Raw genomic sequence first — 127,391 nt, forward strand, 5'->3', positions numbered from 1 at the left:
CATTTATGTGGAATTAGGTTAAGGAAAAGTGTCCAGTCAATGTTAAGTTCGTTTTTTTTTTTTTCATCGAATTGAAAAACTGATATTTATTCAAATTCACTCAGAACAAAATAAATAAAATGTGTACTCACAGTTTATATATGGTGGTAGTTTTCTTTTCAGTTGATTGACCATTATTTCTTTTTACTTATCGAATTCTGTAATCTTACTACCATTTTATTCCATTCATGATAAAAATTAAAAATGGTTTAACTAAAAACGCGAAATCTCGCCAAGGCTACTTTGCTCGCACAATTCCAAAACTATAACCCTAAACAAATTTGGGGAAACCTTTCAGCTGAGAATAAAAGGAATAAAGTAAATTCTTTCTCGGTTAAACATTTTTCATTTTGTTCTACGATAATAAATTCAAGAAAATATTTTGCATACTGTCCATTCCAACTAAATGCTGCTGTAAAATATGATTAGTTAAATTAATTTAAGATTAAAAAAAACTCATATTCTTACAAATTCATACAATACAATAAAAAATTTTACCTGGTATAACGTTATCCAATTTTGTTAATCCAGAGTTTTCTTGTTGATGCTTCCACCATTTAATACTTTTTTGAAAGAAATAAGGAAAACTAACATTATTTTGAGAAGCTCGAGAATACTACTAAGGGACGAATTAATTTCTGTTGTTGAAGGCGTTCTTAGACATGTTGAATGCGTTACTCAGAACAAACTGACCGCGTTTACGTCAACAGATACAAGTGGAGCGCAACGTGGTAATGTTTTAGTTGCATTCGCAGTTTTATAAATCACCGCAAGGTAGCGTATTCAAGCGCTGGAGTTCCGAATTGCTTAAATCTAAGAAATTAAAAATTACCTGTTTTGATTAGAAAAGGGATTACCTCGATCAAGCATTATGCCCTCCCCCTCCATGACAGGTTGCAATTGGTTCTAGTTGAATTCTTCTCCTCTATATAAAGCCAATTCCTGTTTTTTTTTTTTTAATTTTATTAACTAACACGCTATTTAATAATTTTTTTCCCTCCGTGATTTGCGGCACTACCCACTACTCTAGATCACACAATAATATTATATTAGAAATGACGCAGGTTATTATGTAAAGAAATTACAACCTAGTGAAAGGAAAATCAAGTTGATTTATGAAAAAGCTTCCTGATTGTTGCCTTTGCTTTATTTTCCCCTCCTTTAAGAGTTTGTACGTTTTTGTTTGGCAACAGTGGATATGTTTTGTTAGAACAGCTAAGTTTTGATTTGAGATGTTTTAAGCGGTGTTTTAAGAAATCTTATTATAAGAAATATTAAGAAAAAAAGTATATGAATGGACAAAGTGGTGTACACTTAATGTCGTATGTAATATGTGGTGACCCGGAGTAGTGATTTTAAAGGAGGTCAGTACTTTTTTAAGGAATATCTGATTGAAAAACTTTAGTTTTTGTTTTGCAATGGAAAATCTTGTCAAGAAGCGATCTCCGTTACGAACATCTTTTACTAAGACATATAAGAATTTAATGGCCTTGTTTGAGAATGAAAATATTGCAATAAGTGATCTTAAGATTAAATTAGCTACTTTAGAACGCATTAATGCTGGTTTAATGACTCTTGACAGCGAAATTTTAGAACTTACGTTAAATGCAGATGATGACGGTAAAAGTTATACTGTCGAATTTGAAGCTATAGAAGAATATAAAATCAAATTTGATGAAGCGTTAGTTTACGTAAATTCTTTTTTAGAAAGTAAATCCCAGATAAGCGCTAGTATTAATAATGAGAAATCACAACTAAAACTTCCCAAACTGGAATTAATGAAATTTGGTGGTGAAGTTAAAGATTGGCTGTGCTTTTGGAGTCAATTTAAAAGAATTCATGAACATAAAAAATGGAAGAGGAAGATAAATTCCAATATTTAATACAGTGTATGTTTCCTGGTACAAGAGCAAAGGAGATCATTGATAGTTATCCACCAACAGCAGAAAATTATGAAAAAGCAATTGAAAGCCTCAAAGCAAGGTTTGGCTGCGAGGAACTGTTAGTGGAGTATTATGTTCGCGAACTCTTGACTTTAGTTGTTAAAAATGCTACTAAATCGAAACTAAACATTACTCAATTGTATGATAAGCTTGAATCCCACCTAAGATCAATAGAGTCTATTGGGATGACATCCGATAAATATGCTGGTATGCTATTCCCACTTGTGGAATCGTGTGTTCCAGAAAACATTTTAAGAGTTTGGCTAACAAATTCTGCAAGTGAAGAAAAATCATACAGTGCAAGACTGAACCAGCTTCTAAACTTTTTAAGAACTGAAGTAGAGGGGGAAGAACGGATCACCCTTGCAAAATCGGGAATGAAGCAAAGTGATTCCTACAGAAAATTTCCGAAAGATAAGGAAGATATTATAATACCTACTGCAAGCAACTTGTTTTCAAGAGTAAAAGAAATTAATAGCAATAAGGTAATGCATTGTATATTCTGTGAAAAATCTCATCAAAGTAAAGATTGCCACAAAGCACAAAATTTAAGTTATAATGAAAAATTGAAAATCATGAAAGAGAAAAATTGTTGCTTTGCGTGTTTGAAAACAAGCCATCGAGCAAAAACGTGTAAGAACAAAGTTCAATGTGTGTTTTGTGGAAGGAAGCACTACCTTGCTTGTTGTCCAGAATTTAAGCAGAAATCAAAAGTTACGGTAGAGTGCAAACAAGAAAATTTCGAAAGCAGCACTCTTTCATCAACATGTACTTCAGGGAGAGTTTTGCTTCAAACATTAGTGGTTGGCGTTCCACACTAAGGTAAGAAACTTCATCTAAGAGCTTTAACTGATACTGGATCCGAACTTTCCTATATTTTGAAGTCAAGAATAGAATTGTTAGGAATAAAATCTGAATTTCAAAGAGAATTAACGCACGTTGTGTTTGGAGGGAGAATATATGATATGAATCATAAATGTTATAATATCAAGGTTGAGAATCTGCATACTGGTTATAGCTGCAAAGTTCCTGTTCTCAATCGGCCTATTATTTGTGGATCCATACCTAGTCTACAGAAAGGACCTTGGATAACCGAGCTAGCCGAAAAAGGAATTCATATCACTGATGTTAATTTGGTCAATCCGCATATTGATCTTTTGATAGGCTCAGGTTTTAATGGGAAAATCGATAACAAGTGGAGGTAGAAATTCTATTGCTGCTGCAGTTACCTCTCTTTTAATACACAATCAAGATATCAGAAACCTGTGGGAGATGGAAGCTATTGGCATCAAAGATCCTTTCGAACAGAAGTCTAAAAGTGAAATTGATAAGGCAGTAAACGATCATTTTATAGCAAATTTAAGAAAAGATGACGAGGGAAGATATGAAGTGAAATTGCCATGGGTACATGACAAAAATCTTCCTGAGTATAGAGATATAGCTGAAAAGAGACTAGAAAGAACAACAACAAAGTTAAAATTGGAAGGAAAATATGATGCATATAATATGGTACTGAAGGAGTGGTTAAATGATGATATAATTGAAAAGGTACCACTTGAAGAATTGCCAAAATCTGGTTGCTACTTGCCACATAGAGGGATCTTCAAGGAAAATTCAACAACCAAGATCAGACCAATTTTCGACGCATCAAACAAAAGAAAAGGCTTTCCTTCTCTCAATGATTACCTTGAAAAAGGTCCTAACACCTTGGAATTGATCCCGTCATTATTAGTAAGATTTAGAGAAAAAAGAATTGGAATTATATCTGACATAAGGAAAGGCTTTTTTACAGATAGGAATCAATGTAGAAGATAGAGATTATCTTAGATTTCTGTGGTGGAAGGATAGTGAAAGTAAAACAATACAAGTTTTGAGGCACCGCAGATTAGTTTTCGGTCTTACGAGCAGTTCGTTTATTCTTGGATCAGTTATTCGGCATCAACTGGAAAACACATGCATCGAACATAAGGAAATTGCTGAAATGTTGTTGAAATCGTTTTACGTTGACAATTGCGTTACATCGTTCGACACAGAAAGTGAAGCTCAGCATTTTAAAGATGTCTCTACACAGTTAATGGCAAGCGCAAAATTTGAATTGAGAGGCTGGGAGCTTACTGATTTCAATGTCTCAACTTCTGAATAAAAAATCTCTCAAGTCTTAGGAATGCTGTGGAATCCTGGAACTGACACTTTATCTTGTGATGTTGATTTAGGAGTTGAAATGATAGAGCCATTTTCTCAAAGAAAGTTACTTTCCGTTGCACAAAGAGTATTTGATCCGATCGGGTTTTGCTGTCCTGTAACATTGTATCCAAAATTACTTCTTCAAGAAAGCTGGAAGTCAAAACTCGGATGGGATGACGAACTATCAACAGATGTAACTGAAAAGTTTAAGAAGTGGTTTAAGGACTTTCATCAATTGAAGGTGATTGAAATTCCAAGATATATGTCAATCGACAACTGTGTATCAGTCTTCATACATTCTGTGATGCATCTAAATTGTCTTTCTCAAGTCATTTTCTTAAGAAGCGAAAGTAAAGATCAAGTGTCAGTGTAATTGATGCTGCTAAATCAAGAATTGCACCATTGAAAACGATGTCAATCCCTAGGCTGGAATTAATGGCATGCACAATAGGCGTACGTCTCACTGATACAGTAAAAAGGGCTTTAAGTATCCAAGACATTGAAGAATATTATTGGACGTACTCGACTTATGTGTTGTATTGGATAACTCATGAAGTTACATGGACTGCGTTTAAAAAATCGAGTTAAGGAGATAAGGAAATTGTCTGACCAAACAAAGTGGCGACATGTGCCAGGTTCAGAGAATCCTTCGGACTTACCTTCAAGAGGTTGCTCAGTGCACAAACTGATAGAATCTCGTTGGTGGGAGGGTCCTCATTGGCTGAAGTTGCCGAAAGAGGAATGGCCTCATTCTACTTTAATTGATGACACAGAAAAAGTTGACAGTGAGAGACGCAAGGTAGTTGCAACGGCATTAAATAATGTCAAGGATTTTTCTTCAAAAGTTTTCAGCTACTTTTCGACATACAAGAAAAATCTAGAATGATGGGATGGATATTAAGGTTCTTAGAAAATTCCCGTAAGAAAAGAGAAGAAAGACAGCATGGAGAGTTTAAAGTTCATGAGCTAGAAAAGGCTGAAAAAGTAATAGTAAAGTTCATACAACATAACTCCTTCTCATCTGAGGATATTGCAAAATTAAAGTCCATCTGTGTGTTTGAAGATGAAGGAATTTTGAGAGTCAAGACAAAGATTTTCAGAAGGAAAGATGAAGAAGATTTTAAATGTCCCATAGTTTTACCCTCTGATCATCCTCTAGTGGAACAGTTAATTTACGAAAGGCATTTGGTCTCATGCCACAGTGGAACTCAAGTTGTCCTGGCAGATCTTCGACAAAAATTTTGGATTCTTAGAGGCCGGAAGACGGTTCAAAGGGTCTGGAAACAATGCATTCGATGTAAGAGATATGCGTCAAAGAAATTAGAAACCATGCCTGCCCCCCTTCCAGAAGAAAGGGTACGAGATGCATTGGTTTTTGAGGTGACAGGGGTTGACCTGGCCGGACCACTTTACTTGAAGAAGGGAGATAAAGCATGGATATTATTATTTACTTGCGCCGTGTATCGAGCTGTACATTTAGAATTGATTCAGAGTCTCTCCACTGACGGATTTTTGCTTGGATTAAGAAGATTTATAGCAAGAAGAGGCAGACCTCGAAAAATATATAGTGACAATGTAACAAATTTTGTTGGCGCGGTTAATCAATTTGCCTCCCTTGACTGGAGTAAAAGACTTCAAGAGAGTTCAATTTTGAGAATTCAATGGGAGTTCAGCCCTCCTACAGCCCCTTGGTGGGGCGGGTTTTGGGAACGTATAGTCCAAAGGGTGAAGAAAATCTTGAGAAGAGTTTTGGGAAGAGCTTCCTTAAATTTTGAAGAGTTGTGTACAAATGTATGTGATGCCGAGGCAGTTATCAACTCACGGCCACTAAACTATCTATCTGAAGATCCCGAGGACTTGACACCATTAACTCCAGCAATGTTCATCCAAGAAGTTCAAACGGTGGGAGTGCCTGACTTAGATAATTTAGACAGCGTCAATCTTTCTAAGAGGGTCAGATACCAACAAAGGTTGAGAAAGGACCTAAGGAAGAGATTTCGGGAAGAATATCTTGGTATGCTTGTTCACCAGCAGGCAAACAAAGCCCTCGTCACCGGAATGAAGGTTGGAGACATAGTCCTCATCGATAGTGACAAAACGACGACTAGATTGGCCAATGGGACGAGTAGTAGAAGTGCTCCCAGGCAAAGATAATTTTGTTCGAGTCGTAAAAGTGAAAACTAGTCACAGAGAATTAATTCGTCCAGTACAACGTTTGTACCCTTTAGAACTGGATTGCTCTAGTGAACTATTTAACAGTAAAATATTAAAACATGTAGAAGCAGGGCCGATCCTAGGGTGTCGGCCGCCTGTGTGCAAAGATCTAATGTGCCGCCCCTCAAGAGTAATTTGCATATTTTGACTAATCTTTGATGTCCATATAAATATTTCTTCAAATTTCTATATCAAGTTCTAATTTAAAAATGAAGAAAAAAAAAAACAAGAATGATGAACTTGTAAAAAGGGAGAAAAGTTTTATAGTAAGAAACTCCTTAGGTACAATTTATATCTTTGAAAAAAGTAATAGATACCAAAATTTACTAGTCGTAAAAACAAATTTTATAGTTTGTCTTCGGTGACATCAGAGAAAGGACGGATTAGTGGGAATCAGGGGAGGGGGGATTGCTCCCAGAAAATTATCGAAATGGCGTACGAAAAATAGTTTTAGTAATCTTTGGTTGCGTTTGGTTGTAAGGAGAAAAGAGTCGGGTACATTAAAGGTGCATGGAAAAGAAATTTTCGAAATTGACGTCAAATATAGCAATTTTAGAAACTTTTTCGAGACTTCCGGGAAAAAGTAATGTTGGAGTCTCCTAAAATTCTTTCAAAATTGAAATCAATTCGAAGCTATTTTTGTGACCGTAGATTAGGAAAGATCGGCGCTCTTCCCGAAAATTTTCCGAAACTGAAGTTTTAAAAAAGCAGTTTTGGGTTATCTTTGTTGACGTTGCTAGAGGGAGGGAGATTCAATCATCTCCTATCGATTTTTTTCGAAATTGAAGTTTAAAACGCAAATTTAGGCTGTCTTTGGTGACGGTAGGGGATCTGGCGGCTTTCCTCCGGTAATTTCTCAGCTCTATTGTTTAAAAAACCCATTTTTCGCTATATTTAAAAATGATAGTTAAAACGCAAAAATATTCCGAACCGAAATATTTTTTGGAACTAAAATCCATTTTAGGTTATTTTTTGGGAAGGAAGGGTTTTGGAGCTCCCAAGTGAATGTTTCTAAAAGTGCAATTTTATGCTATCTTTGGTAACGTTAACAAAACTGGGAAGCTTTGGCGGATCTTTCAGATATTTTTCGATATTAATATCTAAAAAAAAACACATCCATAGACTTTTGTCCATCTCATTTCGACGATTGATGGGTATATGCCCTAGCACCGTAAAAAGTAACATAAAAGCCAGGCAGTTCCCCTGCAGAGTTTTTTTAGAAAATCGTATTTTACGCATTGTTTGATAACGAAGGACCAATGAGCAGGCGGGGGTCCAGTGTGCCCTCACGAACTGTTTTTTGAAACTGAAGTTAATTTCAAACTGAGGGAATGGGATTAGGGGCTTCTCTAAAGACGCTAATTGAGACTATCTTTGGTAGTAATGTTTGGGATTGGATTTCTGGGCCGAAATACGAAAAATGTCATTAAGCAAATTTTGATGACATTAAGAAGGGCTGTCCTCTGAAAACACATTTTGGATTTTAAAGCCAACATTTTTAGGCTATGTTTGATTAAGTTTAGGTGGAGGGGTGAATCAAAGATTTAATTGGGTCCTTAAGATCGGTGGTTCAAACAGCAAAATTTTCCGAAATTAAAGTCCTAAAAACGCAATTTTAAGCCTTCTTTTGTCTTGTCAAGGAGGTCATGGCATCCTTTTGGATCTTCGTTTTGGAGCCACGTTTAAATTTACAACCCTGGGCAAGAGCCCTGATCTGAAACCGGGCAGTTCATTCGTGATTTTACTTCGAAAAAATGCTGTAAGGGGAAAAATTACAAAATTTTAGTTCGTCATTTATATATGTTTGACTCTCAGGGGAGTCGCAATTTTGCACTGTCTCTTCACACACCCGCGATATGAACCAACAATGTTCCCTAACAATCTATTTTTCTTAAACTATGCTATGCTGTCGGGAAATCGGCACTTACTTTGATAATGGAACATTTAAAACTCAGCATATTAATTTGACTTATTATAAGTTATCTTGTGAGAAATTTTTGAGGAATTTTGCTTGATTAAAAGAACTGTACGATGCGGCCTGCGGCCACCGCAGGCAGCAGGGGGCGGCCAAAGCAGGGCGCCCCCTGCTTTGGCCGCCCTTGTGCGGTGCACACGCTGCACACCTGCTAGGATCGGCCCTGTGTAGAAGCCGAGCACTCTGCAGGTGAAAAAGGTTTGAAACCGACTATAGATGATAAAACTGACACTATTGATCCAGGAACTGGTGTCACCCCAGAACCGATTCAAACCAGATATGGTAGAAAAGTTAAAAAACCAAAAATTTTTACCATTTGATTTACAATTTATATTTTAATTTGTTTTCATGTTTATGAAGTATAATATTAGGATTAAACTACTTATAGACATTAATTTTATTATTCAAGTTCAATTTGTTAACATGAAAGTTTTAATATTTTAATAAGTTTTGATATTATGTGTCAAGTATGTAAAAAAAAAAATCAAAAGGTGGGAGAATGTTGCAAGCCTTTGCTTTATTTTCCCATCCTTTAAGAGTTTGTACGTTTTTGTTTGGCAGCAGTGGATATGTTTTGTTAGAACAGCTAAGTTTTGATTTGAGATGTTTTAAGCGGTGTTTTAAGAAATCTTATTATAAGAAATATTAAAAAATAAAAGTATATGAATGGACAAAGTGGTGTACACTTAATGTCGTATCTAACACTGATTCAGTACTGGCCACTTTTGAATTTCAAAACTTTTTTGGTACCAGTAGTGGCCAGATCAACTGTCAGCCAAGAAAGCAACTATTTCGAGTTGAAAACATTTGATACATGATCTTTCACATTTCATAACATGGTTACAGCTCTTAAAAATATTATTTTCGAGCTTTGTTCTATTCATTATTCAAAACAATGTTTTTATACCTCGTTATGGAGAAGCGTTAGAAAACAGCTGAAAAAACACCGACAATCCAGATGACCATACTGAATAGTTGATAACAATTTTCCATGATGATCTACCTACTCCTCCTTGAACTGCTCACTACAATATAGCCTGAACTTTACCTCCTGCAAGTTTGGATCCATCGGGAGACCTAGAATCCTTATTTTTCAAATAAAACCTTAAAGTGGCCACTACTGGTCCATTTACCTTACCTATGAAGAAGTTATTTCATTATTTAAGAGGAATGTTTTTCCAGCAGCCTAAAAATGTCATTTTGTTTCAGTCACAACTTCCACAGCTTATATTAATTAATTGGAAATAAAACTCTCTGACAAAATATTTAAATTTAAGAAACAAAAAGCCTTTTGGTAGATCTTATAAAGTTAATCGTCTGTTCAGGACCATTGGGAGTTAAAAACGAGAACTTTTTGAAGTTAGCAACAAAAACAAGACTAACACACAATCCTTTTTTTTCCCCAAATAAAAAAGTTGCTCACAAAAGCAAAAAAAAAAAAAATTAATTTGAATTTTGACATCTTGAATTCAAATTATGTTTTTCGCAATCACGAGTGTGTGTATGTAGGCATGTGTGTTTGTGTGTGTGGGGGGGGGGGGTGTTTGTGTGTACGGGGTATGTGTATTTGTGTCTGTGTGCTGGCATAAGTGTGGGGGGTGGGGGGTATGTGTATGTGTGTGTAGGCATATGTGTTTGTGTCTGTGTGCAGGCATGAATGTGTGGGTAGTTGTGTGTATGTGTGTGTAGGTGTATGTGTGTGTGTAGTTGTGTATGTATGCGCGTGTGTGTAGGACATGGATGCAACCTGAAGACGGTTTTCGCTATAGGTGCAGCATCGTGAGGAGCCCGCCTGTCCACGGTGATGGTGCAGAGGGTGGCGGTGGTAAAAATCAAAGGAACGTCAAAAACAGTTAAATGAAAGCAATAAGCAATCTTGATTGCTCAAAAAAAAAAAAGGAAAAGAAAAGAAAGATGATTTTTAAAACTTCCACTAACTACGTAATTTTTCCCCCTTTTGCTCTTTTTTTTAATATAAGCAAAATAATGCAAGAAAAAAAAAAAAAAAAAAAAGTCATACAAATTCAAAACTTTTAATAACCATAGAAGAATATCCCCTGAACTTTATTAATTAGTATACTTTGATACACAGGATTTGAAATTTGCGATTAAAATTTTAGAACTTCCTGATCATTACCAAACACCAATTTGAGTAAAAAGGGGCAATCATACAAATAACCAAGACACACACACACACACACACAAATTTACACACAGGTTTTTTCATTCGAATAGCCATTTTAAAACCACAGCTTAATGTAAAACATAACAAATTGATCAACAGTTTCTTACATTTCACAAACCTGGGGAATTTAAACTCAAAAATGAATTAACAGCAGTACAGATTAGAAAATGTGCAGTACCTCATAATCACGATCTTCGTGAAATCGGTTGAATCTTTCGGCCATTTCGTAAAATTTGAGATAAAAAAACTTTTTATACGAAATTCATGTTTAGATTTTAAATAAAAACATTATACATTTAAAAGAAATGTAGACAATAACATATCACACACATTGAATTTATTTTCATAACACCAATTCTATCCTCACTTCATTTCACTGCATTTACGGCTGTGCAAACTCCATGCTCCATAGATCTGGCACTGGAGCGACACCTGTGCGTCCCGCAGGAGGTGTTGGTCCGGTGTCGTCTGCTAGAATTGAACAGATGAACAAAACCCCGACAGAACTCAAAAGAAGAGGGGAGGGGGGGAGGGATTTCAGTTTCAAATCCCATTCGCTTCGTTTGCACTTTATTTTGAAAGATAACACATTCGAAAATTTCATTTCAGCACTCGTTTCATACGTCGCTTAAGCAAAGCCTGGTCATTTAGGTTGTAGCAGGGCTCACGACCACGTTTTCAAAACGTCAAGAAAATGTTGCCTGGAGACGTCAATTTTCAGGTCAGAATGCCTAACCTAGCAACGTTTGTTTCAGACGTTTTCCAGTTGCTTTCGGAAAACGCCACTTAATAGCGTTTTGCTTTTGAACTGCATTTTTAACAGGCACTTCATTTCAAAGTTTTCCGGGGGGGGGGGGGGGCAATGGTGTATACTCAATGCAATTTATAGGGGAAAAAAGCACCAAAATACATTGTGTTTAAAATGCCCAAAATGACGGGTCTGTCATGTAGCTATTGCTTGTGCTAAATAATGTTTCGTAAACAGATATACAAGGTAAAGCAAATAATTATATTCTCTCTGAAAATTTTTACCACTCTACATTTCTTGTAATTTCTAGTTTTGGTTCCAAAATTGAGAAATAAAATAAATCTTCCGTAAAAAGGAGGAGGGGGGCAACCAATTGCCGTCACTGTCCCTACTACCAAGTACGTCATGTATACGCAGTCTGTCCAATAAATACGCAAACTGAGGCCATAAAAAGTTCATTTTGCAAAATTTAGCCCACATCGATTTCGCCCTTTCAAAGTACTCTCAATTCGTTGCTCTATGAACTTATCCCATCTTCTATTCCACTCTTTAAAGCGTCTTTGAAAATCCTCAGCAGTTACGATCTTTATTTGTCTCGTCGTTTATTCTCGCTTTATGAGTCCAAATCTCCCCAGTGATGTTCCCTCATCACATGTTTTGCATTTTGGGACTAAGAAAAAGTCGTAGAGTGCGAGATCTGGCGAACAGAGAGGATAGTCAAGGATGGTGATTGAATTTTTTTGCCAGAAACTGGAGAAAAATCAACGCTGAATGTGCTGGTGCGTTGTCATGGTGCTTCCATCCATCCATCGCCTTGAGTCAAATTTGGTCGCACACGATCTCTCAAACGCTTCAGAAGTGTGAATTCATCAATTTCGGTGATTTCATCAATTTCCATTTTCTACGAACAGCAAAAACAAGGACAACAGAAACTAATATAACTTGCAACATACGTGCAGTTTGGTGATCTGCTAAGAACTGACATTTCATTGGGTGTCAGGTTGTCAGGTAACTATCGCCGAAAGTTAGCGGGACTATAGTCCGCGTCGATGGCCGCTATATTGTACGAGTTCGCGAATTTATTGGACGGATTACGTATGTATGTCTCTGAATGCCGGCAGGCGGTGCACTTTCACCCCCTGGCTTTTTAAAACAAAAAACAAAGAAAGATAAGAAGTCTGGATTTGGAGATTTGGAATTCAATTGGTTTTTGGAATCACGAATTGCGAAAGAACCCTACTCGTTAGGTACTCTGTTGTGGGCTCACAAGTCGAAGGGCCGGGCTGATTCTGGGGTAAAGAATTCGCAGTCGAAGGTTTAAAATTGCAAGAGTCTGAGCAGGAGTAGGGCATTTTCCCATGAAGTCCGCAACTCTGCCAGTACTTGCGGAATCAGAATCACACTGATTTTGGTGTAAAGGAGCCGGAGTCCACAGCCCTGATTGAAACAATAAGTGTAAGTAAAATATGCAAATAAAAGCTATTGGAAACGAGGATTGTGCATTATTGCAAAAGGATTACACACCTACGTGAGCAAATGGTGCCAACAGATTAACAGAAACAGATGAAGCTAGGTTACGCCAAAAAAGTATCGGGGAGGGGAATTTTTCGAACAAAAGTGGTCTATTCACTCGTTTATGCACGTAAGTGTTGTAGAACTAAAAAGCAGATTTCAATTAGTCAGGCTTGGGTGACCTTTGAAAGTTTGATGTCATTGGAAGGGAGAGTAAGAAATGAATATGACGGTCTAAAAATATATTTTTTACTTGTTTTGTTTAAGTGGGTGCTACATGCAGGTAAAATAATCAATGGGGGGGAGGGGGTTAAAGCGTAAAAGACAACAGGTAAGCAGCCACAGCACTACTATACAGTTACTATTACTATAATACAGGTTTTTAAGTTTTTTCACGCTTTTGTTTTTGAATTTGAATACAAAAACTTACAATACTTAGAACAAACTAGGGGTAACGGCAGCAAAACCTGTCTAAATCTACAACGATACTGTTGGGACCTAAAAATGATATTGTTATAGACAGGTTATCATTATAGACAGTTTGATTATTTATTGCTGCCATTCTGCTTGAGACTAAGGAAAATATCGTTATAGACAGGTTATCGGTATAGACAGTTTGATTATTTATTGCTGCCATTCTGCTTGGGACCAAGGAAAATATCGTTATAGACAGGTTTCACTGTATAAGCTATTTTCTCTCATGCATCATACGTTAACATCATAGCCAGTGGCGGATTTACAGGTTACTGGGTGACTCAATGCATTTTTGAAGTCTCTTTGTCAATCATTGAATTGCGACATGGTAATCTGAAGCCCTGTATACAGGGCTTAAGGCAAATCCACAGCGGACTCACAGCGAAAGTGAATACCATATTTTACCCCTTATTTAATAAGGATAGGTAAGAAGTAAATCTTTTAAATTTCAAAAAGTTTCACCTCAAACAAATAAAAAAAAATTCAGTCTTAATTTTCAGGCCAATATCTATAAATTTTGGGTCTCCCTACAAAAACTCGATAGGGCTCCTCCTCAGACACCAGCAGTGTGCATTTGAAATGTTATTAAGTCTTTTTGCTAGTTTTTCCCCATTTCTTGGGCAGTAGGACCCCTTTAGAACATGCCAACATTCTTCATATCTACAAATCGACAATCTAATTTTCAAATCGACAATCTATGCATCAAATATGGAAAAATAGTATGGATGCTTGCAGAGCAGATTTTAACTTTAGGTGCATTGATGTTAAAGAGACAAATTTAAAAACTGGGAATGACAGAAAATGAAAAGGTGGTCCTAAAGTAAATGTTACTTGAGCCTTTTCTACCCAGCCAGTCAGTTTATTTGTGATATAAATCTTCCATTTATCTTATATGGCAGCTATCATTGCATAAACCCTAGGGCTTTAATCATTGCAACCCTTTAAATATTTTTAGAGGTAGCTGTACAGTAGTAGTAGTAATAATCACACTAGCCAACACCAAAAATGCATCCGGCTCACTAATAGCTATTTCCGAAGTATTTTGTCTCCCTAAACACAAAAATCACCATAAAAAGTTGAGATTAGCTCTATTTTTTAAGATACAGAGGCAACTAGGATAGAGAATTCTCACTAATGCTTTTTTTTTCTTGTCAGATACACCCCCCCCCCCCCCCCCCCCATGAGACTTAATGTCTTCTAAACTTCGACCCCAGGTTGAGATAGAAAATCTTACTACATGAAAACCGAAATGGACTTCACGAAATTTAAAATCTGGAAAAAGAAATGCTCAAAATCAACCTCTAGTAGATCCACCCATTTCAGGCTTCCACCCATGCTCATTTTGCTGGGAATAATGAAGAACTTCATGAAAGCCGTGAACAAAGATGTTTTTCCAATACCTTAGAGGGAAATTTCCAAGATATATTTGAAGCTAGGGTTAAGGAGAGAATTTTTAAAGGCCTTTCATATACAATCAATTTTGAAAATCACCGTTTTTCAAAATAAATTTTCGAGGGAAGAAAACACCTTAGAAGTCATTAAGGGTGTATTACAAGTATTTTTAAGCATAAAAAAAAAACAGTTGGTCAAACAATTCCTATGGAAGTTCTGTCACCATTGATTAATGATGTGTCTGTGAAACTACATTTTTTTCACTTCTTCCAGGATATTTTGTTTAAAAACTAAAGCTATGAGCAGTGAGAATGAAGAAAGGTTTCAATAAAAAAAAAAGATATATTTACAATAGAACGCAGATATAAGGGTCATTGGTCTGAGTTAATGCTCACCAAATGCTGCTGATCTTATTACAAGGAATGGTTCTTTTTTGACGTACAAAAAGCAATCGAAAATGAAGCATTTACAACAATAAGCCAAAGCAGCCTCATCTTTCCGAAAAATAAGCATTGTTTAAAAAAAAAAAGACTTATTTAATAATATTTATTGCACAGGATGTTTTTCCCTTTTAAACATTGCCTTTAAAACTATGTGTGGTTGCTGTGAATCTTTCTCCAGTGGACTTTTATGTATCCTGAAAAACAAGAGCTAATAAAAAACATTCACTACCATATTCGTTTTTCTCAACCCAAAATTAGTAGGAATTCACTATTTAAAACCAGGATGCAGACAAAAGTTCTTTTTTGTTGACTAGTGTGATTAGAGCCCACATTATATGAAAATGCATATTTTTGCTTTTCACTTACTTTCAGATTTTTTTATTTTTATAAGCAAAAGAAAAATTACAAAAAGAATATTGTCGTTTAAAAAAAAAATCAGGCGACTAGTAAGTTTTTCTCGGGTTGCTTGATTTTTTAAGCATATTTGCGAATGCATACTACTTTTTGTTCATATTATTACCGAAAATTTAAATTTACCACTAAAGATATAAAAAATGCAAGAACAGAAACGTCATTAGTGTTTTTATTCAGATGCTAAAACTTTTATTTGCAAAAATAAAAAAAAATTCAGCTTTTTTTTTTTTTTTTTGAAGTTTTTACTTTAAATGTCAGGAACTTTCGATTACTGCATTTTACCATATGAATAAGAACACAGTACTTTTTGTGAAATGAAGAATTTTATTCAAATTCATTTTATAAACTTTTCTTCTTCAAGTATACAAAGTGTCTGCTTTCAGTCAAAATAAAATTCATCAAATTCTACACTTTATACTTTCAAGATTTTAAAAAATAAATTAGAGTAATAAACAAGAGCCAAAGTTACATCCATGATGTTAGTTCAGTCAAAAACTTGTGTTCAATGTGAATAAATGGTAATATTTTTAAACAAGTAACTGCATTCAAATTAAAACTTTTCAAAGTTATTTGGCTACTCAGCATCTTTTAAATCAACCCAGTGAGGGCATAACTTCACAAACAGCTATCTGATAAAAACTATACCTTGGCTGTTCGAATACATTCAAATCACAGCTTTTTAACAATTACAAAGTTGGTAGTTTCAAAATCTCAAGGGTGTTAATGACATGATAAGCAAACAGTCTATTAAGACTCATCCAAGAGCTCAAAAAAATGGTGTGGCTCCGTTTGTTAGGCAGAAACTATTGCTTCATTTGTAGAGGCTTCTGCAGGAGATGTATTTTCAATTTTCACAACAGGCTAGGAAGGAAAAGAAAAAAAAAAACATGATAGATATAAATTTTTAACAAAGCAAGGCATTAGTCATGGACTTTAGTTTTATAAATAATGCATTAAAAATAATATTCATAACATTTCAAGCATTATTAAAGTTCGACAGTTTAGCTACTTAACCACAAAATCTGAGCCCTGGAGCAAATGATAAATAAAAATTTGTATCGTTATAGTTTTGCCACACACTAGCACATGAGACTTTTGTACCTTGCATTTCTTCGCTCTAACTTTGAAAAAAAAAAAAAAAACTGATTGGGAAATTCACTGCTCACATATGAAAAGAGTTTTTACCCTGTACCTAAGAAAGCGGTTCTACCCAGCAAGTGAACAAACTCGTTTTGCGAAGTGAATTTTGGTTAAAAGCCAAATAACTATTGCAGAAGGTACAGAAGAAAGAAAACCCACATTTACCTGGGAATGGGAAATAACTGGAATGAGGTGTTAAGCAAGTTTTTTCCAGGATAGAAAAGCTTCATATTGAACGGGGCAACGAAGTACCACAAATAGTTACATCATAAATAATAAACCACAATTGTTATACCATTAACACAAGGAATATTATTTTCATTACCCCAAGCAGAAAAAAAGCAACATATTTTTGTCCATCAGAAATCTGCAAGGGATTGCAAGTTAAAACATAAGTTTTGTACTTTCAAGCATAGAAAATACTATGAAATAAATTGTTGTAATCTTTTTTAAGGATTTTAGTGGGAATTATCGATTCAGGGTTTAAGAAGAAATTATTGATTAGTTTCTAAAAGTTCAGAATTATTCCCACAACATTTGAAGCACAGGAACCATACATTAAAGAAAAAGAAAAGAGAGAGAGAGAAAGAATAATTAATTTGCTTCAGGAAAAAAGGCTTGATCATATCAACTTTTGATTGAATTTCAACAACTATAATACTGGAATTTTTTAACAGGACTCCATGGTTAGTGCTTTTCAGATTGTTTCTTTGATTTTATTTCTCATTGCAAAAGTTTTTTCACTTAAGAATATTATGCTACATATTGTTTTTTTTAATGTGAAGTCTTGCTCTTCAAAATTGCAATTGTTGGCCTTTTCTTGTCCTATTAAATGCTTTTTTTTTTCCTTTTTGGCTATAAATTTTTTTAGTCTTGCACTAATTTGCTTCTGAAAGCAAGCAAAACAGCAGTTTTAATCACACTTTGAAATTTCTTTCCAAACATTAGCTAAGAAAGCTTTAAGTTATCACAGAAATAGTTTATAAAAAATTCCCATTTTCAATAAAAATTTTGGTTGAGTGAATTTTGCTTTGGTTTTAATGCATAATTTTGGTTGAGAATACTGCTTTTATGCCAGGTCTGGGGAATGGGGATCTCCCTTTATCTGATTCCAGTATTTACTCTATGTGGTTAGTAACTATGTAGTTTCTAGAGGTTACAGGGTTAATACATTCATTATTAACCTTGAAATACTAATTACATAAGAAGTGTCACAAAGCTAGGCAACATGGTGCCAAAAATTATTTGCTAAAAATGATGCCAACTTGGCGATGTCTCTAAAATTTCCCGCCAATCCCATAAGCAAAATGTTGAAATGGTTCATAGCAGGCAAAGTATGAAACTACTGTAATCTTAAGCAAAAATCAATGGAATAAACTTGAAGTTTTAGTTGAAGTTAACCAGATTAAAATGTAAAAATGATTACTACTTACAAAATTTGAAACAATATGTTAGATTCAAGAATTCATGATATAGATATAGAAGAAAGTTTCGTGATAGCCACAACAAACTAATTTCATTTTCGATCGGCCTCGAAGCCTCCCGAAACAAATTCTGCTACATTCTGCCCACGGATGATAGGGAAATGGCAAATTTCCAATAAAAACGAGTCCATCTCTATGAGGAAGAAAAGTAAAAATTTGATGTGCGTGCTTCGTCAATTCCAATGTGACACTTTACTTAATTTACTGTCTGTTCCCGAACTCAGCGACTAGCAACAGCGAATGGTTCCAATTGAAAAAGGGGTGATGGTTTAAGGAAGCACACTTCCCGATGCAATCAGTTTTTGCTTGTTCGTTACTTCCTTCTTGCTATCACCCGTTTTTATAAAATCAGAAGAGACCTGACGCATGCGCAAATACCAGTAAGATTTCGCGTTAAAATATCGGACAGTAGAGGCTAGCACAACATCTGCACAAGCCGGACTCCTTAAAAACTAATAAATGCATCCATTTTCGCCTCTAAACTGGATGTTTGCTTTGCTGTCTCATCGGTGGTCAGACTGTACCAGGCATGCAAACAACTAAAATGAGCTGATGTGTGAATTACATGACTTCCTTTTACTCCAATTTAATGTCATTTCTCCAATATTGGCATTTTTAATGTGATTCAATAGTTTACTCTTAAATATCACGAACAGTGGCCAAATTGAAACCAGATTTAAAAAAAAAAAAAATCACCAAATTTGTTGCCAAGTTGGTGACCAAACGCTTGGCGATACATCGCCATGTGTTTGCATAAATTATAACAGCACTTGAGTTTGCATAAAAATTAACAATGATTTCCCCCCAAAAAAGGGGCAAAAGACCCTTTTTGGAACATCCGAATGAAACCAAAAAGGGAGGTGAACAACTAGACCCCACTAGGAGCCTACGTACCAAATTTCAACTTTCTAGGACACAGTGTTCTTGAATTATGCGACACACATACGCACATACCTACATACAGACGTCATGAGAAAATTCATTGTAATTAACTCGGAAATCATCAAAAAGGATATTTCACGTGTATATACATTCTTAGGCATTTATCCACGTGTGGTCGAGTTGAAAACAAAAACTCAGCATTCACTAGGGGGCGAGTAAAATGAAAATTAAGGTCGATTTTTGAGCGAATTTTTTTTCGTGAATACAATACTTCCTTTTTTGTAAAAGGAAGTTAAAACAGTAGAAATCCCTCACCTGCTCAGCAGACGACTGCTCTTTTGAATAGCCTTCGTTCGTCTGAGCCGAATCGCACGGTTCGCCGGACCCGCCCGAGGGCGGCATCGAAGACGAGACATTGGTTGCATCGTTTTCGTAGCCACTCCCCGGATCTTCGGTCTTGACCTCATACTTGGCCTCGTAGTCTTCCTGCTTCACCTCGTCTCCGTCCTCCCCCCTGCCATTCCTGGGCATGCGGTCCGAGCGGGTCCGGGCATGACCGCCCCTGCGCGGTCTGCGGCGGTCCATCCGCGGTCTGTAGGCCTGGCGCGGGCGGGATCCAGAGACCCGAGCCTGCTGGTCTTCGTCGTCGGCTTCGTTGTCCTGGTGGGAAAGCAGATGTTATTCTCCAGAGTCGGTTCAACCAACGTCCCCGTAATACTAAATGTCTGTCGCTTTCTCACTTTTAACATAGAGCAAAAAGAAACTCGAATCGAGAGAACGAGGATACGTGAATTGGGTACTGAGGGGAATGAGGATACGTAAATATTGGTACGGAATGCTACTGCCATCTATCGAAGGTATTAGGAAACAATAGCAAAGAAAATAATTGTTTACTAACAAAATTATTTTGAAATTAAGTAATTATATATTTGATTTTAATTGTTTGGATCCATCGGCATAGCAACGAGTTCATCTGATTGCCACTAGGCATGGTCCCACTTAATTCTTATAGGCCTTGGCAATCGCTGAAACCCATAGCAACATAGAGGGCGCTACAGGGCACCCGTTTCCATTTCTTTGCCACTAAATGGTGGACCCAGAGGTTTCCTGTGGCGCCTCTTGCGGTCAAAATGGGTGATGTCCAATCAAAAATAACAAACTTTGAAACATTAAGATTGATTGGTGGATGCATGAGCGGCATTGAAACGTTGAAATTGATTGGTGGATGCATGAGCTTGCATTGGTTCAACACAGAAAAGTCAAAAATTGTCAGGGTCCATAAGCGTAAGCGGAAATTTATTGGGGCCATGTACAAGGTGACACTGTCCTCCGTCCCGGAAATCGAGTGATCTTACGGCGTCGCAGGAGTCGACTTTCGGTGCGGAGGACAGAGCTACTTGGCTGCAATTCAACCATGGCATTGTTATGGCGATGGATTAAAATCAAATTGATAATTACAATTGGTTAATTTTGAAATAAACTAATTGTCTTCTTTGCCATTAGTTTCTAATACCTTTGATAGATGGAAGTGGCCTCTGGTCTCCGCACTGAAATTGACTCAGTCTGTGTGCACTGGTTTTTGCTCTATGTTAAATACTAGAGGCATTTAGTATTATGGGGGCATTGGTTAGTTTGGCAGAAAAATTATACACACAAAAAATACTAACATGACAACCGGCAACAGGCTCTGGGCCCAGTTAGGCTGGTCCTAATCAGTTTATTATTCTCCAATGAAGATAAATGGTCCTTTTAAACCAATCCACTCCCTTACTCATAGTTGTTCCGAGTGCACACCACGCAATAAGTAGCATTTTTCCTCATTTCCAGGTTAGCCTGAGATTTGAATAGCTTAAACCAATAACCCCTTGTCCTGCTTTCCGTACAAAAATTTAACCTATTACCATTTTTCATTTTGATAAATTAAAACAGCTGAATCTATGAAAGGCTATGAGACTAAAAGCAGTGTTACAAAAAGGAATTAAAATGGTGTCATGATGACACCTAGCATGATTTTCTAGGAGTCAAAATTGCTACTTTTAATGAGTCAAATATCCTCCATGATTATGAAAAATATATTTATTAAATAGTACAATGAAATAAAAATATAAGGTACTTTTGCAAACAACTCATAACTAGCTGCAGGCATCAAAAACAATATACAGAGGGTAGATAAAATTTTTAGTAAGACAAAGCCTTTTGCTTTCTACCATCCGTCCATTGAAATAAAAGGTGAATATTCTTCATTAATTTACCAATAAATTTGAAAGAAAACAAACGTTCAGTACTGATATTAATTAGTGATTATCGAATGATGCAACATTTTCACAGCAAGTATATCTGCTAATTAGCAAATGTAACCACGCACTGTGTGCATCTATATTACCCAGTTATGTTAAATAGAAATGATACACATTGTTGATAGCATATTTAAAAGGATCTTGAATATAATGAAAAAAAAAGATTTTTTTTTTTTTTTTTTTTTTGAAAATACAAGATTGATTGTATTTAAAAGTTAGTTTAATTAATTTATCCTTTGCAGGACAGTTGAGCTACTTGTGATGAATTTATCCTTTGCAGCAATCACGAGTTTCAAGCGCAATGAGTCAGGAAAGAAAAGCTTGCATGTTTATGCAAAACTTTAGGCACCTAGGACGACTGGAAATCTAGGCTTCAAATTGAGACTAAAAACCACTTATTTCTAGCACTGACTACAAGTAAAGGTCACATAGCCAGATACGATAAAAAGAGAATATATTTTTTGAGAAGGAATTGGTATTCTCTTTCTAGGTTTTTGTTTTCACCTGTCCATAATTCAGAAATTGTTTTAAAATGGTGAACATTTTCAAAAACTATCACTAAAAGTTTAAAACTCAGAAAATTTAGCTTTAGAAAAAATTGAGAAAATACATAATAGATTGCAGAACCTAGCTGGAGTAGCTTAAACACAATGTTGAAACGCTTAAACTTACGGAAAACACTACAGAAACACAGTCAAAACAGTGGACTGTAAAGGGAGAACAAGCTTCAAAAAAGGCCAAGACAGTTCCTTCTGCTGGACAATAACAGTCTTGTGCTGCTCAAGCATGTCAGGAATGGACAAGGAGAAGCTATTGGTTATAGGAAAAAGCTACAAGCCACGCGGCTTTAAGGGAATCGGAATTGACACTTTGTCGGCAAACAGAAATGCATGGATGACCTCTGCCCTTTTTGAAGAATGGCTGAAAGATTTGGAGAGATTATTCTTTTAAGCGGGGATCCTTAACATTGTGTCTATGGGGAAATATTCGGTTCCAGGAGGTTTTATTCATATATAAGCGAGGTATTCGTTTATCCGTTACCTGATTAAGCAGAGTTGACAATACAAATCACACTCTCAAGCCACAATTCTTAAGAAAATGTTTAATTACTCCTCATCATTATATATGCTGAAGAGTTGCTGCAGAGTTTGGTGCTTAATTGGCTTAAAATGCATTAAAAATAAAAAGAAAAAAAAACTTTTCTATTTGGCTTAAATTAGTATGTACTAAATGCTTCTGCACTTTTTGAATAGATTAACTGGTATTAACATTTCATAAACATTATCCGCCCCTGCCTTAAGCTACAGCTTTTGTAGCATATAGGTAAATCCAACCCTGGTATTTTGACAGGATTTACCATGGCCCACAGGCTAAAACAATGAGTAATGCTTGTTTAAAATAAAATTTGAAAACTTCATTTTCTTTCAGCCTTAATCCTTCAAATGCAGTTTGTTGATATAATATTAAGGACCAATAGCTTGTCACAAAATACAGCGGCCGCCGCTTATATGAATCACGTTTGTTCTAAACAGTTTTGACTTCATAAAGCAGCTGATTCTATAAAGCAGTTAATTCCATAAAGCCGGATATTATTCTGTTTTTGGTAATTTTATTCATTAAAGCGGCTGATTCAATTGATCACTGATTCAATTAAAAAGCATCCACTGTAATACCAATATTTTGCTTTTGTATAGGTTCAATCAGTAAGTTATTGCTCATTTATTCATTTCCTGGAAATAATATAAAGAGAAAACATCTCTTAATATTATTTCCAGTGTTAGAAATAAGAATATAAATTTATGTGTGACCTTGATGCCTAGGACAAGTTTCTAGGTGTCAAAATGAGTGATCAAGTTGAAAAAAAAAATGAATTAAATATTAGATTTTTTTTTTTTTTGAATAAAAAATTGATTGCATTTTGAAATTATTTTTATAAATGTATTCTTCATGTCAATGGCCGGTTTCAATTATGATGAGTCAGGAAAGAAAAGCTTTGATGCAATCTAAAAATTAAGGTGCCAAATTTGGCACATATACTCAAAAATCTAAGTGTCAAATTAAAAACTGTGGTCTTAAAATGAGACTAAAACTGCTTATCTCTGACACAGATTATTCCCAAAATAATTTGTAAATATGCAGGATTTTAAAAAAATCCTGCATATTACCGTAAGAAATATTTTTAAAATATTTCTTACAGTAAACTCTCAATAACTCAAAGTCCCAAGGACTGGCAAAGTCATTCGAGTTACTTTAAGTACACTTTAGGATCCAATAGAAACATTGAGAAAAAAAGAAGATTCAAGTTATAAGAATTGCATTCATCGCAAGTTGACTGTATTTCGAGATAAAATACCTCCACTTTTCGTAGGAAGGGCACTCTTAAAAACCATCCCACCTACCTTAGCATTATCACCTTCAACCCCACTTTGGCTTCCCTCCGTGTCACTTCTCGGGCGGCGAGGCCTGCGCCTGAAGTATCGTTGATAAAATTTCCTAGGCGCACGTCTTAGTCCACCACCACCACCGCCTCTAGGAATCCTATCATCATTTTTCCTTTCGTCTTGATCATCCTAACAGTTACAACAAAAAATACAGCATTGAGAACATAACATAAGTTTAGTGTACAAATAAGAAAACCTTGCATGATTTTGGGACATTGAAAGAGAAATTGACAACTTTCAATATGCTGGACAAACACATTTTCAAGTATTTATTTTTTAAAAAAATAAAGAAAAAAATAAAGAAACTCAATTTCTTATTACTCTTTTAGAAACTAAATTCTAACAAATATGCATAGAAAATTTTTAATTTAATTCTTTAGATTAATAATGCTAAAAACTTAATTATAAAAATTGTGTTTTCTTAGAATATCCTTTGCTTCTCTTCAAAAGTGGTATTAGTACTCTTATATTGGCTGCGAAAGTATTAAGTATTGTTGATTAGTTCAAAAGCATAAAATATTATCAATTTTGATCATTTCATTTTATGCCTTGAATGTTGGAATATCAGGTTCACAGGTGCTTCAGTTCTGATGACTATGATGGAGAACTATTTCATTGTTTTTTTAATGAACAGCACTCCCCTTTTCCTTCTCAATACCGAGAAGCTCAAAAACTTTACAAAAATTAAAGGAAATACAGTTGACTCTCAGTTTAACGACGCTCTATTTAACGACTTTTTCTATTTAACTACGGCTTTTCACGGTCCCAGATGGTCCACTGTAGTGTTAAAAGCATACTATTTAAGGATGATTTCTAATTAAGGACAATTTTTTGTGGTCCCTTGAAAGTAGTTAAACAGAGAGTCAACTGTAATGTTTTTCACTTTTTTAAAAATAAAAATAAATGTTATATATGTCTGAATCCATGATTAAAAAAATATGTACAACTTTATAAACTTATTTTATACTAAATACCACAACCATATTTTCCTGCATATTATACACAGCGCAGGTCCTAAAATCGTCCAAAAAGGGAAAAAAAATCCTTGCGGATAATACGATGTAAAAAAAAAAATGAAAGTTTTGATTTCACACACAATCAGGGTTGGCCGGATTGGACCCAATGGGTTTTTTTGAAAAAACCCATTATTTAACCCACTTTTGGGTTTTTTTAAATTTTCTGGGATGTTTTTTAAAATTAATTAATTTAAATACTTTTACAATTTAAACTTCTATTTTATCTGTTCTTCACCACAGACAATGGACATAAAAAATGAATTTTGAACTTTAATAGCATTTTTTAACTCTTAACAGCATTAAAAAAAATACTTCAAAGATTTTAAATAAATATATTTAACTTTTTTCTTTAACTGGTCAAGAAATAACTCAAATTATCTTGACTAAGTCCTGTCACGTTTGATTTTCTCAATATTTGTAGATTGTACAGAGGAAACTACTCTAGCTAAAAAGCTTTCATGTGAATTATTTTCTGCAACCCAACACGTCACAAATCTCGAATTACAGTCGAGTCCCGACTTTCGCGCGGGATGCGTTCCAAGACCCTTCGCGTAAGTTGAAATTTCGCGTTGTGGAAATAGGGAATGTGTAAAAACTTTTATAAACATACCCATACGATTAAAGACACTTGTAAACACCACGTCAAACTGTTAAAAACCATTTCTTAACTATACATTACTGTTTCTTAAATAAAAAATTGAACTTTTATTTATTTTATTTAAAAAAACAGTTTTATTTAACATAAAAAAATGCTACGATGCACAAAATGAATGATCAATGGGATAGAAAGGCGTAAAATAAACCACTACGGTACGTACATCATGTAGTAAAAAAACACAAATACACTACAGTTGTTGAAACTTTCTCTGTTTCCTTCTATCATCACAAACTTTAAATGAAACAGCGCTCTTAGGTGTCATTGTATTTCATCAACTTTCCCATATAGAATGAAAAAAATAAATGGAAAATGCGGAGTAGTTATTTGTATAAGCGATGTTGGGAACTTCCTCTCTCAGTGATGCCGAAGGGATGAAGGTCCATTCACGGAAAAAAAAAAGCGATTCCCTTCGGAAAATTTTCGTGTTGTGTGTCGGTGAAGAATTCGCGTTAAGAATAAAATTCTTTACCGAGAAAAAAATCACGTTATAGCCATTTCATGTAAGTCGGATCGCGTTGTAGCGGAATTCGACTGTAACAAGTTATATTTCTTTTAGAATTTTCCAGATTTTACAAATGGTTGGACAGAAAACAGAATAGGATGTACAGTATTTTCATTATCTTACGAAAAAGTTTAATATTTCTTACTCTGTACACAGAAATAAAAAAAGCAGGCAACATAAAATTCAAAGAAATGTCTTGATTAAGCTGGAATTCAGTAAATAGGGATTTAAACTACTTGAGGTTCTACAGTAGTTTTGCATAACAAAATGAAATACAATAAAGTAAAATGCAAAAAAAAAAAAAAAAAAAATGTAGTAATTTAAAACGAACAATAGATTTTATCACTCAAGAAGTAACTTTGCCTTAACTGTTGGTAATCATGGAAACTAAAAAATCTGAAACTTCACCATTCTTGGGTTTTGTCGTCTTTCATACTTTTCTTCAGAAAACGCTGAATTTTAACTAGTTTTCCAGCGTTTTTTACCCCAAGACAATTTTTGCGCTTTGTCCATATACTTACGCTACAATATGCGACAAGTACCCTATATTTTCCCTAAAAAAAGACAAAAAAACCCACATTTCTTTTAAAAAACCCAGCTTTAGTTGGGTTTTTTTGGGTTTTATTTAAAAAAACCCAAAAAACCCTGGGTCCATGGGCTTTTTTAAAAAAACCCGGGTTTTTGCCAACCCTGCATACAATTTTACAATTTTAGCAACTGAATTAAAAAATGTAAAGGAGTAATAACTTTAAAGACATAATCAAAACCCAAACTTACCTCATTGCCACCTTGATCAATATTTCGAGGAGGTCCTCTTGGAGGACCTCTGTAATATTTTCTAAAGAATGGACGTCTCAAAGGCCTTCGTGGTGGTCTTTGTGTGGGCTGATGTTCATCATCAGCATGATCTTGACTTTGACTGTCCTCACCTGCATCATTTTGTTGCTGCAAGTATATGAAGAGGAAAAGAATTAAAATGGTGGAATACTCACACACATTTATATTTATGTATACATGAATCTCTGATTGTAATTTCTTTACAAACAATGATAGCAGGTATTATAAAACAACATGAGTACAGTATGAGACCCAAATTTTGGAATCCTGAAACCCGGAACATTTTTCCTTAAGCATATAATAGCACATATGATGTAAAATTTAAAAAACAACAATTTTTTTTCTTTTTTCCATTTTTAAATGTTCAAAATTGTTAATGGCCGGCTATTACCTGTTGAAAACACAGTATTTTCAGTTCAGTTTATTTTTATGTCTCTTTGATGCAACGTGTCATGAGTAAATTAGTGTTCCGCTGTAATTTTGCAGCAATCTTTTAACATCTACTTTTAGGGTTAACAATAATTCTTTTTTTTTCACTCATAAGTGTCAATACAAAGTCTATTGAACAAATGCACAAAACTATTTTTAGTATGAATGAAATCAAAGAAAGGGGGGTTCGACCGAACCAAGCACTGCGACCAGAGGTCTATTGTACTAGTCCCCAAACAAAGGTCTTAAAACAGACAAGCAGCAGAAGTAAAATTCAGCAATAGGAAATATCAAGGATATTAAATAGGAATATCATGAATATCCCACGGTTCATGTAAACAATGACCAAGGTGTTCAAACCTATAGGCAGAAAACACTTTGCAATCACACAGGGTCAAGTAATAGATTCCTCATTAAAGAGGTAACCTCCGCAAATTGGATCATTACTGATACCCATTATAGCATGGTGCTGCTTTAAGGTGTAAATACCAGTAAGAAGACCAGAAGCCTTCCCAATATTATTTTTGTCAAGAAGCCAGTATTTTCAGCATATGATCCCCAGAGAGAATCAGGTCTGTCCTTAGGATGACAAGCTGAATATGTTCAAGATTCATCACGAGATAACCTCTCCAACGGGATCTGGTTTCTCTCACAACAGCCATCTTAAACATACTCACTGCTTGAGCATAGATAGGACTGTGGCTGACTTGTCCATACTTGTTAAGATACAACTTTTGTGCAGAGGGAGGAGTTGAAACCTCCCACTGAAGAGGCTTGGTTTCTCCTGCCTTCTTAGGAATGGTTGGCCAGGTTGCTTTCGCCTCTCATACCAGCCTCTTCTTCTCCTGCCTGCACCAGCACCTGTTGCATTTTTGTGCACAAATGAGTACTCCCTGCCTCACAATCGCAGATTTGGTGGCTTGCAGACTTGCACCCTCACCTCCTCCAGCAGCAGCAAGGTTACTTGTTCTCTCCTTCTGCAGCAGTTTGTGCAGTGGAAAGAGTTGAAACCTCTGACCAAAGATGTTTGGTTCCTCCTACCATCTCGGGGAAGGCCGGCCCAGTGGCTTTCTCCCTCCTGTACCAGCTTACCCCTCTCCCGCTCGTACCAGTTGCATTTTTTGTGCAAAATTAAATAATCCTTGCCCATTACAGCAGAGTTGGTGGGTTGCAGACCTGCAACTTTACCCCTCTCGTTCGGTGGGTTGCAGATCCGCACCCTTACCTCCTCCAGCAGCAAGATTGCTGGTTTCTCCTTCAAGCCAGCCTCCGACTCCACAGGAGCTGGAAACTGTGAGGTGGTAAAAGGTTAATACCTGCACAACCACCCTGTACGAGTGTAAGGCTAAGTACAAGGAGGTTTTGCCCAGTTCCTCCAGTGGTCCGTTCAAGACATTATACAACCCAGATGCCATCCATTCATCAGCACGGTGCCTCACACCTTAGATTGGGTGTCCATTTTAGTCGCCTCTTACGACATGCATGGACTACATTGGGAATATTCTGCTCCGGTCACCACACAGAGAATTTTTAGTATAAATATGATTTAATATATTTATTCTATCAATCGCCTAACATTAAAAAGCAACATCCACAGACAATACGCTGCTGCAAATTATCTCTAACTTACACTTTCACTCAGATTAATCAAGAAATAAAAGAAATTTGGCATGAATATCAGCAAAACCAGAAAAAAAAAATGACAAATACCACACAACATGAGTACTTTCACTATTTTTTGAATCATAATCCAAAATTAGAAAAGGTCGCGGTACAGAGCTTTCTGGATTTGGGGTCCTATACTGTATTGTTAACATAGTATGAGTATAAATTATCAACAAAAAAATATATTACCCTAAGCATGCCACTAAAAATTCTAGAAATTATTCAATTTTTTGACTCATTTAATTGCACTATAAATACTTCAGTTCACTGAACTTGTCAACAAAATCTAGCATACTTTACAACATATTAAATATTTCTTCTTATGGAGGGCATACAGATAACTTAGCATGACTCTTATTTAACGGCGACTTCCCTGAAATTTCACTTGCAATACAAATTTCACATAGATTAATAAACTCCCTCTTTACAAATTGTATACTCATTTACATTTCCAAAATAAACTTTGAATACCTTGAGAAATTAATAGAATTTTTCATCATGCACTTACTCGAGGAGTTCTCGGTACATATCGTCTCCTAGGGAACCATCTCCCACGGTAACGGTTTCTATCAGCAGCATATGGACTGCCTTTGACTGAAGTGCCATTTGGTCCAGTGACATTTGCAGCTTCATTTCCCTTCTCGCCAACAACAACGTCAAACTCTACCACCTCCCCATCTCCAACACTCCTGACAATCTTCTTAGGATTATTTTTCTTTATAGCAGTCTACAGCAAAAATCAAATATGTATATTGTACACATTTTTATATAGTATAAATATATGTACATAAAAACATATAAATAAAAAGAATATACAAATATAATTTTTGAACTTATTTTGAATGGAATAAATAGTAACAATAGAGGAAGCATATGCCTCAGACAGTGGCGCACACAAGGGAGGGGTCTAGGGGGTCTGGACCCCTCCCATAAGTCTTGATATTTTTCCTGATTGATTACGATTTTATGTATTTTGTACGTAGAATAGTTTCAAACAAAGGAAACACTATTTTCAGTTCCAATGATAAGTGAAAAAATAAAATCCTCATGTTAAAAGATTAAAAAAATATTGTGAACTTTTCCTGTAATGAATGGTCTCTAAGAAGCAGAATGGGGGTTATAAATGAATACAATGCAATAACCATATTTTTAGTTTTGTAATTACAGATTAAAATTACATTCTATGAACTTGAATCCATTTTTTAATTATAAAAAAAGTTAAAGCATAAATTATTTTGCTTTCTGGTTATTTATTTAAGCACATTTCATTAAATAATGTTAATTATTTATTCAGTAGTTTATTTTTTTACTGTTTTTCCTTCTCGGAAATCGATTAAATAAAGTCAATATGCTTGACAGCGAATTGGGGTATGATATGAGAATGAGGCTTTCGATCTCGGACCCTCCCCTTGCAAAATTCTTGTGTGCGCCACTGGCCTCAGATGTTTGAAAATATATTATTGTAACCATTTCTAATCCTACCTGGTCTAACTCTTTGCAAGACCAGGAAGTCTTCAGGAAAGTCAATGTTCGAGGTAAGAACACAAGAAGAACCCATCGTGAGAGGGAGCGATCGTCGACGCATGCTCCGCAGCAACTATGTTTCAGTCTCTGTGTAGATCTCGTTAAGAAAACGTAATGTAAATACTCGTGTGTGTAAATATAGTCGTTTATGTTTCTAACTTGTTCAATTATTGTGCCCACACCCCGCATGTCACCATACATGTTTCTGGTCCGTCGAGCCGGAACAATAAATTTGTGGAAGAAGCGCAATTCAATTGTCAACGAGTAGAACATTCAAACACTATGGATAATCTCAAGAAGAAACGGAGCTACCTTAAAGGTAGGACCACTCGATTAATTAATATTCTTAACGATAAAATTAATTCAGATGCAATTACTATTGATGAACTCGAAATACATGGCTCTGATGCTCGGGATTTATGGCATGAATTTCATGAATTAAACACGGAAATTATCCTACCTCAAAAGGATACGGAAATCAAGGCAAACGACAAAGAATATGATGAAATCGCATCCAAAATTGAAAGTTTAAAGGTAACAATTTCTAAAGAAATTAAAACCAAAACAGCAGGTGAGACCAGTATGAATAATACTTCTCACGTATCAAATCAATCTATTTCAGAACATCATTTGAACTCTGTTAAATTACCCAAAATAGAACTACCAACATTTTCAGGCAATTTTTGTGAATGGCTAAGTTTTCGGGACTTATTCATTGCAACCATTCATAACAATTCATCTCTTTCTGATGCCCAATGTTTGCAATATCTCAAGCTTTCGATTAAAGGCCAAGCATCTGTTCTAATTCAAGCTCTGCAAATCATGAATGAAAATTACGATAAAGCATGGAAATTAATCAGTGATAGATATGAAAACGTTTCGGAAATAATTAATGCAACCCTAGACCGATTATTTTCGCAACCAAATTTAAATTCTGAGTCACTTTAGAAATACTAAAACAACCAGTATCTCATTGGGATACCATTCTAGTTTATTTCTTAAAAAAGAAACTGGAATCTGAAACATTACATCAGTTTACATTGAGTTTGAACAGATCGGAAGTTCCAACATTCAAATCATTTCGCGAATTCATTGAAAAAAGCGCTGCAGCTTTAGCGTGTCTGAGTCATAACACACATGGCGCCGGATCATTTTCGTCAAGGACACCAAACGAAAAATCTTTCTCATTAAAAAACAAATTAGAGTCATAACATATCGCTGTTACGAACGCTTGTTTATTCTGTAAGGATAATTCACATGCAATTTATCAGTGCGATAAATTTCAAGAATTGCCAATTAACGGGAGAAAGGTTTTGTAATGCAAATGAAAATTTGTTTGAATTGTTTAAGACCAAATCACTTTTCTAACACTTGTAAGAGTTCAAAGTGCAAAAAATACGATCGTAAGCATAACACTTTGCTCCACAAAACGGCAAATGCCAAAAATGAAGAACATAAAAGTGATACGTTAGTATCAAATCATTATTCGGAATCTAATTTGAATGCACAAAATGTTTTGCTTCCAACTGCTATTATTAACGTACATGACAAATATGGAAATCCGCATGTTTGTAAAGCTCTAATTGATTGTGCATCTCAAGCAAGCTTTTTTAGAGAAGATTGTTTACAGTGGTTGGGTATTTCACGGCAGCGAGTTAGTGTAACTGTTGCAGGGTTAGGTTCTAATGAATCGAATAAAATTTCGGGTGCAGCTGAAATTAAAATATCGCCAGTCTCAGATATTAGTTTGACACTCACTGTTGATGCATTAACCATCCGTAAAATTACAAACAATCTTCCCCAGAATAAAATTGATGATTCAAAATTAAAATACTTCAAGCATTTAATACTTGCAGATAAAAATTGCAATCAGCCTAGCACCATTGATGTCCCACTGGGTGCGGACGTGCTAGCAAACATAACGCTGAGTGGGCATATTGTTATTCCCGGAGAAAACTTGATGGCTCAGGAGACAATTTTTGGATGGGTTATCTTGGGAAAAGTATCAAAAGTTCAAGGCAACTCGAATCGCGTTTATACTCACTTCACTCTTTGCAAGGAGTTCGAAGCTCAGAAGTTGTGGGAATTAGAAGAAATTCCAAACAAAAAAATACTCTCCCCTTCAGAACAGGCATGTGAAAACCATTTTCAATCCACATTTACACGTAATGATGAGGGTAGGTTTATCGTAAGGTTACCTTTTCACAATGATAATCTGAAATTGGGTTCATCTCGTGAAGTCGCAGAAAAAAGGTTGATTCAAAATGAGAAGAGTCTTGTCAGAAAACCCGAAAAAAATGAAATTATACAGAGAATTCATGCGCGAATATGAAATGTTAGGTCACATGGAACTGTGTTCAGAAAATGATAATTCAGGAGAACATTTCTATCTTCCGCATCATGCTGTTATGAAATCATCGAAATCATCTCAGTCTTCTTATAAGTTTCGTGTTGTTTTCGATGCGTCTGCTAAATCCTCAAGTGGAGCATCTCTCAACGACAAGCTTATGGTAGATCCAACTTTACAGTACGACATACCTTAGCGACCTTATATTATAGGCGACCTTATTAATAAGATTTGGCTAACATAGAATCGCTATGACAAGCGACATTGTTAAAATGTATGGGCGAATTTTCATTCACCCGGACAACACACAATACCAAAAAATACTCTGGAGACAATCATGCAACGAGGAAGTCAAGGAATTCCGCTTGTTGACAGTCACATATGGCACAGCTTCAGCTCCATATTTGGCCACGAAATGTCTGCAACAACTTACAGTTGAAGAAAGCGAGAAATTTCCGCACGCGTCTCAAGTAGTTAAATCAGATTTTTATGTGGGCGATCTCATGACTGGAGCCGAGTCCGTTGAAGAAGCAATTCAACTGCAACAAGAAGTAATTGAAATGTTGAAGTGTGGAGGATTTGAAATTAAAAAATGGTCATGGAATGAAGAATTAGTTCTTGAAAATATTCCCCCAGAAAGTCGTGCAACATCTTTGCCTCTGGAAATTAGAGATGATGTTAAGACCCTTGGTGTTCTGTGGAATCCAGCAACAGACACTTTTTCTTTTAAGTGGAATTTACCTCCTGTGTCAGAATTTTGCAGCAAACGTATCGTGCTCTCCTTCATATCTACAATTTTCGATCCTCCTGGTTGGATTTCTCCTGTTGTTCTTAAATTCAAGTTGCTTATTCAACACCTCTGGAAATTAAAGCTCAGCTGGGACGAAAATCTTCCGCCAGATTTACAGCTAGAATGGAAATCTCTAGTCGAAGACTTATCTCAACTAAAAGAAATTAAAATACCCAGGTACATTCTTTAACCTTACAGCAACATCATAGAACTTCACGGATTTTGTGATACCTCCGAAAAAGCATACGCGGCTGCAGTATACATACGAAAAATTTCGATGAATGGCAACATTAACGTGAAACTGGTTACTAGCAAGACCAGAGTATCACCTATAAAATTTGTCTCTCTTCCTTGACTTGAACTCTGTGGTGCATTTTTGTTAGCTAAACTTGTTCGCTTTACATATCGAGCGCTACAACTCGATTCAGTTAAGACATTATGCTGGACAGACTCCACAATTCTTTTGTGCTGGCTAGCATCACACTCTAGCTGGTGGAAAACTTTTGTTGCGCATAGAGTAGAAAAGATTCATGAACATGTTCCTGAAGCTCTTTGGAACCACGTAGACGGCAAATTTAATCCAGCAGACTGTGCATCACGGGGAATGACTCTTGAACAGTTACAGAACTTTCCGCTGTGGTGGCAAGGCCCTGATTTTTTGTATTTGCAAGAAGATATCTCTCACAAACCATTCCAATGCACTGAAACAGATGAAATTCGAGCAGAAGAAAAGAAAACCACATCTGCAACTCACGTCGCAACAGCGACAGCAGAAAACAGTGACATTCTGGAATTATTGCATAAATTTTCCTCGCTCTCTAAATTGAAGAGAGTTACAGCTTATTGTTTCAGGTTTATTTACAATTTCAAACGTTCAAAGAAAAAAAGAAATTTAGGACTACTGTCATCACAAGAACTTGATCATGCACTTAAATTCTGGATCAAACAAGGTCAAGAACAGAATTTTCACGCAGAAATAGATTGTTTGAAACATTCTCGCGCATTACCTACAAAGAGTAAAATCTTGTCTTTAAATCCTTTTCTTGATGATGAAGGGTGGGCGATAGTCTTTGCCATGCGAACCTACCGGAAAATCAAAAATATCCTGTTTTGTTACCTAAACACAGTTTTTTCACAGACCTGTTGATTTCTTCATTACATGTAACAAACTTACATGCCGGACCTCAGTTACTTCAAACCTGCATTCAACGTGAATACTGGATACTATCTGCTAGAGATACTATTCGACAATGCATTAGGAAATGCATGACATGTGCCAAGATTAAAGCTCAAACCGCTCAGCAAATGTTAGGCGATTTGCCAGCTGTACGAGTAACTCCATCCCGACCATTTCTTAAATGTGGCGTTGACTATGGTGGCCCTTTCTCCATACGGATGTCAAAGAACTCCAGAGCAAAAACCTGCAAGGCATATCTATGTCTGTTAGTGTGCTTTTCAACCAGAGCAATTCACTGTGAACTAGTTAGTGATTTGTCAACAAATGCCTTCATAGCTGCCTTTAAACGTTTTATTTCACGTTGCGGTAAATGTTCTGACATTTACAGTGATTGCGGCACTAATTTTATTGGTGCGAAGAAAGAACTTGACGAACTTCATGCATTATTCAAATCACCAAACCGTAACGAGAAAATAACTCATTACTTATCTGATGAAGGTATCAACTGGCATTTCAACCCACCAGCTGCTCCTCACATGGGAGGCATTTGGGAAGCGGGCATCAAATCTGAAATTCCATCTTAAGCGCATCATATCAAACGTAATATTAACTTACGAAGAGTTATACACAATCATAGTGCAAGTTGAGGCCTGTCTCAACTCTCATCCTCTCTCACCTTTGTCCAGTGATCCAAATGACCTTTCAGTGCTCACACCAGGACACTTTCTTACTGGTAGTCCTCTAAACGCTGTTCCAGATTTTACATGTTCTAAACTCAACCATCTGACACGCTGGCAACTGACGCAATGTCTATTGCAGCACTTCTGGAAGCGTTGGAGTTCCGAGTATGTGACCTGTTTACAACAACGACCAAAGTGGTTTTTCAGAAAGCCCAATTTGAAAGTTGGAGACCTCGTACTAGTTAAAAATGAAAACTTACCCCCACTAAAGTGGCGTCTGGGACGCATCTCAGAGGTTTTTCCAGGAAAAGACGGTTGTGTTAGAGTGGCAGCAGTAAAAACTTCTGACGGACTGCTTAAGAGACCCATTGTTAAGTTATGCAAACTGCCAATGGACAATGACTGACTTTGAACTATTTTACATTTTATTTTGGTTAAATTGCTAATTTTTGTATTCATAATTGCATTATTCATATTTTAATTACTTTCTGTATTTGTAGTAACACTTAAATATTTCATATTGAAACAACGATGTTTCAAGGTGGGCGAAATGTTCGAGGTAAGTACACAAGAAGAACCCACCGCGAGAGGGAGCGATCGTCGACGCATGCTCTGCAGTAACTATGTTTCAGTATCTGTGTAGATCTCGTTAAGAAAACGTAATGTAAATACTCGTGTGTGTAAATATAGTCGTTTATGCTTCTAACTTGTTTAATTATTGTGAACATTATTATTTTACTTCACTGTCAGCAGGAGGCTGGATGTCCATGTGCAAAGTGGGTGAAAGATGTTTTTCATTTCTCCCTAAAACTAGCTAAATTAGGCGACTTTCCTTTAAAACTTGGCAGTCTTGAAGACATGATTTTTCGATAATGGCGGAGACGAGAGTAAATAATTTCAGATTGCAAAAACATGTTTTGCACTATTCTTTCTTTTGCTAGTTATTTAGATTTTTTCCATAATTACACTAGGGCATGGTTTCCTGGTAAGGAGCATATTACAGGCATCATAGTGTCAAAATTCAAATTTTTATTTCAAACACTGCCTTCATGACACTTTTAATTTGATAAATTAAATTATCAACTTCTGAAAAAATGTTTCTGGAAAAAAGGGCATTTTCTTTAGTAACAGTTTTAAGAAACTTTAAATTCTTTACAAAGGCAGAAATCACAGAAATACATTTTTAAACAACACAATTCCACTCACTTGATGAACGAATATGTCTTCTTTTGTATCACTCCTAAAAATATAAATTGTCACACATTACACCACATAGTTTTGAATTGAATATAAATAAAAATCTGTGAAAATTATTTAATTTTTGGATTGAATTGTTTAAACATTCAAGTAAGTTTATCTATTAATAAAACAGTTACAAATAAAATGTAGAACAGAACATTAAAGAAAAGTAAACACATCCACGTGAAAGTGATGAAATGCTTTACACAGTAAGCATATCATGGAAAAAATTTAACACGATAATAAATTTAAAAAATATCACAATGTTAAATCATACAAATTTGCATGGAACTGTATTATTTCGGGGTTACAAGGAACCCTGAAACACGTGGGTACAGTTCTCTGTAAATTTGCATGATTTAACATTGTAATGTTTTCGTTTCTGCACAAAGGTACTTCGTTATTTCTTATAATAAATTTTTTTGACTTACCGATTTATAAATCCATAACCATTCTTTACATTAAACCATTTGACAGTACCTTGAACTTTTGAGGCTGAAAAAAAATTGTAAAATAAAATCACTAAAAATAGCGAAAACTACAGCAAAATCTTACAAGCTGTTTTCGATAAGGAACAACAAAATGAACTAATGAAAACAAAGGTAAAAATTTCGTAGAATTATAAATGCAGTTTAAATTACCAACAATTAATTCCATGTAACTTTAAGCGCTATTGCAATTTTATAAATATTTTCCCTTAAGGGTTAGAGATCTTACTTCAGGACAAGTATAATAACCAGACTTTAGGAATTTCACATTAAAACAATTTTAGTATTGACGTGGTGGCAGCACTATGCTTCCAAAATTTATCATTCATTTTGGCAGCTTCGAACCAAGATTAAGCCTAATTTTGTAACAAGTTTTCAAAAGTGTACAAATTTCTTAGATTCTCTTTATGTAATATTTTAAAATGACACATATTAGAGCAAAACAACTTATTTGTTTTGCGACTGTGCTGGCAGCAAAAACCATAGCACATGAAGTTACAGACTCGAGTGTTCTGGCTTTATTAGCAAGAGGGGCTACCTTGTTAAATTTGATGTCCACGTGAGTTGGGATCAAAAGCATTTAAGGGTACACAGTCATTTGGAAAAGCAATTTCCCAAGTAAAGAAAAACTTACTTGAGAGTCCAAACAAATTCAAAACAATCATTAAAAAGTTAGTTCAACAAATTGCAGGGCATTTGTCTTTGCCCAAGTCCGAAATTTCAAAAATTGATGTAAGTGATAAAGAACAAGTAGACACATTTTATGGAAGTGATAGCATAATGTGGAAGTGATAGCATGTTTTGTAGCTTATGCTACAAAACGCTTGCTAAGGGCTTTGATTGTTAAAGCCTCGAAAGGCAACAACTCAAAAATGCAGAAAAAATATGCATGTATGACTCTAGGAGAAACTCTTAAATTTTAAACACAAACATCAAAACTGGCTGCTCCAAATTTAGTGAATTACGTTCTTCTCACATTTGTCTCAGGCATGAAACATCAGCTAATTTTACTTATGCAATACATCATGAAAATGTTCAACTTTTACTTGAAGGCATAAGTTTTTCACCAAATAATACGATTTTGTTAAAATTATTGTTCGTGATAATCCAACATATAAATACAGTAAAACCTGCCACATCCGGACCTGCCCATATCCGGACGATTCGCGGAACAAATTTTCAATTTTTGAGTAAGAAAAAGTCAAAGTATTTCTTTCTTTCGAACTGTGCGACGGGCGAAAGAAGAGATGAATGGCGCCGCACCTATAGTTGCACGTGGTATTTCTAGGTATGTGATCTTGAGTTGACTCTTGACCGGTTTGACTTCCTCCCACCCTTTTCTATAATTCGCGAATGTCGGTTTGTGTTTGCTCTCAGTCTTTGTTTGCTCCTGAGCAGTGACAGTTGTATGTCCATCGTTTTCGTAGTGATATGGCCGAGAAACGGAAGAAAAATGTCGTTACAATGGAAGAAAAGTTTTGTGCTTTGAAGAGGTTAGATGTCGGGGAAACGGCTAAGAAGATTGCTGCTGAGATGGGAGTAGGGACTAGCACTGTGAGTGGCTGGAAAAAATCCAGAAACGAAATTGAAAAATGGTGCTCATCGCAGGCTTCAACAACTGGGATAAAGAAACTGAAAATGATGGAAAAAGCCCCAAACAACCATATCAATGAGTGTTTGTATGTTTGGTTCACTCAAAAGAGGAAGCAGGGATTACCAATCTCAGGACCTATGTTAAAAGAAAAAGCCTTACACTTCAACAAAGAAATTGAAGGTGATAATGATTTCATGGCAAGTGAAGGATGGTTGGAGAGTTGGAAAAATCGGTACGGTGTGAGGAAGCTACAGATATGTGGTGAGAAACTGTCTGTTGAACCAGAAGTTGTCGAAGTCTTCAAAAAGACATTGCACAGCTTACTAGAAGAAGGAATTACCGGAGACCAGCTTTACAATTGTGACGAAACAGGTCTCAATTATAAAATGCTACCGACCTACACTCTGGCCTCAAAACAAGAAGACAGTGTACCAGAATTCAAGAAGAAAAAAGAAAGAGACAATTTTAGTCTGCAGCAATGCTACAGGATCTCACAAACTCCCTCTAGGATTTATCTGAAAGTCAAAAAAACCTAGGGCTTTCAAAACCTTTAGAGATCTTTCTTCCCTGCCAGTTTGGTACCGTCACCAAAAGAGTGCATGGATGGACTGTGTTATATTCAAAGAGTAGTTTCACAATCAACTTGAACCAAAGGTTGAAAAACATTTAGCAAAAAATAATCTACCGAGAAAGGCAGTTCTGCTGTTGGACAACGCACCCTCTCATCTCGACCCAGAAGAACTAAAAGATGGTGAAATAAAGTGTTTTTTTGCCCCCAAATGTGACATCCCTCTGTCAGCCTATGGACCAAGGTATATTCAGTAAATTACCGCCCATTAGCCAAGGCTAAAGTAGAAATACATGAAATACACCAGCCAGCTCAGTCATTTCCAGCCAAGGACTGCAGTTTCGTGCGGGTAATTTACTGAATATACCTTGCCTCGCGTTCAATCTTCGAGTTGAACCGAACCATTGCTTCGGTCCCTCGTCTGGTCTGCTAATTCCATATTAGCTACCAGTTTGTTTCGCTCTCTTGGCTTCCTTAAGAGGTTTTCCATCTGCAGCTCAGTCACTTTCCTATGCCAGGCTGATGAGTGCTAATTAGCACGAAACTGCAGTCCTCGGCTGGAAATGACTGAGCTGGCTGGTGTATTTCACGTATGGACCAAGGTGTTATAGAATCTATAAAACGTGTCTATCGACGAAAGTTACTGACGGTTTTGATTGCTGGAATGGATGAAGGAAAAAACGTTACAGAGACTCTAAAAAAAGTGGACATGTTGGATGTGGTGATGTGGGTGGCCCAAGCATGGGATGACATAAAACCAATAACAATGGTAAGGTCATGGAGGAAGTTATTACCCAAACCATCTGATGAATCTACGGGAGAGAAACCAGAGGAAGGTAGCAATAAAACTTCCGCCGAAGACGAGATTGCTGAACTGGTAAAGAACCTGCCGAAATGTGAAAAAATAAAGGAAGACGATGTTAACGAGTGGTTGAGGGCAGACGAACAGAACAAATTAACAGACGGCAATATATTGAACATGGTGTGCAAGAATGATGATAAAAACTCAGACAGCGAAGGGGATGAAAGCACTGACAAAAATCCGGTCGTAAACATAATGAGCCATTCAGAAGCTTTCAAGTCGTTCGAGGCTCTGCTGTCCTACGTTCAAAGTCAAGAAGATACTTGTGCAAGTGACGTGATGCTCTTAAAAAGGGGCGAGAGACATGGCTTCAAAAAACGTGTACAGTGTGGAAAGCAGCAGAAAATACCCAACTTTTTCAAAAGCTAAGTAAATTTTTGTTAATACTATAATTGTGATATATAACTTTTTGTAAATAAATTGTGTAACCTTTTGTTTTTCTATGGAGCATATTGTATGTACATACTACTAAGTTTATAAACGTTTAAAACTTTAAATTTTGTTTATAAGAACAGAAATACAGCTTGAAAACTCTATAATACAGCTATTTTTAAATGCGGTCTTGATATCCGGATCGGTCTGTCGCCACATTGATCCGGATGTGGCAGGTTCTACTGTATTACTATGAAACATGTATTAGCTGTGAAAGTTTAAAAAACCTTCAAACAGTATTTGAAAATTCAGAAACAAATCTCGATGAAGACAAATCATTTCAATAGATTAAAGATGAAACAAATACTGTAGAATTGCAAAAATCTGCCTATCAATGAATGAGGCAATTGAGAAATTAAAAGAAAAACTACCCCAATTTCTTCAACATGTTTTTACTAAGCAACAAAAGAGTTTAATTCAAAGCTTCAAAAATAATATAAAATCAAATGTACTACTCCTACATTTTGATTTTAGAGAAAATTAGTTTTTTCTCACAAGATGGAATTTAGTCGGCCCATTGGGTCTCTAAATCTTGTTTAATTTATGCAGTCTTGGCTTACCTAATTTATTAGAATAATCTAAGGTCTGTTCCTGTGATGGTGATATGGAACTATCTATATTATGATAAATATGCAGTAGCAATATTTAACAATGCAATTAAAAAAAATTAAAGATGATTTTCCTGACCTATCAATTTCAAAAATTATTCACAAGTTCAACGAAAATGCGCAACATTTTAAGCAGAAATAATCCATTTGCCAATCAATGCTTTAATCAATTGATATTGAATGGCACTGTAACATGCCATGATAAAGGGCCATTAGATGTTGTAGGTGGAACACAATGAAAGAAGCCACCAGGTCCATAAAATTTAATCAATGCAAAGCTGAAGAATTCTCTACATCAGCTCAACAAAATTGCAAAAATGTAACTATTGTGTATTTCAGCAGTAAAATTAAAGCAGTGAAAAATTACTTAGATCAACTATGTTGTCCATCAAGAAATAAAATATTCTCAATTCCTAATAGAAGAACATGTCACTTTTATTAAAATTGATGATCTTAAAGGCATCCAACATAAGTTTAAATCCTAAACACTATATTAAATTTAACATGAGAACAGGTGAAAGTCAAGATATGAAAATAAGTGACAGTGAAAAAGAAAAAAATGAGTGAAAGTGACAAAAGGTAAATAGGCAGATATGTGCGAGGAAAATTCAAGCAATGCCAAATGGTACAAAATGAGAAAGTTCATGGACTATAAAAATAAAAAAAGGTTTCAGTGCTGCTAAGCACAAATGCAACAGGTAGGATAAAACTGAGCATCTTGTCATTGGAAAAGTAAAATGCCCACATGGCCTGAAGAATATGAAAAAAAAATCTACTGCAAATGCTCGCTCAAAAATCTCATAAAGTGTTTATAGTAAGGGGCCCAAAGATTTAGATCACTATATGAAAAGACAAAGCAGAAATATTGCTTTGTTTATCGACAATGTTGGAAGCTACAAAGTGAAGGATTCCATAATGCTTTCAAATGCAAAAGGCGACATTTCTACCAGCAAACACAACAGTTCCTTGACTAAATTCAATTAAAGACACTGCAAGACGAGAACCAACAAACTGCTGAATTTTTGGATCAAGATAAAAAGGAATGGTGATGAAATTTTCAGTCTCTTAAAAAAAACTCAACCTTTTAACTGCAATGCACTTTTGCAAAAAGGCCTGGAATGATGTGTCCTCTACTGTTATGAAGTAGTTTTCAAAAAGTCAACGTAATAAAACCAAGTAATGATGAAGTTGATTAATGAGATGTTGAAATTGTCATGTATGAACAAGTTCAGTCAGAAGTCTGAAAAACTTGGTACGACACATGAACTTATCGACTTCAGGGCAATTCAACAAAAATGGGAAACTCAAAAATCTTTTTTTCTCAAAAATTAGGCATCATTTTGAAGCTTATGAGTTGAAGTGTATAAGATTATACTAAAAGTTATCACAAAAGCTTAAGCTTGAAAGAGTCAGGAAGGGTATACAGGGTAGGATAAAATTGGTGTCAATATTAACGAGGCAGAAGAAATGTAACACAAAAAACGAGACCTAAACAAAATATTTTTGTCTTCAAAAGCTTAGGTGTTTGTAACATGCACTTTGATAAATTATGTCTGACACTAAATTGTCTAAAAGTTTGTGCTGCATAAATAGGATGGAATTATTTTACAAAACAGTATATTTTTTAAGCTCTGTTTAGCAGTGTTCTTAAGAGAAGCATAAATAAGATTGATTTTAATAAAACTTATTCTTGAGTGCTGGTAAATAGGTATAAATGTAGAGAATTTATTTTTTTCAAGTCTTCTAAAAAAAAAACTTATATTTAAGGTCTTTTAGTTTCAGTAAATATTAAGTCAGTTTAATGACAGTCAGCTCAAAAGTCAAATAGTTGAATAATTGACCACCAATAAAAACTTCATTTTTATCTAAATGTACATAACATTCTACTCTTTCTTTCATTAAAAACTTGGCATCTCTTATATAATTAAAAACTGAGCGTATCTATGTATGTCCAAGCTTCTTCTCCCGAACGACAGTGAACTGACCATCAAACCAGGTATCGATGGATTTGTAATCTTCCCATCTTCATGTTTGGCTATTTAACATAATCCTCCGATAAGAATTAGCGGAGACATCAATTAAAAACTATTAATTATGACTCTTAGATTTCAAAATAAAATTCCTATTTTTCGAAGGCATTCAAATCATTACTCAGTGCTTCCTCTCAATTTTCCGTAACAATGCTTTTAAAATTTGTAGTTGTAGCATGAAGAAAATCGTTAAATGTGTGTGAAAGATCTGTTGCCATTTTTTTCACGAATATAAACAAATAAAATTTTAGTTTTTGTTTTGAGGCTTTTCCTGCAAACGGGGGATTTAAAATGTTTACTTTTTTGGTTATTCTCCCGCAATCTGCCACAAAATTTTACTGATTTTTTTTTGTTCAAGCCTGATTGTTGAACACCCGTCACTAGACATAACTATTATTTTCGAGGTGTACCGTGCAAAGCCGGGCGACGCAGCTAGTTACATATTAAAAAAAGTGAAAATCCGGTTTTTTTTTTTAAATGTGCTTACAATTTTAATTAGTTCTATAATTATTTCTCGAAATATTTTGCACATTAGAATAACGATAGGAAAAAACAAATTTAAATTGAAAATTACTTGTTTTCTACACAGAAATGCCTTCGACCAACAAAGAAAAAATGGCTCGTCGGCAAGCCAAATTTGTCTCAGATCCAATAAAAAGAGAACAATATTTAAAATTTGAATGTGAAAGGAAGAAAAGGGTGAGAAAAGTAATGAAAAAAATCAATGAATGATGGTCAGTTGAAAAATTTCAAGGCAAAAGAATGCTTATGTTTCAGTAATTAGCAAGAAAAAAATTCAGAAAGAAGAACTGCAATGCAGACACGTTGGTCTTGAAAATTTCGGAGAAAGATTGGATTTTTCCAAAACAACATATAAGAGCAAGTGTCTCCTTTAAAAAAAGTTTACACACCGACACGCAATCCATCTACTTCTCCACACAAGGAAAAAGCTTTTGTTGCATTACTAGAGAAAATAGATGACCAGGAATTATCTGCACAATCCTTGTCAACAAAAGCAGTTTCATCACTAAGCTTCAATTTAAAAAACCCCCTCAAAACTCTGGTGGAAAACTTCTACAACAATGATGAAATTTCATGGCAAGCTCTAGGGTGCAAAGATACGTTAATAATCAGAAGTGTAAATAATGGGAAAATTTAGAAAAAAACCACATGCAGTTAAAGTATATGCTTAACGTCATTGCATGAAGAATATCAGGAATTCAGAAAAAATTACGGAGATGCAAAAATCGAGGTCAAGGACGGATACGAGGGAGGGGCAATCGCCCCTCCCAGAAACGTTTTAGAGTTGAAAGTCCCAAAATGGCAATTTTAGACGATCTTTGGTAATATTCAAAGGAGGCGTTGCAAGGTCATCCCGGAGCATTTCGCACTATTTAAGTTTTAAAGATGCAGTTGTAGACATCTCAGGTAGTGTAAGAGGAAAGAATTGGTTCACTGACTTTCCTTCAGTATGTTTTCAAAACTGAAGTTTCAAAAAGTACAATTTTAGACTACTTTCAATGATTGTAAGGGGAAGGAGTTATCATTACGAAAACTGAAGTTCTGTGATTCCCCCACCCCCAAGCATGTGTAATCAGATACGCAGTAAAAGGCGAGTTGAAAAATCAACTATTTCCTCTGTGAAACATTTGTGGATCTGCTCATGATTGGGATATCTAAATTTCCAAGTTTGCATCTTAAGCACATTTGTCTATTTGAAAAGATACTACACAATGAATGTGTTTGTATTTATCATGAGAATGTGAGGTTGATTTTACAAGCACTAAAAACATGCAGCACAGATCTAGTAATTTGCTTTATCAAGCAAATTACATGCAACCCTACTGTAAAAGATCCTACCATGCATGCTGAATGTCAGATTTGCATGAATGAAATTCTGTCAAACTATTGGTTACAGTCGCTGTTCCTGAATGTTATACCATTTATACACCGATTAGCATAATTCAGAAGCAGCCATTTTAGACTGTCTACTTAGATATGTTCCTATGAATTAATAGATACATTTAATATGTTCCTTCGCCCTTAACATTATTATTGATACACAAATGAGTTTTTGTGCAAAAAAGAGATGTCCTGTTTGAGGAGATTTTAGAGGAGGATGCAATGCAAGCCAGATTGCTAACTTAGAGTTGTATCTGGAGAATGCAAGGAATTATTTTTTTCCCCCTTTTTTGTGGCATCATATCTGCAACTGGAAATTTTATTTTCCCTCAAGTGAAATATAGTGTGATTTTCTATGTGATGCTTTACTGGAAGATTAGGTCTCCAAAAGTTGATGGATGACGAGAGAGTTATTTCCAACTGTTTTGTAGTATATGAATGTAGAAAATAAGCTGGTAACTGAATTATTTTCATTCCGTGCAACTCGGCCCTCTAGCGGGGAGTTCAATAAAGAGATGAGACGCCTGTTTATGTTTCGCGATGGCGGACATTTTTTTTCCTGCGTGTGTTTTGTCTTGTGCTTTCTGTTGTAAATAATAAATATTATGTGTCGTCACCTGGTTGTAGTTCTTTGCAACGGATCCTACATCCTACTACAATGAAGAATACTAGTATCGTTCAAAATACCTCAGCCAGTGCCGCAAATTCTACAAACCGACTCCGACTACTCTGACTCCGAGAAATGAACCGAACGAACTGTTCCTCATCGATGTTCTTCGCTTTCCACCTCTCTCAATCAATTAAAATTACCGTGCCGCAAAATGAACAGTTCATTGTCGATGTTCCATGCCAAATACTAGCAGATCACCAACGCCCTTGATCAAGTGAAGTTACTACGCTATGTTAATAACGAAACAGAACTGTCCCTCATCTATGTTCCCTGCCAAGTGCCAAATATCTGCAGATTTTTACCGGTTTTCAAGTGAAATTATCGTGCTGTATAACAGAAAAAGAACCGTTCCCCGTTGATGTACTTTGAGTACCAATTGCTTGCAGATTTCTACCGCCCTCGTTCAAGTGAATTCATTGTGCCGTATTAAAGCAAAAAAGAACTGTTCCCCGTCAATGTTCTTCGAGTACCAAGTACTTGCAGATTTCCACCACATTCAAGGACAATAAGAATAACACTTCGTTCCTTTCTATATCGTAGTTAAGTTCGTGAAAAACCTTCAAGCAGCAATGACGAAAATATCGGTGAAATGCATGCAATTATATTTCTTAATCATTCAGAGTTAATTTTTTGATTCATTTGATTTATTCTTTGTATCATTAAGTGTTTTAATTCATTACATATTTGAATATTATATCTGTCTGTGAAATTAGTGTGAAAGATTTCGAAAATCTGTTTTCAAATGTTGTTCCGTTATGGAAATAGTATCAAAAACAAAAAAGAAAGAATTGTCCCCCCCCCCAGGTGTTAAATCTATTTTTAGAACACGCTACACTAAGATTTTCCAGATGAGAGGGGGGGGGGGAGAAATGAGTTGGTGTTGTACATTTTTCTTTCGGATCATTTTGATATTTATTGCCTGGCAATTATTTTTGGTGAAATATTGCTTTTATACTGTTGGTATTTTTTATTATACGAAATAATTATTTATCGTGTGCATTTAATTTTAGAAAGAGAATTGATTATTGCTATAAATATGTTTTTCTTTTACAGTACTTGATATTTGTATTTTATACTTTAATTTATTTTTAAAGTTTTCGTAATTACATGGTCCCAATTAGTGTATCGTAGTTTCAAAGGCCCTTTCTCTAAAAACTCACGAATTCACGTAACTGTCCGACAAAATGCCTTTTCTACTGCATTATAAGAAAGCAGAATTGTGCGAGATAACAAAAGAATAAGGATTAACAATTGAGGCGGATGCCACTAAAGTTAAGATGAAGGAAATGATTATCATTGACCCAAAATATGTTGAAGAAGATGTAAAAGCTATGATCGAAGCTATTTTGCAAGAAAGCGCAGATGCAGATGAAATCCAGCTAGAAGAGAGGGAACTAGAAAATCTAAAAATAAAGGAGGAGAGGGAACATGAACTTGCAAAGTTAAAAATACAAGAGGAGAAACAATATGAACTGGAAAAAATAAGAATACGAGAAGAGAAGGAATTCGAGCTTGAGAAATTAAGAATACAAGCGCTACACAAAATGAATACAGATAGTTCTACGGAAAATGCCTCAATGCCGAGTAAATTTGTTCATGAAGCGTTCCACAAGTTTAATATGAAAGACGATATTAGCTTAAATACAGGGACGGATTTAGGGGAGGGCAGGTGGGGCTACTGCCCCGGGGCCCCCACAATAAAATTTTTACAAAATATCCTAACTTTCACGGGTCGAAAATATCGGATATATACATGTATATCAAAATATTCGGATATATAACAAAGTATCGGATATTTTCGAAACTATGATCATCTTTTCGAACTCTGATTAGGGGCCTCCACTCCTTCGTTGCCCCGGGGCCTCCACACTTCCAAATCCGGCCCTGCTTAAATCTCTCTGTTTGAAAGATATGCTGAACTAATTTTCCTGCCGAAGAAAGACTGGGTTCAGAAACTTATAGGATTGATACCGATAGACGTTGCTCACATGATTGCCAGAGAACCGGCCGAAAAAGCAAACGATTACAACCACGTCAAAAACGTACTCTTAAAACGATTCAAATTGTCTCTGGAAAAACTGCACCAACTATTTATTTCGCATTGAAAAGTTACCGAAACACACATGGTCGGATTGAAAACATATTTCGAAGGATGGATTGCAGGTTTGAAGATGGAAACTTACGAGCAACTTAGCGATTTAATTATAGCGGACCAAATGAAGAGAAAGGCACCGAACGAGTTAAAGGAACATTTTTTGGATGAATGGTCTACCATTAATTCACCTGTTGAATTAGCGAAGAAATTTGAAGAATATGAGGACGTACGAAGGACATTGAAGCTGAAATTGTCCTATTCGCTTCAAAGAGAAAAAAACAGAGAAGTTAAAAAGTTCGAGAATTTTTCACGTAACCCAGAACATTTTAGGAATGAAAATAGTAGAAACGAGAGAAAATATTTTCGGACGAATCGAGGTCTATCAGGGTGGCGACAGGAACTGTGAAAAAAAGTTCCCTGACTTTTCCCTGATTAAATTCACCAAATTTCCCTGATTTACGTTACCAATGATAATGGTTTTCTTTCTTTGCTCTACTTGAAATCCATTGTATGTTTGTAATAAATGCAGTATTTTAAGCATTTTAAGTTGTGTAAAGTTGTTGAACTAAAGATATATTTTAAAAAGATGCTACTTTCTTAATAAAATGGTTTTAAAAAAAAACAAGACAATTTTTTTAGAAGGAAAAAAAACCAACAAAACAGTACATTAAATTTTTATACATGGGAAGATTATAGAAAATTCCAAAAAAAAAAAAAACTTTACTTCCAGAAACCACTTAGCATAAGAAATTTAAGAAACTATTAAAATTACTCTTAAAAACATATGTGTATTTATGATAGAACTGAAAAGTAATTGAAATTATTTTGAGCTAAGTTTTCAAACAGTATAATAATTGTTGCAAGAATAACAAGTAATAGTGAAAGAATAGAAGTAATGTAGTTATTCTTATCTGACATATTTATGCAAAATAGATGAAACCATTTGACATCCATTCATAGGGAGCTTTTCTCTAATCAAGAATATAGGTTTTAATGAATGAATACAGCATTTTAGCAATAAAAAAATTAAAATATCTATATATATAATTCTCTTACGTGCCGGCAAATGAAGGGGTGAATTTCTAAACCTCTGTTGGCAACACTTCGCCGATAAATCATGTAAACAAACTTCTACGTTGTTTTGAAATCTTGAATCACAGAATACTCAACGAACTTTTTTTTTTTTTGAGATGAGTTTGAGTCGGGCTGTGGCCCATTTCAACCTTAATCAGCAAAGAAAAGCTCAAAGAAGGCAGGAAACCGTTCTTGAATCCAATTTAAGACGAGCCATTTCCAGAGTTGTATTCTCTGATTCGCTGCCGATAATTTTTAGCGGCTGGGGAATTTTCAGTCAGCAGTTCCTTCAACAGATCAGGTGCGTCACACAATGCCGGTAACCGCACCTTTCCGTCATGGCAACATTTAGTATATTTATTTGCAGTATTACGCTCTTTCTGCCAATAAAGAGCACCACAAAATTCGCATTCTTCACACATTGCTCCACAATCATGTTCATCGGCAATGTTGTTTTGAACGCGTAGGCGCTTTGAGCGTCGTCTATTCTCTGCTTCAGTACGACAGTTCAGTTCAAAATGAATAACCGAGAAAGAATTTACTTTATTCCTTTTATTCTCAGCTGAAAGGTTTCGCCAAATTTGTTTAGGGTTATAGTAGTTTTAGTATTGTGCAAGCAAAGTAGCCTTGGCGAGTTTTCGCGTTTTTAGTTAAACCATTTTTTGTTCGTGACGTGGCAAGGATTCAGAATAACAACAAGAAGGACAAACGTTTGAGAAAATATGTTTGGTGCTCTCTGAGCCTGTTTTTAGTCATGGCCAGCTCTATGTGGCATTATCAAGAACAAGATCTTTTGAAGCAGTGTCAGTTGTGGCTCCCAAACGGGACATTTTTAATTGTGTATATGAGGAAGTTTTCTCAGATTAGAATATATAAGAGTGTAAATATGTAAATATATAAGAGTGTAAATAATGTAAATACATCCCTCGGGGGAGCCTGTAACCCCTAGAGGGCGCGTCCCCAGGTGGCGGATAGGGGAATGCCTTCATTGGTTTTCCAATGGGTGGTAGAAGGGAAATAAAATACCTTCCGCGGACCAACAGGTAGAAGTGCAATCTCTCCAAAGCAATGACAGACACTTTTGTATCTATAATGGTAAAGTTGTGCACATTGCCAAGGCAGTCATCTTACATACAGCAAAGTTAAACTGTCGAAAATCTGGCTAAAGCAGACAAATTAACATTATGAACGTAATTTTCATATTGGTTAAATGGATGGTGACCTAAATGCAATTACCAACTTTAATTTTTACGGAAAATTTTAGCTAGGCTAATGTATTGGCATACAGCGAGCGAGCGAAGCGAGCATGGATCGCGAAGCGATCCACAGGGAACTGCGTAAGCAGTTCCGGGGGCTGGCGAGCGATAGCGAGCAGGGGGCGATAGCCCCCTAGTTTACTTAAGTTCACAAGTTAACTCTATTTCAAATGATTTCAGTATGTAACGAAAAAAAAAATCTTAGATTGCTTTGGTAGCAAACAACTTTGAATGCAAGAAAAAAAAAGCAATTAGTTAATATCAAAATATATAAAAGAATACAACTTGGTAATAAAATTAAAAAATTACTTAAGTCTGAAGAAAAGAAAACCTTTATAATCTGCGGTGACAACAAATAGTATAACGGCAAAAAACAAAGATTTTTAATTGAAAGTTCTATTTTAGCAATTAAATTAAAAACCCAAAGAAGTAATAACTTTTAAGCTTTTATAGTATTAATTCAAAAACGGCCAAAGATTTCTTCTTGAAATCGTGATTACAGTACTTAATTACTTCGAGACGATGGAATAAAGGCAACGGAGCTAAGGCATTTATGAAGGCTTTCTCTTTGCCTGTATGGTTGTTTATTTTACGTAGTATTGAAAGCGTAAAAGGAAATTTCAAGCTAGGTAAAATATGTTGGCATAAAATATTATTTTATTTTTATTCTCGGTCCACAGCCGATAATTTAAAGTTAAATGTACCTACTTTAAGCCCAGTCTGGTAAAAGTAGAACTAGTCAACTAGTTAGAGCTAACGCTTCAATCGACAATTCCCCCACGCCATAATTAATGGCGACTGTTTACTAAAACCATTGCAGATTGCATGTCTCGATGTGTCGATTCAGAAAAAGTTGAGTTGTCACCTGATTGATTCGAATTAATTCCACTTGTTGACCGCACGTGCTATGGAGAGGAGTACGAATATTCGCGGCAGTGGAATAAACAAATGAGTGATGGTTGAAGTAGAAGTTAGTGTGGTGACGTCATCGAGGCATGGAATCTCATTGGCTGATAAAACATATATATTGAGGCGAGTGGCATCACTCTCTCTCTCTTCACTTTGCAACGATCCCCAGTTTTGTTTTGATCGTGAAGCCTAGTTCGGCTCACGTGTCGGGGGTTTTTTCCCGCGGTGCTAGCGGGGTTTTTTTTTAGTGGTGTGTGAATGGTGATGAATATTCACCTTGCTTTTCAAGTATTGAAATTTTCCAAGTCCTGGAATTAGAATGAGTCCAGGTGAAGAAACACTTGTGTTGTGTCCGGCCAATTGATATTGCCGAGGAAGTAAGTTCCTAAAGGTCTACCTGAGATGTTCACCGATCTCCGAACTGTCTAACGTTGCCTTCCTGTTACGGGCGTTCCTGAAGTGTGATCCGGGGGACTTTTTGTGTTTCTGGGCGTGGATCCTTCGGACTGGCCAGTGACTACATCGACAGATTGGTGATTTTTCTTTTACTTATTGGAACCACTTCTGTTGTGATATTTTGGGGGTGTTCTTTTATGAGGATATTGTATTACAGTTCTAGTCATATTTAATAAATGTATTTTTCTGAAACATGTTTTTTGCTTGTCTCCAACTTGACATTACATGGCCAGTTAATGTTGGCTTAGTTTAAATCTCTTAAACTTTGGATTTTTAAACTTAACTTTAATCATGCCAACAAAATAAACAACCTAACAGACACAGAAGCAATCTTAATAAGTTCATCCTGTGGTTAATAAGTGACATTCAATACTTTGATGTTGAGGAAAAAAGATGCACAAATATGCAGCAGTGTATAATCTCACCTCATTTATTTTACTTTTTTTGAACAGATAATTAGCGGAAAATGCATAGGGAATTAGAGTATTTAATTTTGTAAAGCAAAAAAAAAAAATTTTTTTCTTCATAAAATCAATTTTCCCTGATTTTTTGTTATTTTTTCAAAATTCCCTGATATTTCCCCGATTAATAAAGTTCCCTGACTTTTCCCTGATCTGTCGCCACCCTGTCTATACATCGAGAGAAATAACTCACCGAGGCAATTGATATGTTGTTACTGCCGTAATCCAGATCATTACAGCGTAGAATGTCCAGAAAGACCTAGCGTTAATACGAAGGTTGAAGAGCCCTCAGCCACAATGGTACAATTTTGCTCCAGAAATTCAGAAGAAAAAATGGGGATAAGGGAAGTGACTCTAAGAAATAAAGTTTTTAATGCACTAATCGACAATGGTAGTTCTGTCAGCCTAATACGCGAAGATATCAGCAAAAAAATCATAAAACCCTCTGAACTTTCGAAAAAAACAATTGCACTGTCCGGCCTAGGTAAACTTCAATCTAAAGGGTCTTTCCAGGAAGAGTTGGAATTAGATGAACGAAAATATACTTTGACATGGCATGTTGTTCCTGGACGGTATTTAGATTTTCAGGCGATCAAAGGTTCAGACATTTTAGAACAAGCATCAGTCTTACTAGGTAAAGAAGGCATCAAATTTCGGAAACGAGTAGAGGTAGTTTAGTTAATCGAGGCAAAAACTCAAGATAAAATCAAAGTTGCACCTGTCTCACCCTCGAAAAAAGAAAGAACGATAAACTGAGACTGTAACAGAAGACTTTTGAAAATCCCAGAAGATCAACATTCACCGCTAAAGCTTATAGTGATTACCGCACCGATGACAGAATACTACATCAGCAGACAACAGGAGTACCCTGAAAAAATATTCAGGACGAAAACAAGAAAACGAACTATAGGACGCGTAAAAAAGTGGGTAGTCATGAGGGTCCTAACTCAACATGCTCATTGGCTGACATGCTAAATTACTATTCAAAAAAACAAATTTAATATTATGTTTCATTCTTTTTGTTTTGTTATATTTACTTTCATTGAGTTTTATCTAAAGTTTAATTATGTTTGTTTTCATGCATCGAAATTTAATTGTCAGTCACTGAGGCCAGTTCCTGCAGGATGGCTGATTCTGTGGGAAATAAGCTGGCAACTGAATTACGTTCATTCTGTGCAACTCTGCCCTCTAGCAGGGAGTTTGATAAAGAGAGGAGATGCCCGTTTATGTTTCGCGATGGCGGACGTCTTTTTTCCCGTGTGTGTTTTGTCTTGTGCTTTGTGTTGTAAATAATAAATATTATGTGTCGTCACCTGGTTGTAGTTCTTTGCAATGGATCCTACATCCTACTACAAAGAAGAATACGAGTATCGTTCAAAATATCCCTAGACAGTGCCGCAAATTCTATATAAAAGAACACACAAAATCCAATATTCACAATCCTATTAATTCATATTTCAATTCAAGCCATAACATGTGCAAAAGAGAATGGTATTGTTTTACATTTTTTTCCACCTCAATGCTCTCATCGACTTCAACTACTGGATGTTGCAGTTTATGGTGCATTTAAAGGAGCTTGCAAAGTTGCATTTAATGACTAGTTGCTAAATCATCCTGGTACAGGGGGTAAAACTGTTTGGAGGGTCAAGAATACTGACTTCACAGAATCAAAATTACAAAATACTGACCAATACTGACTAAAATTTAAAAAATTAACAAACTTTGGGGTAACAAAAGAGAGCACATACTTAGTAGGGTGGGGCGAAAAATAAAAAGTTTTTCCGATCAACTAGTAATAGTTGCCAAAAGTTGTCTTTGGTGATAGTTAGCAAAAGTGCAAAATTTGATGAAGATCGGATAATATCTTCAGGGGGCGCTGTGGTCACAAAGTTTTATTATAGATTTTTTCCCGGATTTCATGGTTAAAATACGAAAAATAATGCTGTTAACTTATATCATTGCATTTTTTTACTCATAAGATTTATTTATGCACTGAAAGCATATGAAATAACCCATAAAAGTTCTTTCATGTTATTTATTTATATTTCCAGCATCTTAAAAAGAAACAAAAAAGTAAAAAATAGTGACTTTTAGGACAATACTAAGTAAAAACTGATGAATTTTACAAAATGTGACACTAAAATTATGAAAATGCAAATATATTAGACAAATAAAATTAAACAGCACTATTAAAACAATAATAAACAATTTTAAAAATCTGTAAAAATTTACACTACATACATGATACAAATTTATGTGTCACAGTTAGAGCTTTTACGAAAATAGTCTTTTTTACTTTCATAGAAAGGCAGTTCCTTTCGAGCCTCTAAACGTGCACGAATGAAACCATCCCTGGCTTCTATTCCACTTACGGCCAGAGATGCATCCGTCACCAACTTTACGCAGCGCTCCACAGATTGAGTATGACAAGGAAATTTGCACATGTTTTGAAGAAAATGAGGAACATCTCCGGTTTTCACTAAGTCATGTAGCTCGTCCTCAGTTAGTATATTTGTTATAGGAGGTTCTGTTATAAGCACTTCTTCACACTGCCAATTGATCAAGTCGACATAGTCGGAAGAAGAAAAGTTAAGCTCAGGGATGGTAAAAGTACGGATATCATTATTGTTCACAGAATTAGTGTCTCGTACTCTCAAAATCCGACGAGCAGCTAACTGCCGTACATGCCTTCGATCATCATTTAACATCGCCAGCAAGATGTTTTCAGGATGTGCAAAAAAGGCGTTCCGCTGAATGACTGGATCGATGACATGTAACAGGTCGTCTGGCAAATAACGCGACAGATGAATAACGTGCCACAAGTTTCGTGCACCATCCTTGCATGCTGAGTTGCACTTAATTAGAAACCAGCAAGGTGTATAAACTTTAATAACGAATGAAACAAGCATTTTTAAATTTGCTGTTGGATATTCTGTGCCGATGTACAAACGCAAAATCCGACTGGCTGTCGTGAGCCATCTGGAATGACTCAAGGAACCAGGTACTCTTTCAGAAAGGTGTACGGAGCAGTTGCCACTAATAACGGCTTCAAATTTTTCCAGTAGATATTTCTGGTCAGTACTTAGGTCCCCTCGGTCGATAGTTGGCATGTTTTGAATATTGCACTCAACGGCTTTATATTTCACTATTGGTAGTGATTCGCAGCCTATCAACATTTTGCCAATAGGACCGCTGAATCCCCGGGGATTAGTACTTGGTCCATCCAAGTATTCTACTAAACAGAGCCGTGTCCAAGGGGAGGGTTTTAGGGGCTAAACCCCTCCCATTGAAAAAGAAATCAATGAATCATTAAACGATTTTCCAAAACGTATTTTAAGTTTTAATTAATTTTAGAGTTAAACTCTGATACAGTATTCACCCTCTTTAATATTTCCCCATCTTTACCAATTAACATTTTCCTCAATTGTAGGATTCCCAGGCACCTTCGCTTCTAAGTGCTTGAAAAAATTAACGATGGAGGAATGGCTAAAGTGTCCGGCAATGCTGTAAGCATGCAGGGGAAAATTATTTAAAAGAATATTAGACAATGATGTAGCCAAAAAAAAAAAAAAAACTTAGGGGCAGGGAAAATGGTTACTTTGCTTACTATTAGGTTTTTTTATGGTACGTCTTTAGTGTTGGATGATTTAGTCGTTTCACACATTACAAAAATGTTTCTATGCGAAACAGCATTTTTTTTTAAAAATAAAATTTTTGTTTTCATTAAATTCCTGTTAAATGTTATTTGATGGAAAAACAAAAGAAAAAAAAAGAAACTAACATTAGGTGGCATAAAAAGAATATGTGTGACTTTTTTTTCCGCTTTTACAAAATTTTCAACCGTACAAATAAGATTTTTTTTAAAAAAATACACAAAACGTTTAAAAAAAGCTTAGTTATCGAACTAAAATTAACTATTCAACACGTATAGTTAGTTTTCCTTTGACAACGTAAGTTACAAAGGCAAAAAGTTTCAACCCCTCCCTTTATGAAATCCTGGACACGGGCCTGCTACTAAATGGCGAAGCAGCAATTCGTTACCATGAAGCTGGCATATTAACCACTGCAATGGTCTGTGAAAGAATGTTTCAAGGCGTAAAATCACGCCACTTTTTCTTCCGATATTTACTGCAGTACCGTCACATCCGACGGCGCACAACTGAGTAATATCAATTTTGTTTTCGACAATGAAATCCAGGTATGCCGTTTGCAATTCCTTCTGCGTTTGATCGATTTGGCGAAATATGTCCTAAGTATTTATTATCTGGCAGCATAACCAGTGTTACATGTTCTTCAATAATTATTTTTCGATGATAACTGCCGGACACAGATTGTTCCAAGAACAATGTACTATCCTTTCGGCCATCAAAGTACAGACCTTGTACATCAGCACATTTTGGCCCTTGGTGATGAGCTTGCAGATTTTTTCTCACTTTTTTACGCTCTCGTTTCACTTTGCTTGGATCGATTATATTTGAAGATGTTTCAGGAGAAATTAAGCCCACGTCTTCTAATATGGATGATGCCAACGCGGCCGCTGATCTATTCGAAACACCGTATCGGTCACACGTTTTAGAAAATTTGTTCAAACTGACTCTTGCTTGCGAAGTGCTTGCTTTATAATTTATAACTATAAATTCAGGATCCTTTTCATCTGTACCTTCTATTGAATATTCTTTATCAATTTCTGTTTCTTCAGAACCTTCTTCACGGGTATTAACTATGCTTTCCCTCTTCGCTCTTGATTCTTCTTTCTTTTTTCGTTCAAAACTCAGTTTTAATTTTCTTGTGGTTTGAATATCAATGTTTCCAATAAACATTTTTTTATCACCACGCTGATCAAAAAGAAAAAGTTGTTCTTTGGAAGGAACTTTGCGAGTCTTGTCGCAGTTACACGCACTGAAACGGCATTTATAACAAGCGATGTCGAAAAGTTTTTCTCGAGCTTCGGATGAAAATAACTGCATCTTTGCGTTAAACGCATTTGTTTTAACAGATTTTTTGTTCATAGTTTTCTTCAGGTTTTTATATTTGCCGTGAAAATGTCGAATCATTTGAACGATTCGTTTATGTGAAACTATAGGAATAGAGGAACGATGCCATATCTCTTCTAACTTTGTGGCTACGTCTTCTGCTATCTCAGTCACTGTGGGCTCTTTGGAAGAACTAAACTGTTTCTTTTCGTGTGCAAGAAATAAATAATACTTAAATACATCTTCATACGTAGGTAACACAGAATCAGGCAAATTTTTTGGTGTTCCGAAAATGGAATCTTTTAACATTTTCCTTGTTTTTACTTTCGATCCAGCACAATAATCCTTCGAATGTTTTCCGCTCATTATGGTGTTAGAGGCGTTTCAATGCACTGAAAATATAAACATACACTGTGCTGTGCACTCGATGCTGCAGAAATGCGTCTGGAACTTTTCTCGGTTAGAGTTCAAGGTTGTATGACGTATTTAAATGGCATTTCACATGATTTTAAGAGCTCGACGACAGTGTCTCTTCAAATTACGGAGTTTTTACAACAAAACCATGCATTGCTTTCTTTTAATGCTAACGTTTAGTGACCAAATTTCTTTTGGAAGCTATTCTATATGTTCTTAATACATACATGTCCTTTAGAAATAAAAAAAGGTGAAATTAAAGTTAGAAAAAAGCATGATTTTTACATTGAAACCATGATATTATAGGAAAAAAACAATGTTAAAACTTTGCGATCGCAGCGCCCCCTGAAGATATTAACCGATTTTCGTCAAATTTTGCACATTAGCTAACTATCACATAAGACAACTTTGGAACTGATGTGATATACCCCACCCTTGGCGACTTTTTCCTGTTGGCGCCCAGAAAGCGTCGCCAAGAAAACGATGTATGACGACATATGTCATACATCGATCTTAGCGATGCTTTTTTAGCGCCAACAGGAAAAAATCAGATAAGAAAACATGATCAAAGCACTTCAGAACACAATACATATAAAAACAACATAAAAGCACAACAAAAAGCATCACGAATATATGCTTCAAAAATGTATAGGGTCGGGTTTTTTTTGTAAACATATTTAAATACAATGAAATAAATTATTGTATTAATTACAAGTTGAAATTAATGCATTAATTTTTTTTTCATCATTTCTCCGGGATACGAGCCCTCGGTCTCATAGTACTTTCGTAATGAGACCTCGGCTCGCCGGCCCTGCCTCGGTCTCATTACGAAAGTACTATGAGACCTCTGGCTCGCCAGGACCTCGCTTCGCTCGGTCCGTTATCCCTCCGACTGTTAATATACATTACAGTCGGAGTATGATCACAGTTATGTATACTACAAGAACCCCTCAAGGATTTGTAAAAACAAAGAATTTTGGAAGTGAGAGGTTTTTTTTTTGAATTCTAAAATAAAGAATTTACCTTTTTATATGGTATAAATATTCACACTCAGTCTAAAACAATACATCATATGACAATGGCACGTTACAGATACACACCACGTTGGAGTTAACTTTTAATTAAACTTCAAGTTTGAAGAAACTGGCATTTTCTAATGTTTTTACTTCAAAACACAACTACTGAATTTAAACTAACACAAAATAAGCATTCCTGTAAGGTATATTGCACGAAACAACATCACGTCGTAAAATCCCCCTAAGAGCGGAACATATGTGCACCTACCTCCACGGACACACGTGCGAAAAGAATTAGTTCACATCTGTACTTCTCAGGTATATTCTGCAGGGTTACTAGGGCTACCGGAAAAAAGTTTTATCGCCAACGTTGGCGATTTTCGAAATGAGCTAAAAATTCTATCCTCGCCAGGGGGGGGGGGGTATATCACATCTGTACCACAACTTTTGGCAACTATTACTAGTTGATCAGAAAAACTTTTCATTTTTCGCCCCACCCTAATACTTAGTGAAATAGATATAGATTTGTTTGCAATATGCAGTAACATAATAAACAGCTAATTTGGTACAAATTTTGACTGAAAGTTTAGTTTAATTCATATATTTATTGTACAACGAATAAAACTCTTCTGAAACTAGGAAAATAAATTAAAAGATCTTGTAACTGTTTAAAATATTATTAAGTGAGTAAATATTATTGAGAGCAGTTTTTCATTCACTTTTTTTCTTTGAAAACTCAGTGGAAAACAACTTTAAGAAAAATTCTGAAATTGGGAAATGCGAAGTGGAAAAAATATATAAATTATACTTATTCCTGTTAATTTTTAGTTTAAAACATCTTTTAGTAAAACTCAGAACACATTTAGAAGATTGGTTAAATTACTAATAAGCAAATATTTTTGCATGTACGAAAACTACACCTTGTCTTAAAAATATAGACACAAGCATAAAATACAATTCACAGTAAAAATACCAATGGGAGGGATTTGATTCAGTACATGTATAATGATAACCAGTACGTGAAACGAAAGTTGGGGTGATTTATTTTAAAAACACCATGTGTTGAATTTACTAAGAAAACTAGAAAATAGGGTGTCCCATAATTACAAACACTTTTTAAGTTATGATTTTTTTTCACACGCTTTTATTAGCTTCACTTGTATGTTTGTGAGTAACTCTCCTTTGGACTATGAGCTAATGGATTATTACTGTTAGTACATTCCACCACTTTATGAGCGTTCGTGGCCGAGCGGTCTAAAGGCGAGAGTCTTCGCCTGACGTATACCTCTGGGAATCATTGAGCGTGCGTTCTAATCCGTCTACACCAAAATTAAATTCATACCCTTGCAACTGAATTTTCGCCCACTTTTTGAGATCGGATTCTTTTAAAATTTGGAATGCAAACTCAGACCCCATGACAATGCAATATTCTATAATCAAATTAATTTATTAACGAAAAGTTATTGGTTTATTCTAATTAACACGCTTTTATTAGCTTAACTTGTACGTTTGTGGGTCCAACTTTCCTTTGGACAAATAGCCAGTGGCTTATTAGAATTACGTACAACGTACAAATCAGAGCTGTGGAGTGTAACAATGTTTGCACATGAATTTATCAGAAAGCATTCAAAATGTCTGAGGCAAATAATGCAATAGAATACTAAGATACATTCCATTATAAATAATAGTTTAAAAAACTAAAAAAACACGATTTTGTAGCAAAATGAACTAAAGAGTTAAAAATAATCTTTGGATGACAAGTATATAAAGTAATTGACCAAACACTTAATTTTACTGTAATAGAAAAAAAGCGTGGGGAGTTGCCTTATTTTTTACACGGATAACAAGTGGAAGAAATTTAAGACAACTGATAAAAAGTCATTTAAAATGAAATTAATTTTTTCAAGAGCTTTTCTTTTTTTTTTTTTTTTGGAACAAATCACAAAATTTTTGGGAGTTGAGGGCCTTGAACAAAGTGGGTGCCCTAAGCTGTATCTTGTTTAGTTTATAGGTAAATCCGGATTTTTTAAATCTTTTTTAGCTTCTAATTTGTTGAAATAATAGTCATTTTAACACATTTCAGCAACCTAGTGAGAGCTTTAGTACTTGTAATACAGTGTACGTTGCCCCCCCCTCCTCCCCCATCAGGAAAGGAGATTCGCTATTTTCTTCATTTTCACATCTGAACTATTCAAAAAAGAAAAAAAAAATCATTAAAAGAGATTTTGAAAGGTGTGTTGTTACTATGTATAAAGTCCTTCCAAGACTGGGGGGCATTGCCTCCCCTCAAATTCGTCCATGATAGACTACCATTTGTCCTGAACAAACACATTGCCTGGTGGAGCAGCATTTTCATTCTTAGGAAGATGCTAAAAATTGGATCGAGTTTTTGACAGCCTCAAAAGATGTTTTTCTGAAAAGGGATTTAAATTCTGCCAGAAAGATAGGAAAAGTTGTGGCTAGCGATGTTTTTTTAAACATAACATAAAGCAGGACTAGAAAAATCTTTGTCGTTTTACATGCCCAGCCGGGCATGTTTATCTAAATATTACAAGCCCAAATGAAATTTGTACAAGGCCAGTTTTTTTCTATTGGTATAAAAATAAAAACATTTGAAATTGTCGAATGGGACAAAAAAAAAAAATAATTTTAACAGCTGTATGTGATGTCTAATGATTTTGTTTGTCCAAATAGGATTTTAGCAGTGTACCATTTGAAATAAAATTTTGAGCTCCAGTACTTTTCTCAATAAAATACGTAATAAGGTTTTAGGAAGAAGCATTTGATAGAAAAATTACAAGTCCAGCTGGGTGAGTAAGGGTAAAAGATTCATGCCTGATTGGAATTTTTACATGCCCCGCGCATGTTGGGCAATATAATTTTCGAGCCCCGACATAAAGCATTAATTTTCAGAAAAAAAAAAGATCTTATTCACATAATAATGATGTCTTTATCTTTTTTTCAATTTTCTAATGCATACCAACGAACACTGCCTCATGTGAAAGAAGCTTCTCCTGAGACTTGAAAACACTAAAAACTTACCTATGCTGCACAAATGGACAAGAAATATTACCAGACATTGCATTATTGAACATTGAAAGGGACATTAGATTAATTAGACAAAAATTATGTCATTGATGCATTTTCTTCAAAGGCATAAATAAGAGGAGACCTTTACCATCCATTAATGCCTGGTTTTAAAAACTTATGCATACCTTGGAAGTGTAACATAGTACTCATTTCTGCTCTATAATTGTTTTCATGGCTACTATACTTTATTTGTAAGCATTTACATCCCAATAACATCTTAATCTTTTATAATTATACTTTCGTATGCATACCAACGAATACTGCATCATATGAAAGAAGCTTCTTCACTCTTAAGATGACTAAAAACATACCCAGGCTGCAAAAATTATTTTAGTACCTAATTATTTTAAATTATCTTTCACAGTTAATAAATTTTAGACTTTTTGGTCATCTATAATTAAGTTTATTTTTTACCAGGACATGAAATAAACCGGCAGGGACACAGGGATTTTGTCTGAAAACCGGGGTGTCTGGCAAGCCTACACTTAATGTAATTTTATTAGAGTTGATCCATCAATTTCAATGCATATCAGAAATTTTGTGACGTAAATATAAAACAAATTCCTAATGTGGATACAAAAAAACTTATAAGATTTAATCATTACATTAAAATATAGCATATTGAAATTTCCAGTACAAAGCTTTGTCTTTGGAAAAAATCTAAGCAGTTTATGGAAACTTCCCAAACATAACTCCAGAATAGCCAAATCATACTTTATTTTACAACTGTAGTCATATTCAAATATTTATTTAAAGCATTTCGTTATAAGTAAACTTCAGGGAAGGAAATCATAACTTATTAAATAGCATAGGTTTAGTTAGTACATTAAAATATAGAAATCTTTAAAAAGCCTAACAATAATGTGAAATTTCTAAATACTTTTTAAATTTTAGCTCGTTTCCAGATTTTAACAATTAAAAAAGATTCAAGTAAAAATTTTTGTAAAATGTACACATATTTGCTATTCTTTTGATCGGGAAATGTGCATTATGAAATTTGGATAACAAAAATTTCCATATTACATTAGAGTTATACTAAAATCACTTTTACTTATTTTTAGAACTAGTCATTTTAGTAGTAGGTTAATTTCGAAAAATGAAATGTCTTATGATCTACGTTATTCTCTCTAAATGTTATGCAAAACAAGCAACTATTTTTCTTTTTTATACTGGAGAGCAAAAAGATTACTCTCCGTATTTACGCTTGGCAATTTGAGTAACCATATTTCATGTTTATAACATTAAAAGATAAAGACTTTATATCATATGTCTGGAGTTTAAACTTTGAAATCTTTCTTTTCTTTCTTTTTGTCAGTGTTGGAGCGAAAACAATTTACGATGAAATGGGAGTATATAATTAAATTGTAGAAATAAGCCATCAACAACCGCAATGTGACTCCAGCTCTTAGGCCTAAGGCTGTTCTACAACAGTTATAAAACACTTGGATTATCAATTACCGATTAATTTTTTTGAAGCGTTGATGGGCACGGACGATGGGGAAAGATCTGGATCTTCCTTGGTGTCCGACATCATCCACGCTTTGATAGAATTTCTGTTGAAAACAGCCCAGCCGCCCACAAACAAGCTTAATTTCAAAGCTCTATCTCTTTCCCTTCGCTCACGTTTTTTCTCAAACACAACTAGAGTATGATATACATAGACAACACACCGCACCGGCAGTGTGAAAAAAAAAATTGCTCCGAGCCCAATGAAAGGAGTTTTCTTATTGGTCGATTACATCTTCCTTACTGTAACAAATATTAAGCAATTCAAAGAAAGATGGCGAAACCCAAAACTCTCATTTTTTATCAAACAAAAATGTGCTTATAGATTTTAAATCACCATATTTATGCATGTGAATATAATTATAATTGTTGGAGCAGGAAAGTGCAACGGTAGCAACTTCTCTACTCAGCCCCTCCTGCATGTTTCCTAAACTTCTCACCAGGTGGAATCACATGTAAGAAAGACCATATCTTGTTGTAGGAGCTTCTAGTTGTAATTAAATTCTAAGTTCATAAGTAAGTACTTTAAAAATGTAAATTTTATCTTCATTTTTTGTCCGTACAAAGGTTCTTATTGACACTTTGTGTCCCTGTGGAATTCTATAGCTTTCCGGCGTTTCCTTGCAGTAAAACATGGCTGATTCATAATGTTAAGAGTTAAGCCTTATGTATGCCACGAGTTTTTACTTATGTGATGTTTTTGTAATTAATAACGTATTCAAAAGTTAAATTTTCCATACTAGATCTTCTTGAATCTTTAGTAATTAGTTTTGTTTAAAGTCGAGCAGTTATTATCAAGTTTAATAGGTAACTCGTATAACGTGTTGCCGCGTTGCATGTTGGTTGAAATATCTTTAGGCTTAATAGGACACTTATTTACAGTTAATAGTTATTCATAACATTGATAAAAGTAGAGTAATTTCAAAGGTTTTGGAAAAATGTTAATTTTCCCTGTCAATAATTGTATTTTACGGCCGTGTTATTTTCCAAAAAACGCGAATTTAGTGTGTTTTTGCCTTGTTTCACTCATAGTTCTAAATAAATAATAAAATTGTTTCTCTTAGAAGTTCCTTTTTTTCCTCTCTTCTTCTCTAGTAAATGCTTTTTTTTTCATAAAGTTTTTACTAAAAGACATTCTAAATCCTAGCTCACAAAATGGAAGGAGAAGAAGATTATTCTGCAGCTAATGCTGGAGCTTCTGCAACATATCCAGTGCAGTGCTCGTCTTTAAGAAAAAATGGTTTTGTTATGTTAAAAGCTCGTCCTTGTAAAATCATGGAAATGAGTACTTCAAAAACAGGAAAACATGGACATGCCAAGGTATGTATTCCTTTGTCACATTTTCTGCATGTTAGACATTTTGCTCGGATACAAGCAGTTCAGAGAAGCAAGGTTTTGAGTGTGACAAATGCTTCAAGGACCTTGGTTTTTACATTAGTGACTTTCCCAATACTGTCGTGCTAAGCTCGAAAGACTGATCTGTGGCCGAGCTTAAAATGGGATATTGCTTTTTTAAAGTTTTGTGCCTACGTACACTTCATTCAGATGCCGCCTTGTAAATTTTTTTTTCTTAAAATATTTACCATTCACAGATAACTGTAAGGCATGAGTTTCTGTACTTGTAAAGAATTTTTTGCTTATGGGGCATTCCACGGTATTTTTGACATTTATGTAGAGTCCGTAACGTGACCTTTTTTGCCATAACTTTTTAATTTACTGTTTGATTAGCATATTATTTTATTTTGATCTTTTCCTACCTACACACCAGCTCAAAATAAAATAATTTGCAATAATCTGAGGATCAGATGTAGCTAGTTAAATATTTAGTATTTTTAACTGTAATCTACTTATGCTTTTTAATTTAAGTTTTAAAATTATAAAATATTCAACGCATCAATGAAACAGTAATCTAAATATTATTTTTTGTGGAGAGTAAATAACAATAAAAAGTAACTCAGTAACTTTGGTTTAAACTATTAAACAGGACAAATTCTTATCTCTAAGTTAGTTTTTAAATAAGAAGTAATATCAATTTGGCTATGCTTTCAGAATGATAGAAGTTTGAAGAGAAAAACTATAATTAATATCTGTAATATAAATTAAAAAAAAAACTTTATTGATAAAAATTACGCACAAAATGCTTTGGATTTCATCGTGTTAAATGATCAAGGAATTTTCACAAAAATCTACTGGGAGAACACTATTTTTTTTGTGTCATAGTGCATTGATGAAGCAAATTTTAATGCATGTTATTAAGCATTAATTGCTAATCTAGAATTATTAACACCAATTGAATTAGGATTTGGAGGACAAAAAAAAATCTTACATTGAGAGGAACACCTCAGAGCAACAGTAGGATATCTTGTCTTATTCCTAGGATTAGATGTCTTAATGTTGCTCTGAGGCAACGATGTGTATTTCAATAATTTTAAGAAATTAAATATCCACTAATATTTATAAAATTTTGAAAATCACAGTATCAGAAGTTTTGTTATATCATATTACATGTCATACCCTATATTTTCATTGCCTATCCTGTATTTTTTTTCTTTTTAATTGAAAATATACATGTGTTACGGACGTAACGTACTGCTTTTTTGTTAGGTCCGTAACAAAAAATGTTACGTCTGTAACGCCATTTTTTTAAAAACTAAAATTCTAATGTTTTAAACTATGGTAAACAATTACTCTGATGAATTGCTAAAAGGACAAAAAAGGATTTCTTTTAATTTTGATTTTTTAGGAAAACAACAACAACTTTTGCTAAATTTTTGTTACGGACGTAACATTGAACTTCATTTTTTAAAAATTTTAATTGCCTAATTTCATTTTGTAAAAAAATAAAAATAAATGCATGTCATTATAATATTATGTTAATAATTTAAGCTGTACTGCAATTAATTTTGTTTATTTTTATTTTGCTATTAGAAATAAACATTTCAAAATGGGGTATTTTTTTCTGATTGTTTTGAAGACCCGACTATCATACTTCCAACTAGGAAAAAAATTTATTATTTAATTTTTATTAAAAAAGCAATGCAATATTCGGAAAATACACATTGCAAGCTTTACGATGTATAATATAGCAAAATAACTGCAATATGAAATTTTGACCTACTGGTTTCACTTTTCATGGAATTGCCCAGCTGTGCAATTTGATTCATGAACAATCATTGTTGTCCTCACTAAAAGCATTTTGTGAGTGTTTACAATGTCTCCGAAATTATTTGTTCTGCTGCAAAATTTGAGATGACTGGAAAATATATAAGAATTTATAACAGAATATTTTCTGTCATTTACATTTTTCGACTAACAGGGTGAGAATTTCTCTTCTGTGTGGGAGAGGGGAGAGTTACTTCAGTTCTAGTGCATACAAAATCAGTCTATAGAATTGACAATGTATTAAATTCTAAATTCAAAGGCTCTGAGTATAAATTTTAATTCATAAAGTGAGAAGTTTTTTATTGAAAACTAAATTAACTTCTCTCAGCTACAGACTCTAACTTTGACCCATCTTGTACGCAGTGATTCAAAATTTCAATCCTTTTGCATGCTGTAAATGTTTTAATTTCTTTATTTTCTCCTACTTGATTTTGTGAGTAGTAGTTATTTACAAACTTGGATTAAATGAACGCAGTGGTTGCGGCACCGACCGTCGGAGCTGGATTCGGCATCCGACCTAGAAACTTGCGCATGCGCAAATCTGACACTTTCAACGAATTGACACGCCTCCTTCGCCTCGCGTGGCGCGGCGGTTCCAGCGAGCGACGTCAGTAGTTCCAACTACTTCCGACCATGTGCGTGCGTGCTCTTGGTTCGTGTAAAAATGGCTAGCATCATGGAATGCGGTGCGAGTTTCAAAGCGTACATTGAATATTCGAAAACTGTTTAAAAGAGTTCAATAGCTCTACGGATTTCCTCCCTAGAATTTCGCGCTCGAGGGCATGAGTCAGAGTTCGGAAAAGAATTCCTGCCGTATTATACGACCGGCGGTGACACACATCGGTTAGTCGCCGTAAATCTACCTTAATTCTTATTAAATTATCGCTAAATATAGTATTTCACTGGAAATTCATATTAAGTCTCATTTTATACATCCGACCTCCATAGAATTTCATAAGGTCTATTTGAATCATGTCCGACCCAAAGCAGCGGCACTCGAGGGCATGGGTCGGAGATGGTCGATGTATCGGAGGGAATAATTGAATTACGATTAAAGCATAATTACAGATCGCGTATGCCGTTTTAATATCTATATTATTTCCAGAACTATCATTTCGCTCGGCATATAAATCTTAATTTGCGTAGTCGGCCATATATTACTCGTCCGACCGCTTAGAATGTCATTGGGAAAGAATCTTAATTTGTGTGGTCGGCCATACATATTTCGTCCGACTGCTCAGCATGGTCATTGGGAAAGTATCTTAATTTGTGGTAGTCTGCCATACATAATTCGTCCGACCGCTTAGACTCATTGGGAAAGAATCATAATTTGTGTGGTCGGCCATACATGTTTCGTCCGACGCTCAGCATGGTCATTGGGAAAGTATCTTAATTTGTGTGGTCGGCCATACATAATTCGTCCGACCGCATAGAATATCATTGGTCGGCTGTTGAAATTAGATCCCGCCCATCGTAACGCCCCCTTGGTCGGGTTCATAAAACAATCCCGACCCCAAGGCAGTAATTTCTACTCTACGCATGCGCAGAAGGAGGTCGGTACTTCATTGCATTTCCGGCGGTCGGTGCTGCAACCACTGCCTTAAGGCTGCTCTTCAGTGAGGGAAAACTTTGAAGTTAGGGTGTAAATGACTTTCTTCCTTGAACGATGGGCGTGAACCTGAATCAAGTGATTGACACTTCAACAGCCAATGGAGTGGACGGTAATCGATGTAAGGCAGGAACACGTGACCTGTCACAGCTGTCATTGTTCTGGAGGGAAAGAAACCCCTAAATGACCCCCGTCGTGAAGAGCAATCAAGGAAATTAGCTGGCGGCCGAAACCCCACTTGAACAGTACCGATGCGAAGGTTGAACAGAACAGAAAATAAAGTCAGTACCAAAGGGTCTGCCGTAATTTTTGAAACAAAGTTTTTTTTTTTTTGGATATGCGTTCCCAGATTTTATATTCATGAAAAATTTATGAATGAAAAGAAAATTTATCATAAATTGAACAGGAAAAACGATTGTCTTATTTTTTTTTTTTTAAACGATGTTTTCAATTGCCACGTCCGAATCTTATTTCGTTCATAAAGCTAATTAGTTTCTTGTCTGATGTTTAATTAAAGAATGCAATTTTTTGCGTTAGGATATGATTATATATATATATATATATATATATATATATATATATAACAAGAGGTATAAGCTTAGTGTAAACCTGTGGTGTAGTCCCGGAAAAAAGGGTGAGGGGTGAGGAGGGAAGATTACATATCGGTTATCGGATATTTACAGTCAAGAGGTGGAACGATGCTGATTTTATTTTTAATTATTGTGAGAACGGCAGAAATGTCGTAATCAGAAAACAATTTCATATTAGGATATGGTTACATTTCAAAGAGGGGGGGGGGGATCCCGCTATTTTTAGTATATATGTATATATATATATGGTCGAAAAAGGAATACTTCTGCAATTCGATGGAGGATATGCAACGCTGAACTGACATTTTTGTTAATTAATCAATTACTGTTTTAGATATTTATTTATATTTTTCTGGTGATTCATCATGCGCAGGGCTGCATTTGTTTACTATCAGTAAACAAATCATCCCGCAAAAACATAGATAATCAGCATGGTGACTAGAGCAGCATACACAAGACTAAATGATTAATATACTTCTTAAAATTGAAATTCTTTTTCAATAATAATAATAATAATAATAATAATAATAATAATATTTTACGCATTAGACGAAAAGTGCAACAGGCTATAATAATAAGTAGTTGGTAAGTCTTTTATTGAAGTGTATTTTCGAAGCAGCAGTTATATGATGTTTGAGAACATTTGAAAATACATTTCGTGGGTGGAATTACACGAGCAACAGGGAATTACTTGCAATAATGTACTTAAATTAAAAATACAAGCTGCAGTTTACTTGCAGTACACTTGGAACAATGTACTTCGACTTATTCAAATGCAAAATGTTAGGAGGAATAGAATAACTTTTTAAAACTTTTGATTTTTTTTTTTCTTCTCAGGTCTTTTTTTTTCCTAACGGTTTTCAATTTTTGGTTACATTAGTTATGCATTGCTTTCTGCGATTCAAAATAGTAATAATAACAATAAACATAATCAGAAATGCTTTCCTTTCTGCGGATACTATGGTGAGAAAAGCAACGGCTAAAAGCATAATTTTCAGAAAATTCATTCATGCTCGCATTTCGAAATTAAATGAAACCTCTTTATTACCACACAATGTTGACAGCTTCGTGCAAACAAAGTCCTAAACTTGATAGCTGCACTCAATCAAGCTTTCATTGATGCAAACTATTGCAATCAATCAAACAATCGTAACAATTACGTGGAATATTCCCTATTTACGTCAATTGTTTGCTTGTAAGAATGTGAACAATGTCTTACATACGTAATTTATATTCAGAAAAAAATATCAGAATTGAAAATATAATTCCACATTTGCAAATCACACACATTAGTATACTATCCTTTAAATTTTAAAAATATTTCAATTTAATTTTTCTCTTTTTGTATAAAAGTATTCATGAAGCATAATTTATAAATTGTTGAGTGTACTAACATTTATTGCTCTAATTTTTCTTTTTTTTCTTTTTTTTTTTTTTTGATCTCTTCTCGACTTCCCGGAGAAATTTTAAACTGTTAGCAAAATTAGGGTAACTCAAATAACTCCAGAACGTGGAAGAGAAATCTGTAAGGCCCAATAAAAACTTTTTGAATGATGTAAAAGGCAGAAACACATGTATCTATCTCTATTGATAAAGATGTCCTTAATAACGCCGAAACAAGTGTAATTTAATTTGCACGTTTTTACATTAAAATAGTGTAATTTCTATGTCAATAAATGTTAACATTTAAAATCAACAAAAGTTGAGAGATGTGCGCAAAGTTGCGTGAGACTAATACCAATCATTCGCCCTCGAATACCTTATTGCTTGACCAAGACCAAATATATTCTTTTTTTGAGCGACCACAGTTGGTTATTGTTTTCACTTGTCCGTAGTTGATGTTCTTTCGACTTTAATTTTCTATTCTTTTAATGCAAACTCGTCTGTTCCACGTGTCTTCGCGAGCATGTCCCTCCTCCTGGGCGGTGAAGTTCATGTCCCCGCCATCAATTTTACTTATTCCCGACCCTCTCGATTTTACACAATACTTTTCAGACAAAAACAGCATTCAGTCAACAACGTCCAGCATCCAGCCCCTGGAATTCATTTGAATGTAGACGTCTTGTATTCAAATCATGACTTTTACAAATATAATTCTGATAGGAACCATTTGTAGAAATAAGAAACCCAACGAGTAGGGTTCTACCACAATTCGTGATTGTGAAAAACATAATTTAAATTCAAGACGTCAAAATTCAAATGAAAGCTATGGGCTGGATGCTAAATGTTTCTTTCTTTTCTGTTTGGTATTAATTTTTTTTTTTTTTTTTTTTTTTGAATTTTTTCCCCCCATTTATGAATAATATTAAATAATGATAATGTTTCAATGAAGCTTTAACACCATTTTAAATCGGGTGTTCCAAAATAGCTTCAATTTTTAAATGTGTAAATTGTAAATAAAATATGCACTTCAAAAAGCATGAGCTTTGTGCAAGAAATAGATAAAAGTCAAAAACAACGTCTTAAAAGCACAAGTAAAAGATGTAAATTATAAGTGTAGAAAATGCATTGCTTGATTGAAAACTTGTGGCTATGTATTTGTTTTTTTATCCAGGATATTAAAAAACTTTGACCTTTGACACTTTGAATTAAAATTCAACTAGAAATTTGGTTTTTCGTACTAATATTCAAGCCGTATATATCGTATTTATGGTTCAGTTCCCTTCTTGTTGTTTACTTTTTTATAGCGAAATTGAGGCTATATACGAAATTGTTATTCGGTTCCTTAGACTTCACTATGAACAGACGCGACTGCACAGTGCATACACACAAATATATATTGATAAAGATCGGCTAAAATTGAAAAACCTTAGGTTTCGGGGAAATGTTTTAGACGTCAGACAAATTATTTGTCTGAGCTTATGAAAATTTCAGTGTAACACGACTACCGAAAGATTCTTAGAACATGGTGTATTCATCCAGTTAAAAACAAAATGGTCAGTGTTCTCCCCCTTCCCCCATCAGTTCTCTAATTATCTGTAAATTTAAACCAGTGGTTCCCAATCTTTTGCACGTTGCGACCCTTTTTTGACTAAGTAAAGGACCTGTGATCACGTAGCCTACATGTCAGTAAAGTATCGCAAGGTGTGGACCTAACCTGGCAACATTGTGAAAGCTACGTTAGATCCTACATTACAAAACTGCTATGTTAGATTCGATCCACCCCCAACTATACTGTGGTAGGAATAATGTTTCGACCGAAGAAGAAACGCTACACGACCCCATTTGGGGTCACGACCCTGGGAACCCAACCCTGCTTTAAAACAATTTTTTTATACTCATTCATGCTTTAAAGAAATGCAGGTATGTATCATTTTTCTCCTTAGAAGGTCTTCAAAAGAAAAATTCAGTGAAATCCTGTTACAACGTATATCAGTATAACGAAGTACCCGTTTCAACCAAATAAGTTTTCAGTCCCGATTTTGAAGTTCATTGTTACTGGATTTCACTGTATTATGAATTACATGATCAATGTGTACATACCTTGTAAAGAATTTTTTACGAGTTTGGCTCGAGAAATTATTTTCAAAAATGTTTGTTGAGCTGTGGAAAGCATTTTATGCGTTTACATTTGTAGTAACATAGTATAATATAGACAAAAATAGAATCCAAATATCTAGTAAGTATCTAGAATACGGTTTTGGACTCGTTTTTTTTTTTTTTTTTTTTTAAAGAAATGGTCGCTTTATTTCGAACAAAGTCTCAAAAGAGTGCTGGAAATATTTTGCCAGATTTTTTATGGAGCAAAATATCAAACAGTACCTACCACCTCTTTCAACGAAATTCATTTTTTCTCGAATTTTAAACAATCAAAGAATGGATATTTCAAAAAAGGAAAAAGTACACGACACAGATAGAGGCTTGAAAAATACTCGGAAAAAAATTTACATGAAAACTTCAAAGGAATTTGTAAAATCTTCATCCAACTTTCCCCGCAGGTTAACATTGGATCCGTAGGCTTTCAGACTCTCAGTGAAAAGCATCCTTAAATTTGCTTATAAAGTAGCATTAATATACATATTTATCTTTCTTTGGATGCACCAGCTCCATTGTTTATGCCTTCTTGATGCTGTGAAAAGTAATGGGGGTAGTGCATCCCCAGAAATAGAAATATTCATTAATGCTATATTATAAGCATACTTAAGATAATTTTAATCTTAATTATATCCGTGAATGAATTTGAATAACACGAAAAGGTTCTTCACTGAAGGTCTGCGATGCAACTTTACGCAAAATGCGATACTTCCTTTTTTTTAAATTTACAACGTGAAATTTTTTTTTTCGGATATAGGGTTTATAGGTGTGAGTCCTATACTCTGGTTTCATGCCAAAAAATAAGGGAAAAAATTGTAAAACAAACCCCTAGAAAAAAGGATGGATTTTGATGATTTTAAAAATATAATAAGTGGTAATACCCCCCATGAGTTAACCAATTTCCTTCATATGTTCTTGCGTACAAACGTAGCACCTCTCTAGCCCCTCAGAAAAGTATTAATGTATAATATAACGATAACTTCCCCTCCAAATAAAAATAATGGCTATGAAACTCAAAAACTGAAAAAAATTGCGGGCGACATTTCCAAAAAAGCGGGACGTGTGAATGGGAAAAGGTGGTCATATTTGGATTCAGGAGGTCATTTAGCACAAGAATTCACAAGAATTATCTCAGAAGCACTCTTTAAAAACTATATCCTTTCTAAACACAAATCAAATCGTGAAGATGTTTCCAAGCATGTGGATTCACTTTCAAAAGCACTCATTCATTCCTTCATTGAAAAATGCCTCCGGAAAAGAGGGGAGTAGTAAATGGAAACGGTCGTTTGCGCTAATGATCGTAAATCTTATACACCTCACCCGGTTTTTCCCCTCAAGAAAGGAGGGACCAGTGAAGGGCGTGGCTTAGTAGAGAAATTGAGCTTTATCGAAAATATTTCAGATGGTTGGAACTCCGATATTTTTTTAGAAATGGTCGCATCATTTCAAACTTAGTCTCAAAAGAGAGCTGGAAATATTTTGCGTGTTGGGGCGTTCTTAAAATTTCGATAGCACGATTTGCAGTTTTTTTACAGAGCGAAAGGTCCAACAGTACCTCGTTTTCGAAGAAATTCATTTTTTCTCGAATTTTAAAAAATCGAAGAATGGACGTATCAAAAAAGTAAAAACTAATATACACAGACATAGGCTTGAAAAACTCAGAAAAAAAATTGACCCGAAAACTTCAAAGGAATATTGTAAAATAACCTTTAACTTTCCCCGTAGGTTAGCATTGGATCCGAAGCTTTCAGACTCTCAGTGAAGAGCACCCTTAAATGAAAGGCTTTTTTAGAACATAAATCCTAACTGGAAAATTTTCTGCGAAAAGTTATTTTGCCTGATTCATCCTTAATTTATATTAAAATATGAAAAGGGCGGGGGAAAGGTTTTAAAATCATTTTAAAAAATTTGTGCAGTAACTTAGTATAAGCTTACTCACCAACTGAAGAAACTGCCTTAACCATTATTTTTTGCCCAAAATCATTGCCCATGAATTTGCCCATGATCATTATTATTTTCATTTTTTAGTGAAAAAGTTCATTATCTGATAAAACGTGCTACCTACCTTTTTGAAAAAATTATGAAGATATTTAATTTTGTAAATAAGTCACTTTTTTTTTGTTTAAAATTAAGTATTTTGCAAAGATTTATACCGTATTTTCCTGCACATTGTCTGTTTAAAAAGTTTAAAACTAATGAGGTTCGTACTATACGCTGCCACTGATTATCTGCTTTTTGTTCTCTCCCTCTCATACTGAAGACAGTCTCCATGTGCCATTGTTTACTCCTTTAAGTAATTAGCGTACTATGATTAAGATCTCAAGAAAGCATTATTTTTTGATTGATTCTGCACAAGATTCGGAAGAAAATGTGAATTTTTTTTAAATTCTTTTTTAAAAGAATTAACATTAGTAGTTAAAAAAAATTTCTGCAGAGCCGAAAGTTTTCTGCAAACACTGTTCCCGTGTTCATCTATAGTAGGTTTGCCAGCGGTTGAAATTCGACCATATTCATTAGGGTTGATCAAAACAAAATTTTGAATCTTAATTTGGAATACCCACCAAAAGCTGCATGTGTAAGTACAATACGCGTGTAAAATATTAAGTTTCAATAGCTCCTTGAGGATCCTACCAGGGCTGGAATTTCTCAAAAACTAGGAAAAGGGTCAGTTTTCCAAAAATTTTATGAAAATACTAATGGTCAAAATGTTTGTTCTAGCACCATTAAAATGCTTCCTTTTAACACTCTTTTCATGTATCTTCCAAATTATTTACATTCTTTTCAGTATTAAGTTCGTGCAAAAACTGTAAAATTTGGAACTAACCAAAAACTGACTTATTTCAAGTTTTTTTGCACATTGCAAAAATTTCTTCGTTTGTAGTCCAGTCATTATTTTTTTGCAAAGATTGCAGAATGCAGTTTTAAATGGAAGTGAAATTATACTTCATTATATTAACAGCCCAACACCCACTTCAAGGAGGTGGCTACATTTCGAGTTCCATTCTGCACTTCCCATCTGCCCAGCCACATGTATTAAGTATAAATATTAATAATTCTGCATTTAAAGTAACTATCAAAATGATGTACAGTCGAATCCCGATAACTCGAAGCTTATAATTCGAATATTTCTTTATATCGAGGTTTTTATTGGGTCCCAAGCTCTTGAGACCGTTGTGGCAAGTTCCCATAACGCAAACTACTAATAACTCGAACGTTTCAGCCAGTCCCTTTGGACTTCGAGCTATGTAGAGTTGACTGTATTAGTATAAACTAAAGAGACAAAGTGAAGAACATTGTGTACAAAGAATATGTATTTATGCACACGTTGTCAAACCAATATATATGAACAATATTTCACAAAATGAGGAACTTTAAAAGTATCAGTTAAAGTCAGAAAAAAAGTCAGTTCGTTATATCGACTTATGTTTTTGAAACCACTTTGAAATCTTTTTTTTTTTTTGATTCAAACGATGACATGATGCATCGAGATTTGAATTTTGCTCGTTTGAAGTCGTCTCATGCCGATTGACCAATTACAGACAAAGAAGCTTCTGTCATCACCTCAATACAGTGTTCTATTGCCTGAGTGGGAAACTGTCTGTCAGGAAAACTGAACGAACCCTATATTGTGGTTTGTACTTTCAATCGATTTTTGAAGTCTTTGAATTCTTGCCAGCAAAAATTGGGGGTAGCAATTATTAGCTGTTAGGGGTTCACATTCTTGCCAGTTGATAACGTCAGAGTAGTCTGATGCATTAAAGTTGATCTTTGGAGTACTGAAGTGTTTTATTTCTTCATGAACAGAAGCTACTTCACTGGCCTTCAAAATTATCCGCAAGGCAAATTCTCTGGTGTACCTTCGTTCATCAGTGATTATTATTGTTAAGAGAATATTTTCCGGGTGGGGCAATATTGTTGCTTAGATGTTGGAGCAACTGTGTGTGTATATACATTATTTGCACATAATGCTCTTTATTTCGCTTTTCTAGTTAATACTAAAAAAGCATTTTGATAGTTTACTTCTTATGTAAAATGAATAATATATTTATACTTAATACACGTGGCTTGGCAGATGGGAAGGGTAGAATGCAACTCGAAATGCAGCCATCTCCTTGTAATGGGTGCTGGACTGTTATTGTAATAAAGTATATTTTCAATTCAATTTAAAACTGCATTCTGCACTTTCTTGCGGAAAAAATGACTGCTTTAAAAGAAGAAATATTGCAATGTGCAAAGATCCAAGTCAGGTTCTGGTTATTTTTGCGAAACATTATAGCTTATGTGCAAACTTAATGCAGCAAAGAAAGTAAATAATTTTAATGATATTTGAACACTAGTATTTTCATTAAAATTTTGGGAAATTATCCTTTTTTTCTATTTTTTGAGAAATTCTAGCCTCGGTAGGACCCTTAAGAAATTGTTCAAACTTAATAATGTTTCAAAAGTGCATTGTACTTACACATGCACAGCTTTTGGTGGGTATTCCAAATCAAGATTCAAAATTTCGTTTTTTTTTTTTTTTCGATCCACCCTAACATTTATTACTGAATATTTGAGAAAACTTCTATGGATTTTCCTGTTTCTTTTTTATTTTTACTCTTATACATTCATTTACCGTACATGTGGGAACACAATTTTTACATGTACTCACAATACCAAATAGTAATAACTTATTCCAATTTTGCTTTCTGTATGTGGCGCAGCAGCAGAAGCCTATTAAGGCTTTTGCATCAAAAAAGGCCTGATAGAACCAAAGCTTTGTGTATGTTAATCTTAAAATAAATTAAGGGGACATTACAATTATTGGAAAATTGACATAGCCATTAAATTCTTGGCAGGAATAATTTCCTTTTGGGTACCATGTTACCCTCTGATAACCCTATATAAATCTCTACTCTTTGTTTATGTATGCAAAGGAGAAACATTTCTCTCGCTGGCATTGGTGCCAGCTCCAGTGAATAAACATCACTAATTTCCCAATTATTGAAATCTTTTCAAATTAAATGATATCGTAAAACTCACTTTATGTGTAAGACAAATGCAAAAAAAACTTCTAAAAGGAGTAGACTATCATTGATTAAGTTACCCTGACCTTTGCTGTTAGAAGTGTAAAATTTCGAACAGTCAAATGATCTAACCCTACTTGCTGCACTAAAAACTGTCCACTCGAAAGCTCTGGACATCGCAATAATAGTGCAATTGAAAAAAGTTTGTATTTGTGATTTGTTTAGGTTAATGGCTGTGATCCCCTCCTCCCTTTGTCTTAAAGTTTCCCACTTCACCATACCCCTTCTATTTTTCGCAAATGTTGCACTGGAAAAAGTTCTTATGGGGAAAAAAAATTGCGATGTCATGTTCTCCCCATTGTATGTCTCTTTTGTCATTTCTTTCCTCCCCCTTGTCACCAACTTTTATAATTTCGCTAAAGCATGACTTTATTCTTGGACAGCAACCTGCTTTGTGATAACCCAGTGCAAATAGATATTTCCCTACTATTTGTTTACATATGCATTGCAAAAACAATTATCCCGCAGGCGTTGGTGCCAAAAATTTAACGCCTATGGATCAAGATTGCCAATATCCCAGAAAAATCAAGTTTCCTGAATGAAATGATACTGCAAAATTCAGCTAATACGTAAAACTTCTGTATAAACAATATTTTTTCTAAAAAGAGCACTTAATCATGCCAAATTATTCAATAATATTGGGTTCCTAAGTAGGCGAACCTTTTCTGTTAGAAATATAAAACTTCCAACTATCAAATAAACATACCCTACTTGCGACAGCGTAAAAAAAAAGTATTAAAGTCACAAAAACAACGTATGCAAGAATTTAATTTCTTTACCCTCAAGTGATGAATGGCAACACATAATATTGACCAGCAATTTCTTCACTCTAACTAAGGCAGGGTTGCTATTTTGCCCACCTTTTTTCAAAAGTTCGGGACGCCAGAAGAAACTGGACGAAATGAAAAATAAGCTGATTATACATAAATAAATTTATTGTTATGGTGTAATAATATTAGTATATTTCAATACATTATCTATTATGAATTAATAATTTAATTAGAATAGAATCATTATCTTGAGAATTTCATTAATCTTAAAAAAAATAATAATAATTACACATTTTTGTAGCTAGTTTTAGATCATAATTTACTTAAAAGTATTAAAACTTAACACTGTGACTAAGCTATTGGGCATGATTAGACTATTAAATACAATAGTAGAAAATAAACTCAATGGGAAAGTCAAATACTTAGGGACATACATATAAAACAAAGATTTATGGACTAAAAATATTTTATAACTTATATTTTTCGAGTTTTTATTGATGTCACCCCATAGTAAAATATTTATGGCTTACGTACTGAAGTGCATAAAAGATGACAAAACGTACAACTTCGGTTTTTTACATTCTTATTGAGTTACTATAAATGAACAGAAATTATATGCATATTAATTGATTAGTGTTAGTAGTGTAATATTAATATTATTGTTAACTTTTCAGGTTTAAGCATATTTTTGGGGTTTTCACTTTACAAAAAAATTTCGTTGTCCCATTTGGTCACATAAGTGAGGGTTCACTTATGTGTAAGGTACAAAAAAACTTGTCTAAAATTTGGTGCTTGTACCACAATCCCAATTATGGAAATATATAGCAATATTTGCCTTTATTATCTGGGTAAACCTAATCTGGCAGTGTCGTGATGTTGTGATTAGGATCTCTGTAGCCTTCACAATGTTGCCAGGTTAGGTTTCTCCCATATTTTTAAATGTTTTAAGTTGTAATACATTATAAATTTTCATCTATTTCAGGTACATCTTGTAGGACTTGATATTTTTACTAATAAGAAATATGAAGATTTATGTCCATCTACACATAATATAGACGTTCCAAATGTTAATCGTTGTGATTTTCAGGTACTTTCTACTTTTTGTTTCTGGGGCATTCCACGGTATTTTTGACTTTTATGTAGAGTCCGTAACGTGACCTTTTTTGCCATAACAATTTACTGTTTGATTAGCATATTATTTTATTTTGATCTTTTCCTACCAACACACCAGCTCAAAATAAAATTTGCAAATCAAACGGTAAATTAAAAAGTTATGGCAAAAAAAGGTCATGTTACGTTCTCTACATAATGTCAAAAATAACGTGGACTGCCCCTTCTGCATTAGTAATTTAAAAGCTTTTAATGGGTTTTCTTGAAATTTTAAAATAATAACAAATAGCCACCTTTAAACTCTTAAAAGGTGCTGGGAATCAGAAAAGTTGGGTAACCACTGATCTAAATATTATGTAAAGGACCAGTATTGTGGCAAGAAAAAGTATTAAAATTAAACTTTTAATTGGTCATTATACGTTTTCAAGTCTTTTCCCGTGGAATAGTGGGCATATTTTGAAGCCAAAAATGTTTGCTATGGTTTATAAAAAAACCTTTAATTTATTTAAGAGGATTTTCTTGAAGCATATTTTAAAACAATAAACTAATGTTTTGACTTTAGACAATTAGGCAGTTATTACAATGCATGTAAACCCATCTCACACTGTAATAGTAATATGCTGCGTAAATTTTCTTATGAGAAAACTAATGTGTTTACATTAATCTTCACAGCTCATTGATATTAGTGATGATGGTTTTGTGACTTTAATGAACGACAAAGGTGACACCCGTGATGATCTCAGAATCCCAGAGGGAGAGCTGGGCACAAAGATTAAAGATGAATTTGGTAAAGAAGATATTACAGTGATAGTAAGTACTTTTATGGAAATGCTCTTCACAGAGCTTTTTCTAAAATTATTCTTTTAACTAAAAGTGATTGCTAAAGAATCATTCAATGATTCTGAAATAAAATTTAATTTGTGTGCAAAGAATTATATTTTAATGTTGTGAACAGTCCACAATAATGAATTCAAACAAAGTTTTGTCTTAATCCATACAATACTGGAAGTGAGATTTTGTGGAGTTATATTTTGAAATTCATTGTGTTTATACATATTTTCTAATACACTTTTTTTGAAAAGCTTTCTGTTTTTTTTAGATTGATCTAAATCTGTCGAGAAATTGTAGATGGGGTGGGGGATAACTTTTGTACAGATTTCTTGTAGTTTAAAAGGAGCTTTATCATTTCTAACTAAAAATAAGGGTGTTTTGGATACATGCTGATATCGAACAGGTGCATTGCCGAAAACAGCGTGCTGACTTTGAGATTCCAATTCTTTTGCATCCTGCAAGTATTTCTATTCTTCTTAATGTTGGAAACTATTTGAGTTGGAAGAGTTTTTTATTTCACGAATTTATTAATTTTTTCTTTAGTCATTATTAAACCATTTAAAAGTGGATAGTTTTTAATTTGTTTCAATTTTATTAATTGCCTGTAAAAGTAATTTAAATGCATTTACTAACATCCTCATATCTGTATCTAATTCTTACACTGCATGTTTTTAATATGCAGTGTAAGAATTATCTGCCATGATAACAGAACCATAGTTAAATATCTTGACGAAATGAGATTTAAGTTTTTTCCTTCAGCCTCCTGCTCCAATAAAGTATGCTAAAAAATGTATAACAGAATGCTTTAATATGTACAACTAGTTTTCGTACTGTAGTTATCCCCATTCTCCTTAACCTTTTTTCTATCTAAAATTTGAGAAATGAATACTATGCTTAAATGACAAGAATGCCATTCATTAATTACAACCCAATTATTTCGAGCATAAAAAAAATATGGCTAATAATTTGTATTTCCTTTGAAACTAGTAAATCAGCCATTTTTTATTGGAATTTTTGAACATCATGGCTTCTAGGCGCTATTACGATGCAGTTTTGGACATGATCCCTGAAGTGTTACACTGAGCATTTCTGAGGTTTTTCTACCCCTGAAATAGTTTGAAACCAGAACGTAATGGGCTGTAAAATGAAAATGCAAAACATCTGATTTGCCATTATTAAACTTATTATAATAATTAATTGCATATGGATAAACATTTTCATAAGGTGTGAATGTCCAAGTGTTACCTTTATATATATTATTTAAATTCATATTTGAGATGGTAACTATTCTCTTGGTTACATATTTTGTTTTAAAAAAATACTAATAAAAATTGTTGTTCAGTGGATTAGCCTTTTTAAAAGCCTTTATTGGGAGGTTTTTTTCTGATTACTGATTTCCATTTATCTCCATTTTATCATTTTATAGTTTAGTATTGATTTAACTGGTAGAATTTCTAGGGATTTGTACTGCTCTGTAAAAATTGCTACAGTAGACGAGATCACTTTTAGATTTTAGTTTATTTCCTGTATAAATGTTAAATTTTGTTTTAATTTTTTATTGTAAAAAAAGCTGAAAGATCAATCTTTTAAAGCAGATAATATTACATTTATTTTAAACTAGAAAGCATTAAAAAGAAATAATAACATTTTATCAAAGCATTTTTAATATTTTTTATTTGCTTGCTGAAAAAGAGAAATTCAAAAAATATGTTCTAAAGTTGTGGGCACAGATTCAGTTTTTGCCGTTTTGGCAAGAACCTATTTTTGCAGTGCAAAAACCTCGTTTTTTCCCCCATGGTTTTGTCTGCCAGCCCTACTTAAAAGTATTTTGAATGCAATATTACATAATTTGTACACTTCTAAAAGGTATTGAAAACTGCTTAAAAATGTTTCAATTTAAAAGTGCTTCAATTTTGTCCTTGAATTTTGTAAGCTTGAAAACTTGCTGTCATTTTGCAGTTCCCCAGATTTTATTTGTAAACTTTGTTCACTTCACTTGATTTTTACAAGTAATAATGAAGATTATCAGCTTAGTTTTTATTTGTCATCAACTAATTAGCGAACGGAAATAATTAAATCCAAAAGTTAATTTTCATTCAATTTGATTTCTTTCTTCATTTAACTCTTCGATTTTTCTCATCTGCCACTACACAACTTGTTTATTTTGCTCTATTCTTCTGCATTTTTAGTCTACTACTGTGCTATTTATATTAAATTTGATTGAGGGGGGGTGAAAAGTTAACATGATCTTCCATTGACAATTGTTATAGAAGCAAATGTAGGCCCTACCTCTTTGATTACTAAACATAAAGTTATCAAGTATTAGGTGCTAGAACTGCAGCATAGAAAACAAGTGGTATAGCTTTGCAGTTTGAGATTTAAAACATATGAAAGGTGATGCTTCATTTAATACATCGAAAAGTTTGCAGTGTGCTTAATGACTTAAGATAACTAATTTTATTGATAAACAGATGCCAGTGGTAAAATTTCGACTGAAATCATTGTTCCAAACTTTTTCAATGCGCACATTAAATATTACATTTCTAAAAACTTTGTTGAAAATGTAGTTTAACAAATATTGTAACACTGCTCCTTAATTTTACATTCCTCGCTCCTCAATATCATAATTTGCAGGGCAGTACTATTCCTCAAAATGAAATTTCCCACACTGTAGAAGTGCAAAATATGTCTAACAGCCGTACTTTATGTTCTGAACCGTTTCTGCACCCTGATACTCGTATATATCCTTCAAACGTTTGCCTTACATATTTTTTTCTTTTTAGGTTACAGTACTTTCAGCTGTTGGTGAAGAAGCTATTGTTGCATGCAAGAATGCCAGTTAAATGAGAAATAAATTTGAAATATTGTTACTGGGGAGCATTTTTTCCTATTGCTTCTGTGTTTAATACAAAAATAAAGCATTCCCTTCAATATTTCTCACAAACTTCGGTTCAAGTATCAAAATTAATAGAAATCAAATTGCTCAAAAATTTGAAATAGTTCTTTAGGAAACTGCTTAAAGCTTAAAATTTGAATTGGATTTACTCGAGTCAATCTAATCCAGCCACTATTAAAGTTTCATCTCATGTATCCGGAGAGATGCTTGAACATTAGTGTAAAAGCACTTTGTCACAACTTCATGTCTCTAAATGTTGAATCAACTGAGTGTGAGTACAAGGTATGGTAATTCACATGTCTTTGAGGTCTGAATTAAAGAACTTAGTCCAAAACAATTTGAGGTGCTAAATTTTGTTGCTGTGTTCGAATGATGTAATAGTAAAACTATTTTACCCCTTTAAAATGTGTTTCTCAGTAATAAACAAAATTGTGATCTGTACCATGCTTATGAAGTCTGTGCAATGAAGTTGTGTGTTTTTTTGACCATGAGATTTTCGTTGGTCGGTTGACCATGTGATTTTATTAAGATACTTTAAGTGCATGTGAAATTCACTTGCAGCTTGGTTGCACATAATTAGCTCTCTGTTTGATTTTACATGGATACTTTCCTGTAAACTGTTATGGATGTTCTAATTCAAGTGGAAATGATATTACTATTTCTGAGCATAATGATTGGACTCTTAAATGTACATGATGCCAATCAATATTGCAGGGCTGCCATTAATAAGAAAATGGCATCTGCAAAGATAAATTAAACAATATTTTTTTATGTATTTTAGATCTAAATAACAATGATGCAGTTTGTTTTAGAAAGTTTTAATAAGTGTCGTTGATTTCACCCTCTTTTTTTTTTTTTTATTTATTTTTTTAATTTGAATATATTGGGTTTTTAAAATTCACTTAAATTTAATGTGAGACTTGATTTTTTTCTACTTTGCTTTTCCCTTCAACACTTTCCATTGTACGGGTCTCTTTTTTTCCCCCGTAAGTTAAGTTTATCTAAAAATTCACATTAGCAACAATGTATTTTCTTAACTGTTGCGTGACTCCTTTATGTTTGAAAAGTAAAACTTTAATGTTTTGGATGCAATCATTGTATTAGTGGAGTCTGCTTTTGATTAATAAAGTGTCCTTTTTTAAAATATTTTGAGACATTTCTGATCTAATGAATCTTTTTAAACTTCATTTCATACTTTTTAAATCTGATAAAATGGAAAATTGGACTGTGCGCTTAAAGATAGTTATTCTTCATGATAGGTAAGAATTATTTCTGAAAAATTGCACTAATGTTCAATTGATATTTTCTGCTAGTTCTCAGAGTTACATGCATTTAGGTTCATTAGCATTCAAGTTGGGGAGGGGTACTTGTTTTATTTCTTATTTCTTCTGAATACTTCATATTTACATATCAAATTCTAAAATAATCTGTTAGATATTTTTGCCGTGACTGCAATTTAAACTAAAGAGGAAAAGCTGAAAAATTGGCTGGTTTTTAAATTGCACGAAAGAACAATATGCTGTGATTCATAATTAAATTGAGAATAAATCAAAACAAACAATTGAAACTTTATTATGTTTTTCATTCATATTTTCTTAGTAATTTAAACAATTTAAGGTTTAATTGCTTGTACAAAACTCCTAAAAGGTTAGAAATAGATAGCATCAAAAAAACATAACTTGTTCTGGTATAGGGAATTCAGTTGAATACGAATCAGAGTTTGAACTGTTGCATGTGCAATGTTTTGGATATAAACTATACAAGGACGCCCATATGGAGGGGTAAGGGGGCTGAAGCCCCCTTAGAAATGAGAACTTCCTTGCTTTTAGTGCTTTTTTTCTTTGCAAAAATGTATAAAAATTACTTTTCCAGCCATTAATGAATAAGTTATTAAAAATGTTTAATATTGCTAACCTGTACTGAAATCGGTTTTCATGGTGAAAATTTTTGAGCGCCCCCCCCCCTTCAAATTTTGCATATGGGCGCCCTTGGAACCATATATGACAAAGAGGGGCTTTTTTACCTCAAAATCAGTCAAGCTCTACTGTTAATGCTTTGAAAAAACATTAATATCATGAAAATCAAGAATATGCAGATATGCATTTATAATTAAAATAATTTCAACAAGAAAGTCAGTCATGGGTGGTACAGTAACCGTATTGCACATAGAACCTGCTGTGATTTAAATTAAACTCTCTACTTTTGAAAATATCAATTCTATCAATTTAAATCTTTCAGCATAGTAATCATAGCCGTTATCTTTAAACATTTCAACAATAAATAATCACAAAATGAATATGGTGCTGCCATACATTTCAACACAGTTGATTCAAAGGCGAGTGATAAAATCTAATAAATGCCATTTTGCTTTTTGGCTAGCGAAGAACTTCAGAAATCATCATATTTAGCAAAATATTCTGACCATGTAAAATAAACGAAAAAATGTGCACTTTTACAACCAAATTAAAAGTTATGAACTTTTAAAAAAACTACTATTTTCAAAAAATTTGTTGTCAACTATAAATCTCTTAAGGCGGTTATAGGTGTGCGAATTGATCAAGTGTGTTATTAGGTTTTTATTTGTTTTGCTTTTTTTCGTCAGAAGGTACTTTTAATAACTATCTAGTATTTGAATTCTCATTTTGTATTGCAAGTTATATAAAAAAATTTCACTATTTCAAATTTCAGAAAATCCTGTAAAAGTATTTACACACTTCTTACACAGCTTCTGAAGACGCTCTAATGTCATATGAAATCCGAAAATCTTGGTTTTTTTTAAAAACTTTATGTTTTGGTTGTAGAACAAGTGCTTATGTTTAGTTTAATTTGTTAGAGTGTCAAGAATACTTCATTAAATATGATTTCTAAAATGGGAGGAGGAGTATTAAATTGTGACTTACAAAATTAGCTGCTTAGGCTCAAATTTTAGACATTATTCTTTTTGTAATTAAAAGATTTATCTATTGGAACTTCATGCCTATCTGTAACGGTTTAGAAAGTAGCTTTTAGAGCTCGATTTGCTTGGACACCCTGCGAAAATTTAAGGTATAGGAATACATGAAATTTATTATAGTACAATGCCTTTGAAAACGTTCTGTATATATCCATCTTTCCTTACTTGTGAATTCATTTTGCTCTCGTAACAGCTTCCGCTGCTTGCCGATAGGTATGATTATAGTCAGATTCGATATGTTTCTATTAACAGTTTCGAGGAGGGGTAGGATGAATCGTGATCAGAGCCATACAAGTTGGAAATGCTTTCCTGATGTGGTGGATACCCTCTATTTTCAAGGGTGCCCACCCGATGGGGTTCAGGAGACAAGACTACGCCGTCAAAATTTGAGTGGGGGTTGAGGGGTATTTTTCTCATTGGGGGAGGGGATCGCGATCTTTTGGGGGGTGAGCCCCCCCCCCTAATTATCGCAAAGATCCACCCCATGAGAAAAATACCTGTCAACCCCCCCCCCCCTCTTTCCAGGAATCTTCAATGGCGCTGTCTGCGCCATGACCCCCCTAGGTGTGCGCCCGTTGTCCTTTCCTACTGCTAGACTTATTAATTTAGATAAAATAATATTTACCGGCTGCCCAATTTTCCTGTTCCAGGCAGACAAATTTAGCATCAAACCTGGTGGTGTGTTTGGTTTTGTTGCTTTAGGAAAGCGTTTTTAAAGATTTTGATTTAACAGTATATATCCACCAATGAGTTTTTGCTTCATCCTGTTGTAGGTGCCTTCTGTTCTGCATGTTAGTCGAGTTGCAGGCTATATATAGTTATTGCAATTTTCTGAAATCGTGATTGCAGCCGATCTTTGACGTTAAGGGGACGAGTTTTCGGAAGCTCTGAAGTCTAAGACTTTTTAATGATGACGAAAGTGGAGGAAGGGAGAGGGTCGCTCTATTTAAATTTACGAACTTGTAGCTTTAATAAAAACGCAGTTTCGATAGATCTCGGTAATGTATGTTAGTGGAGGGTAAATTCGGTGGCATTCGAACGTGATTTTAGTTGGGAATTGCAGTCTAGCCATCCAAATTCTATTACACCGCCGAATACCTGCTGCTCCTAGATGTTGAGTTTTTAGTGTTCTCAATATTTCGTAAAATAACAATAGGATCGGACAGACGTTGTTCTGTTCAATCTTTGTAAATTGAAGAGTTAAACATTTCAAAAACTATTAAGAGTTTGAACCGTTTTCTTGAAAAAAAAATAAGTAAAAAGAAAATGTTTTAAGCTGCTTGGTGTCAGAATGCGTATATTTAATACAACTTGATTTATCTAATGCCCACTGAAAAGTTGTTTTATTAACTTTTTTCTCCCGTACTTGATGGTTTGTTCCTTCAGCCATCCTCAAAGGATAAAAATCATCCTCAGATATTAAGTATAATTAACTACACATTTAGAAGAAACGGGAAATCCAACTGCAACGTCCCCCATATGAAAAAGAATAAAACAATCGAAAGGATATTGTTTAAAACAGTTCTCTGAATAAGCGAAGCCCCCTCTCGATGTAAAATAAACACATTCTTCAACTAAAATGACTGAACACTCTTTAAAAACGAAAAACAATTCTTTGCAATTTGAAATATTTCAACCAAACAAACAAAAAATACAATAAATTACATTAACAGTAGCTTTAAAATGTAAACAAATGATCACGCAACGCTATTATTTGTAGCCAAAGTCGCCAGGCCACCACGTTACTGTAATTCAACCGATCAGTGAGCGAAGCTAACTCCGACCGATTAGCTGTCCGATCTTTTGAACGAAAACTTCATACAGTGAAACCTCCGAATAGCGGGCAGTCAAGGGACCAGAAGTTTTGTGTCCGCTATTAGGAGGAACTACTTAAATTACCTTTTTCAAAATGGGCTGTTGTTCCCTTTTTAGAACACAATCGAAACAATTGTGAAAGGTTTACTACATTTTACGTCAAGCGTAATTAATCTTTTTTTTCTTAATAAAGGTATACTGACAGCACACACTTGTCTTAAAAATCATTTAATCAATTAAAACAGTTTGACATCTCTTTTTTTGCATTACCAACGGCGGAGCAACCCCCCTCCCACACACTTTTATGGTTAATTTATTTATTTTATCTCGAGTATCACTGTTGCATAATTGACAGTTGGCAATATGACCGTGAATATGGGCAAATCTTTTTCATATCTAAAAATTAAACAACCCAACGAAATCACGGCGCCATAAAGCCGACTACTGCCGGCGCCGGTCTGCTCAATTGCATCTCCCGAGAGCCCCAGTTAGAAAAAGCGCCCAGTTTCCTCTTTTTTATCTTAACTTTTGAATAGTTGTTGTGTACAAAATTCATTAAAATCTTAAGAAAAACGTACATTAATTGTTAGACTGACAGCAGTTTTCACTTATCTGCTTCAATACTCTCAAAACTAGCCGTAACAAATTTGACCTTTTTTTTTCTTTTTCTTTTTTTGCTGCCCGCAAAAAGTACCATGTCTTTTAGTTCTTTTTTTTTTCTGCCCCAACTTTTAAGCTCCAATCGCTGCATCTGCCCATTACCACCCTTTTAATTCCAAGAAACTGATAAGTAAATGACGGGAGCGGGGGATATCAGTTGTGGAGGATGAAAAGCTTAAGCAGTTACTAAGATATTCCGGAAAAGAAAAAAAAAACGAAAGTGCTACGATCGCAAGGGAATTTTTTTGTGAAATAACTGTCCGTTGTTCGGAGTGTCCGTTATTCAGAGTGAATTACATGGAATGGCCTTTATTGAGGGACTGGGACTTGCAAAAATGTCCGTTAATTAGAGGTGTCCGTTATTCGGGAGTGTCCGTTAAGGAAGGTTTCACTGTATATTGTCTAATTTGTTCTTTCCACTTATGATCAAGATCTTCCACTGCACTGATCTTTTGTGTACAATACTACCCTGTTGTAATTTATCTGGACGAAATTAAATTTCATCATCTCAAGGGCGTATATAAGGGAGGGGCCGGGCCCCCTCCAAAATCTGGAAACAAAATTTATTTAAGGTAGTTATTTTTGCTTGTAGTTGCTCAGAAATAATTTCTAAACTTTTGGCTACAAAAAAAGAATAAATAAATATGATAGCAATTATCATAATTATACGTTAGATCAGAGATTTCCGAACTGGGTGCCGCGAATCATTGAAGTTGGGGAACCCTTCGTTAGATGGCACCAGGCAATGGTGTTCAAAAAGGGTCAGGGGATCCTTACCCACTTATTCAAGAAAAGAACATGTTTTGGGAAAGCAAAGTTATTTCAATAAAATGAAAAGCAAATAATGTTGGGGGAGAGGGAATCTCAATTCTTTCAGAAAGAAAGCTTTAAATTATTTTTCTTTTTAAACAGATACGACTTATTGCTTAGCAAATTAAGTTCTCCTCTCTTTCTTCCACCCCCTCCTTTTTATTTTCTCTGTGTGAAAAGAAGGGTCTTCAAAATGTTTCTCTCCTTTACTCTCGTCCCCTGCAAGAAATTAAAAATTTGTTTTAGTTGTTCGGTTGGAGTGATAATGGAAATTGATGTCGACGACTCGATTATTTAGGCGTTTTTCAGATACCAATTGCAAAACCTTTCTGAAGCAGGGTCCCCGTACCAACACCCATTCACTAAGGCTACTAACAAAAGTAATCGGAAATTTGACCTTCAAGATTTCAATTTTGAAAAGTTTCGGAGGAACATCCCTAAAACCTCTCCTTACCTCTAAACTTGAAGTTGAATTTAACCTTTCAGAGGAGGATTCTCGAACTCTTCCTTTCCAAAGATTGCCTAATGTTGGGAGAAAATCTAAATTGCTTTTGAAAAGAACCTTAAAATAAAAAAAATCAAAAGTTACTGAATATTGATGAGGTTTCGTCCAACACCTCCAATTTCCCCTCCGCCCCCCCCCCCCAGGCCCCATTTTTATTCTTTCTTTTTCATGATTGGTCTTTTAATAAGAAAGTCTTCAAAATGCTATACTTTGCAAGCCCCCTACACCCACTAGAACCATCAAAAAGAGCTGCTCAAACCTCATTTTCAGGGTTTCAGTGTCGAAGAATTTTTCGAACACAATTACCAAACGCCTTGCCTTCTGAAAGCATCGAAAATCGTTTAAGATTACTCTTATGGAGCTTCAATTTTGAAAAATGGTTGAACCCCTAACGTTTCCAAATATGGTCCACAGTCGCGCTTTTAAGTCTTCAGTTACGAAAGAATTTCGGACGAGGGTCCGACTGTAGTTGCGAAAAAATTAAAGTGGCGAGCGTTTAAATCCCTCCACCTGATATCACTAATTATCTCTTTAAAACTTCGTTTTTTACGACTTTAATTTCAAAATAGTTTTTGGGGAGGGCCCCAAAATCGCCCTGCCCGTAACATCAACGAAGTTAGTCTGAAACTGCGTTTTTAGAACTTCAATTTCGAAAAGTTGGGCGGAGGGGTGATGGACTTTTGCTCTACTTCTTAAAAAAATCAATCGAGGGAACTTAAAAAAGTCCCGTTTTTTTTATCATTACACTAACGTCAACAAATATAGCTTATAATGTCGTTTTTAAGATTTCAATTTCTAAAAATGCCCGCGGAAGGAATCACGAATTTTTCCTCCCTAGCATTACCAAAGACCGTCTAAAACTGCGTCCCTCCCAGGGACGTAACTAGAGGGGGGCAGACGGGGCTCACGCCCCGGGCGCCAGATTTTGGGGGCGCTAAACTGACTAAATAAATGCTTAAATTTAATTTTTAAAAAAGGACAAGCTATTAGGAGCCACCTCCTCCCCCCCCCCCCCCCCCAAAAAAAAAAATACACGCTGTGCAGGCGCTGGCAGAAAGTTTGCATGGTGAGCTCTATAAAATGGAGAAAACCTACAATAGTGGAAACTTGAGCTCGCTTGGCGGGAGGACTAGATTTGTAAGATTATCGCTCTTTCGCTGGCGTTACGATTTTTGCTGTCGCACTGGGGGGCGTGTTAACGAGGATGCGATCGCTGATCTCATTGGATGCAACCAGTGATGCAATAGCTGCTCTTTTTGGGGGGACTGGCAGTTTTGTTTTTTTCTTGAAAGGAACTAACTGATGCAATTGAAACTGAAATGAAGTATTGTTTTGTTGTGTACCGTATCCTGTTGTAAAACCATAAAGGGTAGACTTGAACACTTATATTCTATGTGAAATGTGTTACAGTAGTTAGTAGTGCAAGAACTTATATTAAATTAAAAAATTAAAATAATCGTGACCTCGATTGTCTCAGCTCATTTTAAGATGAATCTCGCGGGAAAAAGTGAGCATTAAATTTAAATATTTTTTACAAGAAATGAGAAAATAAGCAAAAAGAAAGATAATCACAACTACTGAGTTTTACTAGTCGTAAAAGCAGAATCATGAGAGAAAATTGAAAATCCCTAACTAAAATCATTTACAAGTGTTTTGTTTGTTAACTCATAGGAATTGACAGTAGATAAGAATTTTAAATGATTAAGCTTTCTAATAATTTGTGCCAATAATGAAATCGTTACCAATCGCGTAAATAAAGGCTTAGAATTGTTCTTAAAACTTATTTGAGAAAGGTTATTTATAACATCAGTTCAATATGAATCAAAAGTCCCAAACGAATCCTTTCGTAAGCAGAAAAAATGTGTTCTTTCGATTGCTATCAGCGGGTCAGTCCGAACACATATAAAATAAAATACTTTTTTTTTAAACTTTTTTAGCAATCACGAATTGCGTACTATCTTCACTTCTTTCCCAAGTTTGATGTTGCTCTGATTTCTCAGATTACCATGACGATGGTTGTTTTTAGTACTTATTTAAAAGAGAAATTTTCGCCTTCATAGTTACAAATCATGTGCGGCTTTATTTTAGTTATATTTTTTCAGGGCTTTTTTTTTTCTTCTTTTTTTTCTTTTTTTTTGAGCAATCACGAATACTATCCTCACTTCACCAAAAAGGATGTTACATTCTCCTTTTACAGATTACCATGACGATGGTTGTTATTAGTATTTATTTAGAGAGCGAAATTTCCGTCATCATATAGTTACAAATCGTCCGCGTTTTATTCATTTTTTTTTTTTTTTCGGGGCCCAACTCAAGCAGACTTTACATTTAAAAAAGAAATGTTTTTGGGTAAAATTACGTTTTTTCAGGCGAAAACACCTGTATGGATGAATTTAAACAGTAAAACTTTATCTAAATGCAAAATTTCTCGATTACTCATTCCCATCAGTTAACACTGATAAGAAATAAAAATACATAACGTAATACGCTGTAAATAATCTTTATGATAAATGTACTGGTGAACATCAACCATAAAATCACAATCTTAATTACTGCATCCTTATCACTATTTTATTTTTCATGGATATGCCTCGTATTATCTATTCTGGAAAATCATGAGTCATTCTTGGACGCCCCCCGTGTCCGTTTACCTTGTCGTGGTGGGGGGGGGGGGCTTGCGGTGTGGTGAGTTCGGGGCGAGCTCTTGGGAGGAGTTGTGAACCCCCAGTTGCTCAAACAGAATATCGGCGGGAGGGGATTTTTTTCCCTTCCTTCCCTCATCACACTTACCAAATGCGGACGAAAACCCCTAAGCCAAGGTGTGTCAACCGTGCCTATGGCTGCGTGGTACCGGGGGTAGTCGGTGCCTCAAACAAACCACATCCATTATGTCTGTCAACCAAATAGGATCCTATCTTGTAACTGTTACCGAACATAAAACCCTTAATTTTTCCCGAGGAATAATATCAGAACCTGACCTTCTCTTTACACCCGAGGAGGAAATCTTGGAGGAAATGAAGGACCAAAATGTAAGTGCAGTAAAAAGGATTACAATAAAACGCAATGGCGAAATGATCAATACTAAACATATCATTCTAACATTTAAAACACTCGTCCTCCCTCCACGTGTTAAAGCTGGCTATCTCTCTTGCCCAGTTCGCAACTATATTCCAAATCCGCTCCGGTGTTTCAAATGCCAGCGGTTTGGACATTCGAAAATTGCGTGCCGTGGTACTGACACCTGTGCCAGGTGTGCAGAGCCCGGTCACGATAGTAATACATGTTCTAAGACCTATAAATGCGTAAACTGCAAGGGGAAACATCCTTCATACTCCAGATCATGCCTAAAATGGATCTCAGAAAAAGAAATTCAGGTGATTAAAACAACACAAAAAATATCCTATCCAGACGCAAGAAAACTGGTTGAATCTCGCACACCTACAACAGGCCTTTCATATGCAGCAGCCATCAAAAAGGTATTTAAATCTGCAAGCACACAAACAGATGCAGAAACTGAAACCTCAACTAATCCCAAAACCGTAAACACAACCAAATCAAATAAACAAATTAATAGTCCAAAATCTTCTTTTTAGAAAACTAACCAAAATCAACAACAAAAACAAAAAGCAAATACTGTATCTGTTACTGTTAATGAAAACATTCCAATCGCACAAAATTCGAAAAAAACTAATTGAAAAAAAGAAAATTATGCAAACACGCGCTAAAATTGGGGTGGCCACTAAACAGAGGCCCCCAAAATATTATAATTTTAAAAAGGAGGACTTTTTGCTTTCCAGCAAAAAAGTCAAATTGACTAAATCCCAACTACTTCCTCCCCAAGAGGAAGACGAGGATGTTGAATTTGAAGATCTTCCGCCATCCGACGATGAAGGGTGGACGGACCATCCTCCTTCATGAACCGCTCCCTCTTCTTCCGGCCGTTCCTCCTTCCTTTTTTCTCCATGGCCCTGAGCATTCTTTCTTGGAATTGTCAGAGTTACTCGCATAATGTCACGGATATAAAAGATCTTGTCGAATTTCACCAACCGGCCATATTCTGTCTGCAAGAAACGTTCCTATCGCCCACTGATAAACCGAGGTTGAAAGGTTTCGACATATACCGCAAGGACTGCTTGTCAGGTGACCGTCGTTGTGGAGGAGTGGCTTTACTAATCGCTAATGATTATGCATCTAGCCAGCTCAATATCAGCACATCCCTGCAAGCAGTAGCTGCGCGCGTTCACCTTCACTCGCTGTTTACAATTTGTACTGTATATATTCCACCTTCTTACGACTTGAGAGGCGTGGAATTGCAAACACTTGTAGATCAACTTCCTCCCCCATACATCATCTTGGGGGATTTCAATGGCCATAATCCTCTCTGGGGGAGTCCCGACTCCAACAGTAGAGGTTTAACAATAGAAAATTTTATCGAAGACAATGATCTTTGCATTCTTAACAACGGCGAAAACACTTATTTTCATCTTCCTACCCAGACTTACCACGCCATCGATCTCGCCATCGTTCACCTTCTTTTCTGCCACTTTGGGATTTCCAGGTGGAGGGTGGTCTCTACACCAGTGGCCATTTTCCGATCAAGATAACCTCTACTGTACGCTGCGGCCATCAGCAGCATCAGCAAGCCCGACTTCGCATTGATCGAGCTGATTGGGCAGCATTTACCCAGTTGGCAGAAATTAAATCTGAAGACGTGATTGATATTGATATCGATGTAGCCGTAAGCCGAGTAACCGACATAATATTGACGGCAGCGAACGTTGCAATTCCAAGAACCACTAAAGGTAGGATCAAATTCCCTACGCCTTGGTGGAACTTCGATTGTCCGGAGGTTCATAAGGCACAAAGAAAAGCATGGAGCACTTTTCGTCGGTATCCGACCACACAAAACCTTGTGGCACTTAAACGAGCTCGTGTTGAAGCTCGGAGGATTCGACGAAAAAGCCAGCGGGACTCGTGGCAGGCCTATGTCAGCACAATCACGACGTCCACCCCATCTAAGACAGTGTGGGGTAAAAACAAAAAAATTTCTGGCAAACTACAATACGTCTTGTGCTCCCATTCTGGAGAAAAACGGTCAACTTTTGTCGGATCACAAAGAGGTGACTGACTGCTTGGCGACTCATTTAGCAGAAGTCTCCAGTGCAAATAACTACTGCAAAAAAATTTTAACTATCAAATCACGGAAAGAACAAAGAGTTCTAGATTTTAATTCAAACATTTTTCATCAATATAACACAAAATTTACATTTCAAGAATTAGATATTGCTACAAAATATTGCTTTTTCAGTGTACAAAAATCAAAAAAGACATCACCTGGCCCTGACGAAATAAACAATAGTATGTTAAAAAACCTAAGCAGGTCTTCATTAGAAAATATTCTGAGACTATTTAATAGAATTTATTCTGAGCACAAATTCCCCAAATTCTGGAGCCAAGCAATAGTAACTCCTATTCTCAAACCAAACAAACAATCTGATAAACCCGAGAGTTACAGACCTATAGCTCTCACAAGCTGCCTTTGCAAAGTAATGGAGCGGATGGTAAACGCCAGGCTCATGTACATTTTGGAGTCTTGCCATCTGCTATCTTCATATCAAAGTGGATTCAGGCGCGGCAGATGTACCATAGACAACCTACTGCTTCTCGAAACATCAATAAGAGAAGCATTTCTCAAACGAAAACATCTTGTGAGCGTATTTTTTGACATTGAAAAAGCATATGACCGTACCTGGAGATATGGCATCCTCAAAACCCTGCACGAGTATGGGTTACGAGGTAATCTACCCATCTTTCTCTCTAATTTTCTTAGAGATCGAACTTTTCGCGTACGTGTCAAGTCTGTTCTGTCAGATACCTTCATTCAAGAAGAAGGAGTTCCCCAAGGAAGTGTACTAAGCGTAACTCTTTTTGTAATAGCAATCAACAACTTAATCGAACAACTGCCTCCCGCTGTCAAGGGTACCATGTTCGTTGATGACTTTCAAATTTCTTTCTCTTCATCGAGCATGAGTATCATTGAAAGACAACTTCAAATCGCTATAAATAAAGTATCACAATGGGCAGAGGAAAATGGCTTCACTTTCTTTGCTCAAAAAACCTTCTGCATCCACTTTTGCCGTAAAAGAGGGCTTCCCCCTGATCCAAGTCTTCTACTTAACAATCAACCAATAGCTGTAAAAGACCAAGGAAAATTCCTTGGTCTCACACTTGATAATAAACTTAAATTTATACCGCATATACAAGAGCTAAAAAAGAAATGTTTACTGAAATTAAATATCCTTAAAGTCTTAGCGAACACTTCTCAGGGTCGCTGCCGGAGTGGTTATGCTGATACAGAGTCTCTGTTAAGAATATACAGGGCTCTTATACGCTCAAAACTTGATTATGGATGCCAAATTTATGGCTCCGCGGCAAAAACCTACCTGAAAAGTCTGGATCCAATACATAATCAGGCACTGCGCATCTGCACAGGAGCATTCCGAACCTCACCTATCAACAGTCTCCATATTCTTGCTCATGAACATTCTTTAAACAATAGACGCCTCAAACTTTCCTTGAACTTCTACTTCAAAACAAAACCTTACACTGATCACCCTTTACACCTTCATATTTTTAATCCATCTAATGTTGTCTTATTTCTTCATCGTCCTTCTGCAACCCCAACGTTTGGGAGCCGAATGCGCCAGGTGCTCTTAGATTTGCAGCTGTCAGATTTAAATACTCTTAATAAAATAGAACTAATTGAACCATGGTGCGAAGTAAATATATCAACCATCAATGACCTGGCTAAATTCCCTAAAGAGACTACCTCTAATGCTGCTTACCAGCAAATATTTTCTGATACCTCGGCTAAAGGTTTCACATCTTTACAACTTACCAGGAGACAACAAGTATTACTAGCTCGACTTCGCATTGGTCACACAAGGTTCACTCACAAATACCTCTTATGTCGCGAACCAGCTCCAACGTGCATTACATGTAATGTGAATCAGACAGTGCTACATATTTTAAGTAACTGCCCTAATTTTAACCAAACACGTTTTAAATATTTTAATAATTTTAACCCCTCTTTGAAGGAATTGCTGGGGGACCCACCCCATTGCAATTTGTACTCCTTCCTCCAGGAGATTGGATTCTCCCTTTTAATTTAGTGTTTGTGCCGTTAAAATGTGATTTGTCTTTTTCTTGTTATTCAAGCTGTTTTATCCAACATATTATTTCATACGTTATTTAAATGTTTTTAATGTCTGCTTGTTTTTTATTACTTATTTTAAACTACCTATGTTTATAGCTTTCACCTGAAAACACGCTTACTCCTATACTTATCTATATATTTTATCCCAAAAAAACGTTTGGCGCAGTATAGCCCTGAAGGGCTCTTGCGCCAAAAAAATAAATAAATAAATAAACAAACCAACCAACCAACCAACCAACCATTCTTGGACGGGTGCAGATTTCTTTCCCACTTACATTCCATTTCATCTGTAGAAATATGAACTTCAACGAGTAGGGTCCTATCGCAATTCGTGTTTGCGGAAAACTCAAGATGTCAAAATTCAAATGATTTTTTTTTCCTCTAAATAACAAAGGACAGCACGGAAAAGGAAACGTAACTAAACTTCCAAGTGTTGCTACCCCCAAAAGTAGGATCAAGGGAAATTTTTAAATCTTTTTCAAAGCCTTTCTTGCTGAAATAAATAAGAAGTATTTTGTTTATTTAACAGAAACTGGCAACAGATAAAATTTTTAAATCAGTGATCTTTCCCTCGTCACCAATCGCATGCATGAATAAAAGCTAAGGATTAAAATGGATGATAAGGCTTGTGGATGAAAAGACATCCGACAAAACCTTTTGTCGGATGTTTTTTCATCCATAAGCTCATTTCTTTTGCATTGATGAAGGCGTTCCTTGTAACGCCGAAACACGTGTCTGCAGTAATCTGCAATTTGTGCTTTCTGACGTTGTTACTTCTGACATAACTTTTCAGCACAAAGATATTTATTTATCTTATGTTACACCATGCACTACATTTTCATGGTTTCAGAAACTGTTAGATTGATCAATGTAGTACATTTTCGTGCAATAATAAGTCACCTTTTACCATTTAAAAAAAATGGTTTCAGAGGCACTTTTAGATAATGTTTCGACTCACATAAATGATATTAGCATGTTTTCTTTCTAAAAAAGAATGCATAAGAAAGTTTTAAAATAACGATTATCAGGCCCGTCTTAAATGATTCTGAAATATTAATTCTGAAACATCACTCTGAATTTCAAATACATTTCTTTTACCATGTATTTTCTAATTCTAAGCGAATTATTTTCATGTTTTGTTTTCATAATTATTTTACGATTACCACAACTTGCTGATTTGCAACAACTGTATTTTTTTAAAAGAAAAACGTACTTCTTTTTGATAACATGCGCGATAAAAAAAATAATAAAAGAAAAGAAATGAAAAAGCCTCTTCAAAAATGCTTTTGACATCAGTCTTGCGGAACCATGAGGAAAAATGAGCCCCTAAATCCAAATATGACCACCGTCCGCCCCCTCCCCTCACTTAAAATTTTTCGAAGTAGCATCCCCCTAATGAGTTTCCAGTATTTAGACAGTTATATATCTATTATTTATTTTTTTTGAAGGGGAAGAGAACATTTATCTGAGGTGCAAGAGAGGTAAAACGCTCAAAAGCATGAACATTTGTGGTAAGGACCCCTCCTTACCCCCCATGAGGGAGTAACCCCTTCCCCCATCCCATACTCACTCATGGGGATACTACAGCAAGAATTAATAAACTATGGGGGCGATGCATTACCACAGAAATATTAATATACATTAATTATAATATAGGAAGGTTCATTACTGAGGATCTCGCTACTGATATTTTTTTTTTTTTACTTTTTAGTTCATACAGCTACAAAAGCGCATTTTTAAATTTTATTTTGTATTTATCATTTTATGTTTGCGTACACATTTTCATTAACTTCTTTCTTCAACTTTATATAATAAAATAAAGGCTTGGGATATAGACTTAAAATGTGCCTTTAATTTTAACCATTTTCGTACTTTTCCCACGGAAATGGACGGAAAGCAATTCGTCAACGCAAGCAGAAAGAGGACAGTTTTATTACGATTTTGGGGAAAAGAGGACCTTTTAAGTGTTTGCCTCGTTTGTTTTCTTTGTACTACTATCTTCAAGCAGGGTAATGAGGCTTCATTCGAAGAACACACACCCTCAGCAATGGGATGCTTTTGATCAAAAGAAGAAAAACAAGCGTTGGTCACTGCAGAAAAATACTTTCTCACAATCGCCCACTTTCTCAACATATCCATACCCAGTCCATTCCAACGATCCATTCCCTATTAACTTATGGCAATTCTATATTAATCTTATGGCAAACCAAAGTGATTTTGTTTGATCATGCTTCGTGTGTGTGCGTGTTTAAGAAATGTTAAAAAAAAAAATTTGCTAATGGGCGGAAGGGTGGGGGAGATTACGGAGAAATTAATTTAAAGGTTTGGTAAATGTCACAGTGTAAGTAATTATAGCCCTGTGATAGGGGCACGGGCCCTCTGTGCCCCCCATAAAACCCGTTACTGCATATATACTTGTTAAAAACGTTATTCTGCACCATTCTATAGATATGCACACAGCACCATATTATGCTCTTCTCCAACCTGGTTCTCATTCTTATTCATATGCGTTAAATATATTTGCAATCTAATAAATACTGAAATTCTAGCTTTTGTTTTGAGGCTTTTCTTGAAGTCAAGGAATTTAAACATTTTCTTTTTTGGTTATTTTTTCGCAATCTGTCGGGAAATTTTGAAAATTTTTCTTGTTCAAGCCTGATTGTTGAACACGCCACACTTGACATAACATTCATTTTCGAGGTAGACTTTGTAAAATAGGGCGAAGCAGCTAGTTAATAGGGAAGTTTTCGATTTTTCAATTTTATTTTTATATGATAGAGTAACATGTATGAACATCATAGGTGAAAAATTTTTTGCGATACGATAAGTAGTTTTTTTAAATTTAATTTTTAAAGTTCAAGCGCCTGTGACGTCAGATGGCATAGGAAGTGACGTTATGCGCCTTCCGGTAGGGCAGAAGCCGAAGGTCACGCATTCGACTTCGAAGACGAAACGTAAAAGGCTATCTCCTCGCATTTAACTCCCGCGTTTCTGGAACATTAAACCTCTCATCCTCTCGGAAATATTCGAATATCCTCATTGATGTTACATGAGGAAGATTATTTAGATTGTGCTTTAACGAATCCGGTCTCCATAGTGTGTTCAAAAGGATTATTGAATTTCCAAAAAATACAAATATCAGCGCGCTCAAAATATTCCTAGCGAAAACAAGGGATCTTCGGCGGAAGGCTGCCCGTTCGCGCCCTGTGACGTAGGCTAGTGATGTTTCAGAAGCGCGCACTTTTGCGCGTGGATTTTTAAAAATTCATTAAAAATCAACCAGGGTGTTTTAAAATTCGGCGATGGTGAATTTTTTAGTTTTGAGGGTCAATTAACAATATCCAATAGCCAAAATATGAACATTTAATAGGTTGCAACTTCCCTATTATGTCGGAATGTAGATTCGGACCTGCCTAGAACCTCCACAATTGAAGCTCAGAAAATTATTTCTTGTCCCAACACAAAGCATCAATTGATATACACAACTATAGTTCCAGGCTCGGATCCGTACATTTTAGGCCCCCCTGCAACAAAATCTGTAGGGCCCTAATGGAGTCCCCCCCCCCTCCCCCATAGGCTGGTAGCGTAGGCAGATCCAAGCCTATATAGTTCCGACATTCTTTGTAGATTGTAAATGAATCTAAGAAAAATACGTAGATACTCCATATTGGGAAGTACCGTCACATTATAACTATATGCTATACGACTGCTTTTTGAAAGTACTTTTTAATTTCTAAATTCCTGTTAGTTTTAAAAAGTTTAGTTTTCACAGCCTTTAAATGCCAAATCTGTATAGAATAAAGCTGAAGAAAATGAAGAAGAAAGTGCTAATCTTTTATGAGAATAAAAAAATTTTGATTTTTGTTATTTTTAAATAACTTTGTTGTTAAACTTTCCAAGTGTTTATGATTTTAAAATAATTAATAATAGTGTTGGGAGTTTAAACATAATTTCTTTTAATTTTTTCCAACTATTTCTTTACATTGCAAAAGAAATAGTTCTCAAAAAGATGAAAATATAATGCGATATGTCACAAATCTGTAAAAAAAAAAAAAAAAAAAAACTCGGAATTGTGTAAAAGGAAAATTGATAAGTTTTTTCTTCAATAAATTCTTTCCTGACGATCGAAAAAAAAAATTGTGATTCAAAAATTATTATACCTTATAATTTTAGCTAAAAGCTTTTTTTTTTTTTTTAATGTTTCTGATAATGTTGGCTTTTTTTTTTAAATAAATTTTAGAAAGACAACTCAATACTTACAAAAAATATCTGCTGAATACTTGAGAAAGAAAACCTAAAACTTCCTTGTAGAAAAGAGGTAAAGAGAGAAACATACAAAAACAATACTGTGAATGTGAAAACCCTTGTTTTCGTTTTACTTTAATTTTCGCGAGCTCATTATTATCGCGAAAATTTAAGCCACACGAAATATTTAAACTTTCTATTCTATTCACATACAATTCACTAAATTTTTTATCTCGCAAAGTCACCGATACGTTCATTTTCGCAAAAATTCCGACTCGTGTAAGTGCTTTTACAGTAGGTAAATGGTTAATAAATTGAAATCAATCTGCATTTAAGAAGTACTGTATTAAATAATCCTACGTTCTCGATGAAAAATGCTAACATTTTTTATTATACAATTAAAATTTGAATTAACAAATTATCTGTTAACTAGGGGGCTATCGCCCCCTGCTCGCTATCGCTCGCCAACCCCCGGAACTGCTTACGCAGTTCCCTGTGGATCGCTTCGCGATCCATGCTCGCTTCGCTCGCTCGCTGTATGCCAATACATTAGCCTAGCTAAAATTTTCCGTAAAATTAAAGTTGGTAATTGCATTTAGGTCACCATCCATTTAACCAATATGAAAATTACGTTCATAATGTTAATTTGTCTGCTTTAGCCAGATTTTCGACAGTTTAACTTTGCTGTATGTAAGATGACTGCCTTGGCAATGTGCACAACTTTACCATTATAGATACAAAAGTGTCTGTCATTGCTTTGGAGAGATTGCACTTCTACCTGTTGGTCCGCGGAAGGTATTTTATTTCCCTTCTACCACCCATTGGAAAACCAATGAAGGCATTCCCCTATCCGCCACCTGGGGACGCGCCCTCTAGGGGTTACAGGCTCCCCCGAGGGATGTATTTACATTATTTACACTCTTATATATTTACATATTTACACTCTTATATATTCTAATCTGAGAAAACTTCCTCATATACACAATTAAAAATGTCCCGTTTGGGAGCCACAACTGACACTGCTTCAAAAGATCTTGTTCTTGATAATGCCACATAGAGCTGGCCATGACTAAAAACAGGCTCAGAGAGCACCAAACATATTTTCTCAAACGTTTGTCCTTCTTGTTGTTATTCTGAATCCTTGCCACGTCACGAACAAAAAATGGTTTAACTAAAAACGCGAAAACTCGCCAAGGCTACTTTGCTTGCACAATACTAAAACTACTATAACCCTAAACAAATTTGGCGAAACCTTTCAGCTGAGAATAAAAGGAATAAAGTAAATTCTTTCTCGGTTATTCATTTTGAACTGAACTGTCGTACTGAAGCAGAGAATAGACGACGCTCAAAGCGCCTACGCGTTCAAAACAACATTGCCGATGAACATGATTGTGGAGCAATGTGTGAAGAATGCGAATTTTGTGGTGCTCTTTATTGGCAGAAAGAGCGTAATACTGCAAATAAATATACTAAATGTTGCCATGACGGAAAGGTGCGGTTACCGGCATTGTGTGACGCACCTGATCTGTTGAAGGAACTGCTGACTGAAAATTCCCCAGCCGCTAAAAATTATCGGCAGCGAATCAGAGAATACAACTCTGGAAATGGCTCGTCTTAAATTGGATTCAAGAACGGTTTCCTGCCTTCTTTGAGCTTTTCTTTGCTGATTAAGGTTGAAATGGGCCACAGCCCGACTCAAACTCATCTCAAAAAAAAAAAAAAGTTCGTTGAGTATTCTGTGATTCAAGATTTCAAAACAACGTAGAAGTTTGTTTACATGATTTATCGGCGAAGTGTTGCCAACAGAGGTTTAGAAATTCACCCCTTCATTTGCCGGCACGTAAGAGAATTATATATATAGATTCTTACTCTTATTAAGCGAAACAAACAAAAAACGAAGGGAAAGAAAAACATATCTCCGAGCACTCCGAGCGATGGAAGTTCCCTCCCTCTCCTTCTACGTCATCTCACGTCACCCCGAGTCTTGGCAATAATGGTTTCCGAAAAGTAGCCAAATTTTTTTTCTTATACTAAATAAAAGTAAAGAATTGTTCTGTTTAATGATGTATATTTTCAGCAGACCGACAACGTGATGTGGTTAAAAACCGGTCATTTGATAACAAAAAGCAAATGGGTTATTTTTAAATATTTTTTAAAGCTTGCGAGCGTCCTCGTAGACTCCAATGCTAAGACCAGTTCCTAAGCCTAACGAGGGGAACATTGGCGAGATTCGAAGGGAATAGCATGAATGTGTTTTCTCAGAGTGACCAATACTTGTTATATCTTATCTAAGAATTTTCCTCTCGGAGGAGGAATATGGGAACTAAGCTGAGGGAAGTACACACCAATACAAAACAGCGGAAATGCTCAAATGTCCTTTTTCTACAATTAAACGTCATAAAGCTGTCAACATGATGTCTTCCTCTCAGCTTTTACAATGACGAGAACTTGTCTACCCCACCCAAAGGGCCTAAGGGAAAATCGTTACACTGTTCCCTTGGCCGTAGCTAATGGCTTAGGAATTGGAGTCACTATCTTTATCCAACAGAACCATTCTCTAAAGAATATCTTCTCTAGCTCGTGCTCGTATCACGAACTTTTTTTCTGCTTTTTACTCCGTTCTCAGGATATTTTTTGCTCATTTTGTATAGTTTTAAATCAATTTTAAGATATGTCAAAAAAACTATTTGAAGCTGAATTCAGAAAGAGAGCGAAAGACCACGAAAAAGAGGCCCCCAACCAGTGGCGGCTCGTCACTATGGGCCGGGCCCACCCGACAAAAAAGTGCATAATTAAATTATTTAAAAATGTCTTTTGTGTTTCAGTTTTAAATAAAATCAGGGCATGAAACTGATTCTAAATTTCTAGCACTCTGCTAATCGCTAATACAGTGAAACCTGTGTAAGTTGACCACTTGCGGTGCAGTACTTTAGTAGTCAACTTAGACAGGTGGTCAACTTACAAAGGGTTTTGTACAAGATTCTCAGCCAAATTTGGTGCATATTGGTGGTCAAGATAGGCAGGTAATCAACTTACAAGGGTGGTCAACTTAAAAGGTTTTATTGTAAAAATGCCAGAACTTCAATTTGTTCAATTTTTTTCCAAACCTCAAATTTGATCCACTAATGGTCACTCCAAAATCTGAAAATTTCAGTAGTGGCCATCTGACAGTCTCTCATCAGAAGTATTTACATTACTTACTTTAAATTCAATTAATTGATGAATAAAATTGATTCAGTATTATAGTTACCAACAAAGTACCAACAAAAAATCACATTATTGTTCTTCACTTCTTTCATCAAAGTACAAAAGTCAACTTGAAGTGGCCACTACTGGTGTTTTACCTTATTCTCTTATTAACTTTCTCCAAGTTTGCATTTGTGAACTTCATTTGTTACAAATTCTTTTTTGTTTTCAACTGGTCATACTAACTTTTTTCAAATACTCACCTTTTTTGTCGTTATTTTTTAGAACTTGGGACGAAAAGGCTATTGTTCACAGTTACTCTAAGAGAAAAAAAAATCTATCTCTCTTTCTGAAAACTTTTCTCATTAATTGTTTAAATTTTCAGTGATTAAATCGCGATTTAAGTTAATATTGCTGATGTATGAAAATTATCTCCAGTCAGTTAGACACAAGCATAGCCGTTGAAACCTACTATACGCATATTTACCTTATCAATTCAACAATTTAAAATTAGAGATCCTTATTTGTTTGTAATTTAATTGGCGTTGATATTTATTTAATAAAAATCCAATCGGTATTCATGGCGTGGGGGGGGGGATGTTATATTTGATTATAAGAAATTCAAACTGGTTGAACATAGATCAAATGTTAAAATATTTCTATGACCTCCGATTATCGTCGTTCCATTTGTCAAGATTATTAATTTTTTACTGTAGTAAATACTATAGTTAGGAAATGTACGAAAAACCAATTGGCTTCTAAAATATAACAATTATTTATGTTTCCATTTAATAAGTTTTAAATTAAGAAACATATATATTTTTACTTTTCTTATTAACTTTTTCCAAGTATGCGTTTGTGAACTTCGTTTGTTATACTATAAATTATTTTTTATTTCCAACTAATCATACCAATTTATTTCAGATATTCACCTTTTTTGCCGTTATTTTATTACTTGGGATAAAAATGCAATGTTGCTATTGTTCAGTTACGCAAAGACAAAAAAAAAATACCATTACTTATCTAAATTCATTTATTTGCATTCATGTTTAAAAGTTTTTTCCAAACTTCGAATTGAAGAAATTGAAAAGAAATTCTTACTGAAATAAATGACAAAAACTTTTATTTTTGTTTCACAACTTTATTAGACAATGAATACGCCAACAACAATTTCCTTGAAGTTCTTAAAAACCAAACAAATTTTCATTTATTACATCTCGTGCATCTGCTAAGCGTATTACAGTGAAACCTCCGAATAGCGGACAGTCAAGGGACTAGAAGTTTTGTCCGTTATTGGGAGGTGTCCGCTATTAGGAGGAACTACTTAATTTACCTTTTTCAAAATGGGTTGTTGTTCCCTTTGTAGAACACAGTTGAAACAATTGCGAAAGGTTTACTACATTTTACGTCAAGTGTAATAAATCAGTTTTTTCTTAATTAAGGTATACTGACAGCACACACACTTGTCTTAAAAAGCATTTAATCAATTAAAGTAATCAGTTAAAACAGTTTGACATCTCTTTTTTGCATTACAAGCCTGTTTCTCAATATAAATATTTAAATCATTTACCTTAGCAAGTCCTTCAGTGTCCCCTTTGCTCAGGAAGAAGTTTTTCAATTCTGTACTGTATTTCAGTGCTTCCGAAAAGTCTCTAATTGTGCAAACATCAGTTTCAATCACAGGAAGTTCATCTTCATCATCTTCAGAAAGAACACATAGTTCAGTTGTGTTGTGAGAAATGAAATTTGAAACGTTCAAGTTCTCTTCCTCAATCAACAAGTCTTCATCAATTTGAACGTAGTCTTCAGCACTGACTTTTGAATCCAAATGAACCAGTAGCTCATTAAGTTCTTTTTCCTCTTCTGCTCGTCCTAATTCAGTCAGGTATCATTTCACTCCTGAACGAAAATCCTGCCTTTTTAAAACATTTTGAAACGCTCCCAGGTTCCACTTTTTTGAGAGCTGACGTGATCCACGAAACAGCATCCAAAACTGTTACAGATTTTGCTAATTCTTCACTAGATTTACACGAAGAAATCTGCGAAAGAATGTGCCTGAGTAAAAGCTTTCTGTAGCCTACTTTAAAACTCCGAATAATACCCTGATCCAAGGGTTGTAATACAGATGTGGTGTTCGGTGGCAAAAATTCTAACTTAACATTTTGCAATTTTAAGTCATCAGGATGAGATGTGGCGTTATCCAGAAAGAGAATTATTTTTCTAGCTTTCTTCTTCATCCTTTTATCCAAATCCACTAGCCAATCTTTCATTATTTCAGTCGTCATCCACGCTTTCTTATTTGATTTCCAGGACACCCTAAGTTTATCTACATCAATGTTTTTAAAACATCTCGGTTTTCTGGCTTTTCCGATTACAAGAGGAATTTCAAACTCGCCGATCATATTGCAACACAGCAAAACAGTGAGACGTTCTTTAGATATCTTTCCTCCGCTACATTTGTCTCCCTTTAAGCATAAGGTTTTGTTTGGAAGAATGCGATAAAAAAGACCAGTTTCGTCGGCATTGAAAATATTTTTCTCATCATATCCTTCGCACACCGATTTCAATTTCTCTATCCAATCCATGACATGAGCTGGGTCTACGGACTTCTCTTCGCCACAAATGGATTTAAAAGAAATGTTGTACCGTGTTCGAAATTTTTCAAGCCATCCATTTGACGCCTTAAAAGAGTCTATCCCCAAAGTTTTCCCGACTTCTCTGGCTTTCTCTTGGAGTAATACCCCGCTTATTGGGACGTTCTTTGCACGAGCAGCTCTGAACCATTTCATAACAACCTCGTCGATTTCACTGGTTTCTGTTTTGCGAAACTTTACCATTTTTTAAATTTTCATTCGAACTCACAATCCACAATTTTCTAATTTCGTCTTTATCTTTTAAAATTTCGCTGATTTGAGTTTTCCCAACTTGAAAACGATCGGCAAGACAACGCACACTTATTTTTTCTTTTTCGGCAACATTCAAAACATTAATTTTTTCTTTCAATGTCAGTCTCTTACTTTTAGTTGCCATTTTAAAACTCAAATAATATTGTCACACAAAAAAATCAGCACGCCTTTAGGAAAGTTTGCAACTGCAAAGCTACGATTGCTGCATGAAAAGCTAGTTTGCTTGCTTCTCATTTCATCTCAGGGTATGAATATCCCTTTACCAACGGCGGCGATTCGGCGGAGCAGCCCCCTCCCCCCACACACTTTTTATGGTTAATTTATTTATTTTATCTCGAGTATCACTATTGCATGATTGACAGTTGGCAATATGACCTTGAATATGGGCAAATCTTTTTCATGTCTAAAAATTAAAACAACCCAACGAAACCACGGCGCCATAAAGCCGACTACTACCGGCGCCAGCCTGCTCAATTGCATCTCCCGAGAGCCCCAGTTAGAAAAAGCGCCCGGTTTCCTTTTTTTTTATCTCAACTTTTGAGTAGTTATTGTGTACAAAATTCATTAAAATCTTAAGAAAAACGTACGTTAATTGTTAGACTGACATCAGTTTTTACTTATCTGCTTCAATACTCTCAAAACTAGCCGTAACAAAATTATGACTTTTTTTTTTCTTTTTCATGTTTTGCTGCCAGCAAAAAGTACCATGTCTTTTAGTTCTTTTTTTTTTCTGCCCCCCAACTTTTAAGCTCCAATCGCTCCCTCTGCCCAATACCACACTTTTAATTCCAAGAAATAGTGATAAGGAAATGACGGGGGGGGGGGGCGGAATGTCAGTTGTGGAGGATTAAAAGCTTTGTAAGGCAAGCAGTTACTAAAATATTCTGTGAAAAGAAAAAAAACCGGAAGTGCTACGATCGCAAGGGAAATTTTTTTGTGAAATAACTGTCCGTTATTCGGAGTGTCCGTTATTCAGAGTGAATTACATGGAATGGCCTATATTTAGGGACTGGGACTTGCAAAAATGTCCGTTAATTAGAGGTGTCCGTTATTCGGAAGTGTCCGTTAAGAGAGGTTTCACTGTATTTCGTATTGAGCGATGAAGATCTTTTTAAATTAAAAAGAAACGTAAATGTAGCATCGTAATACAAGCATACGTGATAGTTATAAAAAGAAAATTCATATAAAGCCAGGTAACAAAGATTCACAAATTAAAAATGTAAAATTCATTGCATTCGTGTAAGTTACGAACAAATGGCACATTTTCCTTGAAATTTAGGAAAAATATAACAAAAAAGCAACAAAATCCATAGTTATAAAAAAAAGTTTTTTTTATTTTTATTTAAAATCTCATAGATCGTTAAAAGAAACGGTCAGACGTTTCTTCTTTACGTTTCTTCTTTACGTTGTTTATACATTTCTAATACACCACTAGAAGCTTATGTAAATGTTAGTGGTGAGTCGATAATACAATGAAAACTATTTTCCAAATTTCTATTATTTTGATATGTAATAAAAAAAGCCAGCTGTGAGACTTTTTAAATGGAAAAGGGTTTTTTTAGTGTTTCGCAATTTGAAATGTTTACGACATTTTTCACAAAAACAAATTTACTCTGTTCTGTAAATGCTCCATATTCTCCGTTTTTCAAGAATTATGATACAAAAGGTGAGCGTTGAGATTAATTCGAATACATGACATAATTTTTATCCGCAGAATATGGCACAGGACGCTTTGACTTAATACTGGACGTAAGTGGCACTAAATTACATTTCAAGGTGAATCCTGAACAGCTTTTCTTTTCGGACAGTTAATTCAAATTGTTGTTTTAGTAGCACTGAAAGTCACAGAGAATCACTACGTATTGAAAGTCACTACTCTTTCAATAAAACAGCTTAGCTTGATTTTCTTTTGAGGTTAAATGATTGAAGATCTAATCATCAGCCAAGCGATATACCCCGCACGGTGTATTTCTCTTGAATAGAAGTTAATGAAAGACAAAGTTATTCAAATTGTTGATGAAAGAAAATGGAGCCAAAGCTGTTAAGAGATTCTCTTTGATAAATGAGGAAAATAAAAAAAATGAACACATCAAATGCTTTTTAAAAAGTAACGATGACAATTTTGGGGATATTTTTAAACAAAATAAAATACTTCAACTCTGGTATTTTACATGCATTGTGAGATTTTTCTGAACAGTGCAATAGAATTGACAATGTGATTCTTGTGATTTTCACAGGTAAATAACTTATGTACCCATTGGTAACTTTGCATAAAACAACGAATTATGTTACGAGATTCAATTTGATGCCTCATTGATTGAGGACAATGGAAAACGAACACAAAATGATCTTCTATAAGTGATGAAAACAATGGTAACCGGATTTCCAAAAACGACAAAAAGTGTTTCACTCTCGTGTGTGACTCTTCAGATTGTACGAAATTCAATAGGTCGTGAAGCTCATTGGAATCATAAGTAGAAAATCAGTAGCAGAAAGGAAATATAAAATCTTACATGAACACTTGGCATAGTAGTTTCAACTTGAAGGTAAACGTAAATAATATAATATTTTAAAGCTCGAGGGAAAGTAACTTTATATCAGTTCGAAGTCATCATTGTCTGATGATATTTTTTCCTGATTTATAGTTGCACTCTTTTGGGGCAGCAAGGCGCTTTCAGATGCATTGGCTTGCTTTGCTTCTTTAGCAGGCTTTTCGTCTTCGATAATAACATTTTTCTTAACTTTTTCTTGCTTTAGATATTCGATGAGATTTTTCTGTTTCTTCACTGATTTGTGCTTACTACTATCTACATGCTGTTTGGCACATTCCGGTCCTAAAACAGAAGAAATTATAAATGTTAAGTTAAAAAATATAAGTCCAAAAAATTAGATCAGATAAGTAGGGGAGACTGTGGCTAGTATGCGAAGGGGTAAGTGTGCGAATGTTAAATAATTTTCTCGTTTTTGGTTTGACAGCTCTGAGTGAGCTGTCACGTAACAACGTAGGTGCTTCGCTACTGTTAGTGTATTTTCAGTGAAATCTGCCAAACCAAACGTGTTGCACTAGAGAAAGTTGTTTTTTCGCAGTGTTAAGTAATTTTTTCATCCTTAGTTATTTTCTTATAAAGCATTTAATAGTAGAGTAATTTACCAAAACTTATTAATATTGAATAGCCCATGCTTCTACGCAACAAATGACGTCTTATTCGGATTACTTTATGAAACCATTTTTAAACTAGTGTGACTTGATTTCAATACGGCGAGTTGGGGCTAGTTGGCGAACTTATTTCGGGGTAAGTGTGCGAATTCGCATACTTGCCCCAAGTTAAGTTTTTAAAGTTAAAACATTGAACAATTGAAATTTAAATTCTGTAACTTGTTAAATTAATGAAATAATTGCATTAGTTACACTATTCTTGAGCTTATCATTTCTTATAGACATGCTTATACAATTGACAAAGTTCGTGCTCTTCTTTCCGGAAATGAGAAAATACAAGAAAAAAGAAACAACAACAGGAAAACCGCACCAGATGTAATGCTGCATGTATGGTGCATTCCCTAATGGGTAGATGACAGCTGAAATGTTTCCAGGTTTCTTAAAGGATTTTGCTAAAAACACTAGAAGCTCAAAGAAAAATCTCTGATTCTCTTACTAGACATTTAAGACTCCCACGTCAATTTGGTGGGCTTGATTTTCGTAAGGAAACTACTACACTACTAAAAATAATAACACTACTCTCTTTCCCACCACATTGTAACCATAAGTTGCTGCCTCTTGATAAGAGTCTACATGGCCCATTGAAAATTATGTTAATTCCGCCTGTGATTCTTGGATGGCGAATAATCCGGGAAAGCCAATGACGATTTACGACGTACCAACGGTGGTAAGTTGCTTTTCCACAAGAAGCAAGCCTCATAAATATTATAAATGGTTTCAAAAGAACTGGTGTGTTTCCCTGCAATTCAAATATTTTTCAGGACAGTGACTTTATGCCAAGTTGTATCACTGATCGACCAGACTCCAAATCTCCTAGATCCAGGGCTACGCCGTCCCTATGTGCAAGTTCGTGCGGAGCACGACGGCGCCAGAGTAAAAAAAGGCGCCAAGCTCTAACAATCAAAAATGCTCGAAATGGGAGGGGAAAACCTCCAACCACAAAGATGAGATTGAACTTTTCGTTATATCTACAAAAGCAGCGGTGAAATTATACTGCTCATTAAAACAAGCAATCTTCCTTGCTGCCAATCTATAAGGAAAAATTATTGCCTTTTCGTGTCTGAAAACACATGATGCTAATTAATGCATACACTAGCATGTTTCTTTATATGTGGAGCCATGAATGTTATTTCGGTATGTCTATAATTTCACAAGGCTGAGCATACGAAGCAGCGCAAGAAATTCGCTATTCCCTATTTTGGTTCTTGCAGCGAATGTTATACAGTGAAACCTGTGTAAGTTGACCACTCGCCGTGCAGTACTTTGGCGGTCAACTTAGACAGGTGGTCAACTTATAAAGGGCGGGAATGATTTTTATTTTATTTTTTGTCATTGCTTGCCCCATGTATTCTATTTTTTTTTTTTAGGAATTCACCCTTACTTTTTCTGTTTAACTCACATTTATTGTTTAACATTATTGAAAGTGAAACAATAATTAAAAATACAATTCAAATAATTTTGTTACTTTTTCCTGGTTTTTAACTATATTAGACACTGTAGTTTTAGAAATTCCATATATGCCAGCTGATTTTCTCTGGCTTTCTCCATTTTCAATTAATTTTAATATTTCATACTTTTTATTAATCTCAAGTTCAACTAACTTTCTTTTTGAAGCCTTTTTATGCAAAAATTATAGTACAAAGAGCAACAAGCTCGACTCTCGCAGTTCATAAAGGCAAAAATAAAATGTCCTATCTCTTAATCCCTTGCACCAGAAACATGTAACTTTACTCATTAGCAGCCCCAAATCTGCGTACCCGCAGTGCAAGAGACCCGCGTCCTTAAAGGGGCTAACGGCCCTAGAAATTGAAGAAAAATAGAAGAAAAAAAACTAGCAGTAAGACTTATTCACTTTAGTAATAGACACTTTTGGCCACTAGGGAGAGACCCTACATATTTTATTCCAGGGGGCCCGAAATGTATAGATTTGCACCTGCTCTTTTTAGCACAATTCCTGTGTTGTCACAACATATTGCAACTGAAAGAAAAAACTTTGAACTTTTCTACTGACACCTATTTTCATTGAACAGAGTACAAAAAGCTATCTCAAATAGAACAACAAATGAAAAACAAGTTTGGAGAACAAAGAGCAGCATAAGCTTTATGATGCTGTTTAGTTAGTAAAATGCTAGTCTGTCATCAAAGCATTAAATAATTCTTGGAAAGCTATCAAAAAATAATAATATTGAATAAATAAATAAATAATAAAATAAAATAATTTGCTGAAGAAAGTTTAATAAAATAAACCAAGTGGTCAACTTACAAAGGGTTTTTTACAACGCTCCAAACCAAATTTGGTGTACTTTAGTGGTCAAGATAGAGAGGTGGTCAAGTTATAGAGGTCCAAATGTGTCTCGTCTCGCGTCGATTATACAAAGTTTCACTGAGGCGATGGGCAGAATTTTCGGAACCCACCCCACGGGGAAAGGAAAAGTTCTCTCATCGCTTTCTCTTTCTCTCTTTTGATTTAATCCATTTTTTTTCTTTTCTTTAATCTTAAACGACTGTTACTATGAGGTACTGGGGTTTACAATATTTTGGGTTCCCACTCATTTCAATGCATGGGATGTCCATTTTAATTTGTTTATTTTTCTTTATGGAACTTAGAGCGCATTCTCGAAATTTCTGAATGGACATTTTATTTTCGAAAAGGCGTTGGCAATTTTTAAGTTTCAGTTTAAATTTAGGTTCAGTATGTTTTCAGTGTCGTGCTAATATAATAAGACTTGAAATTTTTGAATTAAAAGCTGCACCTAAAATAATCTTCATTGAGTGAAATTTTTTCAATTTTCTTATAAGCTATGATATTTTGTTTAAGTAATAAGTCTTAATCGTGTTGGCCTTATTATCATGCCTTTTCTACGCTAGCATATTCTAACGCTTAGCAAACCTAAATTATTACACAATGAAAATTAAAAGTGATTTAAATTTCTTATAAAAAGAATATATTGGTAATTAAGTAAAATGTTTCTAGAAAAATTAGTTACCAGTTTCGTAGTTTGATATATATGAGGCAGTGAGAAGCAAAGGGATGTAAGTGGCAAAATTAAAAATTTGGAGACAACCAGTGCAAATGGTAGGTGAACCTCTCCTCTGTCTTAGGGCAAGAGATGGTACTAGTAGCCATAGTAGGTGCTGCTCTACAGCATGATATAAAAAAAATCTATGAAAGCCTACGCAGGAAGTTATCTTTAAACGCGTTTTATTCAAAACTTGAAAATGTCCACTTACATCCTTTTGCTTCTCACTACCTCATATAATAACGAAACATGTTAGAAAGAAAGTTAATGCTGCTGCATGATCACAGTCACAATCTAATTTTTGCTATTCTGTATGGGAAAAAGGAGGGGAGGGGGTTTCTTATTGGTCTTCATCGCCTTATTATTTGGCACGCCCACCTTTGTTCTCTTCATTTTATCTGTTTTCCTTTTTCTTGTGAAAACTTTATACAATCGTCAGAGGCAACCCGACCTTTTGGATGGGAGGAGAGTGGTTGAGTTCTCAATTCACAAAATGAAACTCTGATCTTTACCGAATGATATAAATAAAGCATGCACACATACTAAAACATAATTAGAAGATACATTAGGCCTGAAAAGCTATATGAACTCCAAATTTGCCAAATAAAGAAACTTTTGGGGAGGCCACAATGACCTCCATCAGGGCGCCCCTGATAACAGCGGGCCCACCCGCCAAATTAAGCCACTAGCCGCGACTGCCCCCAACAACCTTCATCTTATTTATCATCGTGGTTAAAGGCCAAAGACGTTATGAGAGTAGGTAAGGCATTGTTTATATAATTTGAATGATGTAATACAAATTTGTTGAATTTTATAATTTTTCTCATTCTCGGAAAAAAAATCTCGCACTATATTAACGGAGATTCAATTTAAAGTTCAGGAGACTACCAATTTTTCTTTAGAAAATACTAGGGTTATTTTGAGGATAAATTGAACTAAAACGATAAATTTTCGACTTAGTTTCAATACATTTTTTCCACCCACACAATATTTTAAATATGCTTAAATCATCAACGTCAATCAATGTGTCAGAAATCGGTTATTTTTTACGGCTCTGAACTTGAATTTTTCTTTGGTACTTTTGATGCATATTTATAATTACAGTGGAACCGCGTTTATCCAGATCTCCGGCTTATCCAGATCAAATTTTTAAAGTTGAAAAATATATTCATTGAAATGATATAATTCTAAATTATGATAGCCGGAACAAAACTGTCAATGTACCAAATATTTGCTCTTTATTTTGATTAAATACACAACTCCTGCATAGGACGTGCAATAAATTATAGTCATCTAATAAACAACATGGCATATTTGAAGGGTCATTCCTACACCACAGCAGCTGAACTATAAATGATTTAGTGTTTGCAAGAAACAATCCTATGTAATCTTGTTACAGCGTTTTTTGCTGTTATAAAAGATAAGTCTGATTATTTACGAATGTGTTTTACAATTACCCGGATTTTCGTTATCCGGATTACCGTTGGTCCCCGTTAGTTCGGAAAAATGAAGTTGTACTGTAAATGAAAATAACCTGAACGGAAGCGCACCGAAAACATATAACATTTAACATTTTTCAGATAAGTGTTTTGTAAAAAAAAAAATGTTAACAGAAAGAGTTTTGATCTCAAGCACATTAGGTTTCTGTTTTTCTATTAACTGTTTCTCAGATGTATACTATATACCATAGTTGGGGGACATGCGTCCTTTATAAAAATTAGCTCTTGTAATAATTAATATTTAACCGTACAGATTGCGAAAATTTAAAATGTGTTGCACATAAAATTATTAAGATAGAGTTTAAATAAGATAATCTGTCCTTTTGAACTACAGTAAGATGTCAGGATAAGCCAAGTATAGTAATATTCAATTAATTTCAAGTAAAAAACAAAAACAAACCTACTAAATTTTTTATCGGATTTAAAATTATTTCACTCATTGTTGCGATGTGTTGCTCTTTTGTAACTACAAACAAATATTGTTATTTTTCTTGTGAATTTCTTCATAGTAGTATATTAAAATTCTGAAAAATAAATAATTGAAAATTTTCGTTTTATTGAAGTTATAATTTTTAATTTATTTTTTTAAAGCAATATTGCAACAAGTTTTGAATTACTCTCTTGTAGAAATACAAAAGTATTTTTCCTTGAATAACTTCGTATGTAAAATAATAAATAAAATACCTAATGATTTTTACCCCCTGTCGAAATTTTTAAAAAAGCAATACAGTGATAAAGCTATATAAAAACTTATAATTACGTAAAAGTCGCATTTATAAGGCTTATGGCATTATAGGCAGCGGACTCCTTTATCACAGCCTAATTCAAATATGGCTTCCAGTGGTGAAACGGTTCAAAAATGGTACCAAATGGAATGTTATTTCTCTATTTGTTCTACTGGTTAAAGAGACTTCCATCACGGTGTAACGAAAAGTTACATTACAAGACATGTATAAATTGCAAATGCATTTTGTGTAAAATTCGTCCTTGGCTCATATGAGGTAGTGAGAAGCAAAGGGATGTAAGTGGACATTTTCAAGTTTTGAGTAAAATGCGTATAGCCTAGGTAGGCTTTCATTGATTTTTTTTCTAAATCATGCTGTACAGCAGCACCAACCAGGGCTACTAGTACTATCTCTTGCCCCAAGACAAAGGAGGGGTTCACTTACTATGTGTACTGGTTATCTCCAAATTTTTGATTTTGCCACTTGCATCCCTTTGCTTCTCACTGCCTCAAATGTAACCGTCTCCTCCGTGATTCTGCTCCATTTGCGTTGAAATTTGAGTTAGAATTAAATTTAAGATTTATTTAAGATCTTAAATTCAGGTTTAAGCTCTTGTTTATTGTATATAGTTTACCATGTGGTGCGTTTAGCCCAATATGATCTTCTGTCGTGCATATACTGGAGCTTAAACACCCTCTTTTTAGTTTGTAGTTTAATTTTTTGATCTTTTGATCATACTTTTTGAATCCTCCACGGCTGATGAGCTTTTGATTCAACCTATCAACTTTTTCTATTAATTGCTGCTTGTATTTTTCTTTTTCTCAAAATTATTATTCTTAAAAATTGTTTAAAACTTGTTATTTGGCTTGTATATTTTATATATTTACTTGACTTTTTAGTTTTGCTGCGGTGCGCATTTATGGGCTTTTGGTTTGGTCTTTTCAATATTCTTCACTTATATTATAATTATAATAATAATTATATATATATATATATAATTATTATGTAACCGTATATATATATATATATATATATATATATATATATATATATATATATATATATATATATATATATATATATATATATATATATATATATATATATATATATATATATATATATATATATATATATATATATATATAGGGAGCGTGTATTTTCTCTGTAATGTACGTGAGGGGCCCTGGTGTTGACGTTATGAAGTTTCTCTTTTTTTTTTTTTTGCTTTGTTTGTTTTGTATGGGGGGTGCCGAAACGAGGTCTTGCCCCTGTTCGAAAATGACCTAGTTACGTCCCTGCCTCTACCCCCTACCCACCAGAAGCGAGAATTTTTTAAGGGTACCCTCCTAACACTATTGTTTTGATGTGCAACTGGGTGACAGTTTGAAATCTTTGCTCCACCTCGAAAACAAGAAGAAGATCTGGGCACTGTTGCCCACCCCCTCCAAAAAATTGAAATTACAAAAAAAAAAAAAAAAAAAAAAGTGGGGGAGAGGAGCTAATCTTGGTTATATCGGCCCCCTCCAAAATAAAAACATATATACGTCACTGCATTATCTTTTCCTTTAATAATGGGCTGATTAGTTGGATAATCCTTAAAGCATTCTTGACATTGGTGCCAAAACTCAGATGGATTTCAGCCGAGAAGCAGATATTGCTAGTTACGTACTTTCTGATCATTAGGTTAGGAAAGCCTAAAGCACCGATCCGATCACATGGTTCAACTACAACGACAGAACGCACGTTTTGCGTGAACCTTCCAGTACTTTACTTTAATACGTAAGATTGAAAATTTTAAAAAACCACGACTGAGTCGCTACTGTAGAATCAAGAGCATAGACTAATATCCAATAGACCGACTATGGCAACCCTTTTGCTGATCACAAACCAAACCATGTGACTGGTGTGTATCGTAGCAACGGCGGGCGTTGATCGTAGTAGACGTCTTCCATATTTGCAACTCCAACGAACTATAGGGGCACTGTAGCCACTTTCTAATGGCGGTCGAAAAAGGTAAAACAAATGCACGTGGAAACGAAGAAAATGCTAATACCTAGTAAATTTTGATCGTATGCATGATTTTTTCGCTTTATTCTTTTTAAATTAAGTTTCAAAGTCTTGTTGATATTCTAACCCACAGAAATGAGAATTCAAGAAGCATTACTAAACGTCAAATATTAATGCAAACTACGTAGTTCCTAGTTCTAAGCAGCCATTTCCACGATGTTGAATTCGATATTTATCAATTTTTGATGGAACTACATTTTCATTGCGGCCGTAAGAACACTAGAAATATTTCATATAACAAAAACTTTGTTTACCAGTGCTATCAAAAGAGAAAGATGATACTTCTTTGCCTTGTTTGGCTAGCGCTAATTGTTTTGCATTTGTAGCTGAGTTATTTTTCTTAAATTGCCGAATCGGTTAATTAAATTTTTTTTTTTGTTTCGTATACTTCTAATTTCTGAATTATGATTTAATTCTGTCATGCTATGCAAATCATCAACAAAATTCTCACGGATATATGGTGGTATAGTTTTCTTTTTAATTGATCTACCATTATTTCTTTTTACTTATCGAATTCTTCAATCTTTCTACCATTTTATTCCACTCATGGTAAAAAATAAAAATAGTTTAACCAAAATGTGGAATCTCGCCAAGGGTACTTAGCTCGCACAATACTAAAACTATAACCCTAAACAAATTTGGCGAAACCTTTTAGCTGAGAATAAAAGCAATAAAATAAAATTCTTTCTCGGTTGAACATTTTTCATTTCGTTCTACGATAATATATTCAAGAAAATATTTTGCATACTGTCCATTCCAACTAAATGCTGCTGTAAAATATGGTTAGTTAAATTAAGATTTAAAAAAAAAAAAAAAAAAAAAAACCCATATTCATACAAATTCACACAAAACAATAAAAAATTTTACCTTGTATAACGTTATCCAAGTTTGTTAACCCAGAGTTTTCTTGTGTTTAGAATTTCGCCATTTACGACAGTCAACTCACGTTTTAGGAGGAAATAAGGAAAACTAACATTATTTTGAGAAGCTCGAGAATACTACTAAGGGACGAAACAATTTCTGTAGCTGAAAGCAATCTAAGACACATCGATTGCGTTAATAAATACTCAGAACAAACTGCCTATGTTTATGTCAACAGACAAACGTGGAACGCAATGTAGCAATGTTTTAGTTTTTTCGGCAGTTTTGTAAATCACCGCAAGGTCGCAACTCCAGCGCTCGAATACGCTACCTTGCGTTGATTTACAAAACTGTCGGAAAAACTAAAACATTGCCACATTGCGTTCCACGTAAGTCTGTTGACTTACATAGGCAGTTTGTTCTGAGCATTTATTAACGCAATCGATGTGTCTTGGATTGCTTTCAGCAACAGAAAGTGTTCGAGCTCCTCAAAATAATGTTAGTTTTCATTATTTCCCTCTAAAAAGTGATTTGATTGAGAAATGGTGAAAGCGAATTAACACCAGAGAACTCTGGATTAACAAACTTGGATAACGTTATACCAGGTAAAAATTTTATTGTTTTGTGTGAATTTGTAAGAATATGGGTTTTTTTAAATCTTAAATTAATTTAACAAACCATATTTTACAGCAGCATTTAGTTGGAATAGACAGTATGCAAAATTTTTTCGTGAATATATTATCGTAGAACGAAATGAAAAATGTTTAACCGAGAAAGAATTTATTTTGTTGCTTTTATTCTTAGCTGAAAGGTTTCGCCAAATTTGTTTAGGGTTATAGTTTTAGTATTGTGCGAGCTAAGTATCCTTGGTGAGATTTCGCGTTTTTAGTGAAACCATTTTTAAATTTTATCATGAGTGGAATAAAATGGTAGTAAGATTACAGAATTCGATAAGTAAAAAGAAATAATGGTCAATCAACTGAAAAGAAAACTACCACCATATATCCGTGAGAATTTTGTTGATGATTCGCATAACATGACACAATCAAATCGTAGCTCAGAAATTAGAAAAATCGAAACAGAAAAATTTCAAATTAACCGATTCGGGAATTCGAGAGAAATAACTCAGCTACAAATGCAAAACAATTAGTGCTAACCAAGCAAGGCAAAAAAGTATCATCTTCTTTCAATAATAATTTGTAATGTCATATTGAATTTTCTAGCATTAATTGTTACTCTTGGCAGGCTACAATTATTATTTAGTTTTATTAAGAATTGATAAATATCGAATTCAACATCGTGGAAATAGCGCCTTAGAACTACGAACTACGTAGTTTGCATTAATCTTTGACGTTTAGTAATGCTTCTTGAATTCTCATTTCTTTCTACACGTGGGCCAGAATATCCACAAGACTTTGAAAATTAATTTAAAAAGAATAAAGCGAAAAAATCATGCATACGAACAAAATTTACTAGACTTATTACCATTTTCTTCGTTACCACATGCGTTTGTTTTAGTTTTTTCGTTCGCCATTAGTCAGTGACTGCATTGCCCCCTATAGTTCGTTGGAGTTGCGAATAACTCATTTCTAAGAAATCATATTTGCCAAGCGATGAGTTAAATTTTTATTCAAAACACGCAAGTGCAACAAAAATGCAATAGGAAGATTGGGGGCCGGGAACATATGGGCCACCCAATTTGCTCGGCGCCCAACAAGGCGGTATCCAGAATTTTTTTTTTCGCAAGGGGCCCGGATTTGCACATTGCCCTAAAACATCTATACATTTAGACACACATGCACGTATAAAAATATTTAACATGGAAGATGTCTTTTGTCTCGATTTTTTTATGATTCCACTGTTATTTTCATTTCAATTTCTTATTATTTTTTTCATTCACCTTGTAGTGGTAAGGTGGAGAGCGGGGAAGATTGGGCGCCGGGAACTTTGGGCGCCGAGCATTTTAGGCGCCGGGAACTTTGGGCGCCGAGCATTTTGGGCGCCGGGAACTTTGGGCGCCGAGCATATTGTGCCCAGTATTCCCCGGGGCCTAAAATGCTCGGCGCCCAATGTTCCCGGCGGCGAATTTTGAAACGCTCTGAATGCTTACGTTACGGTAGCTACCGGTTAGTTAATCACGTGACAGCTAATGATCACGTACTCCAATCAACTGCTTAGAATGGTAACCGGTTGATCATATAACACTGCGGTTAGTAACCGGTCGACCGGTGAGGTTCGTCGAACGCAAGGAAAGGTTAAAGTTTTAGTTCGTTTTAATTTCACGATTTACCGTTTTTGTGTTGTGAAATATTTCCGTTTTCGTAGGATTTCTTCTGAATCTTAATTTACGTCTGTATTGTTGTTATGTTTGGAAAATTCTGCTTGCTGTAAACATTCGCAATAAACTCACATTGAAAGAGACGCAGAACAGATTTAAACATGGTAGATAATACATGATGCTGTTTCAAAAATGAGTTTCTTTGACTGTTGATTTTTTTTTTATATTCTTGAGAATAGTAACTGAAATACGATCTGAGTGTGCTTCTCTTATGTTGTTGATGTTTTAATTTATTGGTTTTCTCTGAACAATGTTGAAGATTTTGGTTAGTTCATAAAGTTTTTTAACAATAAAAGATGTCGTGAGAAAATCTGTAAAAAATACTACCATTTAATGATCTAAGAAATACATTTTATCTCAGGAAAGAATATAATCCTTTTCATTTAATTTGTAATTTCACCTTCATCTGTCTCAGTTTTTAGTTTTATAAAAAAAAAATAAAAAGGGGAAAGGATGGGTGGGAAGATGTTGAGTCACTGCTCCTATGCTCTGTGGGGCTCGGGAGAATTTGAGCGACTCGTGTCAGCCTTTGCACCCCCCCCCTTTCCTAGAAAAAAATTGAAATGACACGTTTGTCTACCACCAACTAGCCACCATAGCACTTGTGATAGTTAAGTTAGAGGGGGTAGGGGAGCCAAAGTGAGTGCCCTTGGCTAGTGCATTCTTGCACCCTTTGAACTTGTTCGTTTCCTTTTTTCCCCCCTTACATTCATGGCATGTGAAGCAATCCGGAAAACTTGCAGAAGGAGTTGCTATTCATCTGAATTTGGAGCACTTCAGAAGTGATTGGTAGTCGGGGGGAGAAGAGGCGGGGGGAGGCTCTTGAGCCAAAGTAAGCACCCTACAACATGTGAGCCACCCATGTTTTTTCTTTTTTAGATTCAAACAATCCATATAAGTTTGCAGAAGGAGCTTGCAGTTAATTATTCTTGCATTATAATTCATTTTGAATTCATGGCACTGTGGAAGTGGAAGGAAAATTGTGGGAAGGGCCAGATCTGAAGCCTAAGTGAGCGCAAGATATGGCACGCTTCTCCATGACATTCAATCGTCTTCTCAACTTCATACTTTGTGCAGAATAGGGAGCTGAATAAGATTCAGTGCAAAGGGTTGTGAGAGCCCATAGTGCCCCTACCAATCCTTACGCTCTTATGAATAAAGAACCTTTCAACAGAAGACATTTTGACAAAACCTTATTCTTTTCAGCCCTCCATAAATATATTACTTAGATTCCAAGCTAGGCCCACTATAGTTGGGGCAAACCTAACCTGGGAATATTGTGAAGGCTACGCAAATCCTAATCACAGCATTACAGAGCTGCCGGGTTAGGTTTACACCAGGCAGACATGGCCTCTTGTTGACCCCGTCGAAATTTAAACTTCCTATAAGCAGGCCTGTTATTTAGGAGGGTCAATTGCCTCACCCCTAGCTTTGAGAAATTAATGTTACATATAAGGGGGTTGTAGTTTGTGCAATAAAATTTGCATTGAGTAAACACCCTCTCCCACCCCTCAAACCCTGGAAAAATTCGAAATGACAAGCCTGCTTATACGAAGTATTAGCAGTTCAGGAATACTAAGAAATTAAGAATTTCTGTACTTATTCATGTCTTGAGCAAACCAATGTGATTTTAGCCAATTGTAATAATTACTGTGAATAAGAAACAATTACCTTTTCACAGATTATAGGTAGTTCAAGTATTTGGTAAATATTCACTTCAAATTACTTCAGAGTTACCAGAAGATTAGTTTTCAGTGGCTGATTTATGGGTTTAAGAGGCCCATCAAAAAATATTTTTGGGGACCCCTTTGTCTGTAATTATCATCATAATTAACTGGATAGCCCATTGCGAGCCTTGGCCTTTTTCAGGAGATCCCGCCAGGCTCCTCTTTGTCGTTGATCTCCAGTTTTTGATTTTGATGAAATCAAAATCAGAGGTCCCCACAGTCGACCTATCTTGTTTTTGGTCTACCCATTGGTCGCTGTCCAAATGGGACCGCACTAAAGACCGTCAACGCAGCTCTGTCATTTTCCCATTCTTGAGAAATGACCAGCCCATCTCATTGTTTAGTTTGGTAAATTTCAAAATATTGATATTTCTAAAAAGTTTATTAAGTCTTTGTCTATCATAGAACTAAGTAAAAAAAATTAAAAAAAAAGGCTGCAATTTTGAATCATCTTTATAGTCTTATGGTCCTGGGAGCCCCTTACAATTGCAACATGGGTAGATCTGCCATTCCATCTTTAGATTTTTTTTTTTTTTACTTGTCTTGATGCTGTCCTAGATATTTTGGTCTAAACTCGGGATTTTTTTAATGCAAAACCAAAATACATCATAGCTTCAGAACAACAGTAACATACCTAATCACAGATATAACACTAAGATATCTTACTGTTGCTTTGAGGGGAAAATATAGGTTTTATTTTTTAAAGAAACACAACCGAGATTTTATTATTATTTAAAATAAATTGATATGATATTCCGTTATCATTCTTTATTTTCAGCTTTAACTTTTTAATTACCAGTAGGATTGCAGGAAAGGTAGGAAAAATTCTTAATATTTTTTGACTGTTCCACAACCCAACTAGTTTTTTAACTCATAAGTAAAATGCATTTTCATATTTTTTGGAAAATATAAAAGGAATATCGTCTGCAATTTGAATTATGCATAACTTCAACACACAGAAGAATCAAACTGAAGTATATTTACGAATTAAAATACATTGAATCAATACTGAATTAAAAGAAATGTCAAATATATCCTAAAAAATTCATATATTTTTTACATTATATTAGTCACCAATATAACAACTTTTTAGTAACGCTAACAAAATTCGTGGTTGTTTCACAAAATAAGATTGTATGCGACAAAACATAAGTTTCAAGGATTTTAAATATAATACGAGTTAAAATATGAAAACCGTAACGTATGAAGATGAAGCCAAGCTTTCACGACTGCACAAGGAGCATTTGTAAGCAAAATTTATAAGTCTCAAATACAAACTAGCGTAATATCCATACACAACTTGCAACATTTAAAAACTTGATACATATTGTGTTCAAATAATTGTTTAATTAGACCAAGAATATCGTTCAGAGTTTTAAAAATACAGAACTTTAATGACAATCGCGACCTATTACAATGAACTTTGTTTTCAAACGGACAGGTTGCAAGCAGAGGCGCTTGAGCAGAGCATAAGCAGCATTGCGCTCCGCAAAGAGCAGCACTGCGAAATTCTCGCCAACCATTTTGGCAGCTTCCGAATTTCGCCAATGCACTGTAATTGAGAGGGTTTCAAAATTCGCTTGTCGGCGCCCAAAGTTCCCGGCGCCTAAAATGCTCGGCGCCCAAAGTTCCCGGCGCCCAAAACGCTCGGCGGCCAAAGTTCCCGGCGCCCTAAACGCTCGGCGCCCAAAGTTCCTGGCGCCCAAAATGCTAGGCGCCCCAAACGCTCGGCGCCCAAAGTGCTCTGCGCCCAATGTTCCCAGCGCCCAATAGTCGGCGCCCAATATTCCCATTTCGGGTGGAGAGTGGTCCTTCAAGGATGTAGAACATCCATAATTTCAGGGGGTCCAAAGGTTTCTCTCACGAGAAATTTTTTGAAAAGCAGATATAAAAATCTGTATTTTGAGGCCTTTTGTGGACTAATTGAGACTTAAAAAAATGTGAACGAAAATAGGCGAACAAAATCTTGTAAAAGTTATGTATTCTTTTGCAAATCAAGATTAATCAAAATGAAAATTGCTTGCTCAACAGAACGTTGACATTAATCGACAGAGAGAAAAAACGAGAGAGGAGAAAATAGAAAGAACACCGTCATTTGCTCATGTCGGCTTTTAGTGTAGTTTGCCGTGCTAAGCGCAAAAGTTGAGTTCAACAACTGAGTTCAAAATGAGAAATTCCCGTTTAAAGTTGTGTGCCTCCATGTATTTGATCTACAAATGACCATAAAACATTGTATTTGGGTAAAAGTATGTGATTGAGAACCACCTAGTGACAATACCTCAATTTTGACAAAAAGTGCAGATACGACTTTTGTGCTTAGCACGGCAGTAGTTTACTTTTGATCATTTCCCCAACATCCCTCCCATACCCCTTTATCAAATGCTCTATAGTAAAAATTGTACAAAATGGTTTAAAAGAAATCGTGTAGAGATTCCGAAAATAAGAGCGAAAGCAGGGCTGATCCTAGGATGTCGGCCGCCCCGTGTGTAAAGACCTAATGTGCCGCCCCTCAAGAGTAATTTGCATATTTTGACTAATCTTTAACGTCTATATAAATCTTTCTTTAAATTTATATGCCAAGTTCGAATTTAAAAAAAAGGGGGGGGGGGAACTGAAGAATGATCTTATAAAAAGGAAGAAATTTTTTATAGTAAGAAACTCCTTAGGTACAATTTATAACTCTGAAGAAAGTAATAGATACCAAAATTTACTAATCGTATAAAGGCATTTGTAGTCTTTCTTCGGACGGAGGAAGGAGAAGCGTGGGAGAAAGGTGTCCCGGGGTTCAGAGAAGGAGGATTGCTCCAAGAAAATTATCGAAATTGGCGTATGAAAAATATTTTTAGTTAATCTTTAGTTGTGTTTGGTTGCAAAGGACAGAAGAGTCAAGTATATTCAAAGTGCATGGAGAAATTTTCGAAATTGACGTCAAATATCGCGATTTTAGGAACTTTTTCGAGACTTTAGGTGAAAGTAATATTGCAGTTCTTTCCTAAAATTCTTTCGAAATTGAAATCAATTTGAAGCTATTTTTTAAGACCGTAGCTTAGGAAGGATCGGCGTCCTTCCCGAAAAATCTCCGAAACTGAAATTTTAAACCCGCAATTTTGTGTCACCTTTGTTGACGTTGCAAGAGGAAGGGAGATTCAATCGTCTCCCATCGAAAGATTTCGAAATATAAGTTTAAAACGCAAATTTAGGCCGTCTTTGGTGACGGTAGGGGATCTGACGGCTACCCTCCGGTAATTTATTGGCACTATTTTTTCAAACCCGTTTTTGGCTATATTTGAAAACAATAGGGAAACGTGAAAATATTCCGAACCAAAATATTTTTCGGAACTGAAATCCATTATAGGCTATTTTTGGGAAGGAAGGATTTTGGAGCTCTTAAGCGGATATTTCTAAAATCGCAATTTTATATTATCTTTGGTGACGTTAACAAAACTCTTAGCCTTCTACGGATCTTTCGGATATTTTTCAAAACTAATATCTGAAAAATATAACTATAGACTTTTGTCCACCTCGACGATTGATGGATATGCCCTAGCGCCGTGAAAAGTTACGTAAGCCTGGCAGTTCTTCTCCGGAATTCTTTAGTATTATTAAGTCCCAAAATCGTATTTTAGGCATTGTTTGATAACGATGGGACTAAGAGCGGCGGGGGTTCAGTGTGCCCTCACGAGCTGTGTTTTTGAAACTGAAGTCAATTTCAGGCTAATTTAGGCAGGAAGCTGTAGCTCCACGGAACCGTCTAAAAACGAAATTTTCAGGTATAGTGATTGCGTTGGAGAAAAGGGGGATCCGGGGTCTTTCCCCAAAAGTTCTTGAAACTGATGTTTGAAAAACGCAATTTTAGTTTGTTTTTCAATACGTTAAGTGAGAGGGGGTGGAATTAGGGGCTTCTCTAAAGACGCTAATTGAGACTGTCTTTGGTAGTAATGTTTGCGAATGGATTTCGGGGTCCTCCACTGCAAAAATTCCGAAAAATGCCAAAGCGATTTTATATGACATTTGATGATAGGAAAGACTGTCGTCTGAAAACACATTTTGGATTTTGGAGTCAACATTTTTAAGCCATGTTTCATTAAGTTCAATTGGAAGAGGTGAATCAGAGACTTAATTCGGTCCTTATGATCGATGGTTCAGCCAGCGAAATTTTCCGAAAGTAAGTCCTAGAAACGCAATTTTAAGCCTTCTTTAATTTCGTGTCAAGGAGGGCATGGCATCCTTTTGGAACTACATTTACACTTGCTTTCCGGGGCAAGGGCCCTGTCCTCCTACCTGATCTGAAACCGGCAGTTCATTCAAGATTTTAATCAGAAGAATTGTCGTAAAGGGGGAAAAGAACAATATTTTAGTTCGTCATTCATATATGTTACTCTCAAGGGAGTCGTAATTTTCCACTTTCTCTCCACGCATCCACGACTTGTTAAACACAGAGTTTGTTACATAGTTTGTTGTTTGAAATGCTTGCGAGAGTATCTAATCAGTATAACTTTTTTTTAATAAATAAAATATGTCTTCATTGTTTAGGTCTATAAAAGCTTGGGGGTGAACATTAGCGGCCGCAGTCGGTGCTCCTTTTAGACGGCACCGTTTTATGCTTCAGAAGGAGGCCTTTCCCCTCCCCTGTATCCATAACTTGATTACCGGTTCTGTCACAAACTTTGGAACCAAATGAAGCATGTGTGTTCTTAACACGCACAGATACTAATGGACAATGAACCAACACAATGTTCCCTAACATTCTATTTTTCTTAAACTATGCTATGCTGTCGGGAAATCGACAAATTGACAATTGAACATTTAAAAATCAGCATATTTATTCTACTTATTATAAGTTATTCTTGTGAGAAATTCTTGAGGAATTTTGCTTGATTATAAGAACTAAATGATGCGGCCTGAGGCCGCCCCTTGCTTTGGCCGCCCTTGTGCGGCGCACACTCTGCACACCTGCTAGGATCGGCCCTGAGCGAAAGAGTAATATTTTGGCCATTTGTAGAGTTCATACTTGATTTTCTTCATAAGAGACAAA

General features: G+C 35.0%; 2 protein-coding genes across 2 annotated transcripts; one reads left to right on the plus strand and one right to left on the minus strand.

The window, feature by feature from the left end:
- Positions 1-15,833: 15,833 nt before the first annotated feature.
- On the minus strand, positions 15,834-63,178 carry LOC129229649 (Y-box factor homolog). Its single transcript, XM_054864002.1, has 8 exons — positions 62,988-63,178; positions 37,063-37,126; positions 36,599-36,632; positions 29,383-29,601; positions 26,721-26,888; positions 23,726-23,896; positions 19,345-19,689; positions 15,834-16,384 (listed from the first exon to the last, which is right to left on the minus strand). The coding sequence occupies exons 1-8, from the start codon at positions 63,061-63,063 to the stop codon at positions 16,316-16,318; spliced, it is 1,146 nt and encodes a 381-aa protein (XP_054719977.1). The 5' UTR covers positions 63,064-63,178; the 3' UTR covers positions 15,834-16,315.
- A 255-nt stretch (positions 63,179-63,433) lies between these two features.
- On the plus strand, positions 63,434-83,749 carry LOC129229551 (eukaryotic translation initiation factor 5A-1-like). The gene is made up of 5 exons (XM_054863874.1): positions 63,434-63,551; positions 64,183-64,355; positions 78,749-78,853; positions 79,549-79,686; positions 82,491-83,749. The coding sequence occupies exons 2-5, from the start codon at positions 64,191-64,193 to the stop codon at positions 82,548-82,550; spliced, it is 468 nt and encodes a 155-aa protein (XP_054719849.1). The 5' UTR covers positions 63,434-63,551; positions 64,183-64,190; the 3' UTR covers positions 82,551-83,749.
- Positions 83,750-127,391: the final 43,642 nt, after the last annotated feature.

Source organism: Uloborus diversus, chromosome 9 (genome assembly GCF_026930045.1).
Source record: "Uloborus diversus isolate 005 chromosome 9, Udiv.v.3.1, whole genome shotgun sequence".
NCBI lineage: Eukaryota > Metazoa > Arthropoda > Arachnida > Araneae > Uloboridae > Uloborus > Uloborus diversus.

What these genes read in the sequence shown, in the direction of transcription:
- LOC129229551 (XM_054863874.1), top strand. Translation starts at nt 64,191, where the DNA reads ATGGAAGGAGAAGAAGATTATTCTGCAGCTAATGCTGGAGCTTCTGCA. An exon ending in GAAAACATGGACATGCCAAG is followed by an intron (nt 64,356 to 78,748) that starts GTATGTATTCCT and finishes CATCTATTTCAG; the next exon opens with GTACATCTTGTAGGACTTGA. An exon ending in TTAATCGTTGTGATTTTCAG is followed by an intron (nt 78,854 to 79,548) that starts GTACTTTCTACT and finishes TAATCTTCACAG; the next exon opens with CTCATTGATATTAGTGATGA.
- LOC129229649 (XM_054864002.1), bottom strand. Translation starts at nt 63,063, where the DNA reads ATGATGTCGGACACCAAGGAAGATCCAGATCTTTCCCCATCGTCCGTG. An exon ending in GGTTATGGATTTATAAATCG is followed by an intron (nt 36,633 to 37,062) that starts GTAAGTCAAAAA and finishes TTATATTTTTAG; the next exon opens with GAGTGATACAAAAGAAGACA. An exon ending in ATGTACCGAGAACTCCTCGA is followed by an intron (nt 26,889 to 29,382) that starts GTAAGTGCATGA and finishes ATATACTTGCAG; the next exon opens with CAACAAAATGATGCAGGTGA.